General features: G+C 51.1%; 1 protein-coding gene across 3 annotated transcripts; it reads left to right on the top strand.

Annotated features, from left to right (window-relative positions):
• Nucleotides 1–34,473: 34,473 nt before the first annotated feature.
• ACTN1 (actinin alpha 1) lies at nucleotides 34,474–133,284 on the top strand. Of its 3 annotated transcripts, XM_058567192.1 has the most exons (22): nucleotides 34,476–34,903; nucleotides 85,648–85,762; nucleotides 89,883–90,002; nucleotides 97,492–97,578; nucleotides 99,301–99,388; nucleotides 99,915–99,993; nucleotides 104,326–104,407; nucleotides 105,725–105,810; nucleotides 113,250–113,342; nucleotides 114,710–114,940; nucleotides 117,470–117,617; nucleotides 120,663–120,813; nucleotides 121,329–121,437; nucleotides 121,917–122,057; nucleotides 122,892–123,074; nucleotides 123,374–123,508; nucleotides 124,698–124,877; nucleotides 125,593–125,739; nucleotides 126,715–126,795; nucleotides 127,283–127,348; nucleotides 128,790–128,948; nucleotides 130,682–133,284. In XM_058567192.1, exons 1-22 carry the CDS (start codon nucleotides 34,799–34,801, stop codon nucleotides 130,838–130,840), a joined length of 2,745 nt encoding a protein of 914 aa, XP_058423175.1. In that variant the 5' UTR covers nucleotides 34,476–34,798; the 3' UTR covers nucleotides 130,841–133,284. The 3 variants fall into 3 exon arrangements, with proteins under 3 accessions (XP_058423174.1, XP_058423175.1, XP_058423173.1); XM_058567191.1 differs by lacking the exon at nucleotides 126,715–126,795 and having other exon boundaries at nucleotides 34,474–34,903; XM_058567190.1 differs by lacking the exon at nucleotides 127,283–127,348 and having other exon boundaries at nucleotides 34,480–34,903.
• The last annotated feature ends 8,324 nt before the right edge of the window (nucleotides 133,285–141,608 follow it).

Here is a 141,608-nt window from a genome sequence, read left to right as displayed (position 1 = left end):
AGTCCAAAATTCATACTGCAGGCCAGCAGACTAGAAATGCAGGCAAGAGTTCATGTTGCAGTCTTGAGTCTGAAATCCACAGGGCAGCAGGTTGGAAACTCAGGTAAGGTTTCTATGTTGCAGTCTTGAGGCAGAGTTCCTTCTTCTGAAACCTCAGCTTTTGCTCTTACAGCCTTCAACTGATGAGGCCCACCCACATTATGGTGAATTATCTGCTTTACTTAGAATCCACTGATTATAAATGTTAATCACATCTAAAAAATACCTTTGCAGTAATATCTAGGCTAGTATTTGACCAAACAACTGGCTGGGCACCATAGCCTCGCCAAGTTGACACAAAAAATTAACCATCACACTTTCTCTGACCAGCACACCCTCCCCTCCCCAACTCCCTACTTACATGCTGTTCTAGGACTGTGAACTTCTCCTTCATAGAACTCGGACATTTTCTAATATTATCTGCTTAGCTTTTCTGTCCTCCAAATTTTCCACCATGTGCCTAAGGTGTGAATTTGTGTTATTTATTCTCCTCAGGACTCTGAGTGCTTATTCAACCTGACGATGTAGGGTTTTCCTTCAATTCTGATCAACTCTCAGCCATTATCTCTTCAAATATTGCTCCTCCCCCATTCTATCTCTACACTCCTGGATAGGCTAGCTAAGGTGTGCTAGATCTTGTCATTTTTTTTCCTCTATGCCTCTTAGCCATGGTTGCTTCCATATTTTTCTCCTCTTTTTCTCACTTTGCTACTGCCGGAGTGATTTTTTTCAGAGTTATCACTCAACTTGCTAAATGTCTCTTTAGCTGTCTTTTTTTTGTTTTTTTTTTTTGTGAGGAAGACTAGCCCTGAGCTAACATCCAATGCCAATCCTCCTCTTTTTTGCTGAGGGAGATTGGCCCTGAGCTAACATTCGTGCCCATCTCCCTCCACTTTATATGAGACGCTGCCACAGCATGGCTTGCCAAGCAGTGCATTGGTGTGGGCCCAGGATCCGAACCGGCAAACCCCGGGCCTCCGCAGTGGAGCGCGTGTACTTAACTACTTGCGCCACCGGGCCGGCTCCCCTTTAGCTGTGTCCTATTCTGCTGTTCAACTTGTCCACTTTAATAAATAATTTATTAAAACTATTTTTTCTGGGCCGGCCCGGTGGTGAAGCGGTTAAGTGCATGCGCTCTGCTGCTGGTGGCCCGGGTTCGGAAAAAGAGCAAAAAGAGGAGGATTGGCAGATGTTAGCTCAGGGCCGATCTTCCTCACAAAAAAACAAAAACTATATTTTTCATTTCTAGAACTTCTATTCAGCTTGCTTTCCATCGATTTTTTTCATATTATCCTAGTCTTTATCATTATTTTTTTCTTCTAAAAAATTCTTTATAATCTCTTAAAACTCTTAACATGTTGATTTTATGTTTTCAGATTTTTTTTTTTTTTGTGAGGAAGATCAGCCCTGAGCTAACATCCATGCCAATCCTCCTCTTTTTTGCTGAGGAAGACTGGCCCTGGGCTAACATCCGTGCCCATCTTCCTCTACTTTATACGGGACGCCGCCACAGCATGGCCTGACAAGCGGTGCATTGGTCTGCGCCCGGGATCCGAACCAAGGCCGCCAGCAGTGGAGCACGCGCACTTAACCACTTCGCCACGGGGCCGGCCCCTCAGATTTTTCTTATTTCCACTTCTTAGGGAGTGAATTCTTCTGTATTTTTTGGTCTTGTTTTGTTTTTGCTTTTATATCTACTGGTTATTTCTTATGGTAGTTTGTTTCTCTGGGTGGTATATAATTTTTGATTGGGAACTCATCTTCAGAGAGGGTTGTTTTTGCTGTGGGAGGCCTGTGGGCCCTGAGTTGTGAAAATGTCCTTACAGAGAAAACGTCTTTACAAAAACTTGAGTTTTGCTTCTATCAGGGCCCTAAGTTCTGGACTAACTTCTATGTTAACTTTTTGGCACAGGAGTCCTCAGGTCAGTGGCACACCAAGGGAGGGGGATGCTGTGGGAGCAGTCTACCTGTCTCCTCCATGAGGGCCAGGCTTGGATCTTCCATCTTTCACAGAACTTTTCTCCCACACAAGCCCAGGATGGTGAGAAAGTTTTGTTGCTCTTTCTGCAGGCCTAGTTGGTAGAGTTTTTCTAGTCTCTTTCCCCACCCACCCCACCAACGACTAGGTTGCTCTTTAAGACTCCCAGCCTTAAAAGGATAGGTTCAGAGGGATAAATTCCAGCTCTCCTGCCTCAGACAGCCTGGGGCTGCCTCCTACTTTGAAAGGGGCTTAGAACTCTAGGCTCCAGGCCTTTGGGCCTTTATCTAGTCAAAACTCCATGAATCATGGGCTTAGCTCTCACTCCTCATTCTGGCTTTGAGTTCTTGCGCTATCTCTGGAATCTGAGGATTTTCCTTTCTTTCTTTTGAGCTCAGCAGTGTATTTTCAAGTATTTTTAAAATATTTTATGCAGCATTTCTATCTGGTAGCCAGATAGGGAGTGTCTGAAATAGCTCAATCTGGCATGTTGCCAAAAGTGTTCTGATACATTGATCTGTATATTATCCAAGTAACGTTAGTCTCCCCCACTAGACTGTAAACTCCATGAGGCAGGAACTGTGTCGGCCTTTGCTTCCAAAAAGAACTGAGCATATAGTGGGAGCTCAAAAGATATTTTTGGATAAATGAATGAAGATACTGTCTCTGGGGACATTAGTACCTAATTGACAGGGCATTGGGAGAACTTAGCAAGAGAAGGTATGTCAAATGCTTGGTATACGGTGGGAGCTCAGAAATGGTGTCTATTATAATAATCATGTCTATTAAGGCAAAAGCTCTACCATGATGGTTTCCCTGTAATTCAGCTCCCACCCCTTACCCCAGACATTAGTCCTGGCCTAGGGTGGCAGACAGGTTCTGTGGGTACGGCCTCCTGACACTTCCTCAGAGTGCAAAGATCAGCCCTTCCCACCAGAACAGCCACAGCATCTTGGTTTTAACCTGAGTCAAGGCCTGAATAGGAACCACCATCCTCCGATTGGTCCTGTCCTGTCTAGGTATCCTTGACATTGCCATTACCAGTGATCCGTTGTATGGCCAGGTTTTTTCTCTAGAAATCTCCTATTTGAGAGGTTTGTTGAGGAAAAATGCACTTAATGAGTAATCATTGATTTATTTTTGTATTTTAATTAATCAAAGGCATTCAACTGCCAGGGCTTCCAATCAGCATGAGGTAAGATAATTTTAGCCCAAAGCAGGGAAACATAACATGTTAATCAGACTGTGCAGCTTTTCCTGGGTGAAAGCATTGGGGACCCTCTTCCCATTTCTAACCCAAGGATTGGAAGACTGTAAATGGGGGGCATCGGGGGGGACACAGACAGTAGGACACAGACCCACCAGCAGCAGTAGTGCCTTGCAAATCAGACCCCAGGAGGACACAAAGGGGCTTCTAAGATGGGACCCGGGGGCAACCTCATAAACATTACAATCCCAAGAAAGTTGGCAATGGTGAGAGGAAAGAGGGGAACTGACCAGGCTTATAATAGGATTTATGTAGCCTCAGGAAAAAGAATTTAAAAGGTGTGTGCCTGTGTGTGTGTGTGTGTGTGTGTGTGTGTGTGTGTGTGTTGTAACATCTCCTTGGGCATGTTGGAAGGTATCCTCAACCAATGAGGGGCACTTTGAGCTATGGACTATAAATAATAATACATATTAAATGCCTGTTATGTATCAGGCACCCTATTTAACTTAATGCTATTCCTCAAAACCTAACTGTGAGGTTGGTAACATCCTCCACTTTATGAAGGAGGAAACTGAGTCAAAGGGATCTTAAGTAACTTGTTGGAGGTCATGCAGCTAATAGGTCAAGGGTAGGTCAAACTGTCTAACTCCCAAGCCCAGTTTCTAGCCACCAGAGGATGGCCTCTCCTGTGCATGAGAAATGAGCTGCGAATGCTGGTTTCCAGCCTTGGCTGCTTGTTGGAATCTCCTGGGGAGCTTTAAAAAGTATTGATGCCTGGGTCCTACCACTGGAGGTTTTTATTTAATGGGGCATCAGGAGTGTAAAAAAACTCCTGGGTGATTCTAACATGCAGCCAAGGCTGAGCACCACTGGCTTAGGGGTTACCAAACCCCAGGTCCACCAAGGTCATGGCTGTAAACATCACCTGGCCTGACCATCCCCAGGGTTAAGAAAAAGGCCAGAGAAGCCCAGGTCAGATCCCAAGCTTGAAGTCCAAGATCTGTCACTAGGGCTGGCCCAGAGCCAAACCGGGAAATAGGCACCAATAATAATGACACGATGATGACAGCAACAACAACGGTTAGAACAATCCTTTGATGACAATTTATTGTGATGTGCCATGCCCTCCGCATGCCTTATCTCACGGCAACGTCCCTCACAGCAATGCTAGAAGCTAGTGAATGTCTCCATTTTATGAACGAGGACACGGAGGCATGGACAGGTGAAGTGGTCACTCCAGGGTCACTCAGCTAGGCCACATCGGCCTATGTTCTTGACCCCTGGTTTCTCTATGCCGTCTCTCCAATCTGGGGTCACCTCCAACTTTGCACCCTCCTGAACCCTGTCAGAACTCCTGGTGCCTGATTTGTGGCGTGCCTATTCTGCACTGGGATGGGCAATAAATAAAGGTGGGAAGCCTGTGTCCCCCTCCCCCCGGCTCTCACAATCTGGTAGGGGAGGTCAGCCGGAGCACCCAGGCTCTTAGAGCAGGTGGAGCGAGCCAGGACCTTGGGCAGACGGGGGCAGGTGGACAGAGAGGACTGGGGAGGGGGTTGGGGCCCCCAGCTGATGGAGATCTAACTCCTGGGCAGCAAGCTTCCAAGGCTCCCCCAGCCCTCGGGGAAAACAGCTGGGTCTGGCCCCCTGGGCCCTGTTTCTACCCCCACGTAGCTCCATGACAGAGACAGAATGGTAGTTAAGACACATCCGGCTTCAAGGCCAGACGCCTCAACTCCACGGCCCTCACTTCCTCACCTGTAACACATCCTCCTAGCAGGTTTGCTGAGAGGAGTGAACCAGCCCCTACAGAGCCAGCCTGGCACTGGGGGGATGCCCCTCGCCGGCAGCCATTCCCTCCCCTAACCCTGCACTTCACCCCCAGAGCCCAGCGTGGCTGATGAACCGCTTCCTGAGCTCTGGCTTTCCATGGCGAATGGAAACTCTGAGAGGGACCATGTCTCTTTGTATTTCCCCAGCAACCGGCAAGGGCCTGGCACCTGGCTTCTGGGGAAACGCCCGCCAGGCTGAATTGTTCAGATCTGGCAGCCTGGCTGAATGACTCACCCCACCCCGAGAGATGCCCACGTTAACGCAACGACTTCATTCCAGTCAATGCTTGTTCCCGAGCACCGGTAACAGTGCCGGTAAGTCAGTGGTTCTCAGCCCTGGCTGCCCAGGAGAGTCCGCGGGGGATGGGAGGAGTGGAGGGAAGAGGGCCTTAGAGTCCTGGGGCCGAGGACACAGCCAGACCAGTCAAATCAGGGCTGAGGCCCGGGCATTAGCATTTCTTACACAGTCTCTTTCATGCTGCCTGAGGGTCTTTTGTGTTAGAAGACCAGAGTGTTTGTTTAAAATGCAGATTCCAGGCGTGGGCCCCAAACCGGTTGAGTCAGACCCCAGGGATGGGCCCCAGGAGTCCACACCTTTAACTTCTTCCCTGGCGGATTTCTTTCTTTCTTTCTTTTTCCTTATTTCATTATTATTATTTTTGCACAGCCGGGTTTAGGAATTTCTGCTACTTGGAGGAAACCAGTGTGAGGAATAAGCCAGCTCAGCACCTGGGTGTCTCTGGCCACAGCTAGGAGGTGGAGGTGGTGAAGACCGGAAAGACAAGAGGGCTGGTTGGCTGAGGGAGGGCTCATTCTGGGCGGGGCCGGGGAAGGGGGTGCTGGGAGACTTCGTGGAGGAGGTGGAGCTACATTCCTCTCATTCCTTAAGAATGAATTTCTAAGGGTAGAATTTCAATAGAGAGGGCAGGAGGAGCTTTATTTATCTACTTATTTATTTCCCCTAATCAGCTTCCAGGGCTAATCAGCTCACCCTGGGGCAGCCTCCAAGGTGGGCTTCTCTCACTTTTCAGCCCCAGCTAAAAGGACCTGTGTGGGGACTCACCATCTCCAGGGAAACTGAGCAGAGGAGAGAGAAGCTCCTGGAGCTCCTGCTCCTAGTCCAGGGATCCGACCTGGCTGTCCCTAGGCCTGTGGAGACCCAAGAATGGAAACGAAAGAGACTGGGGTCCAAATGGCCCTCAAGCCTGGCCAAGGGATCCCTGGGAGCCAGATACAGGGGCAGCAGCTATGGCTCGGGCCAGCACAGGACCACCCCGGGAACAGGCTCCAGCTTCTTCTCCAGAAGCAGCTCTGAGGGGGATATGTGGCCTCTTAGGCCGATCGGCCTGAGCCAAGGCACCTTCCTTATGTGCGGAGTGTCCGAGGCAACACATGCTCATTCATTCATTCATTCATTCATTCATTCAGCACTTGCTATGTACCAGGCACTGTGATTGGCTCTGCAGGTTAGCCGTGAACAAAGCAGACAAGGCCCTGCTCTCATGGAGCTTACATATCGGAAGAGGAATGGACAACAAAACAACAAACAAATTAATATATAATGTATGATTATCATCACATAACACGGTAACACATCACGTCTAATGGTGCTAGGAAGAAATGTGAAGCGAGGTAAGGCGAGAGAGAGTGGTGGGGTGGAAAGAGGTGACCTACTTTTGCTGGGAGGTTGGGGAAGGCATCTGAAGAGACGACACTGAGCAGAGGCCTGAAGGAAGGAAGAAAGTGGGGCACACAGATTTGGGGGAGGAACAGCAGGTATGGAGGTTCTGAGGCCAGAAGCAACTTGGCGTGTTTGAGGCATGACCAGGAGGTCAATATGGCTCTAGTGGAGGGAAGAAGGAGAGTGTGGTGGCAAATGGGGGAGGAGAGGTGGGCGCGGCCGAGTCACTGGGGGTCCAGGAGTCTACAGGAGGCCACAGAGGTTTTGGGCAGAGGAGTGACAAGACCTGGCTCAGGTTTACAAAGGTGATTCTGACGGCTGTGCCAGAACAGAAGACCAGCAGGGAGACTCCGCCAGGAGACTGCTGCAGTAGGTCAGGGAGAGAGAGGGGAGAACGAGGGGATTAGCTTTGGAGATGGCTACAAGTAATGGATTCAAAGCTGCTGATGTGTTTTTTGTGTGTGTGTGCGAGGAAGATCAGCCCTGAGCTAACATCCAACGCCAATCCTCCTCTTTTTTTGCTGAGGAAGATTGTCCCTGAGCTAACATCCGTGCCCATCTTCCTCTACTTTATATGGGACGCCGCCACAGCATGGCTTGACAAGTGGTGCGTCAGTGTGCACCCAGGATTCGAACCAGCGAACCCCAGGCCGCTGAAGCGGAGCGCATGCACTTAACCACTTGAGCCACTGGCCGGCCCCGCTGCTGATGTGTTTTGAAAGTTGAACCATGGGATTTGATAATGGAATGGAGGTGGGTGTGAGGAATGAGGAGGCAAGGGTGATTCCTAGTTGATGGCACAGGTGAGGGGAAGTTAAGAATTCCATTTGGGACACATGAAGTGTGAGGTGCCCATTAGGCACTGTCGGGGAAGAGGGAGAATCCCCCTCCACCCTTTGCCTTAAGATTCTTATGGCTGGCCAAATAATTAAAAGACAGGTTAGCAGGAGAAAATAATACCAAGTTTAATAACATATATATATGGGAGAAACCAGGGAAACTGAGTTTCTCAACTCAATAGCAGAGATTCTCGTCTTAAATACTATCTTCAGCTAAAGACAAAGGAGGATGTTGGGAGTAGGGGGAGTCAGTTACGGGAGATACCAGAAAAGCACTCTTAAACTCTTGTTTAAGAGTAAGGTTATTATGCAGATTTAAGGCCACACCTTTCACATTGATAAGTTTTTAGAGATGAAGTCATCCCCCCTCTTCCCAGTACAGAGAGGGAGATACATTTACAAATGGAGATTTCCCTTATAAATGTAAATGTTTGTCTGGCAACTCCTAGCAGGGCCACCTAGAGAATGTGGCCGGGAAGAGACAGAATTTTTGATAAGAGGGGCCTGTTGGTGCCTTTCCTATTGTAACATCTATTTTGCATTATATTACAGCCATTGTGTGATAGTAACTGCTTCCTGGAACAGGTCTGCTATGTTAAATTCTTTAGGCAGTTAGTGAGGGAGGTCAAATGTCCATCAGAGAAAACAATCAAGGTAAAGAGACATATTTCAGGGTGGCCAATCTTGATCTCCCACAGCACCCTAGTGGAGATGTTGATGTGCACTTGGAGACGTGAGGCCGTGACTCTGGGCCTGGGGTGGGGGTCGGGGAGGGGAGGGAAGGCTGCTGACACACATTTCCTGGGCTTGTAGATGGAACTGATAGCTGTGGGAGAGATGGGACCCTCTGGGGAAACCTAGAAGGGAGGGGCAGGGAAGTGAGCACTGAGCCCTGGCCCTCCACCATCGAGAGGTCTGGAAGAGGAGGCTGAACCAGCCAGGAGACTGAAAAAGAAGAGCCAGCCAGGTAAGAGTGAAACCAGGTGAGTCCAGTGTCCTGAGGTAGGTGACCTCAGACAAGCAGGAAAGAAGGAGGGCTTAACTGTGCCAAAAGCTGCGATTGGTGGAGAGACAGGGACTGACCCCGCAATGTGTAGATTGGCAAGTTGGAGATCGTGGGTGACCTTGACAAGAGAGCTTCAGCAGGGTGGTGAACAGCAGTGAATGGGACAGAAGGAGAAGGAGGTGCACCAGCAGACTAATCTATCTGAGGGATTTTGCTGTACGGGGAACAGAGAAATGGAGCGATAGACTAGCTGGTTGGCCCAGCACGGAGAAGGAGACTCCGGATGGTCCGATGGTCACTGCAGAGCAGGTAGGCTGGGGCCTGCCCTGTGAGTCAGGAGGCCGGCCTGTCTTCCCTGAGATTGGAAGGAAAGATGGAAGAAAGGGTAAATATGTAGATAACTCTGAAGGAAATGCAGGCTTCTGCCAGTGTTCTTTCCCTGTGGCCTGAAATTTCACCATCACTGTTTTTGGAAGCCTGACTTCTAGCAACCAAAGAGAAAGATGCTACCTGAAGTGCCGCCCCCTTATTACCAGCCACGAGCACAGCCGAGATAAAGGCTGGTGGAGCAAGGTCCCAAAAGAAAGGATAAGCTCTACTTAGAGCCCCTTTTGCCTAAGGCTGAATCTGCCTGGGTGGGTGTGGTCAGAAAAGCTGGCCTGGCTGGGGCAGCCAGTGCAGATAGGACATCTGCAAATAGTCTACAGTCTTATGACCTGGGACTTTATTTACCACTGGATAGTGCGTTAACTTAGGGACCCACCAGCGGGGGGCTGGTGACACAGAGGGGCTATTGGACCCCAGGCGGGGAGGAGCCCTTCCTGCTGTCTCATCTTCTCAGAGGGCTCCCTGCACCCACATCTGTGAAATAGTGAGGGTGACATTTACATCCAGGAAAAGGATGTACCAGTTAGGATGCTTCAAGCCAATATAACAGTGATGCTTGCTACTCCAAGTGTGGTCCCTGAACCAGCAGCATCAACGTCAACTGAGATCTTGCTAAAAATACAGAATCTCAGATCTACTGATTCACTCTTAGTTTAACAAAATTCCCAGGTGATTCTAGTGTGCTAACTTAGTCACTTAACCTTGAGAACCACTAACTTAAACCATAAAGATATATATTCTGGAGTTAGATTCCAGGGTAGTTCCAGGGTAGGTTCAGCAGTCCCCCACCCCCAACCAGGGATGTAATTGAGGACTAACCATTATCAGAGGTTTTTTTAATCCTTAGGTTTGTTGCCTCGTGATTATAAGATGGCTGCCACAGCTCCTGGAATCACACACCCACGTGACAAGGTTCAAAGATGGGAATGGGTGCAGGGCCAAGCTGTAAGAGCTTGTTTTGTGACTTGTTTTTGTCAAACAGGAAAAAAAACTTTCCTAGATCCCTACAACAGATGTCTTCTTGGTTTTATTGGGCAAAGACAGGTCACCCTTAGCTCTTAGGGAGTCTGGGAAAGTGAATTTTTGGCTTTTTCATTGTCCATAGTAGGAAGCAGAAAAAAGAGAAGGGGGTTGGAAAGGGCTCCTGAGTAACCAGTCATCAGTGTGGGCCATAAAAAGCACACATGAAATATAAATGCACGTGTGCAAACTTAACACAAATAATTAAGTAATTATTTAATGAGAGAAAACAGGAAAGATCAGGGTCTTCCATTAATTTTCTGTTTTTATTTGATCAATTAATTTATCATTTTTTTCTGTTTAATTGATTTGCTTTATGTTTGTCCAGATCAAAAGTCAAAAGGTTTTCTTTAAAATACAAGCTCCTGGGCTGGCCCCATGGCTTAGCGGTTAAGTGCGTGCGCTCCGCTGCTGGCGGCCCGGGTTCGGATCCCGGGCACGCACCGACACACCACTTCTCCCGCCATGCTGAGGCCGCGTCCCACATACAGCAACTAGAAGGACGTGCAGCTATGACATACAACTATCTACTGGGGCTTTGGGGGAAAAATAAATAAATAAATAAATAAAAATACAAGCTCCTTTGAAGGCAGGAATTCCCATCTGCATGTAAGCTTTGTGTATCGTTTCTAGCTCAGTGTGACGGCACTCAGTCAAAATGTAGGTAAAGAGACCAAGAAATGAGATAGCAGACATTTAGTAATGCTCTTCAGACAGTAAACGTGCTGTCCACAGCTGCTCCTAGAAAAACCCTTAGAATTTTACATACCCTTTAACACAGAAGTTCCACTTCTGGGAATTAGCCCTAAAGAAATAATCGTGTGCATTTCAGAAATAGTGATTGACAAGCTGCTTATAAAAACTGAGAACAACCTAAATCCCCAATGACAGGGCATTGGTTGGATGATACAGCCGTACAATTGGTAGTAAACAGCTATAAAAATTTACAGCCTCGAATGGAATTTAATGGCATGGGGAAACGTTCACAATACATCATTAAGTGAAAAAAGCAGTTTGTAAGGCAGTGTATAGTATAATCACATTTTAATTTTTTAAATTTAATTAAATTAATTAATTTTTTATTGGAGTATAGTTGACATGCAATATTATGTTAGTTTCAGGTGTACAACAGAGTGATTCAACAGTTATGTACATTACAGAATGATCACCACGACAAGTCTAGTAACCATCTATCACCACACAAAGTTATTACGATATTATTGACTATATTCCCTATGCTGTACATTACAACTCTGTGACTTATTTATTTTATAACTGAAAGTTTGTACCTCTTAGTCCCCTCACTTGTTTTGCCCGTCCCCCCACCCGCCTCCCCTTGGGCGACCACCAGTTTGTTCTTTGTATCTACGAGTCTTTTTCTGTTTTGTTTTGTTTTTTAGATTTCACATATAAGTGAAATCATATGGTATTTGTCTTGCTCTGTCTGACTTATTTCACTTAGCTTAATACCTTCTAGGTCCATCCATGTTGTCACAAATGGCAAGATTTAATTCTTTTTTATGCCTGAGTAATATTCCATTGTATATATACCTTCCATTGTATATATGTCTTCTTTATCCATTCATCCACTGATGGGCACTTTTCCATATCTTGGCTATAGTAAATAATGCTGCAATGAACATAGGGGTACACATATTTTTTCGAATTAGTGTTATTGTTTTCTTCGGATAAATACCCAGGAGTGAAATAGCTGGATTGTATAGCAGTTCAATTATTTATTTATTTATTTATATTTTTGTGAGGAAGATCAGCCCTGAGCTAACATCTGCCAATCCTTCTCTTTTTGCTGAGGAAGACTGGCTCTGGGCTAACATCCATGCCCATCTTCCTCCACTTTATATGGGACGCTGCCACAGCATGGCTTGACAAGTGGTGTGTTAGTGTGTACCCGGGATCCAAACCGGCGAACCCCAGGCCACCGCAGCGGAGCGCGTGCACTTAACTGCTTGCGCCACCGGGCCGGCCCCTCAATTTTTAATTTTTTGAGAAACCTCCATACTATTTTCCATAGTGGCTGCACCAATTTACATTCTACGAACAGTGCACCGGGATCCCTTTTTCTCTATACCCTCACCAACTCTTGTTATTTGTTGTCTTTTTTTTTTTTTTTTTTGGTGAGAAAGATCAGCCCTGAGCTAACATCCACGCCAATCCTCCTCTTTTTGCTGAGGAAGACTGGCCCTCTAATCTTCCTCCACTTTATGTGGGACGCCGCCACAGCGTGGCCTGACAAGCTGTGCGTCAGTGTGCACCCGGGATCCGAACTTACGCCGCCAGCAGCCGAGCGTGTGCACTTAACCGCTGCGCCACAGGGCCAGCCCCTGTTGTCTTTTTGATAATAGCCATCCTGACAGGTGTGAGGTGACATTTTAATTTTTTAAAGTATATTTCTGCTAAGGAAAAAAAACACTACAAGGAGACGCTACAACTATATTGCCTTTCTGGATGGTAGAATTATGTATAAGGTTTTGATTTTTCTTTTGACTCCTCTCTAGTAAACAAGTTTTATTTTGTTATAAGGAAAAAAGGGAGAGTTACTCAGCCCAAACAACCCAACATGTGTTTGTGGGGCTCTGATTAGGGTCTAGACTTCCCTTTCTCCCAGCTTCTCCCTCCCCCAGGCTAAGCAAGAAGCCTCCCCTCCCCTCTCAGAATGTTCCTGGAGGCTTCCGGAGACCCCGCCCACTTGGCCAAGATTATGTTTTGGTGGAAACTCTTAATGTTTCCATTGTCTGACTTGACTGAGAGTGTTCAAATTACTCATCTTAATTAAGTGCAGCCTAGGTGTTATTTTGACAGAGACTCTCACCCATCAGATTTTCTTCACCTCTTCTTTGTTTTAGAAGCCAAGGATGAAAAAGGTGTAGAGGGAGGGCAGACATCTGAAAGGTAGCCATTCTGCTGGAAGAAGTGACAGTCAGGTGGCCCCAGGCCAGCCTGACGTCCCACACAGCTGTTCCTTAGAGTCTTGAAAGTCCGAAAGACTGCTGATTTGCAGAAGTACTGCCTGGGTTCCAAGGTGAGTCAAATGACATCCCTTACCTAAGGAGGCCAGCTGGTGGTGTCATGAGTGGACATTTAGCCTCTCCACTAAAAAATGTGTTCCTACTGTGTGCCAGGCAGTTTTGTGGAGAGAGGGAGCAAGTCTAGACAGGTGACCGTGGGCACCCTCTCAGAGGGGGTGACATTTGAGCTGAGACTTGAATGGATATCCAACCATGAGCAAATCTGGGGAACAGGGTTCCAGACAGAGGAAACAAGACGGGGAAAGACTCCTGTGGGAACGAGCTTGGCCGTTTCTAGAAAAGGAGGGAAGCCTGGGAGGCCTTTTACTGGGATAAATTCCCACAAAGAGGTGACAGGACCAAAAGTTATAGACATTTCTTTGACTCTTGAGATATACATATATTTATCCAGCTATATATATAGCTGGATTATTTTCCAAAATGACCGTATACAAGATCATGTGTCCGGTTGTTAACAGTCGTTATTCCTGGGGAGTGGGATTCAGAGGTCGACAGGATATGAAAAGAAACTTTAAAGTTTCCATCTTCTGCATGATTTGAATTTTGTACCAAGAGTATATATCATTTTTTATAATTTAAAGTGACCTAATGTTTTAGAACATTGGTAATAAGCCGGGTGGTAGATCTAGTGTTTTATTATTCTAAATATCCTACATGCATTATATGAATTCCACTGTATGTATGAAATATTTCATACGAAAAACCCAATTTTTATAAAACGTATTAATTTATACACTACCAGGTAGCTTTAAATGTGACAGTCTCACTACATACACACAAAGTTGATGATTATTATTCTTTAACATTTTTGCTTCTTTGTTCTGGTTCAGGCTCCGGTTTGCCCTGAGGTCAGATGTCACTTTTATCCTCTGTAGGTTTCAGTTTTTTGTCAAATGGAAAGAAAGATTTGACCTTCCTCTCAATTCTGTAACAGAATTGTTCAGGAAATTAAATAAAATAGTGAATGGGAAGGCGTTCTGCAAATTTTTAAATGCAATAGAATAGAGCAGAGGAAAGAGAGAATTAGGAAGGAATTTTCATCCAGAATGGATTGCCCCTTTCTCCACATTTTACCAAGGCAGGGGCTTCTCCATGCAGCCTTCCTGGACTCTCCCCTTCACCCTGATCTCTCCCTTCTCTAAATTCTGTCTCAAATGTTCTTTTTTATTTTTTTTTTGGGGAGGAAGATCAGCCCTGAGCTAACATCCATGCCAATCCTCCTCTTTTTTTGCTGAAGAAGACTGGCCCTGAGCTAACATCTATCACCAATACTCCTCCTTTTTTTTCCCTTTTTCTCCCCAAAGCCCCAGTAGATAGTTATATGTCGTAGTCACACAACCTGCTAGTTGCTGTATGTGGGACGCGGCCTTAGCATGGCGGGAGAAGCAGTGCGTCGGTGCGCGCCCGGGATCCAAACCCAGGCCACCAGTAGCAGAGTGCACGCACTTAACCACTAAGCCCCGGGCTGGCCCCTGTCTCAAATATTCTTAAACCAAAGGCTACACAATGTGACACTTTAGTTGTTTTCATGCATGGATGATGACCTTCCCCAAAGGAGGGTCCAGTGAAGCCCTGACGTCCCGGTGGGGGGATTTTAGGCATTTGTGTGCAAGTAGAAGAGAGGAGATCATTTGGGAGAAAGGGTGGGCTTTCCAGAGACTAAAATTACAGAGTGTTGGATGTGTTGGGAAGAGCTTCAAAGAAGGGTTTAGAAGAACTAGGTTGTAGTCTGGGTATTTCAGTGACCAGCTCTGAGCATGTCAAGTCTCTTCACCTTCCTGATTTCAGTTTCTTGTGCTGTGGGGCTCAAGAAACGGGGCTATGAGGTTTGCCCTGCCTGCTTCATTCTGGCATTTTAGGGACTTGGTGAATCAATGTACATTAAAAAGCTTTGAAAATGGTGAGGTTTTGTGGACATACCAGGGCCTCTTGCTGCTATTTAATGACACACCTGTGCCCAGCAGGGTCCCACAAGGGATGCTGCACAGTGTTGCTGCCTGAGGCTGAGGGGAGGGGTTCCTCTCACCGGCTCCAGGTGTGGTGGACGGAGCTTGACCTTTGGCTTTAGGCAGAACTTGGTTTACACCTTGGTTCTGCCATTTACTACCTGCAAGTTACTAAACCTCCCTGTGGTCTGTGTCACCTCTGTTCACCAATATCCAGTCCTCCCCTTCCCAGCACGTGGAAGACTCAGCCCCCTTGCAGTTGGGTGGGGCCAGGGACTAGTTCTGGCAAATGGAATGATAGAGGAAGTGCACCTGCAGGCTGAGTGAAAAACTCAGGCATGGTTCTCCAGTCTCTCTTCCCCTGCCGTGGCAATCGTGGAGGAGGCCTTGTGTTGACATGGTGGGCCGAAAGATCAAAGCAGCCGGCATGGCTGAGTCACCGCATGGAAGGCTGCTGTGTGACTGGGGAGTACTCTAATTGCGTAAAACCACTGAGATTCTTGGTTCTGTTTGTTACCGCAGCACAACCTAGCCTATCCTGACTAATACACAACCCCAGTCTCAGTGTCCCCTCCTCTGGGCGAATAATACCTATTTCCCACTGTTGTGGGGAAGATTTAATGAGAGAATGTGTGTCAAGCTCTTAGCGCGTTGCTGGCTCACCGAAGGAGCTCACTAAATGTGCGATTCTCGCCCTCCCCTAGCAAGATGGCCATTCTTGGCAAAGGCAGACAAAGCCACCTGACAAGACCTTCCCGTGGACCTCGGGGGCATAGCAATGAGGTCTGTAGTTCCTTGTGGATGCAGGCACACAATCCTTATTAAGCAGCAGGTATTATGAGTTCTGTTCTCCACACTTCCCAGTTCTTTCCACGTAAATCCTGGGGCAGTAATTTGCGGCTGTCGCGTGACGTGGTGCTGACGGCCCCTGACATCCGCCTTCCGTTTGCAACAAGCCGTGGCGGCTCCCCTTTCGCCGCATCAGCGCCAGCAACTGGCCTCCATCCGCCAAGGGGAGAGCCCAATGGGTGGGGTACGGGAGGGAGCTTTCCTGCCTCTTCACCACGAAGTTGTTCGGGTGAACTCGGCCCCAAGCAACACAAGGGAAACATTTGGAAATATCAGCCTTCGGTGGGGCCTCTGAACCTCACTTAGTCCATGCCTTGACTCTAATAACAATAAAATGATAAAAATAAACAAAAAGAGAACTCTGAGCTGTGGGTACCTTGTTTTTTTTTTAAGTAAAGTTTAATGAAATGGTGGTGGTGCTAGAAGCAAAAGATGAACTTGAGAGCTCAACAGGGAGAAATAAAACCCCTACGGAAAGCACCTTCCCTTGTGAATGATGGCTGGGTTTGTCTGAGGCGTGGTTCTGCCTGGGGGTTTCTGCAACAGGCTGATGCTTTCAGCTGCATCAGGAGAGCCATTTCTTGAATCCCTCAGTGAGGGAAAGGAGAGGTTCAAGAGCCCTTAGAAATTTAAATCAGGGCTAGAGTAGTATTTTCCAGAGCCAGTGACTCAGGATGGCTCACCTGGACGTCTTCCCCAACAACATCCCCCCACCCACGCGCATGCGCGCGCGCGCACACACACACACACACACACACACACACACACACACACACTCATCCTGTTACGGAGGAGAAGATGGGAGCAACTTGGAAATGCTTTTAGCCTAACCCTTGAAGACCAAAAGAAATGCAAGTCCATTTTTAAGGTCTAGGCCTGGCTGTGGTGGGGCCTGGTCCTACCTCAGACCCTCTGCCCACAGGAGCTGTGGCCCCAGACAGTTCAGGAAAATGGATTCCACTTCCAGCACTCCATCTGATGAGAAACAGATGCCTCCTTTCTCTGAAATGGCGAGCGCCTCCAGAAATCCACCCTGGCCCTTCTTTGTTCCAAAGCAAACACTCGCCTTGGCTTCTGTTCTCACTCCCGGATGTGCTCTATGGGAGTGGAGCTCCTGAGCCAAGGACCCGAGACTTGAATGGAAGTCAACAAACCTGTGCGGGAGCTGTGACCACAGAGAGGTGGGACTGGTTTCATAACAAATGTTCCAGACTTACACATCCATACAAGCGTTGTCCTCTTCATTTCCTTTTTTTTTTTGGTGAGGAAGATTGTCCCTGAGCTGATGTCTGTGCCAATCTTCCTCCACTTTGTATATGGGACACCGCCACAGCATGGCTTGATGAACAGTGTGTAGATCTGCTCCCGGGATCTGAACTCGCAAACCCTGGGCCACCGAAGTGGAGCACACAAACTTAACCACTATGCTACCAGGCCAGCCCCACATTGTCTCCTTCAAAACAGTCACCTAGGTAGGCTATCGATTTAGGGTGATAATAATAACAAAGTAATCAACATTTATGGAGCATTTGCCAAATGTTAGGCTCTGAGCTAAGAGCTTTATAAGTATTTCCCATGTGACCCCTCAGAGCCCCTTTAACAGATGAGGAAACTGAGGTTCAGAGAGATAAAGTCACGTCACTCCTGGGTGAGGTGATGAAGCTGGGAGTCAAACCCAGGCTGGAAGCTCTTCACTCCAGGGTTAGGATGATTTTCAGAACTTGGAATGAAGGCCATCCTTTCAGATCCTCACTGATGGCGTGAGGATTCACCTTCATTCAGGTTCAGTCAGCAGAATCAGGAACTTTCGTATTCCTTCCTTTGTTATTTCACTGAAATCTCCCCACAGGGAGACACGTGGGTGAGCCTCATGTCTCAGGGAGGAGGCCAGGGACGCCCAGAGAGGTTAAGGAACTCGCAGTAAGTGGCACTGCGGGAACTCTTGGGAATGGGCTTGATTTTGGGAAACAGCCAAAAGCTATTATATGGAGCAAAGTCTACTAAATCAAGTAATGCATCCATCTTGGCAAAGTGAGGCATGTTCAGTATAAATTTGCATGGCAGATCACCTTGTGTGGCTCATAAGCTGGTCATGAAGGCAATTCTAGAAGAGTCATTTCAGGAAAGGTTGGAAATTTCTTCTGAGTCTCAACCAAAATCTGCCTCCTTGTAATTTGCTCCTGTGGCTCCAGTTAGAATCCTGGAACCACACAGACTTGGCCTCATCACCACCCCTCTCCATGCCCCACTCCATCCTAACACATTTGGTTATCTGGTTGCCAACCTGGCAGATGAGAAGCAGCAAATTAGAAAAGATGGACATGCACGTTAGAGTCACCTGGCACGTTTCTAACTTACCAGTGCCCGGGTTCTACCCCGGAAGAGTCTAATTTTATTGATCTGCTTGGGGCCCAGGCACAGCTGTTTTTTTGATGTTCATCAGGTGACTTTAGCCAGCGTTGAGAACTTCTGTGTTCAGAAGAGAGAACTTAAATCCAGAGAGGCTGGGTAACTAGCCCAAGGCATCACAGGAGCCACATTGCAGAGCTGGGCTTTAACCCACTGTCCACCTGCCCCTCGCTTCCTCTGGACATGCCCACTGTACTTGACCCAAGTGGGGTTCCCGGAGTGTGGGGTCCCAGCAGGGACAGTAGAGGAGCAATGGTCTCTGCAGCCTGCCCAGTTCTGAAGGTGTCTCTCGTCTGCCCAACAATGCTTGGTTCCTTGTGAGAAAAGGCATTCGCATGGGGCCGTGCTGCCTGGATGCTGGAAAGCTGGGTGCAGATGATGCTCAGGGCCTCCTGGGCGCCGACTCTGCTTAGCCTCCTCATGAGGACATGGCCCTGCTGATGTGGGGTGAGGTCCAGGACCACGAAAGGCCCATGTTTATGTCCATTCTCTTGGCTTGCACTTAGAACGTTAGAAGTATGTTCTTCTGGAACCATGACATAAACACTACTATAATAGAGTAAGAAATTCAACTTTCTGGTGAGATCCTACCTCCTAGGGATTGAGGGAGGTGCCCTTACCCACCTTCTCCAGAATTCTAAGGGCTAAAGGAAGCTTGTGGAGTGATGCTGCCTCTGTTGCTGCCTTGTTTCTGACAGGAATAAGGATTTTGAATCCACATCTAATTTAACGTAACCTAACCTTACAGGGACTGTGTGTGTATAAGCATCAGCACCTATAACCTTTAGCTGGGGACATGACGACGGGCTGGCCTCCTGGCCCTGGCACTGAAACTGATAGGAATAATAAGCCTCAAGGAACCAAGGCAGGGATTGTCTCCAATGGGGCTCCTCAGGGGAGAGTCCACCAACAAGCCAGGCCTGGCCCTGGTCCCTCTCTCTGTAGCCCTATATTTCAGCCTCTCGTTGTCTTTTTTTCTTAAGCCCCGAGTTCCCGCATGTGCTCTGGCCCTGGCCTTCCATTAGCTTTCTGCTGCTAACAGAAGCCTTGACCTGGTTGTTACTCTCCTTAACTTTCTTTTCCCATGGCCATGAGGGAAGTGTCCCCACCCCTTTTCCTCAGCTCAAGGACATACTTTACCTAGGAAGCAACAAGAGGGAATTTCAGGCCAATAACAAGGCACAGTCATAGTGATGAATTCAACTGCCTACCATCTATACACATGAATACAAATGTACTGCTTCCTTGGATGCAAGTTCATGTGGTCCATCCTCAAAATAACCTTATGTGATGGTTAATTTTATGGGTCAACTTGACTGGGCCACAGATGCCCAGATATTTTGTCAAACATTATTCTGGGGGTTTCTGTGAGGGTATTTCCGGACGAGATTAACATTTAAACCAGTAGACTGAGTGAAGCAGATTGCCCTCCCTAGTGTGGGTGGGCCTCATCCAGTCAGTTGAAGACCTGAATAGAACAAAAATGCTGACCCTCCTCTGTGTAGGAGAGAATTCTTCTTGCTTGATGGTCTTTAAACTGGGATGTTGGCTTTTTTTCTGCTTGAAACATAGCTCTTCCTGGGTCTTGATCTTGCTGGCTTTCGGCTCAGAACTACACACCATCAGCTCTCCTGGCTCTCAGGACTTCGCACTCCGACTAGACCTACACCATCATGTCTCCAGCTTGTCAACTTACCCTGCAGATCTTGGGACTTGCCTGCCTCCAGAATCATGTGGGCCAATTCCTTATAATAAATCTTTTTCTCTCTATATACATCCTATTGGTTCTGTGTCTCTGGAGAACCCTGACTAATCACCTTCCTCATAGATATTGCTAATGCCCCCATTTTGCAGATGGAGAAAATGTTTCAGAGTCAGGGCCACCACCACCCACTCAGGTGTACCTTGTCCTGCCCTCTCAGCAGCCCCATCTGGATCTCGCTCACTCTAGCTCTGCTCTCCTCCTTCTCTCCTTTCTCCCTGTGTCGTTTTCCAGGTGGAAGCTCCATCTCCAGCCTCCTTCTCCATCTGGGCCAGCATGTGCCTGGATCCAGGATCTGTGATTCTTCCCTCGTGCTTTCATAGGGAGTCAAGCAAATCGATATTGATGGGGGAGAAAAGCACACTCACTGGCCTGTCCTGGTTCTGCAGTCACTTCCTTTTTAAATGGTTGAAAATATTTCAGAAGCCGCATGATTCCATTTGGTTGTCAAGCCACACCACTGTTTTGGAGAGAAGGCTCTATTTCCTGCAGACTGTGTCTTTCTAATCTCCATTTCTTTCCCCACCTCTTTGCACATTCCTCTCTCACTCCAGATTATCTCCTTCTGCCTGTGGGTTTATTTCCCAAACAATTTAGGGAAAGGAGTTTGACTCACTCTCACACATTTTGACCTGCCATGGTTCCCCAAATGCTTTGGAGATATCTAGGGAGAAGGTTAGCTTCTTCTTTGCCATAAGCTGGGTAGTTTTGGTGTGAGAGCAAATGTATTCTGACTTTTAGAGGGTGGAAAGAAAGGAAGAAAAAAGGAGAGAAACAAAAACAAGAAAGAAACCAATAGCAACACCCAACAGCTGTCTATATATACATTATGGTAATAATTCTGCAAGAACAGCTTGTACTTACAGATTACTCTACCCTGGGCCAACCAAAAGCAGGCGGCACCAACAACCACAGCAAGCCATACACCAACCACAAGATTATATTTACCCAGGTGTTTTTTTCATCCTTAGTATTTGAAAACATTTCAACACATTCACTGTTAATAATTCTTCCTTCTGAGCATATAGAGAAACAAGTCAGTGAAGGGACTTGCTTAGGATTATGGACCAAGGAGGGAGACTAGAAAATCTTTGAGGGCTGGACAATGTCCTCCATGAGGCTTCCCCTCAAGTCTGCCATCTGGGAACATGGTCTTAAGCTGTGCCAAAATGGAGTTAGAGGGAATGTGGAGGAGGGTTTCCAGAAGGCAAGAGTGTGGAAGAGGGACTTGAATAAAAGGTTTGTGGGAGGACATGCCAAGAGGGCCATGAAGTCATGTTCCCAGAGTCCTCCAGCCCTCTAGTTAAAGAACCATTAACCACAAATTATCATCTTGGCTATTACTTGCGTCTGCAATCACAGCCATAACAATGGATGCTGCAAAGGTCAACCCTGGGGCTCCTGTTGCCTAATGCATTTAGTAAGGTTGGAGGCGGAAATGAGCTGATGGAGTTTGTTGTTGATCCAAACATGTTTCAGCTGGCTGCTGCAGTGGAAGCCCGAGAGAAACTCCAGATGGAGGTAATCTCCTCTGGGTCCCAGGCAAGGATGGCAGCTAAAATTTAACTTGAACACATTCAAGGTAAGGCACATGAAGTGAAAGCTTATCTCAGCTTTTTTTATGAGATGCAGGACTTGGGGTGGAGATCTGAGAGGCTAGGGCCAGCCACAGCACTCACTCAGCTCAGGACAGAGGCCATCTTGGGCACCAGAGCAAGCAGTGTGCCAGTGGCAGAGGGGCCCTGGGCTCTGGCCTCCCGAGCAGCTGCTGGACCCACAGGGGTCTAGGCTGCTCTTTTATGTCTGGAGTTATCTCCAATCCCACCTGGCATTGCTTGGTGGAGTCTGAGCACTTCCCCTTCATCCTACAATTGAAAAGGAGGCCGTGAGGCATGGAGAGACCTGCCCAAGGTCGCCCAGGTAGATGGAGGCCAAGCCAGGACCAGAAGCTGGGGCCCTTGGCTTCCAGTTGGAGTATTTCCACTCCACCTCGTCTGCAGGCTCCCCCCCCAACCAACCCCCACCCAACCAGAGGCAGGTGAACAGCAGCCTCACAGCCCCCAGTTGCAGATGGTGGGGATGCGGAGCCTGGGGGCCACCCAGTTCTCCTTTACTCATTTACCCCAGTCATGCCTTCCAAAGAATGTGCATTGACCACTTATTACATCTCATGCACTGTTACATGTCAGGGATAAGGGCATGGAGTTTGGAGTCAGACCTTGGTTGTTTAATCCCTCTGAGCCTTGATTTCCTCATCTGGAAAATGGGCAACATTAATCTCTGTGCCTAACACATAGAGTGAGTGCTCCATGAAAGGTGGCCATACGAGATGGGTGCCAGGCCCCCAAGAAGTTCTTGGTCTCTCAGGGGAGCCAGATTCATCAATAGCTGTTCTCAGTGTGTATGAACACAGTGGTTGAGGAGCACAGGAAGGACTAACTAACTACCTAGGGTGCAACAATAATTGCTCTGCCACCTACCAGCTGGAGGACCGTAAGCAGGTTCCTCAACCTCTCTAGAAGAGCCTGAATTCTCTTATTTGTAAAGTGGGATCATATCAATAGCACCTAAATTCAGGGTTATGGATTTCTTGGTTTTTTTTTTTTTTTTTTTTTGGTGAGGAAGATTAGTCCTGAGCTAACATCTGTTGCCAATCTTCCTCTTTTTGCTGAGGAAGACTGGCCCTGGGCTAACATCCATGCCCATCTTACTCTGCTTTATATGGGATGCCACCACAGCATGGCTTGACAAGCAGTGTGTAAGTCTGTGCCCAGGATCCAAACCTGGGAACCCCGGGCCACTGAAGCAGAGCACATGAGCTTAACCACTACACCACTGGGCCAGCCCCAGGGTTGGATTTGTGAATTGGACATAATAAATATGAAGTGCCTGACACTCGGTAGGCATCAATAAAATAGTGTCATCATTTTTGGTGTGAAGTCAGAGAAATCTTCACAGGAGAGGTGACATTTGAATTGAGTGTTGAGATGAGCAGAGCTTTACAGGGAGACATTAGAACAGCATGGACAAGGGCATGGAGACGTGGAGAGATGGCACAGTCAGAGAAGAGCAAGCAGCCTGGAGATTCTGAAGCAGGAAGTCTGTGGGAGAGTGGGAGAGAGGACAGAGGGGCCAGGCTATAATGCACCTTGTGCCTGATGTAAAGAAATTTGGACTTTGGGACAATGAGGGCCATCAGAGATTTTGAGCTTAGGTAGGACAGGATCAGATTGGCATTTATAAGACATGCTTTGTTAGCACTTTCTTGGCTACTGGTTTTTTGTCTGTTTATTTTGCCAAGAGCCATGTTATAACAGCAATAATACAATAGTGATAAACTTTGGAATATCTATCAGAACTCTATTGGTTGCAAGTGACAGAAAACCAAACTCAAACTAGGTGTGGTGGCTTTAAAATATGCCCACAAATTCTTTGATCCTCCTCCCTTGAAGAGGTGGAGACTGAGTCCCCTCCCCTTGAGTGTAGGCTGGACCTAGTACCTCTCTTCTAACAAACAGAATGAGTGGAAGTGACAACCTACACTTCAGAGATTAGGTCATGAAAGGCATGCCTCACTTGCTCTCTCTTGGAGAGCTCATTCTGGGGGAAGCCAGCTGCCATGTTGTGAGGATGCTCAATCAGCCTATGGAGAGCCCACATGGCAAGGAACTCAGGCCTCCTGCCAACAGCCACATGGGTGAACCATCGTGAAAGTATGTCCTTCAGCCCAGTCAGGCCTTCAGAGTCCTTGCTAATATCCAGACTGAAATCATCAGAGGGATCCTGAGCCCAAAGCATTCAATTTAGACCACTCCCAAATATCTGACCTACAGAAAGTGTGAGATAATAAATGCCTGTTTTCTTCAGCCATTTCATTTTGTAGTAATTTATTATGCAGCAATAGATAACTAATACACCAGCTTAAACAAACAAACAAACAAAAAAAAAAAAAGAAAGAGAGAGAGAGAAAAACAGAATTCATGCACATAGCTGATCAAAAGATGTCACCAGGACTCAGTTTCTCTTCCTCTCTTAAAGCTGTCTTCCTTGGCACTGGCTTTTTTCTCAGATTCCATGTGGTGGTTCCTGAAATCTCCAGGCTCACAGCATCCTTACTGCTGGCATCTCCAGGGGAAAAGACAGTGTGCCTCTCTCCCAAGAGTGCCAGCAAGAGTCTCATTGTGTGTCATTCATTCTGATTGTGTCCCACACCCATTCCTAAACCAATTGTTCTGCTCTGATTGGCTAGGCCCATCATTTGCCCAGCCCTGGGGGTTAGGAGCAGGGTTAACTCTACCCTCAGCACAGGGCCTGGGGCAGGGGAGGTGCCCCCTGAGGAAAATCAAGGTACGGTTGCCAGGGTGGGAAATGGTTGCTGGGCAGTGAAACAACTGATATCTAATATACCTACGTTTGTATTGTACTTTTCCATGTGTATCTCACGCACATTGTTCCACATTAGCCACCTGACCTCCTGGCTGTTCCTCAAATGCTTTTGCTTCATCATCTCATTTAGGTCTTACTTGTTACCTACTCAAGGAAGCCTTCCCTGAACACCCCATTTTAAAAATGTAACCTCTGTCTACTTCTCCCCTGTGCTATTGTGATTTATAATAAGAAATATATACATTGGTCTTTGTCCCTATTTCTGACGTGGAGCTCCTAAAACCCTTGGAATTTCCTAAGTGATAAGAGCAATAAAGGTGTTTTGATATTATCAACACACCGCTTTCAATCACACCTGAGTTTGTGCTAATGAGGTGACTTTTGGAGGGCACCTAAGGATGGGTGCCTGTTGCCAGGGGAGCCAACCAAGTGACTGGAGGGTTGGAACTTTCAGTCCCACCCTCCTGACCTCCCGGGTAGGGAGAGGGGTTGGAGGTTGGATCAATCGCCAATGGCCAATGATTTAATCAATCATGCCTATCCAATGAAGCCTCCACAAAACCCTGAAAGGATGGGGTTCAGGAAGCTTCCGGGTTGGTGAACACTTGGAGATGCTTGGAGAGTGGCGCTCTTTCCCCATGCCTTGCCCTATGTATCTCTTCCATCTGGCTGTTCCTGGGTTATATCCTTTTACAATAAACTGCTAATCTGGTAAGTAAAATGTTTCTCTGAGGTTTGTGAGCCACTCTAGCAAATTAATCAAACCCAAGGAGGAAGTCGTGGGAACCTCTGGTCTATAGCATTGGTGACAACCTGGTATTGCCTGGTATACGTGATGTGTAAGCTCTTGTAGGACTGAGCCCTTAACCAGGGGGATCTGATGCTATCTCCAGGCAGACAGTGTCAGAATTGAGTTGGATTGTTGGACACCCAGCTGGTGTCAGAGAATTGCTTGTTGGTGTGGAAAACCCACACATCTAATCCCCACACTCTCCATTCCCCTTCCCTGCTTAGTTTTTTTCCTGAAAACTATCACATTATTTTCCTACTTTCTTATTATCAGTCTCTGCCGTTGGAATGTAAGCTCCATAGGGCAGGGATTTGTGTCCATTCTGTCACTGCTACACCCTCTGTGACACAACAGTATCTGACACATAGTAGGTACTCAATCAATAATGGATGGATGAATGAATGAATGTTCACGGCCATCCTGTGAAGGAGGTGGGATTCTCCTTCTGTTTTATAAATAAGCTCATTGGACCTTGAGAGAAAGATCCTGTTGGCAAAAAGATTAAAAAAAACTTTTTTTCAACTTTAATTGTTGAGTGCTAATGAGAAAACAGCAGAGGGGAACTTAATGCATTACAGTGTGTTCCCACCAAGTGAAGGTTAAATGATGCCCTGACGCAGTGGTTCAAATAGAGCAAGTAGTAGGAGAACTGAGTCATCGCTTGCACACGGTAAGCCAGGCATCCTGAATGCAAAGGACCACCTGCCCTAGCGCAGTCAGAACTTAAATCAAGCTGGCAGTAGCAGTTTCGTTTCAGCAAATAGCAACAGTCACATGTAAATTAATACGGCTAATTTGAATCTTACTGGTTCATAGTTTCTTTTAAATAGAACTGTAAGCTTGTTTTGATTTTATGTTGATTGTAAACCTCAAGAAGCTTGTACCTAGTTTTATACTTGTGCACATTTAAGGAACATTGAAACAAAAATTAAGTAACTTTTTGAGAATTTGTATCCTTTATAAAGGAACCTGCTTAGTATTCAAAATTGAGAAACACTGTTTCAGAAGACTCAAACCCTTTGTCATTGGAGATACAGAGGAGCCTGAGAAAGATGTTCTTAGAACAGGGCTCAGAGCTGAGAGACCATCTGGTGAGTCCAGCCCTTTCGCTTTGCAGATGAATAAAATGAGGTCTGGGGAACTCAGGTCTCTTGACCCTAGGGGCTCTTTCTATGACTTTATCCTGCCGCCCAGATAAGGACACCAGCTCCCCCAAAGCTATTGCATCACCCCATGGAAGTGACCTGGGCAGGCCCCTAGGGTTGAGCTGTGGGAGACCAGTGGGACCCACTTGCTAAGAGGGAGGAAGCAGGGGTTAATCAGACTGGCCTGCAACCACTCCCCTAGCCTAGAATCTGCCTGCCAGCTCCCAGGGGGTAGGGGAAGGGAAGAGGGGCGTGTTACTCAGCAGGAATTTCCCAGCTGTGATTTGGGTGTTTTGCTCTGGAATGTGCTGGGAACTAGAGCTAGCTGAGGGGGAGCCCCCAGCCCTCCTTGGAGGGCTCAGGTTAGGCAGCTATTAGACATGATGTTCTCTTGCTCACAGAGCTGACCTCATGGTAGCTGTCTGAGAGGGAGATTTCTGAGGCTCCTGCTTGGATTTGACCCCTGGAATTTGGGGTAGAGATATACGCAAAAAAAGATGAGAAAGAGGGCACCAGACAGGCCAGAGGTTCCATCACCTGAGACCTAAGACTTGAGAGCTGGGCAGAGCATGGGAACCAAAGTGCTCCAGGCCAATCTTTACTAGAGATCCTGTGAGAGGGACACTGCCAACTGTCTTCTTTCCTCTGCTGATCGCCAGTGGTGGGCTGGGCAGGAACCAGCCCAAAGGCAAACAGCCTTTCACTGGCGCAGGTGGCTGGGGACTTAGGCCTCATGTGGGCTCAGAGCTACTGCCTGGGGCAGATGAGGGAGATGGCCAAGTCAGTTTCTCCAGCACTGGCTTCTTGGGAGGTCAGAGGACTTAGGACATGCTTCCATGGACTATGGCAACGGGCTGGCCTCCTAGGGCCTCCCACAGGTTGATGGGGGAAACTGAGGCACAGAGATGGAATTTGACTAATGCCATTTTTCATTCAGCAAAGATGAATGAACTGGAGCATCTATTGCATCCTGGGCCCTGTGTTAGGCTGTGCAGTGTGGGGGTGGGGTAGGGGGTGGGGGACCGGGGGTGGGGGAGGTGGTGGTGAGACTGCATTGGGACAGTAGGGGGTAAAATGTGGACAAAGGACCACAATAAAGCAGAGAATGCTATCTCAGTTGTAAACGCAGTGCAACAGGAGTTCAGGGGAAAGTGAATTCATGAATTAGATTGCTACTGGAACTGGGAACAATACCCAGGTCTCTGGCCTTCTGAGCTAGAAACCCAAGAAACCATGATTTTCCCTCTCTCCTAGCCTTCTGCAAATACTACCATGCCCTTAGCTCTTAGGAAGAGCCCATAAGGAGCCTATTACCATTAGGCTGTAAGGCTAGAGAGAGATTCAGGACACAATGAAGGAAATCCCCAGATCTCTGGGCTGGGAGGTCCATGGAGCTTTTAGTTTCCAGAATCTTGCAGATTCTACTTGTCTGTGTTTCCCCACAGGGCCTGGCATAGGAAGAAAAGGAACTATGTGCATTGAAGTGGCTGCTGCCTGCCAGGCACTGGGCTGCCACACTGCATTCTTTCTGTCACTTCACATGTCAGTCTAGTTCATTTTTATCCTCTCAGACTGTGCCTGTTGATAACTGTTGGATGGATGATTCTAGAAAAGGAAGCCCATGGTTTGGTCCCAGCTAGACCAGGAGGTTTGGGAGGAACCGTTCTCTTCTTTGGGTCATCTACATTCTGCCTGGCACAGAGTGGGTGCTCGATAACCACTCCGAGAACTCATAGATGTAATTCTTCCTTCTTTCCAAGGGAAGTTGGGCCGTCTACTCCAGAGCTAGGTCCTTTCAACAGCAAAGCATCTATGGCTTTCTGGGTGACCCATGGCTGCCCAGATTGGGGCAGAAGCAGCTGTCTGGTACGCTGGTAATGACTTGAGCTGGAGTCTCAGAGCTGCTGAGTTGGGAGTTCTCCATTCCTTGAGCAGGTCCAGAGGAAGGCCCGACTGGTGGAAGGGACAGCAAAGACTTGAGCAAACACCTTGAGTCTCAGTTCCCACCCACTGGCACGTAGAATGGCGAGAACTCTGCCCACCATCTCTGTTCCTTTGTCATTGCACTCAGAGAAATCCAAAGGATGGTTGGAAAAAGGGCAAGAAAGGCTGAGCCTCTGGGAAGAAAGGAGTCAGGATCGTTTCCCCAATGAATCCTTCTATTTTCCTTCATGATCTTACCTCATGCCACTGTGGCTGCCCAGGTGACCCCAGGGATTTTTTTTTAAAGGAGCTGTTTTTCTTAAACTTTTTATTAAAAAGTCATGTAAAATAGACCTGCTCCAGCTTCCCACTAAAGCAAAACAAACCCAAAGAGCTTCCACCAAGGGCTACACAGTCTCCCCAAACAATCATTCATGAAATATTTATTGAGCATCTTCTAAGAGAGACGGGACCACATCTGTCTTGTTGGCTTCTGCATCTTTACTCTCCAGCACAGTGCTGGGCACAGAACAGTTGCTTGATAAATATTTGTTGAATGAATGAATGAATTAAATTTGGGGAATTAATAAAATATGCGTGTCATTGTCCCTTATTTCAAGTAGCTAATAAATTGAGAATCAATCACTATTAGAATCAATGGCAGCAGGAATGGGAGTTATTTATTCAAATGGTCATAAGCATATGACAAGATTAAACCCATAAAAAGAGACCACTACTCACCCACCATAATGGCTAAAATTAAAAAAGAAAATTGACAATACTGAGTGGTGGGAGGACGTGGAGTAAGTGAAATTCTCACACCTTGCTGCTTGGAGATTATGTTGTGACCGCCAATTTGAAAAACTGTTTAGCAATATCTACTAACTGAAACATATACCTACCCTATGACCCAACAATTTCCATTCCTAGGTTTATACCCAAGAGAAATGAACACATATGTTCACCAAAAACACTCACAAAAATGTTCATAGCAGCTTTATTCATAGTAGCTGCAAACTGGAAACAATGCTAATGCCCATCAACAGGAGAGGGATAAATTACTTAGGATAGACTCACACAATGGAATACTACACAGCAACAAAGAACCTTTCCCCCCAAATTAACTACTGATACAAGCCACAAAGTAAATGAATCTCACAGACATTAAATTGAGTGAAAAATCCAGAAACCAACGTGTACATACAGTATGATTCCATTTCCATGAAGTTCAAAAACGATAAAAATAACCATTGGCGATAGCAAGTCAGAATAGTGGTTTCCTATGTGGATCGGGAATATAGATTGGGAAGGGGCATGAGAAAACCTGAGGTGCTGGAAATGTTTTATATCTTGACCTGGGTAGTGGTTACCCAGGTGTAGACATACGTAAAATTTCACTGAGCTGTGTGCTTCAGATTAGTGCAGTTGGAGAAGGCATTTTATAGTACGTTATACCCCAATTAAAAAAAAAGAACGGATGTTATAAACATGCATACACCTTAGTATCCCTAAAAAATCAACACATTTAGTTACTATGTTGTCTCTATAGAAGGTGGTGTTATATGGTGCTAGTATCACCAGTGTAATGGCCACCACTGAGTCCTGGATGGAAAGATTGGTCAATTCATCGTCTTGGGTCCACTCATCAGGGCCTCCGCCCTATGGGAAGACCAAGATCATCAGTTATTGTTTCAACCCACTCCCTTACCCTCTTCCCATATGCTTACGGACATCCTCGCCCATCTTTACTGCCCTCTCTTCTCTCAGATCATGAGGGCCTTACCTCTTTTTCTTGGCCCATCCTTCAGCCTGCGTCCTTGAACACACGTGGTCCTGTCTTCTCAAGAACTTTGTTCCATTCCTCGACTTGCTTTTGCTTACATTGTCAATTCTTTCCTCTCAACTGAATCCTTCCTCTCAGACTACAAACAGATCAAGTTTCTCCTATTCTAAAAACAAATTCTTCCTTTGGCCTCAGTCCTCCCTCCAGCTCCTGCCCGATATTTCTTTTTCCTTTCTAGATTCACTGTCACCATTTATTTACCTCCTAGTGTCTCTTAAACTCACAGCTTTGGCCATGCTACTAAAATTCCATGGGCAAAGGTCACCAATGAATTTTCAACTGTCACATCCAGAGAACACTTTTTAGACCTTACTGTCCAGACTTTTCTGATTTATCTGATGTTGCTGATCCCTCTCACTTAAACTTCACTCCTTTGACTTTCACGACACTATGTGGTCCAGGTCTCCGTGTTCCCACTGACCACTGCCTCTGTGTCTCCTTTGGGGGTTCTTGTTGTTTATACTCCTTTTCTAAGTGCTGCTTGTCTGCGTTCTGCCCTTGGTCCTCTTCTCAGCTCCACTTAGACATTCTTCGTGGAATGTCTCATGGTGTCAATACTTTCCACATGCAGATGACTCTCAGATCTCTGTTTCTCCCGACCCGAGGTCAGGCTATGCAGTCAACTGCTTGCTGGACAACTGAATCTGGACATTCTCAGAGCACTTCAAGTTCAATGTGTTCAAACTCAATCCATGATTCCATTCACAAACCTGAAATTGTTTATCTCAATTGATTATACTTCCATCACTCACCAGATCATCCAAACTAAAAACCATGGTTAATAACAGCAGGGGTTCCTAACCTCAGCTCTGTTGATATTTTGGACTGGATCATTCTCTTTTTTTTGGAGGAAGATTGGCCCTGCACTAACATCTGTTGCCAATCTTTCTCTTTTTTTTTTCCTTTTTCTCCCTAAAGCCCCAGTGCATAGTTGTGCATCATAGTTGTACACCTGGATCATTCTTTGTTGTGGGGAGACTGTCCTGTAGTAACCTACCAGTTGTGACAACCAAAAATGTCTCCAGACATTGCCAAATATCCCCTAGAGCGTGTGTGTGTGTGTGTGTGTGTGTGTGTGTGTGTGTGAGAAACTATCCTAGAATTGAGAACCACTGGGTTAAAGGCACAGGTTTAGGAGTCACATATCCCTGTGTAACTTTGGACTAGTTAGCCACCTCTCTGAGCCTTAGTTGGTTTTCTCTGAAAGATGGAGACAATTCTCACCTCATAGGCGGAGCTTAAGTCACACAGGTGAAGTGCATGCTCTGTGCCCTACTGGCCTTTTGTTGACAGCAACAAAGACCCCTCTCTCTCCTCCTCCCAGCCAAACTGTGAGGGCTTTCTGTTTTATCTCCTAAGTATTTTTTGTCTATCCACTCTTCTCCATTTGCTATAGATTGAATGTTCATGTCCCCCCCAAATTCATATGTTGAAATCCTAACCCCTCAATGTGATAGTATTAGGAGGGTGATTAGTTCATGAGGGCAGAGCCCTCATGAATGGGATTAGTGCCCTTATAAAGGAGACCAGAGACATCCCCACCCCTTCCACCATGTGAGGACACAGCCAGAAGATGGCCATCCGAAACCAGGAAGCAGGCTCTCACCAGACACCAGTCTGATCTTGGACTTCCCAGCCTCCAGAACTGTGAGAAATGGGGCCGGCCCCATGGCGTAGTGGTTAACTGCACACGCTCCGCTGCTGGCAGCTGGGTTCAGATCCCAGGTGCACACCGATGTACTGCTTGTCAGGCCATGCTGTGGCAGTGTCTCATATAAAAAGTGGAGGAAGATGGGCACAGATATTAGCCCAGGGCTAGTCTTCCTCAGCAAAAAAAGAGGAGGATTGGCATGGATGTTAGCTCAGGGCTGATCTTCCTCACAAAAAAAAAAAAAAAAAAAACTGTGAGAAATAAATGTACTTGTTTAAGGCACCCAGGCTACAGTATTCTGCTATAGCAGCCCAAATGGGCTAAGACACCGTTCCTACCTGGATTATTGCAACCGCTTTGCAACTGGTTCTCATAGCTTCCAGCCAGCCTTGTTCCCCTCAGATCCACACTTCACACGGCACACGAGGCCTTCATGGTCTGGCTGCTGCTCACCTCTCCAGCCCTATCTCTGGCCCCTCCCTGCCTAGAATTTCTAGTCTAGCCACGTTGAATGCTAGGCATTCCTTTTATATCATGTAGTTTCCTGCCCCCATGTATTAGCTCACACTGTTCCTTCTGCCTGGAATAACCTCCCACACTCCTCTTCATCTGCTGACTCTTGTTCTTTAAGGCTCACTTGACTTTCACCTCCTCCAAAAAGTTATACCTGGAGCCTTCTCTCCCATGCTGGGCTAGTCTCCTCCTCTGCGCTCCCACAGTCCCCCCGTCAGATCTATCTCCTTGCTTCTATCTCATTGCAGTATATTTTTGTTTCTGTGTCTGTCTCTGAGGGGCTGCATGGGAGCAAAGATGGTGTCTTTTTCATCTCTCTATACATGACATCTAGCTCATCCCCTGACACACAGATGGTGCTCAGCAAATATTAATTGAGTGAACGAATGGATATGGCACCATCATTACCCTGTATGTTAGGTTTAGAAGTGGTTATGAAATAGTCCATAAATCTGCTGTCTCTGTGGCTCAGAAGCAGTGCTTCCTCTGCCAGGGACTTGTGGCAGGCCCAGTGCTGACGGGTAACACCTGCATGAATGTGCAAGGTTGGCTAATGACGCAGGGAGCCATGACGCCCCTGAAGTTTGCTTACAACAGCCTCAGCTGGCTGTTCTGAGAGTCAGAGGCACCTTCTCCACTTTTTCCATCTGTGGCCTTTCAAGTATCCTAACCCATGGCCCTTCCTGACAGTGAACTTCTTCTTCTCAAGCTTTCACTCACCTCTGGAATGACAAACCTGCTTTTTTTTCTTTCTTTTTTTTCTGAGGAAGATTCCCCCTGAGCTAACACCTGTGCTAATCTTCCTCTATTTTGTATGTGGGTCACCCCCACAGCATGGGCACTGAGGGGCGGTGTACGTCTGCGTTCAGGGAACCTAACCTGGGTCACCGAAGTGGAGCCGGCCGAACTTAACCACTAGGCCACGGGGGCGGCCCCAAACTTGCTGTTATTGCCGTTGACCCAGCCATCCCTCAAGGCCACACATATAAATTAAGCACTACTATGAGCATAACCTATTGGAGGTCTACTTGCTACTGTTCCTCAGTCTGGGATCCCTCCCAGGAACCCCCCAGGATGGGCAGCCTGCCTCTTCCGGGTATCCATCACTGCTGGAGCAGCGTGTGTAGACCCTTTTCTCACTAGGCGGAGGAAGGGAGCCCAGGCAGGCACCAAGTAGTGAGAGGTGTCTAGTCAATCCTGCCCTCTTTCCTCCTCCAATAACAAGAAGCCTTTGTTTGTCACGCATAAGGTTACAGGTTGACCTGTGGAGTCCTGAGAACCTGCTAGATCCCTTTTCAAGCTCAGCTCTTTGAGCCTCAGTTTCCCCATCTGTCAGGCGTGTGTTTGTTGGGAGCGGGGCATAGAGCAGGTAGATCACTCAGGGCTCTCCCTCCCAGTTTTCAGGATGCTGCCCGGATGTGAACAAGGGTAGCTCCGGCCCTGCCAGCCTGTGGGGACGGGGAGGGATCCCGGGAAGCTGGGCGACGCAGGCGCCACCTGGGAAGCCCCGCGCCGGAACCGTTCCCTGAGCCTGAGCGCGGGCCGGAAAGGACCCTGCGGCGAGGCGGGAAAGCTCTGTGGTTTCTGAGCTCTGTTCTCTGGCAAGAAACCCGGCTCCCGGAGGGCAGGGGTCGGCCGGGTCGCGCCGGGCGGGGCCGGGCGGGGCGGGGGCTGAGGGGAACGGAGTCAGGAAATTCCCAGGAAATTCCTTTCCATTTCGGCTTTCCCCGCCCCCTTTACTTGGGTGCCAACCTCTCCGGACCTTGGGAAAGAGAAAATGAAATTCTTTTCGGGTTTCCGCGCGTCCCTTCTCCAGCCCCTGGCCGCCTGGGGTGTGCAGCGCGCGTGGGAGCGCAATAAGGCCGGCTCGCCCGAGTTCGGGGCCTTTCCGCCCGCGCGGAGCGTGTCCAGTCCTCGGCGGCTCCTGGGGCTCCCGAGCGCACTGCCGCTCGGTCCCCGAGCTTGGGGAGGCGTCGCCCAGCTTCGGTCCCGTTCAGCTTAAGCTGGTGTCACATGAGCCGCGGGGGAGTGGGAACCCGGGGAGTGGGCGGGGGCGTGCGCGCCGGGAGGGGGCCGCCCAGTCCACCTATATGCGCCGCGGCCCGGCTGATGGATGCCAGGAATTCCCAATGAGAGGCGATGGGGGGAAGTTTGGGCAACTGGGCCTGGCCAATGGAGAACCTCGGGAGGGCTCTGCCCCTTCCCTCCGCCCCCGCCCGCCTCGGCTCCCGCAGCGCGAGTGTGTGCGCCTCACTCAGTGTGCGTGGAGATTAGGTCCGACCGCCGGCTCCGAGGCAGGCAGTTCGCGAGCTAAAGCCGCCGCCCCCGCCGCCGCCGCCGCTGCCGCTGCCAGCAGCCGCCTTCGCGAGCAGCGCCGCGGCGGAACCGGGCGCAGGGGAGCTAGCCCGGCCCCGCCAGCCCAGCCCAACCCGGCCCGACTCCCTCTCCACGCCGGGGCAGCAGCAGCAGCAGCCGCAGCCGCAGCCGCCGCCGCAGCGCGGAGAGAAGGTGGAGGAAGAAATCCAGCCCCTAGCACGCGCGCACCATCATGGACCATTATGATTCCCAGCAAACCAACGACTACATGCAGCCCGAAGAGGACTGGGATCGAGACCTGCTCCTGGACCCGGCCTGGGAGAAGCAGCAGAGAAAGGTGAGCAGCCGCCCCAGCCTGCCGCAGCCCCCCGCCCCGGCCCGCTCCGCCCGCCGGGCTCGCAGCTCCGGGCTCCGAACGGGTTCCAGGCGCGCACGAGCGGGGGCGGGGGATGCGCGGCCGCTGCGAGGTGGGGTGTTGGGTTACAGGCGCCGGGCGGTAGGGGGGGCGCCCCTGCCCCGGAGCCCGCGAACGCCGAGCCCGAGCGCAGGGAGGTGGGGCCGCCGGCGGGCAGGTCGCCTTGGGGCCCGCGATCCAGGCCACCCGGCTGCGGCCGCACTGTCCCGGCGTGGGCAAGGCGCGGGGGCGGTACTCGAGAGGCTGGGATTGAGCCCCTGGCTCGGTAGCTGCTTGCTCGGATCGATTTTCTCTTCCCTTCCCCGCCCCTTGGTTCTCTCTTCCAACGGCGTGCGGTGGCAGCGCGCTTCCTGGGCCGCCCTGGGCTCAGTACCTGGAGGGGACAGGCTGCACGGGACTCTGCGCCTCCCAGCCCGCAGGCCGAGGGGAAACCGGGCTCCAGAGGGATTAGCAGCCGCCCCCGAGTCTCCCTGGAGATGGACCTGCTGGAGTGGTGTTGGGGCTGAGAGAACCGGGGGGCATATGCGGGCTCCCAGCGGCCCTGTGGGGGCGGGGTCAGGACGGCAAACCGTTTTATTGCTTAACGTAGTGGGTTGGTAGCTTAGAGCAGAGATGGGCTTGCGTCTGCGTCCTGCCCTTCCGACCCCCGCACATTCTTGGGAGGAGAATTTGGGCAACTTGATCTGAGTTGAGGGGCTCCAGGGCAAGGGATTGTCTCCGGGGATATTTGGGTCATTCATTGGGGATCTCTGCTTGGCCACCGAGCCGCATCCCAGGCTCCGTGTGCCGGGTGCGCGCTCCGCCACGGGGGCTGGCCTCGGAGCTGGCATTGGGACCCGGGCACAGTGGCCGATGGCAGGAAGAGGTCAGAAACCACTCTTTTTTGTTGGGGGGGAGGGCGCCCCAACCCTGCCTCTGCTTCCTGACTGCGCGGTGAGCTCTTGCCCCAGGCGGCCACGTACCCTGAACACCCCCCTCTCCCCCTCCCCCGCTGCCCGCTCCCATCCGGTCCCTCCTCATTTTATACCCCCCCCCGCGCTGATCTGGGAATGGGGGGGACAGGATGGCGCGTCCCTCTGGATAGTGCGGTTAGGGCTGGGCTTGAGGGAGAACGCTCATGTCCAAAAATGGTAACATTCATTCCCTTTTTTAAACTTAAAAGGGGGGGAGTTTAGGGAGCCGACTGAAGTTTTTTTTCAGCCAAAGGCATCCTGTATTAGCTCACTCAGGAATCCTAAGCCCTGAAACGGCTCCCTTTTACTCACTTCATCAGACAAGCAGAGGTAATTTAAAACACACGCACAGAGGGCTTCCTCACAGTCGGCGACCTGAGCCCCGGGCGCAGCTTCTGCTGGGCCCAGCCCTATTTGGCGACGTCGATGGTCCCCCGGCTTCTTTGCACTGTGGCAGTTGCTTAAACACCCCTCCCCCTCTTCCTGTCGGCCCCTCAGGGAGCGCTGGGGGAGAGGCTGTGACAGCCCCCCACTCACCCGCTTGTTTCCTGGGACTGTTGGGCTGTTGATGGAGCTGAGAGGGGAGTGGGTGATTTGGAGATTCCCGTGAGGGCAAGGCAGGGGCTCTTTTTTTAGTTCAAGGTGAAGCCTTCTTGGGAATAGATTTTAAATTGGACAGGAGGGGTGGGATTAGGATGGGGGTGGATGTTTTGGGACCTTTCTTGGGGAGAAGATGAGAAGGAGAAATCCCTGTTTACAAGCAACTACTGTGTGCCTAGTTGGGGCAGGAGTGACAGGACTGCCCAAGAATTAGGAATTAGGGTCCTTTTAAGGGCTGTGGGACTGAGTTCCTGGGAGCAGACACTCTTGTCTCCCTGGCCCTGAGCACTAGACCTGCACATAGCATTCAGTATTATCAAATGAATGAATGAATGTATTACATGTGGTTAGGAAGAAAAACTATCTAGTCTCTCTGCGCGTTTGTATGTATATGAGTGTGTATATTCATAAAACTCTGACCCGAGTGGTGGTGGGTGTGCATCAGGCCTCTGTCAGCCAGATGGGAACAGGGTCGTCTGGGAAAGTTGGTTACTTAGGGGCAAACTCAACAGTTCCAAGAGCTGGCATTGGCTGATGTGTGCCGGGCACTGTTCTAATCTTGTCACGTATGTTGTTTCAGTTGTTGCTCCCAACAGCTCTGTGGGCCAGGCACACGTGAGGATGAGGAAATGAGGGCCAGAGGGGGAAGTAAGCAGCCAAGAGTCCTGACTGGTGCTGGTGGGGCAGGGATGCAGCCATGTTTGGGGCAGCACCTTCCCCTCCATTGTCCCCCGTTGGTGAGGGAGGCAGGAAGGCTGGGCCTGGCATCCAGAGCCTGCAAAGATCTGACTCAGAAAATCCAAGGCTTTTTTTTCTGCCATTAATTCTTAATGCTACCTTGCCCGGGCCTCAGTTTCCTCATCTGCAAATTTCACCGAGTTCTCAGTGGGGTGGTAGGGAAATAGGAAGTAGTATTACATGTGGAGGATCAGACCTAAAGTAGCTTGTTGCTTTTGACACCCTCTCTGCTGACCATGGGAGGTGAGGGTTGAGTGGGACCAGAGCCGACAAGTGGACAGAGGCTGGCCATTCCGGAAGGAGGGAGGAGATTTTTTTTTTGTTTTTTTTTTTTTTGGGTGAGGAAGATCAGCCCTGAGCTAACATCTATGCCAATCCTCCTCTTTTTTTTTGCTGAGGAAGACTGGCCCTGTGCTAACATCTATTGCCAATCCTCCTCCTTTTTTTCCCCTTTCCTCCCCAAAGCCCCAGTAGATAGTTGTATGTCATAGTTGCACATCCTTCTAGTTGTTGTATATGGGATGCGGCCTCAGCATGGCCGGGCAAGCGGTGCGTCGGTGCGCGCCCGGGATCCGAACCCGGGCCGCCAGCCGCAGAGCTTACGCACTTAAGCACTAAGCCACGGGGCCGGCCCCTGGAGGCAGGAGATTGAGTGTAGGGGAGGAGGAGGGTCGGTGGAGGTCACACTGCAGTGGAGTACAAAGGCTACCGGGTGGGAGGCAGAAGACGCTGCTTTTAGCCCTGGTGCAATCACAACTATGCGTGAGACTTTGGGGAAGTTCAGTTCACTTCTCTGAGCTTGTATTAGATTATTCAACAAATACTTTTTGAGACCTACTCTGTGCCAGGCATGGTTCAGGTGCCCAGGATAGAGCACTGAACAAGACAGGTGAGGTCCCTGTAGCACTTGCATTTGGTTTCCTCCTCTGTAAATGGGCTGCATTCCTGCCCTGCCAACCCCCTTGGGGCTCCTACAGGGATCGGATTAAATGCATGGTAGGAAGTACTTCCTTGGTGAGTGGGGAGGCCTGGTGTACATGCAGATAGAAGTCTGTGCAGGCAGGAGGCATGACTCAATGACCTGCATCGCTTGGCCGTGGCTTGTCCCTTCTTCAAAGAATGCTTCAGTGCGGAGGTCATCAGGCTGGGCTCCCCGCCTCCAGACGCAGAATGCCGTGGACTGGGGGAGTTCACTGGTTTCACAATCTTCCTGACCTTCGAGGCTGAGCTCTCAAGCCACCTTTTCTAGGGGCAGCTTTTTATAAATAATTAGCTGCTTATTTATAAAAAGGAGCTAATTCCTCCCTTCGCCCCCCCGTGCTGGGTTGACAGGAGAAGATATGTAAAATGGCAGCTTCTGCTGTTAAATTTTATTCTCTCTCTCTTCTCCCTTCAATCCTGGAGGCTCTGGTTTAATGTGTATTTCCACAGGTGCCAGCCCTGGGGTTTTTTCTGCGTAGAAGTTTAATCAATATTTGTTGAGCTAATGGATGTTGAAATAGAGAGGCGGCCCTGGCAGGTGGATGAAGGTGGTGGTAAATAGGCCCCAGTCTCGAGTCTGCACCCATGTCAGCCAGGTGGCAGGAAGACACGCGGCCTTGTTTAAACTCACTGCTGGACTGCAAGGCCATCGCAGGAGCTCACCAAGGCCACCGGTCAAGGTGGAGGCCTGCAAGGAGGGAGGCCTGCTGGAGATGAGCTTACCTGGGGAGGAGCGGGACGTCCGTCTGCCCTGAATGTTAGGACCCCCAATACCAGAGTGCTGCCCGGTGGAGGTAAAACCTGCCCAGGAGAGAACTGGCTCTGGTCTCCATCCTCATACTCCCTCCTGCTCCACCCTGTCCCGGTGTCCAGGGGTCAGGGACCCTGCCTGTTCTGTTCTCTGCTGAATCCCTAGTGCCTAACGCAGGGTCAGGCCTGTAGTAGGTCAGGCCTGTAGTCAGCCTGTAAGTCAGGAAACAACGCCGACTAATTGGGTAAGTGGCATCATGCCTGGCTCTCGACTCCTGGCTGGGGGTGGAGATAGGGATGAAGTGCCTTACATTCCAGGTAAACCACCCCATCCTGGGGCTGTACCTGAGGCTAGTCAGCCTCAGCAGATGGACGTGCTCTGGGCATAGTGGGTTCAAATCTTGGCCCCTCTGCTGACTAGCTGTGTGCTCTTGGGTGAGTTGCTTACCTGCTCTGTGCCTGACAGTGCTGGTGGGGAAATGGAGATAGTAATCATTCCTGACTGATATAGTTGAGTGGAGGTTTAAACCACATAATGTATGTAGGGAATTTAGTACAGCATCTGACAGGTAGTGAGTGCTCAATAAATGTGAACTATTTTGAGGAACCAGAGTTTCTACGGCCTTTACCCAATATGCTTTGAGATAAGGTGTAGCATATAAACCCATCTTAGAAGGAGCCCCAGTTGCCTGGGAGTGCATGGGAGTTGTAGTCCTTGACCTCTGATCCTGAAGTCAGCTCTGGCTCATTCAGTGTTGCTTGACCTCTCTGATTGCTCAGTCCCTTCCCCTATAGAAGGGTGTAGAACCCCTTGTCTTTTCCCTGCCTCCCGGGTATCCAGGATGGAGAGATGAATGTTAAAGTGCTTGAAAGCTTTGTCAGCTTGTTACAGGACAGGGAAAATGACCTTGAAGTATGAATTTCCTCTCAGAGACAACCCGGGGGAGTCTTCAGGCCCCACCGTTAAATAGCTGGGGGCTTTTCTCCAGGACCTGCTGCAGCTGTTTCCTCTCCAAAACCTGTCCCATGTGGGTGTGCTGAGAACAGTGCCCGGTGGCTGGCGACTGACACAGCCTGAAGGAGAGATGGACTGGCCTGGGGCCTCAGGGCTGTGGAGGCCAGCTGGCCTGGACCAGGCAAGTGGGGGCTGCTCCTGGCTGCACCGAGGCTGCCCTAGGATAGACAGGTGTGAGAAGGCCTGGAGCCACTGGGAACCAGATTTTCCAGTTTTGAGGAATGATGAGAACTCGAGGGCCTGTTGCCCCTGGAGATGGGCTTGTAGGAGTAAGAGACCAGCAGGCTTGTGCAGGACCGTGGTCACCAGCCTTTGCAAAAGGAAAACGAGGAAACTGGTTTCCTGAAGTCTGACTTCTTGAGGAGGGGCTGCCAAGGCTGTGCTCAGTGGGGTGGGGGGTGGGAGGAGGCCCCTGGGGCCTTCCTTCTGGGGCAGTTCTGAGTGTAAGGATGTCAAGGCACATAGGCGTCCTGTAGTTTGGGGTTTGTGGTTGGGACAAACCCTTTCCATGTTCTTCAGGAAGGCTGGGGACTGGGTGCTTGGCCAGTGGGCACAAACCATAAGCCTGGCTTGAGGACTTGTCACACAAGACCTGCTGCCTCCTGTGGGTCTGGAGCCGGGGCATGGCAGACTACTGTGTGTCTCTAGGGAAGACCCAGCGTCTCTGATCCTCCACCTTCTAGTCCTTAATAGTGTAAGAGCATTGATGATTTCTCCTTGTGGAGTCAATCAGTGAACGCTGATGGAAACCCTATTAGGTACCAGATGCTCCACCCATGTGGGATCGTTTAGGTAAAGAGGGACCAGAAAGATACAGAAAATCATAGCAGGCGGGGCCAGTAATGGCCAGAGGCGTGGCATCGGCCACTATCGGGCAGGAGCCAGCACTGTGCTTGTGATGGAGGTGAAGAGCGGGTGGCATTTGAGCTGCGTCTCAAGGGATAGACAGGATTGGAAGGTTCTGCCGTGAAGCCTCGCTGGCAGTGAGGCTTGTGTGTGTGTGTGTGTAACGGAGGGTAGGACAGTAGGGGAGAAGGGAGAGGACTGGAAGGGCAGAGCAGGGGGCAACAGTGAGTCATCCCTGTAGGGGCCTGCAAGCTGCTACAGGCTGGGGAACACCCCCCCATTGTTGTGACTCATTGTCCTTCTTTCCCATTCTCTTTGTCCCTCCCAGAGCTGACCTCTCGCCTTTCTGAGAGGCCACGCTGTTTGTACAGCTCACAGGTTAGGCTCTGGGGCCCCCGCCTCCGGACAGGTGGTGTTGGGACCACCCCAGCCAGCTAACCCCACTTGAGCCGCCTCCACGTGTAATCTACCCATGGTTTTCCTGGGACCTGGCATGCGGCTGAGGGGCTGTGGTATCAGGGCACCTTCCCCAATGGCCCGGCTGTTGTCCCCTCTGAGTGTGGTCAGTGGGCCCACGTCTCTGCAGGAGGGGCCCTGTGAGCTGGGCTGAGTTACTCCCCAAGAACACTGGAGGCGGCCCGGCACCCACAGCTGGAGGTGATTTGGACAGTTTAGTCTGCAGCTCCCCAGAGAGGGCATGGCTGGGAGGCCGCAGGCAGAGGAAACCCCCTCAGCCTGGTTCCTTAGTCCTGGTCAGAGCTGGGTTACCCCATCAGACTCATGATTCAGCCCAGGCTTGTGTCTCCATCAGCCGAGGTGCCGGTGTCCTGCTAAGTACTAATTGTCCAAACCTGGCCCTGACTGAGGCAAGGAGCCGTGGGAGTGGTGGGGGTGGGAGCGAGCCACTCTGGAAGCCTACCTTCCTCTTAACATGGCCAAGACTTCTGCCTGGTTCCCAGGCTGAATCCTTCCTTCTCTGCAGGTAGGGGGTAAACATACGGAGAGGGCTGGTCAGGCCCTCTCTGCCTTGTCTTGCCAGATTTAGCCCGTCATGTCCTGGCTGGGGATTATCTGGTGGGATCTCGATATGCAGGGCGTGACAAGGCTGATACAGTGCTGCATAGGCCCCAAAGCCATGTGGGCAACAGTCATGACCCCAACCTGCCCCCTCTGTGTGCCCCCTCCAGCCACCCCAAATGGTGTCGTCTGTGGCAGAGGGGATGGGTGGGAGAGGCACGGCCTTAGTCTACCTCCAGCCCCCTCCCAGACAAATGAACAGAAACTATGGCAGTCCCCAGCAGCCTGGGCAGGGTCATCTTCCCAGGCCAGAGCCAGGAGCATGACTGGATTTTTTCAGTTAAAAAAATTTTCTCCTGGGGCTGGCCCTGTGGCCTAGTGGTTAAGTTCAGCGTGCTCCGCTTTGGTGGCCTGGATTGGCAGGTTCAGATCCCAGGTGTGGACCTACACCACTTGTCAGCCATGCTGTGGCGGTGACCCACATACAAAATAGAGGAAGACTGGCACAGGTGTTAGTTCAGGGTGAATCTTCCTCACCCAAACAAAAAAAAAGATGTTTTTCTCCTAAACATCACAGTGGCTCACCCTTTCTGAGCACGTACTATTAGGCACTGTCGTAGGGACTCCGTATGCATTCACACGTCTAATCTTGTGAGGTGGGGACTCCTGTTACCCCATTTTACAGGTCAGAGAACTGGCTCAGAGCAGCTACGTAGCTTTTCCAAGATCACACAGCCTGCAGGAGGTGGAGCGGGGATCCGAAGCTGGACAGCAGGGCTCCTGCATTTGTCTCCTTGCCACTTTGCTCTGCTGCGTGTAACACAGATTCTCGTGTATCTCAGAACATGTAACCAAAGACAAACGTACATGAAACAAAACCCAGTGAGGAAAATGTTCTGGAATTACAGAGTGGTGGTGGTTGCAGAACCTTGTGAATATTCTAAAAACCACTGAATTGTATGCTTTAAACGGGTGGCTTTTATGGTATAGTAAATATATCTCAATTAAAAAAAACCTCAAAATGCTAAGTAATAGAAGAAAATGGCAATTGCCTACATCCCACCTCCCCGAGGTAAGCCCCTCCCTGAGTTTCTGGTGCTCTCTGCCACCCTCGTCCCTCCTACTCTCCTTCGTGTGTCCACTGTTTACTCTAAGGTCAGGGATCCGGGTTCATGGTGAGTGAGTGGGAGAGTAGAAGAGGAAAATAATCAAGAAAGGCGGTTTTCATAAAAGGCATAATGTGACTCTTTTCTTGGAAGCTGTGTAAGAACAGATCACAGATGAGCACAGACAAACTGAAGGCTGGGTTGGGGGGCTTCATTATTTCCCCAAGGCCAAGACCCATTGAACCTGTGTCTGTAGACCCTATAGGCCTGCGATTGCTTCTTACCTTCTGCCATCGCCGGGGTTAACAGTGTGGGGGCCAAGTGGGGCAGGTTTCCCCAAGGCCCCAGGCATGGGGAGGGGAGGGCAGGGCCAGGGTCCTCCCCCAGGAGGCAGCTGCACCACCTCAGAGGTTGCCTAGCAATAGTGGGAAAAGGTGACTTAGCCCACTACAGAGGCGGGAAGAGAATAAAAGGCAGCTGGGGATGGAGATGGGGAATAGATGCAGAGGATGCTGTTACCCTGGAAACCGCCTGCTTGGTCCTTGGTTACAGTGGGCTACTTCTGGGCTGGTACCTGCTCTTCATTGAGAGGTTGTGGAGTCCTCTCCAGGCCTGTCCCCCATGGGGTCGGGGGTGGGGGACCTGGAGAAACCCCTCTTGCACATGGCTTCTGTGTTAGATGTGTTCTGTTGACGCCTCATTTAACATTCACAACAGCCTTATAAGGAATGTGGGATGATCACAGTTGATAGATGAAGATGCTGAGCTTGGGGATATGAAATAACAGGCTCACAGCCACACAGTGAGAAAGGGCTGGGAACGAAGGTGCTAGTACCCTTGGTCCTTAAAGGGAACCTTTCATTTTGGTTTAAAGCATTTCACAAGCCCAAGATCTGGGAGGTAATGTAAATACTGTCTACCTACCTCCTGAGAAAGGCAGAGAAGATGAGAGAAGGAAGACTAGAGAGGAGAGTTATCTGTTTTACATCAAAATACCAAGCAACCGGTATTTATTAAGAACGTCTTGGTTCCCCAAATAAGTAAAAAGACTAATAGTTCACACTGATTGGGGTTGCATGGTTTGGAATACCTCAATCTGTCAGACAACACTTTGTGGAAGGTACTGTTATTTTCCTTGTTACAGACAGGGAAATTGAGGCTCAGAGAGGTTAAGTAACTTGCCCCAGATTGACCAGCCAGGTTATGAATGAACTCCGGCAGATTGACCTTGGAACTCAACTCTTAACCGGACGTACAGACATACCCTTTGCTATTTTGGAATTTATGTTTTAATTGAGAAACAAAGCCTATATAAATGAAATAATAAGGAACAATGCAAGATGGTATATAATGGAGTACTTGTTCTGTGATTCATGATTTTTAACATTTCTGCTTTCATATGCGGTTTTCTCCGTTAATCGTGGTGAGCACACTTGTGAGGTCTTATCCCCATTTCATAGACAGGGCAAGTAAGGCTCAGAAAGGTTAAGTGACTCTACCAGGGTCTCTCTTGCAGCCTGAATGGGGTAGAGCTGGTTTTGAATCCGGGTCTTTGACTGGAGGGTCTGTGAGGCTAAGGGGGTGAGCGTGGGCGTTGCAGAATTCCTTTTCTTGGTTGAAAAGGTAGTGGAGGCTTCTAGTTATATTTCTCCACACTTGTCAGTAGAAGGAGTAACCATCAGGAATAGACTCAGGTCTCCTGAACCTGCAGGGCCCCACGTGTCCCCGGTGCCCTCTCCTCGAGCTGACCCCCGCTTTCGGGGATGGGCTTCCCTGCTTTAAGACTCAGGCTCATCCCCTTCTCTGCTGCTGTGGTTCCTTCAGCTTCACCTGCTTGTTCTTCCCTTTGTTTGGTCACCAGGGGAACCTGAGGGCCTTGGACCAGGTAGCTGAGGCCCAGTGTTTATTTTGATTGGAACAGCCTGTGCACGTGGACCCCAAAGTTGGAGGTTCGTGTCTAAGCCTTGAGACTGTTCGGAAAGATGGTGAGGGAAAGTTTGGGGGCTTTGGGTGGGGTGAGAAGTTTTGGCTTTCATTGCCGCAGCCAGGGCAGAGGACAGCACAAGGGAGGACAGGGCCCTTCCTGAGCCCCAGCTTTGACCCTGGTGGCCCAGGGTCTAAATCTGAGGCCCCAAGTGGTTCAGCTGAGGGTGGAACAGCTGTCATGGGGGAAAGGGAGCCTTTCTGACAAGCTGCCTCCCCTCCACCTTGTTTTTCCTGTTTCGTGGTTGTTGGTGCTGTGGGGCTGTTCAGAGTGTGGTCACAGGCCTATGATTTGAGGCCAGGCCAGGACTTGCAGGGGAGCATTTTTATGGGCCTGAAGATTTATTTTTTAAAAGCCATCTGTAAAGCTGATTATAACCAATGGGAGTAGAATGGAGCGGTGCTGAGCTCTATTTTCAAATCATCTGTAGGTGAAATGACATGAGGGAGGGAACGTCGAGGTGGGTGGCCGCCTTCAGGCAGGGTTCCTGCTGAACTTGGCTTTCCATCTTAGGAGAGAGGCAGCGAGCCTTGCTTGTGGTCGGGGGTGCTTGTTACTGTCAGACTCTATCTTCTCTTCTTATGTCCGATGTGGAAGTGTCCACACGGAACAGCCTGTGGTTTGGGAATAGAGGAAGAAGTGGGGCTTTTAATTCTTCTAAGTTCCACACCAGGAAAGGGGTCCCTACCACCCCCCAGTGTGAGGGCCTGGGGGGGTGCACTGGGGGGAAGGGCAGCGGCCTTTGCCAAGGTCTGGCTGTCTTGACCTCTCATCTGTCTGGGTCTGTGAGCAGGTGTGTTGTGTCAGCGTGAATGCAGGCACATTGTGTGTGTGTGTGTGTGTGTGTGTGTGTCGCTCTGAGAAGCCCCTCTGTTGTTTTTGGCTATTGCCTTGACTTTGGCAGAGGAGCAGCTCCCTTTCAAACACGGCAGACATCCTCCAGATAATATATAATGGCACTTTCCAGTAGACTTCCCGATATTTCGGAAAGGACTTTCTTTCCAGGAACCTAAAGTGCTTTTCCAGACTTGGCCCTGGGAGCTGGGGGATGGAGGAGGCGGCTTGTGAATCCTGCTTTCCCGGAGCAGGGGAAGTGGGGCCAGACCCCTGGTTTCCTGCCCTTCCTCCTGGATATGGGCTGGGACAGTTTGGAGGTGTTTTCGCAGGCATGAGGCCTCTCTTTAGAAATGTGGATAATATTCTAAACTTTAGCCCCACTGAAAGCCACCAATTTTTTTTTTTTTTTTTTTTTTTGTGAGGAGATAGCCCTGTGCTAACATCTGCCAATCCTCCTCTTTTTTTGCTGAGGAAGACGGCCCTGGGCTAACATCTGTGCCCATCTTTCTCCACTCTATATGGGACGCCGCCACAGCATGGCTTGCCAAGCAGTGCGTCGGTGCGCGCCCGGGGTTCCGAACCAGCGAACCCCGGGCCGCCGCAGCGGAGCGCGCGCACTTAACCGCTTGCGCCACTGGGCCGGCCCCTATTTTTTTTTTTTTTTTTTTTAAGTTAAGCAATAGTAAATTTAGAGGTTCATTGTATGTAATCAGCTTTTAAAAAAAATTAAGGAATGTCACACTGGGGTCTCAGTTTGCTGGGCCTGTCTGGAACCCCCTTAGTGGGGTTGCTTGGCACAGATAGTGAGGTCACAGTGGGGCCCAGGGGTGCCTGGCTGGGGGACCTGCCCCCGATTCCCTTTCCACGGAAGCTGCTGGTTCTGGAGAAGGCCCAGCTTAGGCCCACCTTGTGGCCCAGGAGTATATCTGGGAATACGGAGCTGAGCATCCATCCCCGCCCCCAGCATGAACTAAGCTGGTACCGTGCGTGGGTCAGGCATGTTTCTAAGTGTTTCACAGATACTAATTCATTTAATCCTCATAACACCCTTATGAGGTGGTTTAGCTGGAGGTAAGGATATTTAGAAAGGCCTGCAGAGGCTCAGGCGGTTACGCCATTGTCTCTAGACTTTTGCTCTTGTGGCCAGTTCACAAAGACCATTAACTTCATAGACAGAGCTGAGGCCCTGGCGTTCTTCTCCCCAGTCCCATTCCCTTCCCTCCCTGGAATTAACCACTATCTAGTTTGGTGTTTTTATTCCTAAGTGAACATTTATATAGTTCCTGCCTGTGTAGTGGTCTGTATTTTTGCACCTGTTTAAAACTCGACATAAATGGTGTCATAACCAACATATCGCTGTGCACGCTGCCCTTTCTCTTTACGCCTTTCCAGTGTCCTGGAGCTGTCCAGACTGACCTGGCCCCCTTGTTTGGCGGATGAGACCACAGGGCTGCAGGGGCTGGAGGACCTGGGGGACTTGCCCAGGTTGCACAGCCGCTTACGAGTGGCAGGTGGGACCAGAAGCCGGGCTTCCTGCTGCTTCAGGTGCCTCCCTGTGTTACCCCTGCCGCCCGCGCCCTGTCGGTGTTCGAAGACTCGCTGGTATTTGGTGAGGGAGGGCAGGAGCAGTCGGTCTCAGTTTCCTATTTTCTTTCATCCCATGCGTGTTTTTGGCCCCTGGCTTCCATCCCCTGGGGCACCTGCACCCTTGCCCGCTGCCCTCTCCCTGGGGCTCCGAGAGTCAGGTTCTTAGGCACTCACACCACTTTGCTGTTTTTCCTCCTCTAGGGGAGAATCTGTCCTTTTATTCCTCCTGATGAAGCAAATATGCAATGGCAGAAAGCTACTGTGAATTTGGGAATGCTTCTACATGACTTTATATTTTATATCCCACAGTGGCGTTTTGCAGCATTTGGAAGTTGGTCGTTCTCTGTGCGTAGCGTTTTGGAAGAGGCCAGAGGTGGGGAGCCACGGCTGAGTCCTTCTTGGCTGGGCCCCAGGGGCAGCCAGTGGGATTCCAGTTAGGTCTCCGTGTCCCCGCTGGGATTCCTGGCTCACTTAGCGCCTGGGTAGAGGATGGGCTGGAGGGAGAGCTGGGAAGGACAGACATGTTGGCAGACCTCGTCACACTTGCTCTGGGCACTGCTGTGAAACTTGGCTCTAAGGACGTTTGGAGGGTTCTCGGGATGTCACTGATCTGTGACTGACGTGGGGCTCCTTGGATGATTGAAAGTGGGTTTGTGGGGTCTCCTGGGGCCCCCTTGTAAGGAGTCTGTTATCCAGGGCTGCTGGAGGCTGTGCCACTGGGATCCAGACACACTCATGTCACCTCATCCCAGAGCCTTAAAGCCTAGAAGGATAAGGGTGGTTTGTGGGGTAGGACAGTGGTTCTCAAACTTGAATGTGCATCAGAATCACCTGGAGGGCTTGTGAAAACACAGGTTGCGGGGCCCCATCCTCAGAGTTTGTTATTGGGTAGGTCTAGGGTGGGGCCTGAGAATCTGCATTTTTAACAGGTGAGCTGGCACTTCAGAGTTACTCGAAGAGAAGGTAGATATAGGCGGGGGGAAGAGTTGGGGCTGTTTTTGCCGGCTGCTCTAGAGGTCGTGACCTAGACTGTGACTTTGCTGTTGTTTTCTACCTAGCATCTCCTCTCCCTCCCCCTAAAATAAATAAAAGCTGTGTTCTTTCTCTATTTGAGGGGCCCACCCTTAGTGAGGGAGATGTGCTCCTGCACCCCGAGCACGGCTGGCTCCCTAGGAGTCTCCCGCTGACACATGGTAGGTGCTCCCAAATATTGGATGTGGCGACCTGTGACGGCAAGTGCCTTTGGGGGGATGTGGCAGCCACAGTCCAGCAGGAGATGTCCGGCAGAGGCTGAGGTGCTGGGTAGTGAAGGTCCGAGTCACCAAGGGCCACTCCAGTGACGGGGCTGAATTCAGGTCCCAGAGCAGGGCTCAGAGCTGTGCCCTGGAGTCAAGAGGTCAGAGGCCAGGGAAGCTGGCCTCATGCTTGGGATGGGGTCCGAGCCTGGGATGACCCGAGGCCCTGCCACGCCGCTCCGCACCCCCTCCCGGGGTGTCTGATTGCAGGGTGGCCGGGAGCCAGCGCAGGCCCCCCAGCTCCGTTAGGCAGTCCAGCTGTGTTTCTTTTTCTTTTGGTCAGCGGCCCACTTCAGATTCCTCTCCTGAGGTACGGACCATGCTGACACATCCCTCTACCCCCTGCCCTTATTGCATTTGGCTCGGGCCCTTACTTCAGACAAATTTTAGGGAGTTTCTGGTCCTCTTGTGTGGGTTTGGGGGCCTCAAAGGAAGTAAGACTTGGGCCTCGGTTTTCCTTCTCCGTCTGGCTCCAGTGCTGAGGGTTGTCTCTCGAGTGGTGGACATCAGCAGCCTGCTGTCCTTAGCCACAGCATCTCGGGGGTGTGGAACCAGGCAGAACCCTCCAGCTCGCAGTATGTGGGGTCCAGCAGGACCTTGGTCCACCTGCCTTCTGCTCCCTTTCCTTCTTTTTTTTTTTTTTAAAGAAAATGATTTCTTTTTTTTTTTTTTTGTGAGGAAGATCAGCCCTGAGCTAACATCCGTGCTAATCCTCCTCTTTTTACTGAGGAAGACTGGCTCTGAGCTAACATCTATTGCAATCCTCCTCCTTTTTTTTTTTTTTTTTTTCCCCTCAAAGCCCCAGTAGATAGTTGAAGGTCATAGTTGCACATCCTTCTAGTTGCTGTATGTGGGACGTGGCCTCAGCATGGCCGGACAAGCGGTGCATCGGTGTGCGCCTGGGACCCGAACCCGGGCCACCAGAAGTGGAGCGCGCGCGCTTAACTACTAAGCCACCGGGCCGGCCCTGCTCCCTTTCTGTTGGGACTTTGGATGGTGGCATTTAGGAGAGGAGTAGGTGTAGAAAGACTCCTTTTTGAACTATTAGGCCAGGGAACTGCTTGGGAGGACCCTGTCCTGTCTGTCGGAACAGGGAGAACGGTCGTGCATTACGTAACAGGGCCTAACAGGGCCGTAGAAGACTGAGGTCTTGTCTTGCTGCCCGTGGCTACTGTGCGATGCTGGAAGGGGCTAGGTTATGGGATGTTGGACTTGGATTATCACATGGAGATGTTCTCTAAGATCTGGGTCAGTGCCAGCATTCTGTGTGTCTGTCCTCTTGTGGTGGGGGGGGTCACTCAGCAGAGTCAAGTGCTTCTGGAGGTCATCTTGAGGTTGACTCCTGGGCTTCCCAGCATGGCTCTGAAAGTAACCATTCTGCTAACACACAGACTCTAATCTTTAGGAGTCTTCTGTGGCCTCAGCTTTTAGGAATTTGTTCTCACCCTCTGGGGAGGGAGAGAGTGGGGCCAGGTGAATGAGCTTCCCTTCCCCAAGTCCCGTGCAGCAGTGCTCTTTTACTCTGGAAATGCCTGCTTGGGGTGTGGCCAAGTGGGAAGCCAGGTGCCTGGGGAGGGGAGAGTGGGGGAGGCCTTGTCTGGGGTTGGCGAAGGGTCCCTTAGCTCTGCCTTCTAGCCTGGATGCTCCAGGTGTGGTCCGGGGGATGGGGATGCCTGGGGGTGGCTCAGGAGGAGTGGGGAGAGCATCTCTGCCCACTGCAAGGTAGACCGTTCATAATTGGTCTTTTGTGTAGGCTTGGCTGTCCCTCAGGCCTAGTGTGAGGGAGGTGACCTGCCTGTGGGCTCAGTGGGTAGGAGAAACTCCTGCTGGAGCCAGGGAGCAAGGATTTCAGCTGGAATCCGCTCAAGGGGCTGGTGTCAGTAGGCTGCCTTGTCTTTCACTTTGTTTACTCGGGGAACCCAGCCCTAACCCTTTCCCTTGTAGTAGTTTGAAGAAATCAAATCACTGAATGCCTGCGCCGGAAGGACACTTTACTGTCACCTGATCCTCCCCTCTTAGATGAGGAGACTGAGGTCCTTAGTAGTGATCTGACTTGTCCAAGGACACTGCCGTGAGTTCATCCCTTGTGGGGCTGGTTTTGGTAAGGACTGTTTATTCTGGGCACACATAAATCGTCTTCTGTAGTCATCCTTGTGGGTGGGCTCCAGAACACCTGCTGACAGACAGGCAGGGTGAGCCTCTGCGCTCTGAAGGCAGATGGAGCTGCTGGGGTTCTGGCTAGTGTATGGGTGGTCAAGTTCAGGTGAATTTCACACGTGATGGCCGCTGTGCTCTGCCAGGCTGGAGGCGGTGATGGGCAGGTGGCCCTTTGTATGGCTGCCCTTACACTCAGATGTTCCTGGGACTGGCTCCTGAGATTGTAGTTGAGGAGAGGAGCGACAAACGAGCCACAGGGACAAGTGCTGGTGGCGCTGGTGGCACTGGTGGTCCTAGTCCTGATATTAATGGCTAACACTTACTACCACGTGCCCAGCCCTGTGCTAAGTCCGTTACATGCATTATGTCAATGAATTGCCATAACCACCCTATGAAATATAGATATTATTACATTTTCATCTCTGCTTTAGAGAAGAAATTGAGATTTGAGGTTTAGTGAGATTAAATAATATACCCAACCCACACAGCTGTTGAGTGGGGTCATGGCCTTTGAACTCAGGGCTGCCTGGCCGGAGCCCACGCTCCTAACCACTGCCCTGGCTGCCACCTCTCTGCCAGGTCCCTCCTGCTTGGTGGCTCTTGGCCCTGACTGGGGAAGGGAAGCCCCTCACTAGAGATGGAGCTGGACCTCCACCCTCCTTGAGCCCCAAATACCTCTCTCCTGACACATACCTTCCTGAGGAACCAGAAAGTGGCCATCTGTCTGGTCTCCGACACTGCAGGTCCCAGCGCTGTGGAGGTGGGGGTGCTCAGGGCCAGATGGGGGCTTTTTATCACCGGGTCTGTTCTCTTTCCCTCTTGCCCCACAGAGACCTCCCCAGGCACTGGCCACCCTCCCAGATGGTCTTGGCAATGAGGCTCTGCTGGGCCCTCCCTCTGGGAGGGACGGTTTTCTCGCCTTCCTGGGAGCACAGGGGTGCTGGCCTTGCCTCCGCTGGCTGCCCCAGACGGGCTCTTCTGGGCTGGGCTGCTCCTGCGCCCAGCACCTGTACAGGTGCTCCAGGCCCCCGCCCTCTGAAACAGCCCGGCTAGTGTTTCCCCTCTTTGTTGCAGGCCTGTGCAGCCTGTTTCACATGCACAATCTTATTCATCCCCACAACAAGGTAGGAGGTAGTAGTCCTATTTACAGGTGAGGGAATCAAAACCCTGAGAAGTCAGAGAACACGCTAAGGCTAGTGCTCAGCAGACTGAGGGGCACGCCACCTAACGCCCAGAGTGAGCAGAAAGTGGCAGCTGGCCCAAAAAAAAAACAAAAACAAAACCCAAAACGACGACGACAATGAAACACTTTCCAGCCTGGCTACAGCATCCCGGTCTGGGCGGGCTGGGAGCGTCTCTCTGATGAAGCAGCCTTTCTGGCCTCCTCTGAGAGAAGAGGCTGGGTGCAAAGCCTTTACAGGCTCATGGGCTCCTCTCACCCATTAGGCTGTGGCTGGGGCATTGCTCAGAAAAGCTCAGGCAAGAGAAGACAGCGATGCAAGGATGGCCAGAAGCCAGTCTGAGCCTGTCCCTCGGATCTGGCCTTGCCTTTGTGATTTCTTCTTTGTAAAGAGTGTTTCAGTGCCTCTTGTCACCTAGACCTGTTAACAGGGACTATGGGATCCTGATGAATTAAAAAGAAAATACTGTTATACACACCAGTTCTTCTAATGCTGTGTGCCTGGCACTGTCCTTAGCTTTTTACATAGAAGCACGGGGACAAGGACTTTCCATGTACTCACACATCTAATCCTCACAACAACCCTGTGAAGTGGGCACCAATATCCCCATTTTACTGATGGGAAAACTGAGGCCCAGAGAGGTTTAGTAATTTGCCCTAGGTCCTGCAGCTAGTAAGTGGCATAGCTAGGATTTAAGTCTGTGGATTTCCAGTCAATAGGATCATGATTCCTTTCAGGTCAGGAACATCCGTGTGACTTCCATTTCTATCCCCAAAGCTGGCCTGGCACCTGGTACGGAGCGGGTTCTAGGAAAAGTGGTAAGGACAGAATGAAGGGCGTTTGCATCCCTGCCCTTTGAGGGAAAGTTGCCTTTAAGTTGGAGGGCTCCGGCGTGGCTTCCTGTGGGCGTGGGAGATCAGCAGCAGCCCCGAGGCCCACCCTTGGCTTCCTGCAGCCACTTGCTGAATGTGGGGAGGCCCCAGTGTTGGGGGAGACGTCACAGGTAGGTGGGGTAGGCAGGGCTGGGAAGACAAGCCCAGGGCCACAGTGCTGAAGCCCCTCATGAGCTGTTTGTTCCTTGGGGGAGGTCAGCATTGTCCTCACGTCACAAGTGCCATTAGGCGTTTCATTCCCAGGGAGGGGTAAGATAGCAAATGATTTAGAATTTAATTATCAATTCACGGGGGAGGTTTGTTTCTTTTTTTTTTAAATAATTTTATTTATTTATTTTTCCCCCAAAGCCCCAGTAGATAGTTGTATGTCACGGTTGCACATCCTTCTAGTTGCTGTATGTGGGACGCGGCCTCAGCATGGCCGGAGAAGCGGTGCGTTGGTGCGCGCCCGGGATCCAAACCTGGGCCGCCAGTATCTGAGTGTGCACACTTAACCGCTAAGCCACGGGGCCGCCCCCGGGAGGTTTGTTTCTTATATCTCTCTTTATCCACGATGCCTGGCATGTGGTAGGCACTTAAGGAATGTTAGAATTAACACTGAATGAATGAATCAAGGGAAAAACTTACTATGGAAAATTCAAGCACAGGAGTAGAGAATAGTATAATGAATCTCCACGTACCCATTACCCAGCTTCAAGAGTTAGTGACTGAGCCTGCCTGTCATATTTAGCCGTCTGGGTTAATTTACAGTGAGATTAGCGAGCTGGTATGAACTGCTAGGAACTTCAAGTGGAAAAAGGCAAGTGGAGATGAAATGATACTCTAGTGCTGATAAAAACTCCCGCTCGTGTTGCCGCCATGCCAGGCACGATGCAGGTGCTCTCCTGAGGGTTGGAACCCACGGTGTTCTGTAACTGACCAGGGGCGCTGGGCTCAGGGGGAGGAATGTTTCACAAGGATGAATTCAGCAGACACATGAGATGGACAAACATGTCCACTGGGGCCAAAGGCACTGTGGCCAACCATAGTTCATCTACTCAATTCACATTTACTGTGGATCATCTGTTTTCTTTTTATGACATTTCAAATATAAGTATAGAGAGTAGTAAAACAAATACGTGCTTGCCCATGTGCTTGCCACCTAGATTTAACAAATATTAAGCACTTGCTCTTTTCAGATAAGGGCCAGATGCATGATCCTCGGTCTCTGAAGAGGCCAGCGGGTGAGAGACCCATGAGCTGGCATTTGCCTGTCACGTTCAAAGATGTCCTATGCAGTATGGTGACGGGAGCCCAAGGAGGGCCCCAGCCCACCTTGGAGGGGACAGGTAAGACTTCCTGGAGGAGGTGCTACTGTGAGCTACAAGTTAAATGGAGACCATGTAAGAGTGAGTCAGGTGTTGGTGAAGGTGGGGGAAGTGGGTCAGGCAAAGAGTGTGACCAAAGGCAAGACACAGTGAGTGTCAGGTTCTGGGAAGGGAGGGGCAGGAGATGAGTGTGAAGGAGTAGGCAGGGAGCAGCTGGAGAGATAGGCCTGGGGCTGGTGACAGTGAGTACAGGGTGAGTCGCAGAGGGACAAGCTTGGGCCATCTTCGGGGCAGTAGTGGATGCCTGGCTTGTCCCAAGTCCTGCTCAGTGCACAGCTGTCTGAACTGGGCACTGTGCCTTGAGAGGATTAGAGACCAATATACTCTCACCTAGAGGGTGGAGAAGGATGAGAACCCAGCTGTTTGGAGAAGGCTCCATGCTGCCCAATGGAAGAGGGTGTGCTGGACTTGCCGCGTGGGGTAGGCCCGCGGGGGAGAAGTAGGGATCGGTGAGAGTTGTGTGGGAGACGGAGTCTAGCTCAGAATCTCTCAGAGTCAAACTTTCCAAAGGAGGATGAACTATCAGGTCGTGAGTTTCCTGGCCTTGAATGTGTTTAAGTAGACTTGGGGTGAGAAGGAGGTGGAGGGAGGGGTGCTCTGCCTTGCCTGGCCCTCGGGGCTCCTCCTCACTCTGTTCTAAGGATTTAGGCGGGGGGAGGGTAGGTGAAGTGACCCGTGGGCACAGGCCAATGGTGCTCCAGGGAAGGCGGCTGTGGAGGAGGTGCTGGCCCGTTGCCATGGGAACCATCCCTGCTGTGGGTTTCCGATCCAGAGGATGCCCTGGCAGGGAATGAGCTCACTGCACTTGCGAGGTGATGAGTCAGCCTACTTCGAGGTCTTGCTTGCTCTCCAGGGCTAGGCAAGAAGCCGAGCAGCAGACCCTGCCTCTGCGCCCCCTTGGACCACTGTAGGACACTTCTGTGCCCGACGTGGGCTGTTGTCATCAGAGAGGACATGGAGGCGGCAGAGTCAGCTGCCAGCCACTCTGGCAGCTTGGGGGATCCTGACTCCAGTGGAGGCAGGAGGAAGCCTCTAGTCCAGTTGGCCAAAGGTTGGCCCTCAGCAGGGGCTGAACCATCCTGTCTGCTGGCCACTGAGCTCGTGGATAGGGCACCAACTACAGTTGTGCTGGGACCGGGGCTCACAGGCCTGTGGTCTGGACAGATGCTGAGGATGTGGTTTCAGGTGGGCTGAGGGTTTTGGAGGAGGAGTGTAGGCCGTTCGTGAATGTCTGTTGGTTGGGTGTGGGGGTAGTTTCTGGGGGTGGATGAAGAAAGCTTCCTGGAGGGAGTGGCATTTGATCTGACATGGGAAGGCTGAGGGGTCACTAGTGTGCCAACCAAGCCCGAGGCATTGGAGGTCAGGGGTCATGGCAGGGCCTTTGCCCCTCCCCTCCATGTGTCCAGGTGTCCAGTTTGTTGTTTTTGTGAGGGAGGGCTTAGAACATGGCCACTGACTGACAGGGAATGGCAGGAATCTCAAACAGCTGTGATTTCAGGGCACCAGGCATCTTCCCCAAGACCCTAAGAAATGCAGACCATCACCTACTAGGTTCCAGTCCCGAAGGATCCAGACGGGGGCTGTAGCCTGTCCCCTCCCCGCAGTGTGGCAGCCTGGGGGATGACATGGGAAAGGCTGGGGGACTCTGCTTTTCTAGCGTCTGCTTGCCTGCTTGCTTCACTCACGTGGGCCTCTGTTTCCATTTCAGAAAATAACTTCAGGGGGGAAAAATACCCATTTTCACCCTTTCACCTAAACACAACTATTTGTATTTTCAGAAACCTATTTTGTTTTTATCCTCGTGCCTGCATTATTTTGATAGGAGTAATCATAGCGTATGTGCAACTTAGTTCTGCTTTTTTATTTCCCCACTTGGCATTTTATCAAAGACATTTTTTCTTATATAGCTACATAGCCCTGGAGACAGTGAGATCCAAGTATAGAGATTGTTTCCTGAATATATATTTGTTTGTACTTTCCTGCCTCTTTCCAAAAGCATTTGAGGAGAACACATTGAAAGGTTCATGTACAACAGAGTTTTAAAATTAAAGTTAGAAGATCTGGAGCTTTGTCAGGGTGGGGGTGAGGTCATTGAGAAAACAATGTGAAAAGAGGTTAGTTTTCGTAGGTCAGCACTGACCCTAGTTCCGAGCTTCCTGACAGCCAAAATAAAAGGGGAAATTGGAATGATCTTATGTTTATTTCCTAGTAAAAAGGAAGTATAGCGGTTTGTGGGAAAGAGACACTTTGGAAGCACTGAACACCGAGGGCTTTTCCATTTTAGGAGAGCTGTGCAGTGGATGATGCCATCAGTATTCATTTCATGGAACATGCAGAGACCTTTTTTGTCTGTTGGTTCTTAAATCAACCCCCAGCAGAGCCAGAGGCCTGGTGTGGAATCACACTGTGTGAAGGCATTTCTGCGGGGAGCTGAATAAGGAAATCTCGTCCAGCTGTTTCTAGATGTTCGGCCTAAGTGAGGCCTCTGTCCTTGAGATGCTCCTCAGCATCTCCTCTCTCACTTAGAGTTGTCTGACAGGAGCTGGAGAGCCGTCAGTGTGAACTCCCAGGCCCTTGTTCAGAGGTTTTCTGAGGCCTTTACTGAGAAGAGAACTGTGTGCTTTAGGTGCTGGGCACGTGAGGGCAGGGCCAGAGCTGCTATTTTGTCAGAAAAACGAGTTTGGCTCACCCCAGTGTTTCAGAAGGAAGGCCGTGGAGGCCAAAGCCATACTCTAGAAGCTCTTTTGGATCTGTTCTGGGTCTCAACAAGGTGTGGCCTCGGGCTCCTTGCCACAGAGCAGGGAGGAGGCCGTTCAGGAAGGAAACGGTGTGTCAGTGGGGGCTGGGTGTGGGCATGGCACCTTTACTGGCTGCCTCACTCCTTAGCCAGGTGACCTCCACTCTCCTCTTAATTCTCCCATTATTGGGCATTTTCATGGTTTCCAGTTTCAGGCTGTCATAGATAATCCCTCGATAAATATTCCTTTCACGTGGACATTTCCCTGCATTTTGGGATAATATCTAGGAGCTGAGTTAGCGGTCAAAGGAGATGATCATTTCTATGAGTCCTCTTATATATTCATCGGTTGTCTTTGAAAGACAGACTAGATTAATGTGCTACTCGCATTACAAAACCTATTTTTTTTTTTTTTTGCTAATGAAAAAGGAAAGTAAAATTTATTGTGGAAAATTTGGAAACTGCAGCAAAGTACAAAGAAGAAAATAAGGATTGCCTGAAATTCTACCACCCCGAGAGTGTGGAGGTGTGTGGTTTGGTGTGCTGCTGTAGTGAGCCTGTTTGATTCTTGTCAGGCAGGGGTTGAGCTGGGGCAGTCCCTCTTAATGGCTGTCCCTAGGCGCCCCCTACCTGGGGGGGTGGGCACCTCATTTTCCTCTGACCCAAAATATTTTCTCAGCCATTGGCTGTCCAGCTGTAGGCTTATATTTCTAAGATTCTGAAGGCCTTGCTAACATTTTAATCTAGTGCTAGATACATAGAAGGTGGTTTGGAAACTATCAGGATTTAGATATTTGGGACGAAAATGTGAAATATTATCACCCATTGGCAACTTAGCAGATTCCTTTGTAGCTGCCACATGCCAGGCAGGACCTAAGGGGCAGTGGTACCGGGCTGATGGGCACCAGTGGGAGAAGTGGTCGAGAAGTGGAATCTGTCTGAGAAAATTTTGTCCAGACCTGGTTCCTGACTACATTCCCCAAGTTCCTGTCCTTCTGTGAGGCTTGTCAGAAGAGCCAGGGTGTTTGGTAAAACTGAAGGGAAGTGGGAGAAGTCATAAATGAGAACCTAAACCTCTCATCTCTGCACCCGGCTCTCACTTCCCCCACTTTACTTCTGTGAACCAAACGTTCTGTGGTCCAGGTGACACTCTCTTCCACCCCCCATCTTCAGGAGGAAGCCTCCAGGGTGGGAGAGACCGCTTTCTGTGCTGGCCGGGCCCTTGCTGAACTCTTGACTGGGGTGCTGGTTCTGGGTTGAGGTTGCTGGTGCCCCCAACCCACAGTGTTACTTCTGTGACTGCGCAGCTCCACTGTCACCCTAGCAGTTACATGTCTGACTGAATTTCCCAGACGCTGGGATGGGAAGAAGAAGTTGAACTGTTCATGGAATGACTTGACGTCAAATAGGGACTGAGGCCTCAGTCCCTAGGAACTCTAAGAGCTGACTAAAGATTCCTGAGGTGGCTTCAAATGCCAAAATGGGTGAATTGGGAGAGCTTGATGCTGCACACACAGTAGTGACACACCTGATGGTTGTGTCATTTTCAATATGTAGGAGGTGATGCACAGAAGCTTCCTTTCTCTTGCAACCCTGGCCCTGCCCTTGAGTTGGGTGTGATTTGGGCAGGGACCGTAGCTGGAGGTCCACAGATGTCTCTTGGGGGAAGAAGAGATGATGCTTAAGTGATGGCATCTTAGAGTTACCCAAGCCCCTGTAGCCATGTTGAGAACTCTAAGGCTCTCTTGGAGGTGAACCTAGAAAATGTCCCTAGTGCTGAGTGTCCTATGGCCAGCCCATCTGACACAGCTGGGGACAGTTTTCCAATGTCCAGGGGCTGTGGTTGATCAGAACTTTGGAGCCATGGGATTCACCACAGAGAATCTTGGTGTTGGAACATTTACTTGGGGGCAGTGAAGGGGGAAGCCACCAGAATGTCTCAGCTGCTGTTCTGGATGTTTGGGTAAAGAGCTCCCTGTTGGGGCCTTGTGATGCTCCAGCTTGCGGCCATGTGGACAGGCTGGGATTGATTTGTTCTGTCTGGTTTGTTAGACACTCTACCCTCCTTGTCTGTCTCTCCCCACCCAGAAAACCACAGTGAACTACAAAGGCTGGTCCAATTAAGATTCGTGGTAATTCAGAGGGAGAGAGGGACTCCTGAGGAGACAGGGACTTGTGCTTTGCTCTGTGAAAGAAAAGGTTCCTTTGCTGTGAGGAGTGGAGGCAGGTAGCAGTTAAGGGCCTCCTGCCTACACCTTATTAAATGATCACCCACTCCAGGTGACCACAACTTCCCTGTAGGTCTTCTGGTTCCCATGGCATGTCCGCTCTCTGCCACCCAAGTGGAGAGTCACTCCAAGGCCATATTCCCTAAACAGTGGTCCGTGGACCATCTAGGGTTCATGTAAAAACTGTAGGCTCCTGGGCCTCGCCCAGACCTGTCAAACCAAATACTCTGGGCTCAGAGCCCAGGAATCTGCATTTCTAGCAAGCTCCCTACTTAATTTTTAGATGATGCTAGAGACCTCTATGAAGGATTCCGTGGGGGAATGTTGTTGCTTCAGTCTGAATGGTAGGAGTTCAGCTAAACAAACTCATCTCCTTCACTTGGATTCACACTTCCTCCAGGACATTCTGATAGTGCTTTGTCTCCTCGTAGACTTAGACCATAAATCACTAGGCCTCCAAAATGTGAACCAAGTGTCTCTTCTGGACCCCAAACCCCCATTACTTAGAGGGAAAGTCAAGAAAGGAAAGAAAATCTGTTCTTGCTCCCTGACTGTAAATTGTTTTTGGCTTTGGAGCAGGTGGGCCAGTTGGCTGTCTGCAAGGCTGCTTTAAAGCAAAATATTGCAGTGATGGTGGTGGAGGCCACGCTTGACTCATCCTGGGCCTTCTGAGGGGCCGTCCATATCAGACAGGCGGCCCTCCCTGCCACAACATCTGTGTCCTTCAGCGACCTACCGGCTCTGTTGTTTGGTTTCCTGTGGACAGAGAGAGCTTTTCAACATTCTGTATCCTGCCTGGCCCTGCTCCCCTCCCTGTCCCACCTCAGTGACCTCTGATCCTCTAGTCTCAGTTGAGCCAAGTTCTGACTGTGGGCTGTTGTCTGAGTTCTAACTTTCATCCAGACAGCGTGACGAGAGGGGTTTGGGTTGGCTCTAGACCGCGTGAACGCCTCCGCGTCGTCATGATACTGGATCGTTGCAGCCTGGGGGTCTGCCAGCAGCCGTGTGTTTTGCTAGCACGGACTCAAACTGCCCCCTTGAGACGGGGCTCAGGCAACAGGAAGCCTACAAGGCCTGTAGGACTCAGTTTAACGGGCAGTTCCCTAAATGACTCCACACTCCTAGGGGTCATTTTGAGGGGTCCAGGTCAAAAAACCCTCTGGCTGCCTCTCTGCCTAGTGGAAGTTTTGCAGGGGAGATGTGACACTGTGGGAGTCACAAGTATAAAAGGAGATCAGGGATCTCAGAAATGGGGGGGGGGTTGAGTCTGCAGGAAAGGCATCGGGGAGCCACACCAGGTCCACTGACGTCCGAGAGGACTAGGATTATAGAGGGATTGGTATAGAGGAGGTGGGACTTGGAGCTAAGTTTGAAGAAAAAGGATCTCCAGAGCGCTAAACCTGGAGGCCCAGAGAAGATGAAATCTTCTAGCCAATGCAACTTAACTGAGAAACAATTTTAAAAAGGAAAAAAAAAATCCCATCAGGGCAAGTTTCTGGTCTAATGAGTGAGTGCAGATGCTCTTTTCTGACGGCGCTGAGGGTTGGGGCGGCCTGTGGGTTAGTGTCGTGGCTTGATTATGCAGCAAAAGCTATGAAAATCTTCCTACCCCTTGCCCTGGTAATTCCACTCCCCAGGATTGGGTCCTAAGGAAACTGTCCAACAGAAACAAAGAAACGCTTAAGAATATCCTCTGTGCTATCTGTAACAGTAAAATTGAGGGGAAGGTTTCCCTCTCTCCCTAATGTTAGGGGAGGTATTTAACAAACCATCCTGATACATGATAGTGGTGGAACATTTTTTCAGCCTTTAAATGACATTAGGAAGATTATACAGGAATAAAATGTTCAATAGACTGTTGAAGGTAGGAGGACTCTATGTCGTATGTATGTTGTACTCGGTTGTAATCATAAAATCAGTGGAAACAGGAAGATAACGTGCAAAAATGAAAACGGCTGTGTTAAACTCACAGGATTAAATACTTAAGAAAAATAGTATTTAAAATTGATAGCAAGTCAGGGAATTTCTATCCGAAGCAACATCCCTTTCCAGATTTTTCTGCTGTCACCTGTCCCTTTTCTTGAGAAATGGCAGCTCGGGGGGATTTAACTGTCCGTTCTGAGCATGTTCAGTGTGTGCTGTGCACTGCTAGGCCATGTGGGGTACACAGAGGGTGTACGACACGGTCCTCCGAGCTTAAGAGCAGGGGATGTGTCCCCTTGCTGGGGAGATAAGATGTGCCTCTCTGCTGGGCGGGCTGCTTAGTGCTGGGTGCTGAGGCGTGTCCCTGGCATGGGGTGGAGGGGCGGGGAGGTGGTGGATGGTCTGGGCCTTCAGTGAGAGCTGGAAGGATCGGTAAGACCAGAAGAGCTTTCAGGATGGGAGCAAGCAGCCTGGCAGCTGGGAAGCTTGCAAAACCCGGCAGAGTCCAGTTCTCTTAAGAAGGGTTCTGGCAGGTCATCACAGCTTTGAATGAGATCAGAGTTAAATAAGATGCCTGTTATTTATCCCATTTTCTAGAAACTGGAAACTGAAGTCCAGGAAATGAACTCTTCCAGGAATCTCCAGAGTGCCCCAAGGACAGGGCTGTGCACAAGCCTGCTCTCTATGGGTTGGCTGTTCTCCATTGGCAAGCCCCACCGGCGCCCTCCCCAGGGGCCGATCCCCAGGCTCAGGAACCAGCCCTGGAAGGCTGCCCTTTGGTCCGTCTTGGGCTGGTGGTGGAGGATCAGCGTTCCTTCTCCAGTGACCTCTCCTTTTAAATCTGTCCCTGGGCCGCATGGGTGCCAGGCGCTCCTCAGAGGCTGCCTCATCCACACTTTCCATTTGGGGACCTTGACATTTTGTTTAAGCAGGGATGTGATTGAGAGTGTGTGAGGGTGAGAACCGGAGGTGCTGGCTCTTTAAGGCTCGGCCTTCAAGTGAATTTTGGCGGAGGAGACACTGAACGTTAGTTTTAGGGCCAGGAGGGGGTGGGGGGAAGTCCCTGCCGCATGTGGTTTGTGTTAAGGCCTTCCCTTCAGAAAAGGGCTGTGTTTATGGTTCAAGTCTGGCAGAGATGGGGGCGGGAGGGGCACGCTTTCCCCTACTAGGCAGTGCGCCTAGGGAATGCTCAAAACTTCCTTCTGGTCCTCGGCCCCATCCCAATCCTCGACCCCGTCCCAAGCTAAAGGGTTCCAACTTTGAGAAAACTGGGACATTCATTTTATCCCTGAAGCTAAAGCAGACGTTTGCCTTCAGACAGCCTCCAGCTGCTGGGCTCTGCCGGCCGGAGCTCTGTCCCGGGGGCCACAGGCTCCCTAGAGTTGGCCATCTGTCAGCTCGGCTGGTCTGGAGTCCTCGGGGTCCCGGCTGGGTCAGCGGTGCTGCTGCCTCCAGCAGGCCTCTCTGCCGTGATCCTGGGATTGAGAGCTTGTGTCCCCAAGATGCCCAGGCTGTCAGAGCTGGAAGGTCCTGCAGAGACCAGACCCAGTGAAACCAGAGGCCCAGAGGGCTGAAGCCGCTCATCCAAGGTCACACAGCAAATCAGCGGCCGGCTCCGGATTCCAGCCATGCTTTCCTGACTCGCAGTTTGCTTCTGTGCTCTTTTCGGGGTCCCATATGGCTTCCCCTTCTGCCTGCTCTTTGTGTTACTCTTCTAGACTCTGCTCCCTCAAAAGGCTGGCCTTGGGGACAGGGTGGGTTGGCAGCTGTTGAAACTTGGTGGAGACGTTCCCGAGGCTGCGAGTGCCTGGGGGGCCGAGCTGCTCACCCCGTTCCCCAGCGCTGGCACGGTCCCTGGTGTAGGGTAAGAGCTTAGAAAAGATTGAATGAATGACTGGGTGGCCTGGCCCAAGGGTAAGGGGTGCTGGTGTTCCAGTGAGAAGCATTGCTTCTGGGAGGGGTACCAGGCATGAGTCTCCATACTGCAGCTTTCCTGATTCCAAGGCCGTGTTCTGTCTTCTCCAGCCTTTCTCAGTTCCGTGCATCACCCAGCTCCTACAGAAGCCTCGAGTTTCAGCGTGAAAGGAGCCTTAGGTAGCAAGTGTTCCCTGGTCTTCAAGTTACAGAGGAGGAAACTGAAGCATGCTAGTCAGTGGGGACATAGGACCAGAGCCCATCTGCATCCCTGCTGGTGTATTCATGGTGGGACTCGAGGGTGGAAAGAGGAAAGGCCCGCGTTGTCCTTTGTGCCTCCCCCATCCCGTGTCTTCTCAGTCAGGCGAGCTGGTTCCTCTGCCTCCCTTTTCCGTCTGGCTTCCCTCCCCCTGCAGTGGAGGTTGGGGGGTGGTTTCACCAGAGCCGTCTGGGGAAGAAGCCTGGGCATGTAGGGATGGGCAAGTCATTCCCTTGTGCTTTCCTAAAAGGGGAAAAAGGCTGGCTCATTTCCTTCCGGGGAAACCAGAGCCGAGTCACCCTGGAGTCATCGCCTCTGGCCCTGGGGGGCACTTCCCTCCTGCCATTTTCACGAAGGGCGCAGGGCCTGGTGAGGCCCTGTGCAGTACAGCCGGCCCCACCCCAAGTCTGCCTTTACTGCTTTTCGGGGAGTGTTTCTCGTCCTTCTCTGCAGGGCAGGCTGGTGTCAAGAAGAGTCAGGTGATGGCATTGCCCCATTCTGTAGAGTAGGGAGTTCTTAAACACTCTCATGAATCAGGATTTGAAACGTTTTTGGTTTATAAATCTTCAGTGTCTTTTTTGTTTTATTATGAAAGTATGGCCATGCTCATGGTAAAAAAAAAAACAATTCCCCACAGGTGACATGGTTATTTTTCTATGCCACACGTAAGATTTTATATGTTTAATTTATATAGATACATATTTTTTGGTGGTAAAATATACATAAAATTTACCATTTTGGCCATTTTTAAGTGGACAGTTCAGTGGTATTAAGTAGATTCACATGGTTGTGCAACCATCACCACCATCCATCTCCAGAACTCTTTTCATCTTGCAAAACGGAAACTTTGTCCCCATTAAACAACTCCCATTCCCTCCTCCTCCTGGCCCTTGGCAACCACCGTTCTACTTCTCTGTGAATTTGACAGCTTTAGGTGCCTCATGTAAGTAGAATCATACAGAATTTGTCCTTTTGTGTCTGGCTTATTTCACTTAGCATAATGTCCTCAGGGTTCATCCATGTTGTAGTCTGTGTCAGAATTTCCTTCCTTTTTAAGGCTGAATAATATTCCATTGTAGGTATACACCACATTTTGTGTATCCATTCTTCTGTTGATGGACACTTGGGTTGCTTCCACCTTTTGGCTATTGTGAATAGTGCTGCTGTGAACATGGGTGTACAAATATCTGTTTGAGTCCTTGCTTTCAATTCTTTTCTGTATATACCCAAAAGTGAAATTGCTATATTTGATGCATTTACTGTTTGTGTCTCTCGGGCACTTCGAGCCCGTGAGGCAGGGTCAATAGGTCAGCAGAGGGCCCTGACACCACCCCTCCTTCCTCCTTCCCCAGGGCCAGGCGCCTGGCCGGCTGGGCCTGCCACAGTAGCTGCCTGCAGAGGTGGGCGGTCCAGCCAGCTGGGCGTACTGTGTGTGGCGCTGGCTGCCGCACAGCTCTGGGGAAGTCTGGAGCCTCTGAGCTAATGAGAAGCTCCGGCATCTTTTGGTGGAGAAGAGCCTTTTGGGGCCAGGTCTCCGCCTTCCTCCTGCTGCAGACACAGGGAAGGGGGCTGCAGCTTCCTGGGGACCCTGGAGTGGAACAGTGACCCCAGAGCCAGCTGGCCCCACTCTTGCCATTGACTTTTTTTTTTCCCCCAGTTCTTCCTGTCCCAGGCTGTTTGTCTCCCAGGGGCTCTCCCAGAGGGTTAGTGTGTGATAGAGTTTTGGCCAGGGAATTACGGAGACGAGTGCAAAACTTGTTAGCTTCCTTCGGAGACAAGTCCTGTTTCTTGCTAACAGAGCAGGATCTCCTCTCCTGATTCCTGCTGTCACCAAGTCTGCTGTCCCTGCAGTTGACCAGTTTCAAGTGGGGCCCCCAATACACCCGCACCCCAGAGCCCTGTGCAGAGCAAATTGGTTTCTGCCTGCTCGCTGACGTGGACTCCACCGTGAGCTGCGTCCCTGGCCCCCTGCAGGGATCTGCACGTTGTTCCCTCTCGGCTGCTCAGTCTGTGCCTCACTGACCAGGCGTGTCATTACCTGTCAGTTCGATCCTGGCTCCCTGGGAGCAGGGCCATCTCTGGTTCTGGCTGGTCTGGTACCCTGTACTTAGAAGCTCAGTGAGAGAGAGAGACAACAGTGGAAAGAATTTGAGATTTGGGTTAGGAAACTCCTGGGTTTTGGTTTGGGGCCTGCTCTTTGCCAGCTGGGTTATTTAACCCTCCAGAGCCTCAGTTTTTCCATCTCTAAAATGGGGATCAAAATTTACCTCTTAAGCTTGTTGTGAAGAGTAAATGTGATAATCAGTACAAAGTGCTTAGCGAGTATCACCAAATGTCAGCTGTTGTCATAGTTGTGTCCTCTAAGTGGGAGAGGAATCACCAGCCGCCAGGCCTGGGGGAGGACTCCGGGCAGGAAGGCAAGGTTTCAGGACTGCCATGGTGTTTCCCTCCGCTTCTCAGTTGTCTGGTCCCAGGCCGAGCTCCCCTCGAGAGGCGGGATAGGAGGAAGGGGCTGTGTGATGCTGTCTGGCTGGGTGGTGGCAGCTTCCTCTGCAGGAGGAAATTGCTTTCCCTCCAGGGAGCCAGGAGTTGTTGAACTCTGCTGTGGGGCCGCCTGCTGCTGGCTAAGCAGGGATTATGTGTTGCCGGTAAGAAGGAGTCCACGGTACCTTGGGCTTCATTCTAGATGCCACATGTTCTTTGATCTCTGCACCCTTCCCTGCCAGGCCCTCTTGGAGCCCCTCACTCCAGCACCAAGCAGCATTCTGGCTCAGAACTCTCCCTTGCCCTGGGTTGCTATATGATTGTTTCCTAGGTGGGTCCTACCCACCTTTCTGGATTGCAGGCTCCAGGACCCCTGTCTCCCTCATATTTGGAGACAGAAAACAGATGGAAAATCTCCATCTCCAGGCAGTGGAGTGCCCCTTTCTTCTGCAGGATAGGATGATTGGGACCACCCATGTGTGTGTCATGTCCAGGCTCGTGGGAGGGAATAGGAGAGCGAGTCCTGCTTGCAGCTGCCTTCTCCCTTCTGTCCCTCCCTGCAGGGGAGTCTCTCTGCAGAGGCTGCGGGGTGTTGGGGAGAGCCCAGCTTTGGAGTTGGCAGTCCTGGGTGGAGGCACGCTCTGCCATCTTACTAGCTGTATGCTTCAACAGGTCCTTATTCTGAGCCTCGGTTTCTTCATCTGTAAGAAGGCAGGCTATCTTGCAGGGTTCTTGCACGGACTAGACGAGATGATGGATGCAAACTGCCCCGGTTGGCGTCCTGCACCTGCTGGGCTCCCTAAGTGGGCGCAGGTGTTGTTACTCTGTGTGCGTGCACAAGGCCAGGGAGCACTTTTACAAACTCTTCTTTCCCTTCTCTGCGCAGAAGGTGAGGTGATCCAGACTTCCTGTGTGTTTCTGGAGCCCAGAGTTGCCTAAACTTGCCTGATTATAGGATTCACCTGGAGTACGTATTGCTTGCTAAAATGCTGCTTCTCGGGCCCTCCCTCAGAACTCCTGAACCAGAATGTTCGGGGTTGTCGGGGTGGGATCTGTATTTTCAACATGTTTTATAATTAGGTCAATTTGGGAAACCTTGCTTCCCTCAGCTCGCTCTCCCAGTGGCTGTATCACAAGAGCCCACCGAGGCAGGCATGAGGCTGGTGTGGCCCCACATAGAGTGGGAGACTTGACAGGTGAGACTGTGAAGTTTAAGGAACAGATCTGAGGCCCTCAGCCCCCTCGTGGTGGAACCAGAATTAGAACTCAGATCTCCCGGTGCTGTGTGTCCATTGTGCCTGCAAACATTCTGCTCAAGTGTGGGAAAGATGGGGGATGGGGAGAGATGGGGCGCCAGGAAGGAGGTGAATAATAGGCTGCAGTGGTGGCGAGGGGAGCAGTGATGTCCTTCTGCTGCCCTTGAGGGAGGCCTGCGACACCAGTGGGGAACGAACAGTGTTGGGATGCTGGGGCCAGAGCCCTGACCCCCTCCAGGACACTTTCCCAGGTGTGCCTTCTGAAAACCTTGGCACCAGGTGAGGGTGCCAAGCCTCAGGCCTCGTCCCAGAGCCACTGGGAATCAGCAGGTGTCGGAGGGTAAGGAGGTTAGGGAGGCGGTATGGGCCAGGTGGACAGGGCCCAAACACCTTCCCAGGGCTGTTGGTGGAGTCCTGAAGTCTTGTTGGTGGGTAGTGTCCACTTCTCCCTCTCTTCACCACTTGTATGTTAGGTCTGGGAAGCCTTCTGGGAGCACAGGCAGGGCTGGCCCCCGTGCTCAGGTAGGGGAAAACAGAGGTGTGGGAAGCGAGGAATGGGGATTGCCAGGGTCAGGTGGCTGTGCCAAGTGCAGAGGTCCACTGCCTCACTTGCTTGCTTGTTCCCTGGTTGGCCTGGTCCATCAAAGGAACACCCTTTTCAGTCATCACTTACCGCGCCCCCCCCGACCCAGTTACCCTTTAAGAGGCTCTTAGTGATGATTTCAGCCTGATTTTCTCCAGGTTTTGGTGGAGAGGCTTGGGAAGGGTGGGAGGGAAGCACTGGGATTGCTCCACTGGGGCATTCCACGGCCAATGTTGTCCACCCTACTGCAGAGTAGGATTACGAGGGAGCTCAGGAGCAGCCTCTGCCTGGCTCCACCCCCGGAGGGTGAGTCCACCGGGCTGGGGTGAGGTGGGCTGGTGGGCAGTGAGAGTGGAGGAGCCGGCTCTAGGCTCTTGCACGTGACCTGCTGCTGGGCCCTTGGGAGGGTCAGGAGAGAGGAGAGGGCGAGGAGATCTAGGCTGGCTGAGCCTGTGGTTAGAAGCATGGGCACTGTGGCCTGAATTTTGTCTCCTCATCTACTGTTTGATGTGACCTTGAGAGACTTTGTGAGATTCTGTGTCTCAGTTTTCTCACCTGTAGAATGGGATTAATAATAGTACCTACCTCATAGGGTGGTTGGGAGGATTACTTGTGTTAATACTGACAGAGCCCTGGGACAGTGGGCATCCTGGTCTCTGAAGTCCTCCCTCTCTGACCTTCAAATGAGATTGTGAGGCTGAGGACTGGACCTTCTTTTGTAACTGGTGAGCTGCTGTAGGTGTCTGGGCGGGCAGAAGAGTATGGGGTGGAAAGCCGTGTTTCAGTGGATGGCACCTTCACCCATTCCTTCATCTGTTTGTTCAGGTCTGAAATCTGGGTGTGAGCTCTGGTCCCTGCCTCACCCCCTGAACATCCACGACACTTCTGTATGATCCCATCTAAGCCACCGTGGTCTCTTGCCTGCCTCTTTGCAGTCTCCTAACTGGTCCCTGCTGCCATCCTCATCCACCTCGGGTCTGCTCTGCACACTGCAATTCCGAGGCTCATTCCAGGATGCAGGTGTAATGAATTACACGTAAGCCAACATCTGATTCCCGCACCCGCCTCACCCCCACCCCCACCCCCACCCCCAGCTGAAATCAAACAGAACCTCTTCAGTGGCTTCTGTTGTTCTCAGGAGAAAGCACCCTAACGTCCTGCAGAAGTCCCATGCCCCTGCGGCCCGCTGACCTCTGGCACCCCTCTCCTCTCCTCCTGCACCAGCCCCAGTGGCCATTCCTAGTGGTTTGAGCAGGCCTTAGTCCCTTCTCCCCGGGCCTTTGATGTGTGGTTTCCTCTGCGTGGGCGGCACCACCCTCGTGACTATCCCCGACCCCACACACGTGCGTAGGGTGACTGTACAGCTCAGCTTGCACCTGTTGGCTTGATGTAATTATTAGTAGCACCTCCTTTTATTTTCAAGCGCCCTGGTTTGGATGATAAATTATATGGTCTCCCTTCACATTCACAAAGTTTTCATCTCATTAAAATTCCTCAGCTTTAATAATTCACTGACGTCCTCAGGCCAGTGGTCAGATGTGCACACCCACACACACCTGCAGACACCCACCCGCATACACCCTGGACCAGGTTAGGGCCCTGTTTTAGCCTCGTGCCTTCTGGAACTTTTCCCGTATGCATTTAAGCTCAGTTTGCAGATATACACTCATGTATATATGAGTCTTTGATTAAGTGTGTCTCCTCTCTCAGACTGGAGGCTCCTTGGTTTAGGGACCATGTCTTTATTTGTCCATCATGTGGCCCCAGTCCTGACACAGTGCTCAGTAAGAATTGACTGACTGAATGAGTGAATGAACCTGGCTCCAGCTGATCGGCAGGGGAGGCCTGGAGCCTGGATGGGTTGGGAGTATCTGCAGTGACCTGCCATCAGGGAGGCCAGTCCAGCCCCAGCAAGCCTGTTGCCCACACTCGGATGCACACACCTCCCGCCTTGGCTGCCCCTTTATTATTCATGGTCTTGCTCAATGGGCTTTCTGTTCAGAAAGCCAAAAGAGACAAGAATTCAAACCCTCTTTCCACCTCCCCAAAACTGAGACTTAGAAGAAAAACCTGCCCGGCCTGTCCTGCGTCCCCAGGGAGCCTCGAGGTCCAGGACCTCCTCTCGTGGCTGGACATGAGTGCTAGGGGTGTTCTCAACCCATGTCCTGGGCTGCCCTTTAGCCACCCTTACAGGTCCAGGCCCAGGGACTGCCTGGGGACAGCCACACAGGTGCCCAAGTGGCTCTAGACTGACCCGGGGACTGGTGCAGGACGGTGGGCAGGGCAGGATGGTTGGGGCGGTGGTGCTGACTGATTTCTCAGTATTCCCGGCCTGAGCGAGGGCTGAAGGCTTCCCTGGACCAGCCTCAGCCCCCAAGGTAGTGGAAAGGGCTCTGGCTTTGGCCTCCTGGAGACCCCAGTTCAAATCTCAGTTCTGCCTCTCACTGGCTGTGTGACTGGGAAGGTTACTTATAACGCCTCTGACCCTCGGTTTCTTCCCCTAACAGGATGGTTGAGCGGATTTGCTGAGATGGCACATACCTCACCGAGTGGTGATAATAATAGCCAGCATCTTTGAGCAACTCCAGGATCTTATTCCCTCTCTCCTCCCCTCAGGGCTCTCAGAGGTCCACTTTGCCTTCAGTGTCCCCATCTTTAAATTGAGGACGTAACACAGTACTTTCCTCTGGAACAGGATTGGATGAGGCTGAGGTGGTAGCAAGCACCCCTCAGCTGCCCCTGCTCTCTGTGGCCCCCTCTCCCACTGCACAGTTTCTGAGGTTAAGCCGGGTGCTAGAGGACAGAGCGGGCTTGTGTCTCTGAGCTTTGGAGAGGGCCGTGAACACGTTCAGCAACAGACAGAAGCCCCATGTCCTGCCCCATCGCTGCACTTCTTCCCACTCTTCCAGAAATGTGGAAGTTTCCACAGACACATTCCTGTTCCTCAGCCTCCTGCTGCCTGCTGCTGATCCCCCGGCCACCCTGTCGCTTGAGCCAGGATGGCCATGCTGAGGTGTTGGCTGGCCACCTGGCCAGCAGGCCTGCCGTGCTGAGCTGCCAATGCCCCAGACTGCTGACAGGTCTCATGGACAGGCTGGGAGGGCAGTGATGGCATTGGGCCACGTTGTCCTGGGCCTGGGTGGTGGTGTCCATGGTCCACAGGTTGCCTCTGGCTCCTTAATAAAGGGATTTTGGGACTTCTGTGCTTCTTTATAATGTGCTGATCTGCATTTGTACTTTGGGAGAAGAAACTTTATTTTCTGGACGTCAGGTGAAGGGAATTGACTTAATTAGTCCTCTCAGTTCATGGGCCACTGTCATGGTGGGTCCCCATGCAAGGCCACCATGCATCTATCACATTTTATCCTACAGTCCCCTACTGTGGACATGCAGATCCTCCCCAACTCCTCCCCTGCCAACACAAATAACGGGATGACGCCCATTCTCCCACATATCCCAGTAGTCACTGCGTGAGAATTTCTCTGGGAGGGGGCTTTCCTGGGTTGTTGGGTAGGTGCACACTGAATTTCACAGTATAGCTCTGGATTGCTTTCTGAAATGGCTGCACAGTCCACCCTTCATTTGGGCATGAGGGTTTCTGGATCTCTCAATCCTGCCGACATTTGGCATAATCACCTTTCTAATTGTTTACTAGTTTATTAGGTGTAAAGGGATAGATTATTTTAATATGCAACTGAGGAGGAATTCTTGAAGTGCCAAGCCTCTCTGTTCCCTTCCTCCATTCAGCACCCCTGGAACTAGAAACTTCCTCTTAGGCATGGGGTAATTGCCCTAGTTGAGAATTATGGAGCTCTTCTCAGAAAGGCTCCACTCCCCAGGGAGTGGCAGTTTATAGATGGAGTCTGTTAACGCCCCTTAGGAAGTTTCTGCTCCAGTCCCCCAGGGGGCAGATCACTGGTGTGGTTCCTTGTGGCTTGTGATGCTTCCACAGTTGCTGGGCTCTGAGCTCGTGCCCCCATGCCCTGCTTGCTGCTCCCAGTGTCTCTGGCATCCTGAGGGCTCAGGGTTCCTTGGAGCTTTGAGCTTTCCCCTGGGAAGCCGTGTTCCTACCTGCATTCGGTAGGAGATCATGTGGCTGCTGGGTGGAGCTTCCTCAGGAAGGAGGCGGGTGGCACCGTGGCATTGGCCTGGAGTCTGGGTCCTGGTGCTGAGGTCCTGTTGATCATGTGTCCTTGATCCGGTCAAGGAGTCCGGGGCCGGGGAGAGCATGGGATGTGGTGCCTGCAGGAGCATACTGGCCTGGACACAGGAACACACCAGGCACCCAGGTGACCTCTGTAACCCCTGGTTGGTGACCACTTAGTATACACGGGCAGTTCCACGGGCCCTGAGTAGTTCCTACTGTCTCACTCCTTTCTATGAGCATCCTTTTCATTTTCTTTCTTGTCCTTTAATAATGAACTGTAGACACTGTTAACTACTTGCTAACTGCTAGGCTTTTTGCATATATTAGCTCACTGAAACCCCTTAACAGCCCAGTGAGAAAGGTATTATCCCATTTTAACAGATGAGGAGACTGAGGCTCAGAAAGGTCAAGAACTTGCTCAGGTCCCAGGGTTGGTAAGTGGCAGACTCAGACTGAACCCAGGTCTTCTGCACCCAGACCCATCCTCCTAGCCACTAAGCCCGTGGTCCTCAGGGCGGTCTCTGGACCAGCAGCATCAGCATCACCTGGATACTTGTTAGAAATGCAGTTTCTCCGCCTGCCCAGTACTATTGAAACAGAAGCTATGGTGGTGGGAGCCATAAGTCTGTTTTAACGAGCCCTCCGGGTGATTCAGATGTGCGTTCAAATTTGAGAACACCGCGCTGAGCTGTTCTTCTGGTTTTTCTGCCCTGCTCTTGTGTCATTGGATCAGTCAGTGTAAGCGCAGACTTTGGGCCATGGCTTCTCTTCAGGGCCTTCAGGCCCCCACACAGAGGTGCAGTGTCTGTGCCTGTTGGGTCTGGGGCCTCCCGGACCCCGTCCCAAGTCCCTGGAAGCAGTTGACAGAGCTGATGCCCCGGTTGCCTCCAGCTGTAAGCCTGGTGACAGTGGCCACCATAGAGTTCCCAGTGCCAAAGGAGATGCCTCGAGAGGGCTGGGATGACCGGGGGTGGGGGACTTGGGACAGGCCAGAAGAGAAGCTCCAGCCCAGGAGGTTATTTAGGGGCACAGAGAAGAGACCTGGAAAACTTCTTTGTCCGAGCAGTTATGTATCTCTCTCTTGCTTGCAAATTTGTAATAAGCGGTTTGACCTCTGGAGAGAAGCTTCCACACGGGGGACTTGGAGTCTAGGCAGGTCCTCATTCCCGGTCAGCAAAGCACACTCAGAAGAAATGACCCTGGAGAGAGGCGGGGCGCTAACTGCATTTTATTTTACTTTTTGAGCCCCCCCCGGTGTAAGTCAAGAATTGTGCTGTTTAATTCGTACCAGAACCCCAAGAGGGGTGGATTTGGTCATTCCCATTTCACAGATAAAACGATCGAGGCTTCAAGCTGTGAAGTTGAGGGTCACATCTCAACTACACAGAGGAGTCAAGTTAGGCTTGCTCAGCCAGACCACATATCCCCGTATTTTATGAATACCAGGCTGGGCCAAATCCTTGTCGTCTGGGAAGTTCTTTGTAGAATTGAGTGGTCCATAGCTCTCTGCGTCTGTGCCAGAAAAACCAAATGACCTCACTTTGGGGTGGCTTTTCCTTTTATGGGGAAGGAATGTGTGGGCCATTCCTGTGAGCTGCAGCCCGCCGAGGCCTGTGTGCTGTCAGACCTGGAAGGGCAGAATTGGACTCCAGACGTGAGGGAGATGTTACAGGCAGGACCAAACTTGGGGTCAGCATTGGGGAGTTGGCTGTTCTCACACTGGCCTCTAGAGCCGGGTGCCAGCCTGCTGTGGGGTGGTGTGAAGTGTGCCCAGGAGGAGCTGACTGGCTTCTGATGGTTAAGCAAATGCCCTGGGGCATGACCTGCTCTTCAGAGTAACCACTCCCTGGGGGAGGCATCAGTCAGGCCAGTGGCATCTAAAGCTCACAGTTCACGCCTGGCTCAAGTGCTCCATAGGGCCAAAGATGAGGCCAGGCCATTCCCCCTTGGGATCCTCATCTCAGCTCCCTTACGGGCTACTGTTCTGTAGCTGAGCAGCTTGGCCGTTACCTTGGTACCTGGAGTGGATGAGGGGACAGCTCTACTTTCTGTCTCTGTAGATAGATTTTTGGTTTTTTCGCATCTAGTGAGCACTTAATCTGTGTGGGCTGAGCCCGGTGCATTAGCTCACACAACCCTCCCTCCCAATAACCACATGGAATAGGCACTCGTTTTTGTTTTTGTTTCGCTGACATGGAAATCGAGGCTCAGCGAGTCCTGGATCACTAAGGCTGTAGTTGACAGAGGCTGCCAATGGCTGGCTTGGTGCTATCAGCTCATGGTCCCTGGGAGAGGCGAGTCTGCGGAGGTGGCAGATTGGTGGGGGCAGCCAGCTCTCATTGGCCAGGAGCTAAGAGGACAGCCCTGGTTTCTTCACTTGGATCACGTGCCACCTGACTTTTAAAACGGCTCTGAATCCTCTCGGCAGCCTGCAGGCTCTGCCTGCACCGGCAGGACGGTGCTGGGCTGCCCATGCAGCGGGCTATCTTTCGAGGGCTTGGCAGGAAGTGCCTGGCCTCATGGTGGGCCTGGGAGCCCTCTCCAACTGGGGCATGTTCGTTAGGTCAAACCACCTTCCGGGATGAGCCGTCTGGCCCCCCTCCCCCTTGGCCATGATGAACCTCCAGGCGTCTGGCGCTGTGTCTCCCGAAACGGGCTGCAGTGGACACCAACCAGGAGACACACAGGCCCTGCTCCCTCCCAGTCTCCTCATCCTGGCCGGGAGGCTGGTCTCAGGGTTTCCTCGTCAGTGGGGAAAAAAATAACAGGACCTCTTTCTTTCCAACATGTAGAGCTCTGAGAATGATTAACTTTGATGAAATAGGAGGGGACTGGGAAGAGAGAGCAGAGTGACAGCGGGCGTTACTGGGCTCCTGCTCTGTCCTGGGCATCTTGCTGAATGTTTTGCTTCCATTGCCCTCAGCTTGACAACGGCCCTGCAAAGTAGTGATGTTATAAATCCCCACTTGTCAGATGAAGGAACTGAGGCCTTCATTCATGAAGGTCATGTAGCCGGTGAGTGAGAAAGGCCGGCTGGATTAACATTTTTAAAGCATCTGCTGTGGACACCGCACTGGACCGTCTTTAAGTTCATAAGATCTAATTTGGTCCTCCAATTCTGTGCCGTTGTAGGTCTTGTTATCCCGGTTTTGCAGATGGGCACCCTGAGGCTGAGACTGAGAATCCTGTTCAAAGAGATAGAGCCGATGAGAGGTGTAGGTGGCACTGAATCCCCAGCTCTGTCTGATTCCAAAGTCTGGCTCCTTGAGGCACCCCCGGCCACCTGCACCCTGAGTTTCCAGGACCCCAGCATTCACATGGCTTGTTAGGGAGGTGCCCTTTCCGAGCAGAGGAAACTGCCTGGTGGTTCTCAGCTTTTTCAGTAGCCACTCTGAGGTGGGTGCAAAGTAAACAGATCTGGGTGGAGATGTTCTTGAGGACTCGGCTTTTCATCTCTGAGGGAACCAGCTGACAGCTTACTTTGAAAGGCTGGCAGTCTGCCCTTGATAAGTTAACCAGATACTCCTGTTTATGTTACCGGAACACCGGGCATCTGAGATCACTTCTGGGCAGCTCTTTGCTTAGACAAACCAACCAGTGCCCATGCCCGGGCCAGACTGGCTATGGGTGGGGGTCAGAGGGACTCCAGGGGGGCCCGAGAGAGAAGGCTCCCTGGCTGCTCCGCAGTGACCTCCCCTGTGCCAGCAGATGCTGCAGAGAACTCAGCCCTGTGCACACGTGCTGGCCCCGCCCTCTCTAGGGGCCTTGGCCTGATGTTTGCAACCGAGGCCAACAGCGCAGAGGCGGGCCGGCTCTGACCTGCAGTCATGGCAGGGCACCCGCCCAGAAGGGTGGGCGGTGCTGGTGAGCTGATTTTTGACTTGATAAGCCTAGACCAGGGTCCTCGTTGCTCTGCTCCAGGGAGGGGACCACCTGATGAGAAGCCAGCTTGTCTAGGAAGCTCTGTACCACCTCCAGGAGGCTTAGAAGCTTTTGGGGTTGTTCTGGGGCTCCTTGGCCGGGGGGTGCTGCCCTTCCTCTCCCCCACAGTTAACAGTTTGCTGTCTAACTATTGAGGTGGCTGTGTCTGCATGATTGCTGGTTTATCCTCATGTCCCGGTTCCTAATTATGACTTTATAATATTTTACACTAATAAGACACTTTTTAAAGTATGTCAGAACATTTTCTCTATATGATATCTTATTTGATTCTCTAATTTTTTTAAATAGATGGGATAATTTTTTCCTTTTTCATGTTCTTTTTTTGTTTTGGAAACATTGGGGTTTTTTCCCCCTGGTAATACATGAGCTCTAACCACCCCCCATCCCCACCCCAAATAATCCCAGAGAAATAGGAAGTTCCCTTTATCCCATCCCACAAGCCTGACTTAACAGATAAATGTACATACTTCCAGATAGACTTTTCTTATATTTGCATAACTTTTTTTAATAGATAATGACTGCACCTGGTATAAAATTCAAAAGAAACAAAAGGCTATTCTGTGAAAAGCAAATGTCCCTCCCTCTTCTGTCAGGAGCCTCCTAGCTCCCTCCCTGGAGGCACCCACTGTTCCAGGTCCTTGTATGTCCTTCCTGGCATATAAGAATATTCTGGCATAGAGCTTCCAAGGACTGTCCAGTAAACTAGTAACAGGTGTCTGGGTGTGAGGGGTGGGAGCTGGTATCTTGAGACTGAAATGCTGTGAGTCCATTGAGGTGAAGTTGTCCCTGTGGAAGTTATTGGCCTCTTTTGACAAAGAGCAGAGCCCACCAATTGGAATCAACCCTACAGAAGAACAAAAGATTGTCCCTGGTCCTCTATTTGGTCGTGTCTTTTTTTTTTTTTTTTTTTTAATGAGGAATATCAGCTCTGAGCTAACATCCATTGCCAATCCTCCTCTTTTTTGCTGAGGAAGACTGGCCCTGGGCTAATGTCTGTGCCCATCTTTCTCTCTTTTATATGGGACGCCACCACAGCATGGCTTGACAAGTTGAACGTTGCTGTGCACCCGGGATCCGAACCTGCGAACCCTGGGTTGCCGAAGTGGAGTGTGCGAACTTAACCACTACACCACTGGTCCGGCCCCTGGTTGTGTCTTTTAATTAGGCGCGTTATGATGGGAACAGTTGCTGGGCTCTGGCCTGCGAGATATGAGGGACTCGTTTGGGGTCACATAGCTGGAAAGGGTTGAGGTGACTTCTCCGAGGTCACACACACGCCTGGCTGAGCCAGGGCAGGGCCCAGGTTTCCTGACCCCTGTCCTCTGAACAGTAATTCCCCTGGAGTGAACTGTGGCTGGTGTGGAGTGTCAGGATCCCAGGAGAGCAGGAGGATGTGCCTGGGAGGGGTGTGGTCAGCACGTGCGCCTGGGGCCTGGTGGCCGGGTGAGGTGGCACTGCTGTCCCACCACCGCTGCCGAGCCAGTCTCATTTGGCTGCGGTGGGTTATCTTGTTTACTCTGCTGCGCGACCAGTAGATAAAGCACCTTTGTCAACGGAGGCTTCTCTGGGAGGTCAGCCAGGAGTGGACGGCCCGGGTTGTGCACTGAGGCCAGTGAACATCGGAAGGAGAGTGCTCACAGGGAGAGGGCAGGGAGTAGACGGTTAACAACCAGCCACATTTGCAGGCGCCTGGTGGTTCTCAGCTTTTTCTGCAACCACTGGGAAGGGGTGACAGAAGAGTCGTGGACTATCCCATCACTGGAGCACCAGCCCTGCGTGCGTCTGGAGGTTTTCTGTTTCAGCCGTTTCCTCGTGTTCGTGTGATTGCTCACATGGTTTTAAACCTGCAGGGCATACAATTTTGTATCCTGCTTTTCGTTAATTATATATAAGCCTTTTTCCATAATAATATATAGTTTCAGAACCCATCATTTTGGCCATGTAATGTTCCATTAAGTGGATGAATCATAATTTACTTAACTAATACTCTATTAATATAATTTGGGACTATTTCTGATTTTCTCCTCTCAAGTAATGCTGGTGAGAACATTTTCATGCTCACGGGCTTGTCTTTATTTAGCGTTATTTACCCAGGAGAGCGTCCCAGCATTGGCCTAAGGGTTTATGCCTGTTTTAGTTCCTCTTGATGAGTTGCTTTCTGCCAGAGTACCAAGTCAGCTTGCCCGCTGTGACGTGTTGTGGGTTTTGCCGTTGTACCCATCTTACAGTGGGAATTAGCAGAAGCTTAATTTTTGCCAATGTAATAAATGAAAATTGGTACCTTTGTTTTAACTCACACACATGGCAGTGTGTGTGCATAGGTGTGTGGCACATGTAATTGTTGTCCCTGGTGACAGATATTGGTCCTTAATCAAGCCCAAATGAGGGGAGCCCCTGCTACCCCCCCCGCCCCCCCCAGGAAGTCCCCTCAGCTTTTGCTACCAGATTCCCAGGTGGCTGATGTGGGCTGTGGTCTGTTAGGGGTGTTAACTGTGCTGGGCCCAGCTGTCCCCTGAGAGCTCATGTTCACACACCACACGTTCCTGTGCGGGTAACTTTTTTTGTTAGGCGACTTAGCAAGATCTCACGTTTTCCCATTCTGGAACCAGAGACCCCTGAATCTTAATTCAGATTTAGCCTGCTGACATCTTTTTGGGGAGCTTGTGGGATGTCTTATTTTTAAATTGTACCAGCATTTAAAAACTAGGGGATTCACATACAAAAGTCCAAATATCTGGCTCCTCTTCATTGGAGGTGGCAACCGAGGGCCATGTTCCCACGTAGAGCCAAGGAGAGGCTGCTGCGTCCCCTCGCCAGCCCCGCACTGATACTGAGGCCGTGGTCCAGTTCCTGCTTACCACCTTATCCACTTGCAACCGTTTGCCTGCACTCATGTTGCTCTCCTGAGTGGAAAAACAAAGGATAGCCCGAGAGGGCCTCTGTTTCCAGAAAAATACATGAGCATTCGTGGAGGTGAGACTAACCGGTCCTGCTTTTCTTATACTCGCCCCTTGTGCTCATTTATTAAACCTCTTCGTGCCTTCATTTCCTTGTCTGTGGAATGGGGATAATCATAGCACCTGCCTCAGTGTTGTGACGATTGAGTGAGTTAAGGGGATCCAGCACTCAGAGAGGGTCTACACCGAGTAAGTGCTCAGTAGATGTGAGCTGCTGTTGTTATTATTATTATTATTATTATTATTTCTGGCATGTGTGTTTGTCTCCTCCAGACCAGGCTGTCAACTAGGAGTGACTTTTGGTCTTCACAACTTGAGGTGGAGGATGTTACTGGCATGTAGTGGGTACGGTCTGGGGATGCTGTACACATCCTATGATGAGTAGGACAGCGCCCCCTGCCCCCAACAAAGAAGTAACCAAACCAAAATACCAATAGGTCTGAGATCGAGAAACCTGCTCAGACACTTAAGTGTGTTAGACTTGGCCTAACTGAACTCTTCAAATATATCTCTAAACCAACCATTTCAACAGCTGCCTTGGGCTCTCAAAGAATCAGAATTGTAAGAGACCTTACTTAGCTCAGCCCCCGGGGGGTGCTTGAATCCTTTCCCAGCACCCCCCCCAAGCACACACCTTTGGTAGGTAATACCCTGTACATCCAGCTTTTGGTCTGTCTTTATTACATTGAACTCCATCTTCCCTGCAGCTTCCTGTCTGTTATCCTGATAACAGTAGCTACTGTTTATTGAGCCTTACGTGTGGGTGATGTGCTTACCACTTGCCACCCTTCGAGGCAGCTTCTATTATTATGCCCATTTTACAGCTGTGAGGATTGAGGATTGGAGAGGTGAAGTCACTTGCCCAAGGTCATTCAGGGGCAGAGCTGGGGCTGGATCCAGATCAGTCTTGCTCTAGAATCCACGTTCCTCACCATTGCTGCCTGCCTTGCTCTGCCTGGGGCTGTACCCAACAAGTTTATTCACTCGTCCATGGGAGGGTCTTTCAAACACGTGAGGTGAGCCCCTGAGTCCTCTCTTCTCTCCTCCTGGTGAAAGAGCTCCAGTTCCCAGAGTTGCCTTCAAAGATGTGTTTCTGATCTGCCCACCATACAGAATGATCTCCCACCTCTGGACAACTACCTGCTTTCCTCTGGGCTGCGCTCCCCTCACCTCTCTCCACCACGCTGCCCCCCGGCCGGGCTCCCTATGCCATGCTAGCTCTACTGATGTTCCGTCAACTCAGACTTCCTATGTCAGTGCTGGCAGAGTCATCCAGTTTCCATCTGGTTAGTGTTTTCACGGTGACCTATTTTCAGTGACACTCCAGAAGATTCAGCCCACTTGTCTGGCCATTTAGACTCTTGGCTTCGGTTCTGCTGCTCCCTTCCAGCACGCCATTTGTACCTGCACCTGAAATCCATGTTATCCTGGTGGAGCAGAAAGTATGTGGGCCTGGGAGCCAGGAGGCTGGGTTGTGAATATACCCAGCTGTGTGGCCTAGGGAAAGCCACTCGCCCTCTCTGGTCTGTGTGTCCTCAGCTGTAAAGTCAGAGTTTGGGTGATGTCCAACATCTTCCAGATCTAACATTCTTTGATGAAATGTGTTGAACAGCATGAGCCTGTGATAATTATAACTCTAATTATTGTGGTAATAGTAATAGTAGATAATTATTGAGCAGTCGCTCTGTTCCAGGCCCTCTTTTCAGTGGATTGTCTCATGGAGTGCTGCAACCAACACCCTGCTGCTGTTACCCCCATGTTACAGATGAGTGCCTCGAGGCAGAGCCGTGATGGGTCACTGCCCAAGGTTACCCCCTGGCTAGAAGGTGATGGACCCGGGGTTTGCAGTGTCTTCTTTAGAGTGACTCCTTCCAATCTCTTGGATACTTGCTCTGTGGAGTGACCCTGAGCACGTCCTGTGACCTTCCTGTGCTTCAGCATCTCGTGTTTTACCACTCCCTCCCCCGCCAAGATGCAGACTGTGAGTGCCGCTTGACCTCCAAAGCTCAGCCCCCAACTCGTGCTTATGGGGTGATCCTCTGTACCCCAGATCCCAGCTTAGTGTGATTATTCAGACAATAATGATGATGGTAGGGACTACTTCTTGCACACTTACTATATTTGAAACACATATTAGTATTATCATTAATATAAATTAACAATATTAATATGTTAATATTATCTTTTTTCCCAATATTTTTGTTGTGGTAAAATATACTGTATTATTTAATCTTCATCGCAGTCCTGCCTGCTGGATGCTATTGTCGCCATTATACAGAAGTGAAAACGGAGGCTGAAGAGGCCTGTGTGGCTAAGGTCACATTCCAGTGCGTTGAGCTGGGGAGTAGGGAGAGCATGTTCTCAAAAGCCATTTGCCTTCTCGACACATTTTAAAGGAAATATATGGGCATGATACTTGTTAAAGATATAACGGGAAGATATAGAGGATTCTGGGTGAAAGCAAGACTTGAGACGTGTAGAGAAGGTAGAGAAAGATGCTTCTCTCCATCAACTCTATGAACCTTGACCTGGCTCAAGTGTCATCCCCACCCCTGCCCCCTGGCCCCGCCCCCCGCCCCTGCCGCATGGAGCCTGGCCAGGTCTGGCCTATTTGCATCCCTGAACTACAGTGCTGGGCAGTTACACTCTTCATCTCCTGAAATCACCTTTATGCCAGATTAGACATGAGTAGGTGGCCTGAGGCAGTGAGAATTGAGCAGGGGTCCAAGTTCTCTGCCAGCCCGTCCCTCTCTGTCCAGGGCCCTCGGGGGCTGTGCAGCGGGGCTGGCGGTGGGTGAAATGAGAAGGGGACTAGCTCTTGTGGCCGCTCTGAGAGCCTTCCCAGCATGCAGCCCAAGCACTTCTCCTAAGACCTCGGCCTCCTGAGTTGCTTTCTGCAACAGAGTGGGTGCCCTGAAGGCCCATCGGCTCCTCCTATCTCCTTAGTCAGGCTGAGTTAGAGCAGGGACCCAGTGATGGGGCTCTTGGAGCAAGAGGAAAGTTGGATGGGGCAGGGCCGGGTTGGGACTGAGGCAGTAAAGTGGCCCTTTGCCCTTTATTTGAATAAGGCTGGACCATGAACCTGCTGGGGCAGCCTGTGCTGGAGGCCACGAGGCCATGGGTCTCTAGCCATGGACATCACTTGTGGCTGTTGGCTTTCCCACCTTGCTGGACCCCCGGAGCACTGCTAAGGGGCAGGGCCCACCTCTGTCGTAATGTGGGAGCTCGAGCTTGGAGACCAAGGCTTGCCCTGGGCCATGGGAGAGGATATGGCTGTGCCGTGGGCATGGAGGCGCACACCGCGCTCTCCCCTCCTTGTGCCCCAAGGCCTCAAGCCACTTTCAAAATCACAGGCTTTCTGCATCCCCCACAATGTTAGCCCTCTCCCATAACACATCAGTGCCTGTTCACAAAGAGTTCTCAGACACACAGGTGTCGTCTGGAAACACAGTGCAGCCTTGCAGGAGTGGCACCCGGAACACAGTTTGGTGGCTGGAGGTGGGAGGAGGGTTGGCGTGGGAGCCAGAGGAGCGTGTTCTCCGGGCCCTGTCCACAGGAAGGTGTCAGGGGAGCTGGCTTTTCTTCTCCATACCATTTATTGAACCCTCGCTAAGTGGCAGGCACTTCATAAATATTTTCTAGGTGATCCTCCTGACTTTTATAAAGTGCTATCACTCTCCCCATTTTACTGCTGAGGGAACTGGGGTTTAGGGAGGTTAATCTGAAGGTCACACAGCTGATGATAGCGGATCTGAGCATTGAAGCCAGATCTGGTACACCCTGAAGTGCATGTTCTTTATTTTTTTTTGTATGAGGAAGATTGGCCCTGAGCTAAGATCTGTTGCCAGTCTTCCTCTATTTTGTATGTGGGTTGCTGCCACAGCGTGGCTGATGAGTGGTGTAGGTCCACACCTGGGAACTGAACCGGGAAACCTGAGCCACTGAAGTGGAGCACACAAACTTAACCACTAGGCCACGGGGCTGTCAACCCTCAAAGTGCGTGCTGTTAATCACTGACTTACCTCCACCATTCCCTCCTTAGGCCTGAGCTCTGAGATGGGTGCTGCTTGCTGGGGGATCTTTCTTATTTGGGAGGTGCTCAGAGGCCCCTTCGAGGCAGTCACCTGTGGGGGCCGGGCATGAGGGCCTGGGGGTTTTAGCAAGGGGCAGTCCCTGAGGCCTCAGAACCAGGGCTTCATATGAGAGACCTGAGCAAACAGGTGTTTCTGTCTCCCACAGCTCTGGGTCTGGCTTCCCCAGGAAATGGGGTTGGCTGCTTTCAACAGCACTTTTCCTCTTGCAAAAGCAGTATCTTTCTACAAAAGCAGCCTCTTCTTCCTTCCTCTCACCCTCAACCCCTCACGACTCGATGGTAACCAGTGAGGTTTCACAGCCCCATCTGTGGGGTGCTGGTGGTTCCCACCAGGACCCGGGCCGCACTGGACCTGAAACTATCCCTTTGAGCTACTGGGGCAATCCAGGTCCCCCCAAGTCAGTAGAAAACTCCAGGCAGAGGCTGAGCATGGGCCTGGAAGGGGTGATGAGAGCAAGGGGCTGTGGAAACATGAGATGGTGGGAAATGATAAAGCCCTCTTCCCCCAAGCACACTCCCCCCAAGAGTGTGCTGTGTGACAGCTGAGAGAAGGGCACACACATATGGACAGGTGACCGCTGGGAAAGAATATGGAAGCAAAATAAGTTATATTGATTTGAAAGATTTAAAAACTCTTTAATAGTTTTTACAACAACAAAAAAGTTATAACAAAATGAGAGCAAAAGCTAAGTCCCTCTAGTCTCCTGCCAGGGTTGCAGTGCTAGCACTAGAGGGAGGGCCCCCAGTAAATGCTCTTGCCTGCCCTGCTGCATCCCTTTCCTCTGAGCTGTCTTCTGCTTCTGGAGAGTCCCTGAGAGCGCTGTCGGCCCATCCTCCCCTGCCCTGATACCATTCAGCATCACCCACGGGTGCAGCTAGATCTTCCAGGACCCTCCCACGTTGCATCGGTTCCTTGCTCCTTCACCTAGTTGCTCAATTTTTACATCCGCTAGAATGTCCGCGGCACAGGGCAGGGATTTTTGCTGTTTTGTTCACTGCTGTGTCCCTGACTCTGTGCCCTGGGACTCTAGGGTGACTGTTGAGTCCAGGTGTGGAGCTGACAAGTGGCCAGGCAATGACCATGCAGTAGGATACAGGTAATGATGGAGTGGGTGCAGGGTGCTGTGGGCTCTATGTCCCCAACCCAGATGTGGTGGGTGGCTGTCAGAAAGGCTTCCTGGAGGAGGTGTTATCTTAGCTCAATCTTGAAAGATGAGTGTGAGTTAGCCATGCATGCATAGAAGATATCCAGGCTGAGGAATCAGTATATGTCCCCTGCCCATCCCCAATCTGTGTGCTTGTCTTCCCACGGTACACACCTGTCTTTGGGACAGTACACACACCCCTCTTCTCTCTCATGGGAGTGGGCTGGCCTACGGAGTGGCGATGTGTTTGTAGGGAGAGAGAAGTATCCTGTGTTGGTGAGTTCCTAGTGAGACATGATTTAAAGATGAAGCCCAAAGTTGGGGGGTGTGATAGTGTTGCCCCCTTCCCCACCTGTGTGGACTGATAGCTCCCCTTCTTGCTCACAGGCTCTTCAACTCTTGCTTATAAACCTAAGCAGCCATTTCTTTTCCCCAGTCATCACTGATGTGGCATTATTTCCTTCCCCTGCCCATTCATTGCCACTTCTCTTTGGAGTTCCCCGGGGCAAGAGGAAGTGGTGGTGGGGGTCACGAGTCTGGTGACCTTTCCAGGGAGGAGAGGTATTTCTAGTGTGGCTGCTACTGTTATGATGAATAACACACTGCTCACCATTGCAACTTTGCAGGGCAGGTGGGAAGAGAGCTGGCTGGTCCTGCTGGTGGGGGCTGAACATTGGCTCTCGAGCCCCCATGTAGTTGAGAGTGCCTTTGGGTGCAGAGAAGTCTGGAGTTGCCAAGGAATGGGTTGGATCTGAAGCAAGAGAGCTCTTCTCTCTGTTTCCCATGGAATGTGACAGCTGGGGAGAGACGCCTGCCCCAGTTTTAGATAGCGCACACTGATTTCTCATGTTTGTTGAGTCACCCTGTTCTGTGTTTGAGCCACCAGGGGGTGCTGTTGGCACAGGGCAGCCTGGTGGGTGGCCTGCCGGATCATCTGCTTAATATAGAAGGAGCTTCAATGTTGCTGCTCTCCCTACAGACTAGAACATTACAATGTTGATGGTCTTTCATTTCATCTCCTTACATTCCCTTTCTGGAATTCTTGCTCATACTTTCGCAGCTTAAAGTGCCTCCACCCCCCACCCCAAATGCACACACATACGCGCATTAAGGTACTTTACCTTTCTCTCTCCTTATCTGGACACTGTGCCTCTGAACCCTGTCCCCAACAAAACTGATTACTGTTTTCTCTTAGCTGCTGAGTGGACAAGGATTTAATAAACTAATTTACCCTAAATGAGGTTTAATATGTTACTCCTGGGTACTCTGCCTCATAGCTGTGAAGACTGAAACTAAACTGTACACTCTAAGAGGTAAATTGCTCAGAATGGAATGGTGGCACTTGTAAATGTGGGTGGGGATGATGTCTTTGGAAGACAGTTGGAAGGTGAGGTGTTAAAGGAGGGTGCTGTGTCATCCATCCCTCTGGTACCCACCCATGCCCCTGGGTCTGCTGGGCGACTCCTCAGCTGCTGCCCTCTACTGAGTGGGCTTCCCTGCCTCCCGGGCCCCATTAGATGTTGTGCCCAACGAGGGTGACAACACCAGCCTGCCGGTACCTAATGCAGAGCAACTGGAGAGATGGCATGAGGCAGGCGGGTCCTGGGGACCCACTGGGGCCCCTGTGAGGGCCCCAGAGACCATGTGACTTGTGGGGAGCCTGACGGCTTGCGCTTCTTTCCCTTGCCCAGACGTTCACGGCATGGTGCAACTCCCACCTCCGTAAAGCGGGGACGCAGATCGAGAACATCGAAGAGGACTTCCGGGACGGCCTGAAGCTCATGCTGCTGCTGGAGGTCATCTCAGGTGAGCTGGGCCCCTGGCCCGGGAGATGCTGCCCGCTGGGTTCTGCTGCTTGGGGAATGCTGCCCTGACGCCCCTGCTTCTGCCTTGCCTGTGGTCATGGCTGGCTGTGGGCCTCTTGAAAGCAGTTGGCAGTGAGGTGTATGAATTCAGACTAGAAGACTGGGCCTCAGTCCTGGTTCTGCCCCTGACCATCCATGTGTCCCTGGACAGGTCACTGCCTCTCTGCCTCAGCATCCTCATTTGCAAAAAGAGAGCGTTTGAAGGATAGTCTCTGAGGTCCTTTCTCCTCCAAAATGCTAGGATTCTGTGGTCAAGAATGCAGCCGTGGCTGACCATCTGCAAACTTTGGCTCCATGGCTACCTATCTACCTATATCTGCATGATCTCAGTCCCTTATCTGGGACCCAACTTGGAATTTGGATGTCCAGATATCTGAGGGGACAGCTCCTCTTGAATGCATATCTCAGCTTTCTTATGAATATCTTTGCTCCACCATCCCTTGAAGGTTGGCGGTCCTCAAGATTCTAGCCTTGGTTGACCCACTGGGCAATTTAGCTACTCTCTTCACTTGACCCTCCACCTTGACACCAGAGAGTCCTAGACCTAGTCTCAGTCCAGCCTTCTCCCTCTAGCCCCCTCTGAAATGCGGAACCACACTGGGCATCTCCACCCAGATGTCCCCCAGGGTCCACTCGGCATGTCCAGGACTGTACTTACCACTCCTGGTCCCAGCAAACCTTTTTCCTCCTGCAGTCTTCATCTTGTTCTCCTGAACCTAATCTGGGAATCACAGACAGCTCTTCCTTTGCTCTTCTTTCCAACTTAGCATTCAATTTCTGTTCATTGTATTTCTTTCTTCTATGATCTGTCTTTTAACCTCTGCTACCATGGTGTCAGTGTGGGCCTACGTCAACTCTCACCTAGATGATACCACAAGGCCTTGACCCCCTCCAAGCTCCTCCCTCGCACTGTAGTCCGTCATCCACACCACAGCCAGAAGGTCCACCCGACAGCCCAAATATGGTCGTGCTGTTCCCTGCTCGACACCCTTCAGTCCCTCCCCAGGGCTTTGAGCCTGTAGCCTGCATTCCTTAGCGTAGCTTGAGGTATCCTGTGTGAGCTGGCACCTGCTTTGTTTTCAACTAACTATTCCCAAAAAGGTATCAGGCCTCAGACCCTCTGCCACCCTGGAAGACATGCCATCCTTCCCAGATGACATGCTCTCTGTGCTTTTGCACAAGCTCTAACTGCCTCCCTCTACCCTCCAATACTTTTTAATATCTCCCTTGCAGTGAAATCTGTATGTGTGTGGTAAAATATACATAACAAAATTTACCATTTTAACCATTTTTAAATATGCACAGAGGCATTAAATGCATTTACATTATTATGCAACCATCACCACTATCCATCTCCAAACTTCTGCATCATCCCACACTGAAACTCTGTCCCCGTTAAACGCTAACTCTCCATTCCGTCCTCCCCCCAGCCCCTGGCAACCACCATTCTGCTTTCTGTCTCTGTGAATTTGACCACGCTAGGTACCTCATATAAGTGGAATCATACAGTATTTGTCTGTTTGTATCTGGTTTGTTTCACTTAGTATGATGTCTTCCAGCTTCATCTATGTTGTAGCGTGTGTCAGAATTTCCTGCCTTTCTAAGGCTGAATAATGTTCCTTTGTATGCATACACCACATTTTGTTTATTCATTCATTTATTGGTTAGCACTTGGGTTGTCTCCACCTTCTGGCTATCGTGAATAATGCTGCTGTGAACGTGTGTGTACAGACACCTGTTTGAGTCCCTGCTTTTCAGTTCTTTTGGGTATATACCCAGAAGTGGAATTGCTGGGTCAGATGGTAATTCTGTTCAACTTTTAAGGAACTACCGTACTGTTTTCCTCTACCTGCCTTTTGGAATGTCCTTCCCACCTCCTCTCCCAACATTTCTTGGTTCAAACAAACAAACTTACTTGGTATTATTCTTTTGCATTCTTCAAAACTCAGCTCAGGGGTTTCCTCCAGGAGGGCTTCCCCGCCACCTCCCCCACATCAATTCCTCTCGCGTGTCATTGTCACGTGGTGTCGTCATTTTGGCTCCCTCATTTTCCTCCCCACTCCACCCTGAGCTCCTTGGGGCAGGGACGGTCTCATCTCTGTGTCCCAAGTGCTTAGAACTGTACTTGGCATGTGGGTGACAAATCTTAAGAGTGACCGGATCTGGGCTCTTCTGCGTGACCACCAGTGCGTTCCCACTGAACGGGCCGGCCTGTGCCCAAGGGGACCTGTGTGCGTCTGTGAAGGGGCTTGTCTCTTTCCCGGGGCTGGGGGAGATCATGTCACCGAGACGCTGACTTTTCCTCCTTGAGCGTCTCTGGAGATGGGTAAGATGACAGGAGAAGGAAGGGGATGCTGCCTGCAGAGGTCCTCAAAGTGTGGTCCCTGGACCATCCATACCAGAGTCAGCGGGACTGCGTGTCAGCCACCCCAGACCTCCTAAACCAGAGACTGAGGAGGCCGGGAACGGGGCTGGACATCTGCAGGCAGCAGGTTCTCCAGGCGGTTTTGTGCCACCTGAAGCTTGAGAACCGCTGGCCTTGCCGCCCCTACTGCCCTCATGGGGACGTCCCCTTCCAGCCGGTGTGCACAGCTGGTGAGCTGGCTGGGGGGCTCAGGACCCTTAGCAGGACGTGAGGGCTGGGGCTTTAGCGGGAGCAGCCTTCTGGGGGGGGGACGTGGCACTGCCTCCCTCCATCCTATGGGAGGGAGCCCCTGTAGCATCCCATCTGCCTGGGAGGACAGTAGGGTACTTGCTGCTGAGGCCGGCCAGAGACCACAGCCTTGAGAGAGCCACAACTGGAAAGTCTTGATTTAATAATTAACACCCAGCTGTGCTTCCCTGGGAGCTGCAAGGCCTAATCACATCTGTAGCAGGAAGTCTGTTCTCTTCTAGCAGCTGGGGAGTTCTGGGGGTCTGGGAGGCTCCTTGGGGTAGTGCTGTTCTGACATCACGGCTGCCCAGCCCGGTGAGCTCTCTTAGCCAGACTGTTGATGTACTTGGTGGGGCAGGGAGGGGGGTGTGCAGCTGGGCTGGTCTGGAGACCATGGTAGGTGCAAGGGTCCTGAGTTTCAGGCTCTAGGATGGTGGTCCTCAGCCTTATGGGGTCCCTGACCTCTTAGAGACTCTGAAAGCCCTGTGCCCCTTCCCCAGGTATGGGTATGTGTGGCACATATAAATTTTTCAAATGGTTTCGGGAGGTCCCTGGACGCCTCTGTTCTGGGATGAAAGTGCTCTTAATGGGGTGTTTGGAGAACCAGCTCCTCCACCCCATTTCCCCGCAGCTTCTGACCCTGTCGCCTGGGCAGCAGGTGCTCCCATGAGGAAGCTGGGGTTGGGGGTGGGGGTGAACTGGGAGCTGAGCTGTGGGTGCCCTCGGGAGGCAGTAACCGGACAAGAGCTGCCGTTCTCTAATGAGAGAGGGATGCTGTGGGCACTTACATTTAAACACCCAGGGAGCTTTTTCAGAATACTCTAGGCTGACCCGCACTGCCTCCCAGGCCAAACAGTCTAGACTAGAAGGAGTTCGGGCCTTTGCATGTGCTGTTCCTTCTGCCTTCATCACCTTTCTCTGCAGTCTGGGCCTTGCTGCCCTCCCACTCAGAGGCCTGCCCCGAGCACTCTGCAACTCCTCGTCCTCCCACCGCCTCCTCTTCTGCGTCCTCTTTTTAAGCATTTCCCCTCCTTGGAGTTTGTTCATTTGTGTATATTTATCTGTGTTTCTCTGTTGAAGGCCTGTCTCTCCTCCTGGACCGTAAGCACATGAAAGCAAGCAACTGTTTTGTTTACCTGCACATTCCAAGCGGCCAGCTAAGTCCCTGACATACATGAGGGGCTTGATACAATCTTGTTGAGTGGGTGCGAACAGGTTAGATCTGAGAAGCTGAAGAGAGAAGAGGCGGGGTAGACCCTCCCTCTCATTCCTTGCCCGAGTGGCATTTGCCTGCACCCAGGTGGCACACACGTGTATCCCTCGGAGGTGTGCCCTGGATGAGGGTGTTGTGAGAGCAGCCATGGCTCCTGGGTACCAGCATCTCCCCTTCCTCTCGATCTGCCTTCAGGTGAGCGCTTGGCCAAGCCGGAGAGAGGCAAGATGCGGGTGCACAAGATCTCCAACGTCAACAAGGCCCTGGACTTCATAGCCAGCAAGGGGGTCAAGCTGGTGTCCATCGGAGCCGAGGGTGAGTATGGCCTGCCCCTGGCTGCCCCGCGGAGCCTTGTTTTCTGCTCTGCTGGTTCCCCGGGCCTTTTCTTCCCTGACTCCTGGGCCCACACATCCCTGAGGGTGGTTGGAAGTGGAGCTCCTAGCACCTCCATCTGGTTGGCCTGTGGATTCTTCGTGTCACAACAGCACTTTCCATCCAGTGTCAGCCTCCCCCCAGCCCTGCCCCCGGAAAACCAAGGGGCCTCTCCCTGGTCCGCACAGGCACACCCTCAGCCGAATCCCAGCACCGTGGTCTCCCACATGTGTGAGATGCCGCCTCCCTCCTCCGCAGGCCTGGCTGTACCGTGCTGCCTGAAGTGGAGAATTCTGTGGTCTGGGGAGAGTGTGCTGACAGGTGGAGGGTGAGGGCTGCCCTGAGCTCCACGGAGCCCGGGAGGCTGATGTCCAGAAGCCGTTAGGAACATTCTTAATGTTATTTCCCTGCAGAGTAGCTTTTGACTCTTTTTCCTTCACTTAAAAATTTTTTTTTAAAGCTCGGTTTAAATCATTATTAGCGTGTTCATAATGGTTAAAAGGAGGTAGCACAATTTCTTGTGTGCACTGTGGTGGCTCTGAAGGATTTGGGGAGGGTTGAGGCGATTGGAATAGAATACTGTGTCCCATGGATTCAGCAAGCATTAATTGGACACCTGCTGTGTGGTGCCAGAGATCTCAAGGTGAGTAGGACAGTCTCCATTCATTCATTCATTCATTCATTCATTGATGATATAACTGTGGCTATGGTTACTGAACTCTCACTCTGGCAGCTACTGTGCCCAAGCCCTTTGCACCAGTGATCTCATTTATTCCTCAAAACAGCCCTGTGAGGTGGCTCTAATTATTATGCCCCTTTTACTGTAAGAAAACAGATGCCTACTGAGATTAACTTGCTCAAGGTCCCGTCACCGGTAAGTGGCAAAGCCAGAACTCGTCCAGGTCTGCGTGACACCAGCGAAATGTCCCTAGAGTGTGGCCTTTCCTTGAAGAGGGTGGTAGTCTTGCTTCAGTAAATCCACAGGAGCAGATCTCTTCTCTGGTTGATGACTTTCAAGTCCCCCCTCCCTTTTTTTCCTAGAAATTGAGGGATTTTATGTTGCCACATCAAACTGAGAAACTTTCGCACGGGGGTCGGCAAATTGCAGTCCATGGGGTCAAGTCTGGCTGACAAGGGTTTTGTAAATACTGGAACACAGCCATACCGTTTGTTTACATATGGTCTGTGCCTGCTCTCTTACTGCAGACAGAGTTGAGTACTTGAGACAGAGACCGTATGGCCTGTAAAGCTGAAAACATTTCCTATCGGGCCCTTTGCAGAGAAAGTTTGCCGACCTCTGCCTTTTGGAGACTCAGCAGTTCGGAGACTGTACAGGGCAGTCACGGGGGTGCCTTATGGATCCCAGCACCCCCTCAGCTATAAGGCAGAGACCACGTCTTATACATCCTTGAGGCCCCACCCCTACCAGCATGACACACACAGTAGGTGCTCAGTAAATGTTCCAAGGACTGGCACAAAGCAGGGTACTTTGCTTTGTGAGTGGGAAAATATTCTCTGCCTTTTAATAAGAAGAAAAGAATAATCTGTTAGGGAGGAATAAAGGCCTGGCAGAAAAAGTTTCAACTAAGCAGGGATGGGAAGCCAAAAAAATTGCTACTCAGGTGGTCTAGTGCAAGCTCAGATGTCCGCTGGGGCAGGGAAGTAAATGATGTATGAGGTGGGCCAGTGGTGAGTGGTAGGGATGAGTGGGGACTGCGGAGAACTGCGGAGCATGTCCTTCTAAGCTAGGCAGCTGTCATGTGGATCTAACCAATTGTGGCTGTGAGGGCATATAGATACAGTGTTGCTAGATCTTTCAGTTTTTCAAAAGAAGCCAGAAATCCAGATTTTTAGAAAGGAAAATTTAACAAATACCTAAAAAAATTTTTTTTAAAGACTCTGAGTAGCAAAGGGGAGGAGGGAAGGAGAAGCTGGGTAAGAGAGTGCTTACTGAGTTCCAGGTCTGTGCTGGCCAGACAGGACGCTCTACATAGGTTGTCCCCTTCTACCTGTGAACACGCCTGCAGGATGGGTGTCACCAGCCACGTTTTACAATCAGGGAAACTGAGGCTCAGAAGAGTTGCTGAGGTGGAAGCATATAGAGGGTCGAGTGCAGGCTCTGGGCCAGATTGCTCCCATGTGGCAGAGCCAGGATTAAACCCCTGGAGCTGAGGGCTAAACCTCTTCCCATTACCCTGAGCATTGCTGCCTCCCCTGCGGGGCCCAGGACAGAACTTCCATGTCTGATGATCCCTGCTATGAAGTAGTGGGTGAAGTCAGCTGTGCTTGCCTCAGCAGAGGGGTAGGGAGCAAAGACAGATACTGGTGTAAACTCTAACCAGCGCCTCCAATCTTCTGGGAGTCCCTTAACCTAGCTGGCCACGGTTTTCCAGTTCCTTTAACTCAGGCCTCGCTTCTCTAAAGATTGGTAAAAGACTCCTTTAAAATGAGATATTCCTGGAGGCCGGCCCGGTGGCACAGCGGTTAAGTGCGCGTGCCAAGTTCACAGGTTCGGATCCCGGGCGCGCACTGACACACTGCTTGCTAGGCCATGCTGTGGTGGCGTCCCATGTAAAGTGGAGGAGGATGGGCATGGATGTTAGCCCAGGGCCAGTCTTCCTCAAGAAAAAAAAAGGGGGGGAGGATTGGCATCGGATGTTAGCGCAGGGCTGGTCCTCCTCACAAAAAAACAAAAGACAAAAAAAAAAAAAAAAGAAAAAAAAGAAAATGAGATATTTCTTACCTCCTGGCTACCCTGGGGAGCCAGTGCTTTAGGCTGAGGCTTCCCGCTTTGAAATCATCTCTCCCCTTTCAAGCTGAGCACCGAGATCATGCTGGGATGGCCGCTCTGCTGAGCCAGGAAACTGGATGAGGCCCCAGATGAGTTTTGTTTATTTCAGTGAAATGAAGTTTACTGCTGTAGATTATAAAATAAAAGGTAATGGAGCAGATCACTGGAATGAGCTCTCCCAGGGGTTGGGGTCGGGGGAGATGTTGCCATTTGTCCTGACCGAGGATGCTTGGTCAGGATGTCCAGCCCAGGCACCAGGCCCAGCTGACGTGTAAGACCCCAGACCTTTGAAGAATTATCGTGTGGTGCAAGGACTAGACTCTGGTTGACCTTGAAGGGCAGAACCAGGCCTGGCAGGGAGCCCCTATGGGCAGGCTGTGCGGATAACGTGCAGAACCTTGGGGAATAGAATCGGTGCTCTAGGAAGGGCGTTCGTTCCCTGTCCCCAAAGATGTTCAGATGGAGGCTGGAGGCAAGGAACTTCCATACCTCAGGAAGGGTTAGAGTACATCCTTAAGATTTCTTGTATGATACTTGATTCTAGAATGTCTAGGCTTGACCTGGGTGAGTGGTTGGGATTTAACCAGGGGAGAGGACCCAACAGGATTTTTATTTTAAGATCTTTGGGTAGAGAAAGCTTGATGGCTTTGAGTGCCAGGAGCCTGGGGGTGGTCTGAAGGATTTAGCATCTATCCTCAGGATGGAGGGGGCAGTGGGTACAGTAGTTACAGCATTGGTCTGGAAGGTGATGACCCCCCTAGGGTCTAGTTTCTGTCAAATAGAATTTCTTCAGCATCTTTCATTCATTCTACTGTCTGAATACTGCGCAGATGACTGCATTTCTAGGGTGGTGGTGTGGGGGAAAGGGAGAGGCAGGTTCCAAGTAAAGGAAGGATGTGAACGGCTTCGTAGCTAGCTGTAGACCAGGAATGGCAGAAACCTGCCCCTACTGCTTCCCGCTCCCGTGGTAGACATTGGTAATCTATCACGGTTTTCCCAGGGGGCCCCGCGGTGGCCTTGGGACCCTCCTTTTGGACCTAGCATTCCTGGCAGCCTCCTGACATAAAGCTGCTTGTGAGGTGGGGCGTCCCTGCTCCAAACAGAGAGATGCCTGGGGAGAGGGTATGCCATTCTGGGGACCCAGGAAGGAGGGCCCTCTGGGAAGGGTTACACTCTCAGGGTGGATGGGGAACCTGGTGGGCACTGGGCTGGGGTGGTGCATGGGGTGTTAACTGAGCACATCCCACTCTCTGCCTGTACTTGGCTCCTCTGTTTTCTGGAGAATTTGGTATGAGTGTAAATTCAGTAAGCAAAAATCCCTGGGGGGTTTCTGGGGATGGAGGAGAGAAGAAAGTAGGCAAGACCTAAAAAAGAAGCTGCCTGTGTTCCTTGGTTCTGGGAGGACTCTGAGCTCGAGGCCAGTGGGAGGCCGAGGTAGATGACCTTCATAAGTGGGGCAGCGTGGGGGGCTCAGGGTGGGGGAGCGAGGGGGGCCGGCACCCCCCTCGCTTCCAGCCTCCACTCCTGGAAAGGCCGAGCAGCAGTGTTACCACCTGGAGCTGCGTCTAGACTTTAAAAAAATTTCCCCGTGTATGTGACACGCTGTTCATAAAATTTCGTACCTGCTTTTTCCACTTTCTGTATTATAAAGATTTTTCCAAGTCATTAAAAATTTGTGGGGGTCTGCCCCGTGGCTTAGCAGTGTGCGCTCCACTACTGGCGGCCTGGTTTGGATCCCGGGCGCGCACCGACGCACTGCTTGTCCGGCCATGCTGAGGCCGCGTCTCACATACAGCAACTAGAGGGATGTGCAACTATGACGCACAGCTATGTACTGGGGCTTTGGGGAGAAAAAGGGGAAAAAAAACAAAGGAGGAGGATTGGCAATATATGTTAGCTCAGGGCCGGTCTTCCTCACACACACACAAAAAAATTTGTGCGGGTGATTTTTAAGGGCTGTGTTCATTGTCTGTTGGTCCAGTGCAGCTGTGCTCTGTTCCAGTCCTGGGCCCTCCCTGGAGGAGCCTGGGCACTCTTAGGTTCTTGGAGCCCGACAGGCCTGTGTCACCTCTGCCCATTCACCCACTGTGGTTAGCGCCCTCCAGTGTTCATTCATTCATTCGTTTGTTCATTCATTCAACAAATGTTGACAGAGGGCTTTCTCTGTGCCAGGCACTGCTGGGTTCTAAGCAGTGACGCAAAACAGAAAATCTTTACCCTCATGGAGCTTATGTTCTAGAAGAGGGAGAGAGAAAATACACACATACATGGTCAGATGGAGGAAAGGGGGAGGTCAAGGAGGGACTCAAGGAGAAGGTGATGGGTGGGTGGAGACAGGAGGCGGTGGGGGACAAGCCCTGTGGACATCCAGGGAGGGGGGAGGCCGTGTGACTGCGGGGGATGGAGGGACGTGAGGGCCTCGCCACCCACTGGCTTTGACTCCGGGAAGCCCTGGAGGGCTTGAGCAGAGGGGTGACAGGTATGGGATTTACTTAGTCACACCTTGTACTTTGTACGTCACGGTTTCCAGTTTGGGGCTTTTGATACATAACTTTGTGACAAGGACCTTTACAGGGCCCCCTTACTCTGCATTTCACACCAACGGCTATGGATAGAGTCCTAGAGGTAGAATTTTCCTGTCCAAAAGTTGAACGACTTCAAGATGCTTGCTCCCTGTTGCCAAATTATTTCCCAGAAAGTTTTTTTTTTTAAACCAATTTATACTTCTAGCCCCAGGGGGTCACTTTGTTACCATCAAGGTCTGTGTTTGCTTGTTTTTTTTTAACTTTGCTGATTTAATAGCTGGGAAAATGGGATCTTATTTCTTTAATTACAAGTGAGATTGAACATTTTTATAAATTGGTTATTTGTATCGCATGTTTTGTGAAGTGTCTATTCGTCTTTTGCCTGTTTATCTATTGTGAATTTAGACTTTTTTTTCTTATCAATTTATACCAACACTTTAAATGTTACAGAGGTTAAACCATTGGAAGTTACAAACGAAAGCGCATTTAAAAAATATCAAACCTTTATGAACTAATTTTTAACTGATTAACTGACTACTCCCCCAGCATGCTCTGCAAAGTTACTTGATAAGCCAGACGGTCATGTGCTGCTGCAGCTCCCTGTGTCTCTAACCCAGGCTCTCCGACTTGGGTCTGTGCCCTGGTGATGTCCAGGGTTCTGGGAGGGGCATTCAAAACCCCCCGTTAGCAGGAAGAGTTACGTCCTATCCCTTGTCCAGAGTGGCCGCTGGTCCTCCTCTGCTCAGCACCCCGATGCAGGCTCAGCAGAGCTACCCGCCCCGAGAAGCAGCTGCCGTGCTCGGTCCCTTGTCGGTCATGCAGTTTGCCCTCACTTTTGAGGAAGGGGATAAGATCTTAGAGTGTAACTTCCTTAATGGAATCCACTCTTGTTTAAGGGATTTGTGGGAAGCAAACCCTAGTGGATGTGGGCTCAAGGAATCAGGAGTGGCTGGAAGTTGCCCTTTTTTTTTTTTGTGAGGACTAGCCCTGAGCTAACATCCGATGCCAATCCTCCCCTTTTTTCTTGAGGAAGACTGGCCCTGGGCTAATGTCCATGCCCATCTTCCTCTACTTTATATGGGACACTGCCACAGCATGGCTTAACAAGCAGTGCGTCGGTGCGCGCCTGGGATCTGAACCTGCGAACCCCAGGCTGCCGCAGTGGAGCGCGCACACTTAACTGCTGTGCCACCGGGCCAGCCCCTGGAAGTTGTCCCTCTCATAGTTGTGTTGAGTCTCCCCTAAAACCAATGTTGTGCATAGGAGAAGTAAGATACTCTTCGGATGCCTTACTCTTAACTTACTTTTGACTGAGAGCGCCTGGTCTGGAAGCACGTGAGGGTGAGGAGTCTGTATTTAACTGTCACCTGCTCAGCTCCCAAGACCGTAAATGGCTCCGTGTCTTAGGTTCCTTAAAGACAGGGCCTGTTTATGTTTGTATTCCTGCCTCGGGGCCTGGTACAGAAAAAAAAAGAAAAAGGTTGCTTCATAGAATTTATAGCATTTTCAAAAGTCTGAAAAGTGCTGCTTAGACTGAATTTAGTTGGATATCTCTTCGTTGTGATCTTGAAGCTGTTGTTTGATTTTTTAAAACATCTATTTTAATATCCAACCAATGGGATTGTGAGATTTATTTGTGAGTTAGCGGGTCTTTCAGGATGGCAGCTCACAAACCTTTGTTAGGTTGGTTACATTCTGTTGCCTGCACTGGCTTTCTGGGTGTGGATGTCTGTTTTGAGAGCTGCGATTGCCCAGAGGTCCCCAGCTCACAGAGTTGCCGGAACATTTGTGGTGCTGAGAAATCCTCCCCCTCTCCTCTGTCAGGCTGGTCAACACTGCTCATGGTTTAAGACACCTTCTCTGTCGCCTTTCCTGACATCCCCAGTAGAATTGAGCACACCCTCTTGTGTCCCCAGGACACCCCCATATAGATCTCTCCTGGCACCTGTGACACATAATTGTACTAACTTGTAAAATCATACTGACTTCCCTCTAGGAGTGGAGCTGTGGGGTCTTTGATTTCCTACATGGTGCCCATGGAGCGACGTGGGCGCTCAGGGACTAACTCTGTGCCTCCTAAGACCCATCCTAACGTGTCCTGATGTCGTTTCTCTAGAAATCGTGGATGGGAACGTGAAAATGACCCTGGGCATGATCTGGACCATCATCCTCCGCTTTGCCATCCAGGACATCTCTGTGGAAGGTAGGTCTGCTCTGTTCCATGATGTCCCCACGCCCCCACCTCTCCCGTGCCTTCACCATCATGTCTTCCTCCCTGAGCCCGGGCAGTGGGGGCTTGATTGTGGGCCACATCCTGGGCTTCTTACCCATTGCGGGCATCTGCCGTCCTAGTCCGTAGAGAAGTAAAAACTGTTTGGGGTGCTGGTTCCCACAGGTGTATTGGCCCCAGGGAAACCCCTCCATTTTGAGAAAGCCAAAAGTTGCTGTGAGGAAGTGGACTGGAAACCCCACCTGGCTCTTAGTTTGTTAAATCTGAAAGGGTAGGGGAAGAACAGCCAGAAGGGGGGGGTGTGCGGAGGGGGAGCTGAGCACGGGTCCTCCACTTTGCTCCTATCGCGCCCTCTGGTGGCCATTTTGCAGATCTGCAAGAGGCCACCATGGTCCAGGGCAGTGATCTCTCTCAACTTTTTAATTTCACACTCCAGCACTTTTTGAGTTTGTGTCTGATATGTGTGTATTTATTTTATAGTAAATTATATTTGTGTATTGCTGTGCATATTATAAAACACGTGTGCTAAAACAAATTTTAAAATCTTGAAAAGATTTTTATTCAAGTAACTTTTTAATGAGAACAATGTGGATTAAATTGCTTTGTTGTGGAAATCTTGGACCCTTGGTGATACAGCAATGTGAAGGTCTATGTTTGGTTTATAGATACTTGCCATTTAGGACTGAAGTTAAAAAGATGCCCACATAGTCATTTTGGGTGTGGTTCTTGTTAGTGATGGTGGATATCAATTCATTTTCAAATCACCTTCTTGATGAGTTTGATTCTTTTGGGCAGACTTCTTGTCAGCTCTGATTAAATTGTCGTTGTTTTAATCTTGTAATATAGCTGACGAAGAGCTTGAACTAAGAAGCGTTAGCTTTGCTGGTTTCTTTTTAGTTTGCTTGTGCTTGAATTATTATATTATCTTTGCCTACAATCATTTAATGTCATTTTAAAGTCCATTTTGTAAGTTGAAAGTAAATGAGGTCATTTACAAACCCACTTCACTGGGTACCATAACCTGCAATTCACAGACGTGAACAGATGGGGGCAGTGCGGTTTGCAGCCCCTCTGTGCTGGGAACTCCTGGGGTCCCTTAGAGACCTGCCCTATCTTACAGACACGTCTGCTTCACACACACAGCAAGTGTCGATCTATGTATTAAGTATAAGGAAACCTTATTTTGTTTAGATAAACACTAAATCTGAGTAAGAGTCCTGACATTTTTTTTCCCACATGGCTGTGTACACTCTCCAGGGCACACACGCCCCCTGTCTGGAGATTCCTGGACTTCAGATTTCATAGACCCATCAAACCTTCCCCCCCAAAATGGCCACCTGACATAGGTTGCTGACTTATTTTGTATTGCTGCCATTTCCTTGAATAAAAGGGGGTGACAGGGAAATATTCTGAGTTTGAAAGGCCGTTATCTTAGTGTTTAATGTGTAATGCAGCTAGCTCTGAAAAACTTCCCTGGTTGCATCTATGTTTCTCAAATAACTTCTCAAACTTTGTCAAGGAAATAGACTTGATGGCCTGGTAGCAGCAGGTTGAAATCCAGGGGTCTTGGTGTGTGGACCCCCTATGTGAAATAGCATGGACCCTGTGGTCGTGGTGGGGCCTCCCATGAACCAAAGCCCTCCCTCCACCGAGCCAGCCCACTGACCTCTCTGCCCGTCGTCCCCTTCCCCACAGAGACTTCGGCGAAGGAAGGGCTGCTCTTGTGGTGTCAGAGAAAGACAGCCCCTTACAAAAATGTCAATATCCAGAACTTCCACATAAGGTGAGTGGCTGGGGGCTGAGGGGCTCTTGCAGAACTGAGGCTGCCTCCCCCAAGGACCCCCGGACCCCCTTGGCTGGGTCAGTCTCAGCTCTAGAACAGAGCAGAGGCCCTTGTGGGAGGACGTCGCTTTTCATGGGAAAGGAGTCTCACCAACCCTTGGATGCCCCTCTCCCTCCTGGAGAGGAGCCCCCTCCCTCCTGGCTACTGCCTCATCACCACTAGTTGATGCTCATGCTACTGGGGGGCTCCCCAAGGAGAGTGTCACTGAAGACGAGGAACAGAGCAGATGAGGCCCGTGACCTTGGTGGGGAGTAGGGTTGGATGTCACAGGTGTGTCTCACAAAGTCTTGACCCTAGTACCTGGGGTTACGACAGGTGGAAGTGTACCTGCCCATCCTGTCTTCTCCTGACTCTTGCTCCGAAGCGTTATGTATTCGTCTCCAGAACCGAGGAGACCCCCGCTTCGTGCTTGGCTAGTGTTGGGCCCCACTCACCAGCTGTCTCACCTTCTCTCTCCCTGGGGCAGCTGGAAGGATGGCCTTGGCTTCTGTGCCTTGATCCACCGACACCGGCCTGAGCTGATCGACTATGGGAAGCTGCGGAAGGTACGTGCGTTCCCCTGACCTCCCACTGCCAGCTCCCACCTGCTGGTCCCTGGTGGGTGGGTGGGGAGCAGGGGAGGGCAGGACTGGCCCCCCTGTTTTGAGAGCCTGTGGCCCAGTGTGAGGGGTGTCAGTCTCCTTAGACTAGGCAAGGAGACAGCCCATCTAGAAGGAAGAGAGAAACACCGTCACTGTTAGAGCTCCTTCAATACCGTGTGTGCGCAGCATGCGTGCACTTACCGACTTGCACAGCCCACCAGGAAAAATATCAAAACTGTGGCAGTAGTTTTGTTAGGGTGATGGATAGTAAGTGGCATCTCCCCCTTCTATCAATCCAGGTTTTGTAAGGTGGGTATATTCCTTTCATAATTTCCAACATTGCATTTTCTTAGAGACATTCATCCCAGCTGTGTCTGAGACTGGCTGTGCCGTCCTGGGCAGGGTCCCACTGTGGATTTCATCCCTCAATGGCTGCACTTTGGCTGAGCATTTTCTTTTGCTGCTGCTCGGTTTCGTTTATGCTTTTGGCATGAAGCTGCTGGGAGGTTTTCTTGAGCCTGTGTATGTGTCGAGGAGCAGACGAGGAGGTGGGGGCTGTGTGTCTAGCCTCCCGGGGGTTCTTGGGGTCTGGGCTGGTTGAAGGACACTGGTCTAGACCTTGGAGAGGCCTGCCCGGGGCCTCTCTGATTGTGCTTACCCTGTCTTCCCTCTCAGCCTGTCCTGTGCCGAGGCCACCCCTGGAGCCCTCCCCACACCCCCTGTTGATGATCTGGAGCTTGGGTTGGAATGTCACCTGTCCATGCTTGAGTCTCTTGGCAAGGGGGCTTCTAGGAATGAGTGTTCCTGTGTTTCTCCACTTGACCTTGACGCTTGGACAGTGACGACCCCCTCCACCTGTGCCCCCACCACCCTGCTGCTTCCCAGGGGCCAAGCGGGGCTTAATGTCACTGGTGCGAGAGCTGCTCTGGTGACTCATAGTGGCCGCCCCCACATCCAGGGTGTGGGGAAGTGAGCTGCCGCAAAGGCTTTGTGAGGGAGGAAAGGGGCAGTCACCCACTGGAACTGGTGGAGTCCCATCCCCTCCGGTGTCCCTAAGCTAGGCCCGAAGCTTGAGGCTGGGGCCTCTGCCCACCTGGAAGGGCCCACCTGTGTGTGGCTGTGTCCAGGTGTGTGTGGACAGGGGGCCAGCCCTTCCCAAGTTAGTCTCTTAGTGGGTAGAGGGATCCCAGCCCTCTAACTCATCTGCCTTGCAAGGAAAATATTATCGACTTCAGAACCCCCCTAACCCGCCCGAAAGCTGTGTGGCCAAATCAAACAGGGCCGCCAGGCAGGGAAATCCTAGAGGCAGCGATTTTTTTCTTTTAAAGCCGTCATCAGGTCCCTCCTTCCTGTGAGCTGATGTGCTTTGTGATGGGTGTGCATGTGTCTATGTCTCTGTGTGGCTGTGCTGGGCTGGTAGCAGCCAGCGAATCCACAGCTGTTCCCCACTCGTATATAAAGTGGGGCCCGTGCTGGCTGTGGCTCTAGAGTCCCCCCCACCTTCCACAGACTCTAGGAGCCTCAGCCATTTGGGAGGCGGGAGTCCAGGGGCCTTTACCTGGTACCCGGTCAGCTCTCTCCCCACCCTCCCTCCTCTGTGTCTTTTCATTTCTCCCCGCTTCCCCGTGTCTGTCTCCTTCTCTTTAATTCAGTAGCATCCAGCCCCAATCCTAGCACAGACCTGGTCCCACTGCACCCAGGATTCTTTCCAGAAAGCACGGGTTGCCAGAGCCACCTGGTGCTTGGGAACAGGGGAGAGCGAGGGGCTCTGACCATAAGCTCTTCCTTCCTGCAGCGGCCTTAGGTGCGCATGGGGGCCTAGTGATCCCTGGGAATGGAGTGTGGTGGGCGGGTGTGCACCCAGGGCCTGAGAACTACTTAAGGCCCTGGACGGAAATGACCTTCCCTGCCTGGCAGTGCTTTTTATCATTCTGAAAGCTGTCAGAGACTTTCCCAGAAGGACTCTACCTTTTCTATTTTGAGCAGTTTCTTCCTGAAAGTGTCCCAAATGAATGTATTTATCCCTTTGTTACCCTGTGATTCTCACTTGAGCAAACAGGGAAACTGAGTCCTGGACTAATAAAACCAGCTTGCTTTAGGTTATTCTGGGGAACCAAGAAATAGAGTGGGAGGTCCAGCAAGGAACTCCTCCCCCTAAGTTAAAAAAAACTTTTTTTAATTGTGGTAAAAAATACATAACATAGGGGCCGGCCCGGTGGCGCAGGCGGTTGAGTGCGCGCGCTCCGCTGCGGCGGCCCGGGGTTCGCTGGTTCGGATCCCGGGCGCGCACCGACGCACTGCTTGGCAAGCCATGCTGTGGCAGCGTCCCATATAAAGTGGAGGAAGATGGGCACGGATGTTAGCCCAGGGCCGTCTTCCTCAGCAAAAAAAGAGGAGGATTGGCGGGTGTTAGCACAGGGCTGATCTCCTCACAAAAAAAAAAAAAAAAAATACATAACATAGGGGCCGGCCTGGTGGTGTAGTGGTTAAGTTCATGCACTCCACTTTGGTGGCCCAGGGTTCGTGGGTTCAGATCCTGGGCATGGACCTACGCACTGCTCATCAAGCTGTGCTGTGGCGGCGTCCCACATATGGAATAGAGGAAAAATGTAACAGATGTTAGCTCAGGGACAATCTTCCTCACCAAAAAAATAAATAAATAAACTTTTTAAAATTGTGGTAAAAAAATACATAACATAAAATTTACCATTTTAACCTTTTTTTTGGTGAGGAAGATTGGCCCTGAGCTAACATCCATGCGCATCCTCCTCTATTTTTTTGTACGTGGGATGCTGCCATAGCATGGTTTGATGAGTGTGCGTCAGTCTGCACTCAGGATTCAAGCCTGTGAACCCCGGGCCGCCCAAGTGGAGCCTGTGAACTTAACAACTATACCACCAGGTCGGCCCCCATTTTAACCATTTTTTTTTTTAAAATAATTTTATTTATTTATTTTTCCCCCAAAGCCCCAGTAGATAGTTGTATGTCATAGTTGCACGTCCTTCTAGTTGTTGTATGTGGGACGCGGCCTCAGCATGGCCGGAGAAGTGGTGCGTCAGTGCGCACCCGAGATCCGAACCCGGGCCACCAGCAGCGGAGCACGCGCACTTAACCACTAAGCCACGGGGCCGGCCCTAACCATTTTTAATACAGTTCAGTGCTATAAGTACATTCACATTGTTGTACAACCATCGCCACCATCTGTCTCCAGAATTCTTTTCATCTTGCGAAACTGAAATTCTGGACCCATTAAACCATCACTCCCCATTCCCCCTTCTGCCAGCCCCTGGCCACCGCCAATCTACTTTCTGTCTCTCTGAATTTGACCACTCTAGGTACCTATATAAGTGGAATCACACAATATTTATGTCTGGCTTATTTCACTAAGCATAGTGTTTTCAAGGGTTGTCTATGTTGTACCATGTATCAGAATTTCTTTCCTTTTTAAGGCAAAATAATATTCCATTGTATGGATCTACCACATTTTGTTTGTCTATTAATCTGTCAATGGACATTTGGGTAGTTTCCAACTTTTGGCTATTGTGAATAATGCCGCTATGAAAATGGGTGTACAGTAGCTGAAAATGGGTGCTTTCAATTCTTTGGGACTTTTACCCAGAAGTGGAATTGCTGAGTCATATAGCAATTCTATGTTTAACTTTTTAAGGAACCTTCATACTGTTTTCCACAGCAGCTGCACCATTTTATAGTCCCACCAACAGTGCACAAGGATTCCAGTTTCTCTATATCCTCAACAGTCCCCAATGAGTTTTCTTGAGAAAGTAGCAGAAATCAGAATAGTCAGAAGGCTGTGGCTATATGAAGGAGCCCCAAAATTTCATGGAATGTGAGCACCAAAGGAGTTTGAGAGCTCCTAGTCCAACTCTTGCATAACAGATGGGGAAACTGAGGCCGGCTTACTTACCCACGAGTCCAACTGGCTGGTGCAGAGCTGAAACCAGAAGCCAAGACTGATGGCACCCAGGCCAGTGCTCTGCTCTCAGCACACACTTCTTAGCAATTCTTTCTTGGGCTGTAGACCAATATTCTTCACCTTATTTCTCTGACAAAGAAACTGAGGCTTGAGGAGGAAAGATGGTGTTATAAACCCCCAGCTGGTGAGCCCTGGCGGTGAGGCCAGCCTTCTACACCCAGAGATGGCCCCTGAGGACCGAGCCCAGGAGGGGCTATAACAGTCCCTTCTGCCCCTAATCTTGGTGGTCATCGAGATGGGGGTAGCCAGTGTCTTGTCATACCTCTCAATGCCTACCTAATCCCTTCCTCTTCTACTTGTAGGACGATCCACTTACAAATTTGAACACGGCCTTCGATGTGGCTGAGAAGTACCTGGACATCCCCAAGATGCTGGATGCTGAAGGTGAAGGCGCTTTCCTTCTGGGCTGCCAGCTCTTCTCCCACCTACCACCCAGTGGCCAACACGGGTGGGCCCAGCAGCCCCAGGCAGAAAGGGAGAAGACCTGGTCTCCAGGATCTCATTTGGGGAGCCTAGAGGTCACCAGCCCATCAGGGATTCCATAGTTCCCTGAGGTTTGTAGGGAGAAGATGACTGGCTGGTGCTGAAAAAAGCTTTGAGGCCGTTTCTGCATTGACGGCCTGAGGATGGTTCTCATCTTGGTCTTGGGGTTGGGGTCGTGGGTGCTGGGGTCGAGCGTGGTGTTCCTTCGTTGCTGTAGGGGAGGGAAAACATCTTTCTCCTTCTACCCTCCTAGGTTCTCTAGCTGGGGCCCTGTGAATTAGACTGACAAAAGACAGATTAACAAGAGAAAAGCAAACAGACATTTATTAACATGAGCATCACATACACACACGGCAGTTTGCAGTGATGGGTAATGGAAGGGTTTGTTTGGGATGTATATTCATACCTAACTTCGCAGGGGAAAGACGGGGAGACAGGGCACTTACGGAAAAGCAAATGACTTTTTGGGAAAATGTACGGGTCCTTCAGAGAATAGATGGGAAATGTGATGGTTTGTGACAATGTCTGTCTGGGTGTGGTCATTTTCAAACATATGCAATAACAGACAATAGTATAATGAACCCATTATATACTCATCATCCAGATAACAATTATTGAGATTTTGTCACACTTTTTTTTTGTTTTCTTTGTTGATTTTAAAGCAAATCCCAGACAGCACAGCATCTCACTGCTACATGCTTCAGAATACACACCTTAAAAATACTGGAATGTTTTCGTATGCAACCATAAAACAGTTTTCATGTCTAGCAAATTGACAGTAATTCCTTGATCCATCTACTGCCGAATTCAAAATCAAATTTCCCCCGTTGTTTCTTTTTAGAGTTTGTTTTCGTCAGGATCCAGACAGAGTCTGCACATGGCATTTAGTTGTTACATGTCTTACATCTTTTCCAATCTGCAGCTCTTCTCTCCTCCCTCCACCCCTTTTCTTCCTGCCACTGAACTCGTTGCAGGAACTGGGCCAGCTGTCCCATGGAATGTTCCGTGCTCTGGGTTTGTCTGTTTGCTTCCTCAGGGCCCCATTTCACTCTCCCTCGCATGTTCCGGTAAACGGAAGCTGATGCCGGAAGCTGGTTAGATTCAGGCTCAGCATTTTGGCAAGAAGACTGGGTGGTTCTGAGAGCTTCTCTCCCCATCACATCAGGAGGGATATAAAGCGTTCACCAGCTGGCTTTAACTCCAGGTTTTTCTTGACAGACATTGTGGGAACCGCCCGCCCGGATGAGAAGGCCATCATGACTTACGTGTCCAGCTTCTACCATGCCTTCTCTGGAGCCCAGAAGGTACCCGGGGCTCCCTTCTCCTTCCTTGCCCAGCACACCTCATGCCAGACCCCAAACCATGCCTCCTGCCCCTCCCGCCCCACCCTCCCCGCTCTCTGCGGCGACAGGGTCTGGATGGTCTGTCTCTGGTAGAGTTAGCCCCCACTGCCGGTGTGGTGTGTTGTTCCTGCTTAGCTCCTCTCCCACCTGCACCTCTGCTGTTTCTCTCACCTTCCTCTCCTGTCTCTGAGAAGATCGGGCAAGAGCTCCTCCCTGGGACCCGGGTGACTGGCTTAAGCAGGAAGGGCTGCATGGGTGAAATCAGCCAGGGGGGTTTCTGGAGGCCTGGAAGGCACGTGGATGGCAGCCCCTCCGTGCCCACCTCTGTCGAAGCTACAGGGTGTATCAGAGCCACAGGGCCTCCCTTAGGGAGGCAGATCTGGGGACACATCTTCTGTCTTCAATGACCTATTTTGCAAAGACATCATGAAGCCCCCACCTTTCTCCCGCTCATAAGCGTGATTTAGCAAATCCGTCCATTGCCCCTTTGGGTCCTGGTGCCTTCTATATCTTGCCCGGGACTCCCATGCGGGGTCACTCTGCACTCCTGGACATAAGCACAACCCTTGGAGGGAGGAAGGGAAGGGTGGGCATCTGTGAACCCCTTCCAGTGTCCTGGCTCAGATTTGCTCAGGAAGGCCTGAGGCTAAAGTCCATTTGTGCAGGTTTCACACTACACAAGGGTACCACAGCTGACAGGTGTCATTCACCCTGCAGACATGGAAGATTTGAATATTTTGTCACCAGGCTTAGCTTAGGCAGCAGACACCCCTCCTGCAGTTTCCCTCACAGGCAGGACCCCAGGTGAAAAGTACGACGTCCAGGTCACCATGACCACACACCATAGGCCTGGCCTTCGTGGCTTGGGGCCGTGGACCTGTCACGTGCTCAGGCGAATCTCCCACCCTCTGCGTGGAGTGAGTGACCGTCTTGAAAGCATGACGGGACATCCCCCACGTCCCCCCTCTGCCCAGCCCTCCCCTGCTGCTCTCTCCCCTTCCCTATCTCAGCCTGTGCTCTCTCCCTTCCACCCCCTCTCTCCCGCCACCGTCTCATTTTTCTCTTTCTGCCCGTTCCCTCCTTTCCTGTCTGTCTGTCTGTCTTGCGTTCTCTCCGTCCAACCTGGCCGTGTGGGTTTATTCTGTGCTGCTGCTGCCTACTTTCTCCTCTCAACCTCTTCTCCTTCTCTGTGCAGATGTGTAGGCACGCTAAGGCCGGATGGGAAGGCCATGTGACCTAATGTTTCATGTCACTGCCACGCCTTCTTGGGTGCGCAGAAGGTGAGCTCTCCCTCGGCCTCGCCCACGCTCCCTGCTGTCCCTCTGCCCATCTCTTCCGTCCTCCCTGGATGCTCCAGCGGCAGGCCCTGGGGGCTGCAGCCCCTGGAATGAAAGGGCAGATTAGAGAAGCCCCATCCTCCTCTGGCAGAAGGGCAGGATGCTGTCTGAACCTTGGCCAGGACTCTTAAAGATGCCATGAACCTCAGCCTCTGGATGGCCTCCTGCTCGCTCTCCCTACACACTGGGCATAACGGATGCCACAGATGGGAAGGAAGCTTGTGGTCTTGGCTTCTTCCCTGGACCCTGAGTTGAAAGCCCTCATCCCAAGCAGCACAGCTCTTGGCTGTGCTTCCTGGCTATTTCCTTAACCATCCAGGGCCTCTTTACTTCTCTCTCTCCTGCTTGAGCAAGACTATCCTCTCAAATGACCCAGCAGCCAGAGCAGGGAGAATTCTTTCTGCCTCCCCCCTGCTATCAGGCCAGAGGCTCAGAACCCTGCCTGATCCCTCCCAACCAGGCCTGCCATGGACAGTGGTACAGGTTGCACACTACACCAGAGAGCCATGTGTGCACCATAGACAATGAAGATTTGAATATTTATTGCTAAAATTATCCTGCAGATGGAAGTAACAATGTCTTCTAACATAATCAGTGTGATGGTTTTCCAGTAGAAGTGCCTTGGGGAAGAGATACCTTTAAAAAATTACACGAAGGCCCTGTATGGGCTAGCAGCAGCCCTACTGCCTGCCTGGATGGGCACCCAGGACCCTCCTCACCTTCCTTCCAGGCCTCGTGGGCGCTGACTGAGATACAAGAGCTTCCCGGCCTGGAGGCTCCCTCTCCTAGGTGTCCCGGCCCTCCCAGGATGCCCAGCCCCTTTCAGCCTCTCCTCTGGCCTCTTGCTTCCTCTTTCTTTGTCCCACCTCTGCTGCTGCTCTCTCTTGTCAGCTTCTTCTGGCCCATCTTGGCCCCCACGTTTTAGCCAGGTTGTGAGCAGCATCTATCTCCTTGCCTCAGTGGGCCCCCTGGCCCCATAACCACAGAGAGTCTGCTTGTCCATATCCATGGCAGGACTGAGCTCCCTGCTGTGGGTTTTCCAACCTCCTTTCCAGCTCTCCTTCCTCTTTCTCCCCTCTTCCTTCAGGGGTTCTGTCCTGGGCTTCATGCCCGTTGAGACTGGCCTTCCCTGTCTCTGAAGCCTTCCCTGTGTCCTGGCTGATGATAATACTCAGAAAGGAGTGTGTGTGTGCGTGTGTGTGTGTGTGTAGCAGCCTGCTTTTCTCCCTCCCAAATCTCATACCACCTCCCCCCATGCCCTCTTCCCTTTCTCTCATCCCTCTTGCAACCATTTCATGCTCCTTTTGCCCACATCCGAGGACAAGGTCACCAGCTGGGGGTGGGAGGGAGTGGGGGTGGGAGTGGGGTGTTCCTCTCCTGTCCTGGGTCAGGGGCCTCACCCAGAGTTGCCCCTAACCACTTCTAAGGATTCGGGCAACTGCTTTGAGCTAAGCAGGCCAGTGGGAGGGGAATCTTGCCCATCTCCTTGTGCAAGGAGGAGGATTCCTTCAGACTTACACACTCTTCCTGTCTTGACTGTCTCCATGTCTAGTGCCAGTGGGGAGAAATCTTCCAAAACCCGTGCCCAGTGCCCTCCATCCTCTCCGCCGTTCTCTTGTCAAGCCTTGGACGGTGGAACTAGCAAGGCAGAGGAATCGAATGCATGCACGCATGTGTGTAGCAGTACGCATGCCCATACAGGTATAGGGCATGCAGGCGTGTGTGATTGACTTTCCTGATCAGATGAGGACCAACTTCTGGTAGACACGTTGGTTTGGGTTCTCATTGTTTCTCAGCTCTCCTCCTTTCTCCTCTTCTCCTGTAGGGATTTAGAATGGATTTTGAGCAACCAGATTTTGTTTATGTAGTTTGTGTTTTAAAGTTCATGGTCTAGTGGGAGCTGTTTGTGAGAAACAACACTTTAAGGCACCAACTGGATTTGCTGTAGGTGTTTCTAGATGCTTTTAGGAGTGGATGGTGCTGTTTGCACGCCTCCATTGTCAGTGGCTTTATTCACTATTGTGAATCTTCTAAGGGAAAGAAACCCCGTTCCTGCCCTCAAGGAATTCCTGGTCCATCTGGGGACACCCTTCATAAAAGAAGCCCACAGTGGCTGCGGTCTCATCGGTGCTCTGCTCTGCTACAGACCCTCGGGGAGGGGCGGGTGCAAGGTGGCAGGATGTGGGGGCTTTCGAGAGCAGGAGACACTGGAGCTTGAGGGTCTTGAGGGTTGAAGAGGGGGGTCTGCAGGTGAGAGGCTCAGGGAGGGTTGAGGAAGGTAGTCACAGCTGTACGAAAGCTCTGAGCTGTGGCAGAGTACAGCCTGAGAGAGGAGAGCAAGTTAGTGCTGGTCCAGGCTCTCATCCTGCTGCCTGGAGGAGGGGGTGCTGGGGGAAAGCCAGAGACGGCGGCTGGAGAGAGGGCTGGGCGTCCGTGGGTCAGCTCCCCTCTGTCTGGGGGCCTTGCTGGCAGGAAGGACCCTGGGGCTGGGTGCTGACTTGGGGCATGGGGAAGGGCTAGGCAGTGGGTGGCTGTGGGAGGAAGGAAATGGGCAATTCTAGCTAGATTTGGGAAATCTTTGACTAAAAATTTCACAGATGAGATGGTGGTGGCACTGATGTGAATCTGTGGGTTGTGGGTGGCAGAGCCATGGTGCGTCATTTGGCTGCATTTGGATGTTTGACGTCACTGTAATTGAGGATGGTTCCTCTCTAGACTATACCCGTTCCAGCTAATTTGATGCCAATTATCAGAGTGGCAGTCTGGCTTGGGGTAGCTGAGGGTTTCACTGGGATCGCTCAGTCCTCCAGGAATAATAGTCCCTAACTTCTTTAAAAATAACTCTAATATAAAACCAAACATTGTTCTGTGTTAAGTTATAAAATAGTACAACTTAAAGTCGGTCGTGAAAAACATGAGAATACAAACCAGGGAAAGGTAAACACAAATTTCCACAAGTCTTTTCCTTTGGCACTTGGAAGTAATCTTTTTGCCTATTGCTGTGAAATATTTTCTCAGCCCATTGATGATCTGTGCTTACATCCCTTATCCTGTGCAAATTCTGTTGACATCAGAAAGTTCTGGCAGGTCTGGAGTTCTGGGTCTGCTTCTCGGGTTCTGGAGCAACCCCCTCCTCTTGCAGGAAAAGCCCGAAGGCAGGACCCTGGACTTGCTTCAATTTCTGAGTTTCTCTTGGGGACTGGATCTTTCCTCCCCTAGGACAAGTCTCTCCTTTGAGCAGTCTCTTTATGTACTTGGTGGTGCTGGGTACCTCTGTCCTAAATCGCCCATAAAATGTGGGGTTCTTGTAGCCAGGGGAGAAAACAGGTAGAAAACCAGAAAATTGGGAGGACTGGGGCAGGCCTGGATCCACGCTCGGGAGTCCTGCTTCCCTTCTACTCCAGGGACTGTGTCCTGGAGGCCTGACCAAGCTTGTGCTTCCTCAGCTGGTCTCTCTGACCTCCTGGTTGGGGTTGGTGGGTGACCGAACCCTTCTCTCTCAAGGGACCAGTGTGGAAGCAAGTGTAACCCATCAGCTAGCAGGCTTCTGCCCTGCCGGGGTGCCTGCCTGCCTGTGGGAGGGAGGCAGGCAGTGAGCGCAGGGAGGGGTCAAGGTTCTGAGGAGTCTGCTTGTCATTTTTTTTTTTTTTCCTTCCCTAAAATCAAATCTGGATTCCAGAAGCCTGCTTCCTAAAAGTAACTCTGGGAGCTGGGCTGTCCCTCGAGGCAACCCTGATGGAGTTTGCAGACAGGACATTGCCTTTTCTAAAGAAAGCACTCTTTTGTTCCATGATACCCAGGCTTTATTTCCAAAGGCAGATTTCCTGGTTATGATGATAGGTTTTCTCAGTCAGCCTCTCCTGGTGAGGCCAGCCTGGGAGGGGCTGGTGGAGACTCGGGCTTAGGAAAGAGGTTGGGTCTTTTTGAAAATTCCCCAGAAGGCCTACTTGGTAACTCCCCCAGACTTCATCCAAAAGGAGCCCCCTTTGTCCCTGGAACAGCCAACAGGCTCTGAGGAATGGGCAAGGCTCTGGAGGCCCACAGGGCATGTCTCCTAAAATCCCATGAACACAGCGCTCACTCAGCCCACCAATTGGATAAATTGACACAGAAATCAAAGTTTTTATGGCTGCTGAGCCCAGGATTTCCAGATGAATCAGGAGGATGACATGGTGAAGGAGGGCTTTATCCATCTAACACCACAGTGGCAGCTGCTTCTTGCCTACGATGAGTGGCCACCTATGATTCTTACCCACTTGGTCAGCACGTTGGGCCGGGTCTTTGTAGCCACCCTGTGTTTGTACATGAATGTCAGCACAGAGGAGAGCGTTTGCCTCCCCTGGGTCCCCTGCCCTCGCAGTCAAGGGAAGTAGCCCCAGTGACAGCAGGCAGATTGCTGCCCCCAGCCAGCCTCCTGGGCATGTCGGCCTGGTTCCTGTGACCCTGCTCTTTCTGTGACCCCACACCTTCTGGGACCGGCTCCAGGAAGGAATTTCCCTCCTCGTTGCTTCTTGGGATTCCCCATGTTTCTCAAAAGGAAGGCCGATCGATCAAGAGTTCATGTGAGAAGTGGGCATGGCATCTCCAGGACAGAGTTGAGGTGGGGGCCAGGGATGAGGGTCCAAGGATGTGACTCTGCCTCAGTTTCTTGAGACCTGGAACTTGAAGCTCCCCCTCTGGCCATTCCCACAGTTCTCCTGGTAGAGGCCCACCGGCTCTGACACCTCACCCTGGAGGGTGCAGTCTCTTGACTTTGAGCTTGAAAGGACCTTTATGATGATCTCATTCTGCCCCCTCACGCACATACACATATCCCATTACAGTCACCCACAAATCACATGATTTGGTGGGTGTAGGTCCTATTCGAAAAGTTCTGCAAGGAAAAAGCATTTACATCTTCTTAGTCATTCCTTCCCATTTCTAAGCACCCTCATTTTCAGGAAGTTCTTCCTTATGCCTAGCCTCAGTTTGTCTTACTGCAGTTGAAACTCATTTTGTCTTGTTCATCAAACAGTTGTTAGAGCCCATCTTTCTAACCCTTAAACGTTTATCATCCTTTATCTGCAGGAGCACCCTTCTGCAGGGCTCCAGGATGCATATCTGTGTTTTCACAGGCATTATCTGCTCCCACCCCTGGGCTGTCTTCCTTTCTATCCCAGGACCACAAAAAGGCTTAGAGTTCCCCTCCCCTTGGAGTTGGGGTAGGACGTGCACAAGAATACAGCTGAATTTAAAATCACCTGAGTGAAGTGAATTTAAGACCACCTGCTCCCTGCTGGTGTTAGGTGGATAGTGCCCTCCATGGCGGAGAAGGCAGTGTCTCCCCGGGGTTTCTGGGCCTTCATGTCTGATTACCACTCAGTCCTCTGGTTCCTCTGGCTGCCAAGGCCCAGCTCTGTGTCCGCTTGGCCAGCACTCAAGGCAGGATGTGTGCTTAGCTTTCCCACGGGTACCACACTGGGCTTTTGGGACATCCTGCCCATGCTGGGCTGATCCTTACGTCTTGCCGTTAGTGGAGGAGGGGGTCCGTGGATCTTCTGTAAAGTTCTTTGAGCTTTGAGCCGGGAGCCTTGAGAGATTCTGCAGGGATCCTGAGAGGCCCCACTGCTTCTCAGTCAGTACCTTATTCCAGAACTCCCCGATTGGAATTCCTATGTCCCCAGGATCAAGCCTGCAAGCCTGGGCCTCGGGATCCCAGAGCCGCCTCTTGGAATTCCAGGATGGGTGTGAATTTTCTCACGTCTCCACCTGAGCCAAGCATGTTGATTATATCATTCCTGGGATTTCTTTCTTTCCAACATACACGTTGGGCCTCACACTCAGGCCCCTCTCCAGGGGCCCAGTTCAGTCACCAGGACCTCTCTCCAGGTTCCCCTGATCCATGGGACCCAGGATGGGCTGGCAAAGGGGATGGGGAGGAGGGGTGAGGAGGCTGTGAATTCAGAGCCTTGGGGGCTGCCTTCGCCCCACGTGGAGCTGCAGGGGTGGGAGGAGGCTTTGTCATGGCAGGTGTGTACCAGATGCTGCCGGGTGGCTGACTGGGACCCTCTGTCTCGTTGCCAGGCGGAGACAGCAGCCAATCGCATCTGCAAGGTGTTGGCCGTCAATCAGGAGAATGAGCAGCTCATGGAAGACTACGAGAAGCTGGCCAGCGATGTGAGTACTTCCTGGGTTCTCCTGGCCTAGCCCCAGCAAGGCCCTGCCACCCCACCCTGAGAGAAGAGGGAGCCCCAGAACCTGTGCCTCCAGTGCTCCTGGGGCACAGTCCAGGCTGGGGGTGGTCCCTGGTCCCAGCACAGTTACCCCGGGGCAGCTTGGGCTCCACCCCAGCTCTCCCAGGAAGCAGAGAGGTGGGTCCGGGGCCAGCCTCTGGGCTTCAGGGAGCTGAGTTCCAGGCTTTTTCCATCACCGACAGTGAGCCTGGGAAATCCTTCACCTCCCTGGGTCTTGGTTTTTTCACTTGTCGAGTGAGAGTTGAGCCAAGGGATCCCACAGCCCTTTCCAGCCTGATGGACTATTGTTCTGTGAGCTTCACTTAGACTAGAAAAGGGGTATGTCTGGTTCTGTGACGGTGTGGTCTGAGGATAGATCAGTGCTGGTGCAGGCTGGCCTAGTTCCTGGGACCTCCTGGGGGACAGGGTGGGACAGTGCTGGGTTTGCTGTTCTGCCATTGACTGCATTTGGGTTAAGGCTCCACTTGCTTCTTCCTTAAAAGAATTCAGCCTTCTGAACGGCTCAGCCTGCCTCTCGGCAGATCTGCTGTCCAGCGTAGTAAGAACCCAAGTTCTGGAGCCTCCGTGCCTGGGTTTAATCCCCGCTCTGCCATTCCGGCCGGGTCACCTTGGCACGTTACATAACCCCACAGTGCCTTGGTTACCTCCTCTGTAACCCGGGGGAACCACAGCACTTGACCCCAGAGGATTCCTGTGATTATTTGGATGAGTTAATTTGGGTGATGTGCCTGGTACCTTGCAGGGGATCAATATATTTCCTATCGTCACTTCCACTCCTCCATCTTCTCCACCACCATCATCACCTCTTCAAGGAAAACAATCTGGGCTGTTCCTTGCCTGTAACCCAGAAGCCTGCCTCTTCCCCTTTGAATCAGGGACCCAAATTCTAGAATCCTAGAAGGTCGGGTGGCAAGGACCTCAGGGAACAACTCTTACCTCCTCCATGGTATAGATGAGGAAACTGAGGCCCAGCCAGGCAGACCTAGAACTAGGACTCGGGTCTCCTGCTTAGTCGAGCCGTCTTCCCACCACGTCTGTGGTTCCTCCCCTGGCAGGACAGGGAGGTTCAGTGATGCTGGCTGTGAGTTCACATAACCTAGTGGCCAGGCTGTGTGAAGTCGGTGATTCTCAGACGCCTCATGGCCTGGGAATGGCCTAGGATGGTAGTTGGGGAGAGTGTGCTGTCAGGAGAGACGCCTCCCCAGCGCCCCTGTCTGGGAAGGGCCATCAGGAGGGGAGGGAAGCTGGCCCTTTCTCCCACCTCCCAGCGTCCTCACTTCTCCCCGCCAGCTGTTGGAGTGGATCCGCCGCACCATCCCCTGGCTGGAGAACCGGGCGCCCGAGAACACCATGCACGCCATGCAGCAGAAGCTGGAGGACTTCCGGGACTACCGGCGTCTGCACAAGCCGCCCAAGGTGCAGGAGAAGTGCCAGCTGGAGATCAACTTCAACACGCTGCAGACCAAGCTGCGCCTCAGCAACCGGCCCGCATTCATGCCCTCCGAGGGCAGGATGGTCTCGGTGAGTGCCAGGGCGAGCCTGGGCCCCCCGCCAAGACTGCCTCCATCCCTGAGCTGCTCCTGGTCGTGACTGGATGCGGCATCGTGGGCAGGGCAGGGTGGGGCCGGGTTTTCCTCCACCTGCGTGCACTGCTCCGGAAATCATTTCTCCCTCCAGATATTCCATGCAGGCTGGAGCCCACGCTCAGCAGTGTGGGGGCCCCCTCCCCGTGGAGAGAGCCCCTTTTCTCCTGACCAGACTGGGTCAGGGATCCTTTCCCACCCCTGAACATCCACCTCAGACCTCCCCAGCACCACCCACTTCCCCCGCCCCTCAAAAAATCATCTTTGCAAACAAAATGCCTGTTGACGTATTGAACCAAACAGGGCATAATTCAATAGCGATAACGATCATTTTTACTTCCATAGAATCTTGAAGCACTTACAAAAAAATGTATTACTCTAAACAAGTAACAGATTTTTGTGGTAGGATATTTTGAAGATACAAATAAGCAAAATATAGGAAATAGAAATTACTCATAATTTTACTACCCAGTATCAACTTAAGAATTTTTTTGGGGGCCGCCCCGTGGCTTAGCAGTTAAGTGCGCGCGCTCCACTACTGGCGGCCTGGGTTCGGATCCCGGGTGCGCACGGACGCACCACTTCTCCGGCCATGCTGAGGCCGTGTCCCACATACAGCAACTAGAAGGATGTGCAACTATGACATACCACTATCTACTGGGGCTTTGAGGGAAAAAAGGAGGAGGATTGGCAATGGGTGTTAGCTCAGAGCCGGTCTTCCTCAGCAAAAATAGAGGAGGATTAGCATGGATGTTAGCTCAGGGCTGATCCTCCTCACAAAAAAATAAGAAATAAAAAATAAATAAATAATTTTTTTGGGAAAAGGTTCTTTTAGTCTTTCTATAAAAATATAATTTTAAGGTAATCCTAAAGCATGTTTTATTTAATAAGCTACTTAAAAATTTTTTTTTTTTTTGGTGAGGAAGTTCGGCCCTGAGCTAACATCCTTTCCAATCTTCCTCTTTTTGCTGAGGAAGATTAGCCCTGAGCTAACATCCATGCGCATCTTCCTCTATTTTGTATATGGGACACCACAGCATGGCTTGATGAGCGGTCCATGCCTGGGATCCAAACCTGTGAACCCCAGGCCGCTGAAGCTGAGCGCGCAAACTTAACTGCTATGCTACTGGGCCGGCCCCTAATAAGCTGCTTTTTAAAAAACTAACCTTATATCGTGACCAACTTTCCGTGTTGTTATATACTCTTCATTTATGTCACTTTTTGTTATTCTTCCCTCTCCGGGGAGAAATTTTGTGAGCCAGAGAAACATGCAAAAGAAAATTTTAACATCCACGAGGATGGAGTTTTTGCCCTTTAAAATGAGAGTGATGAGGGGCTGGCCCAGTGGCGCAAGCGGTTAAGTGCGCACGCTCTGCTGTGGCGGCCCGGGGTTCGCGGGTTCGGATCTCGGGCGTGCACTGACTCACTGCTTAGCAAGCCATGCTGTGGCAGCGTCCCATATAAAGTGGAGGAAGATGGGCACGGATGTTAGCCCAGGGCTGGTCTTCCTCAGCAAAAAAAAAAGAGGAGGATTGGCAGATGTTAGCACAGGGCTGATCTTCTCACACACAAAAAATAAATAAGTAAAACTAAAATAAATAAAATGAGAGTGGTGAGAGGATGTGGGCCTACAAGGCAGGGACGGGAGGGAACAGGAGGAACGTGCAAACAGCGGTGGAAGGAGGCAGGATCCCAGGAATCTGGAGGAGAAGAAAGAGGCCCTTGACGTAGTGTATGTGGTTTGGAAAATTGTGGTCCTTTTACGGGTTCCAGGGCTGAATCAGCAGCTTTTGGGGGCCAGAGCTGCTGCTAGCCGGAGGGTGCTGTGTGTGAGTTAGGAAAAGTACCTTCTCCTCTGGGCAGGTGCAGCCTGGCCCCTGGGTGCGTGGTGGGGACAAGGGCAGCACGCAGGCCAGGTTCAGCCCCAGTCACTGCCCAGGGGGTATCCTTGTGCTAACTGTAGGGGGTGGCCATGTCAGTGACTCCCTGCCGGAAGGGCCATGGGTGTGTGCTCAGCATCTGTCACTATCCTCAGACTTTTGGCCGGCTCACCCAGGCCAGGGTCCCTGAAGGCTCCAGGCTACTTCCTGGAGGCCAGAGCCCATGAGCGGATCCAGAAAATGTGAGGATGCTGCTTACTTCTTTCAGTTCATTGCTCTGTTTCCCTGGCTGGCGCTGTGACTTCTGTGATTGTTCAGAAATCCTGACAGAAGCCAGTCCTGGGGCCACAGAGGACCTTGAGCTCTTTTCCCATGGGGCTGCCCCCCAGACCCCCACAGCTGAGTGGCCCCTGTGGACTCAGCCCCACTCCCTGCCCAAGAGGCCTGTGCCTGGGAGCCCAGGGAAATACCAGTCGGGGCTGGGTGGCTATGGCCAACATGGGGAGGAGGCTCCTCCTGGAAGGCATGGAGCAGCTGTGGAGGTCTCGCGGGCCAGGTGGGGCTGACCCTGTGCCTCCCGTCCGCAGGACATCAACAACGCCTGGGGCTGCCTGGAGCAGGCGGAGAAGGGCTATGAGGAGTGGCTGCTGAACGAGATCCGGAGGCTGGAGCGGCTGGACCACCTGGCAGAGAAGTTCCGGCAGAAGGCCTCCATCCACGAGGCCTGGACGGACGGTAAGGCCAGCCCGACCTCCTGCATCCGCAAGGGCCTGGCTTTCACGCTCTCCCAACCCAGCCACGAGCCGCAACTCCTTTCTTCTCTTGCTTTTTATTAGTTTCGAGTTTCCTTTTGTCTCTTACTAGTTCCTTGACGTTAGGCAAGTTCATCAGTCTTTGGGTTGCCTCAGTTTCCTCATCTGTAAAGTGGGGATTGTAATAGTTCCAGCCTCATAGGTTTATGAGAATTAAGTGAATTAATACATTTGAAGCACTAAGAAGAGTTCCTGGCATAGTACAATGCTATGTTCTTGTTAATTGTTGATTGTTCTGGTCGCTGTAATGATTTCTTCTTCCCTGAGTCAATCAGGTTGGGGTTTGAATCCTGACTACTACCTAGAAGCAGTGTAAGTTTGGACCAGTGGCTTAACCTCCCGGTCTCGTTTCCTCGTCTGTAACGTGGAGATGATGGTGTGTCCTCCTGTGTTAGTTTCCTAGGGCTGCAGTAACAAGTTACCACAAACTGGGTGGCTTACACAACAGAAACGTACTCTCTCACAGTTCAGGAGACTAGAAGTCCTGAAATGAAGTGTCGGCAAGGTTGGCTCCTTCTGGAGGCTCTGAGGGGGAAGGCCGTCCCGTGCTTCTTCCGAGCATCTGGTGGTTGCTGGCAATCCTTGGGGTTCCTTGGCTCGTAGCAGCATCACTGCAGTCTCTGTCACCACATGGCTGCTTCTCTGTGTCTCTGTGACTGAATCTCCCTCTCCTTTTTCTAATAAAGACACCAGTCATTGGATTTAGGGCCCACCCTAAACTAATATGACTTAGTCTTAACTACATCTGCAAAGACCCTATTTCCAAATAAGGTCAGATTCTGAGGTTCTGGGTTGACATGAGTTTTTAGGGGGGCACTATTCAACTCAGTACTATTCACCTCAGTATACCTCCTCACAGGGTTGTCGTAGGCTTAAATATCACAAGTACATTTTATGCTTAGTTGAGTGCCCAGAGCATGGAACTCACTCGACAAATGGTATCCCTGGATATTTTTCCTTCACTGCCTTCCTTTTCCTGTTTCTGGCCTCAGTTGCAGTGGCCTAGAGCCGTTGCCTTAGCACATGTGTGTCTCCATTACTCTGATCTGGAGGCTCGTGGGGCTGTGTGTAGTGTCTGTTGGCTGCTAAGGTTAACTCCAAAGAGAGAGAATCATGCCTGGAATAGTCTTCCTCAAAACCTGGGTTGGGGCTGGAGAGGGGCATGGACTGCCCAAATCCTAGGGCCCTGAGGGCATGTCAGCTGGAGCCCCTGGGGCAGACCCCACTGGCTGGTGGAGCTAAGTGCCCTCATACTCCCCTACTCAGCTCTGCTGGGCTGCTCAGGCCTTAGGTTGGAGACAAGTGGGGACGGCCACACCCTGTGGCTCCTTGGCTGGGTAGGGGATAGGAGTGCTGTTGACTCAGCCAAGGGGGTTAGGTTTAGCTCCTGTTGTAAGTGTACATGCTGGGCTTTGTACACAATGATATGATATGAGGTTGCTGCCCACCTTCCACTGTGTGTGGGGTTATTTATCCAGGTGTGGATGGGGCAGAGTGGAAGGGGATGGTGGAGATAGCACCAGTTCACCCACATGCTTCTGTCGTGTTCTCTCTGGGGCCAAGGAACAGCTCATGGAAAGATACAGAGACGGATTGGCTCTATCAGCCACCAGCAAGGGCGTGAGAAGTGCTGGCATGCCGGCAGTAGACACCAGCACAGCCTCTGGGCAAAGCAATCTGGCTACGTGTATTGACACCTCGCGATGTTATTGCCCACTAACCCGAGAATTCCATTTCTTGAGACCATCTAAAGAATTAACCATAACATGGAGGAAATCACATGCTCGGAGATGTTTGCAGGGAGATCATCTACTACAGTGCAAGCCGAGGGGCCTGAATGCCACACAGTAGGGTGGCGAGTGGTTACACCAATGGTAGTTCAGCCACTTGACAGAATGTTCCATAGCCATCGGAGTGGCACATAGGAAGACTGTGGAGCCAAAGTAGAAACTCTGATGATGTGCTGCTGGATATTTCAAAGGAGGAAACATAATTTATATATCCTCTTTGGTTTTAACACAGCATTCATGTAAGGAAAGACTGAGAAGGAGTAGATAAGTAGGCTCATCTGTAATTTTTTTCCCTAAACTTGTATTTATACATATTATTTATTATTATTATATATTATACATATTATTATTTTGACTTAAAAAAGAGTAGAGGGAAGGAAAGAAATGCCATATTGGGGACAGCCCTTGGCCTCGCAGCCCAACCTTCATTTATTGAGAGGGGTTGAGCATCGTGATGGGTGCAACAGTGTGCGCGTGCAAGGATGGGCGTGCGAGAAGGCCAGGGGAGCCTTTGTCCTGTACCAGTCGCTTCACAAGGCAGCTGGTGAACATCCTCATCTATCATTAGTTCCGGGAGGTCGTTTCTCATCTCATGTTCCTCTCGAGAAACAGAAGTCCAAGAAATGCAAGGCTGCCTGGCCCCTAAAGAGAAGGCAGTGCCCCTGATGGTCAGAGAAGGCTCTGGCCACTGGTGTCTTATGTGCAGAGTGGTGGACGTGCTGACCACCTGAGAGTGACGGGGGCGGTCCCTGCAGGGCTGCTGGGGGCTAGCAACAGTAACTGGAGAAACTCTCAAGATGGAGCATGAGGTTCTTGGCTTGTTTTTTCCTGGTTATACCACAGGGCATACAGCGTTATTTCCTGCTGTTTATAAAGTTAATGTTATGCCCTGGCATTCCCACACAGTCCTGCATGGCCTCTGTACATAACCACTGCTAACGGCCCTGTACATGCCCCATGAAAAGTACTGACTTTCCTGACCCCGCCCCATGGTGGGTGTTCCGGTTGCACATCTGCTTTCTCAGGCTTCAGGTAATTGAGCATTGCATGGTGAACATCTCCTTGGGCTGTACTCTGGAAGTGGAGCTCCCAGGGTTGTGAGGGGTGGATGGTTGGGGCCAAGAAGATGGGGCCTCCTGGCTTCTGCTCAGCCTTGTACCCCCTCCTTCTGAACCCAGGCAAAGAGGCCATGCTGCGGCAGAAGGATTATGAGACAGCCACCCTCTCGGAGATCAAGGCCCTGCTCAAGAAGCACGAGGCCTTTGAGAGCGACCTGGCCGCCCACCAGGACCGAGTGGAGCAGATCGCTGCCATCGCGCAGGAGCTCAAGTAGGCACGGCCCAGCTATGGGCTGGGGCTGCTGTGGAAAATGGGGGTGTGGCTGTGAAAAGCGAGTGGGTACAGCTGGGTGCCTTGGTGGCAAGGTCGTCAACACAGAAAACTAAGAACGTTCTCCCAGATGGGGAATGAGCCCATGGCTCTTTGTCACAGCCTTCGGTCCTTACCTATAACGCGTAGATGGACGAGAGGATGACAAATCTTGTCTCCAGGCTCTTGCTGGGCCTCAGTGTCTCCCTGCCATAGGGCATTGGTGTCAAGACTGGCATTGCCTCCAGTTGAGGTTGGGGCAGAGGCCCTTGGAGAGGAGAACTGGCCTCTGTTGGTCTCCTTTGAGCAGTCTCTTCAAAGCCAAAGAGTTGGGGGTAGGAGGGGCACCTGGAAGGTCTTGATGAAGCAAGCATACCTGGCCTCCCAGCACCGCTAGTGCTCCCAGCCCCAGGGGAAGGAGGGCAGGCCACACAGGTAACCTGGGTCACCTACTCTTCCTGTCTCTTCCCTTCCAGTGAGCTGGACTATTACGACTCACCCAGTGTCAACGCCCGGTGCCAAAAGATCTGTGACCAGTGGGACAATCTGGGGGCCCTAACCCAGAAGCGGAGGGAAGCTCTGGAGGTGAGGGCCCCAAGGGAGATGGAGGCCTGCCTCCAGCAGCAATTGGTGCCCCTTCCTGCTTCATGATTCCCTTCGCTTGGGCTAAAAGGCTCCCCTGGGTTCCCCGACCTCCCCAGGCCCTGGCCTGACTGGAAGGTGCACGTTGACACTCGATTTGGGCTTTGCCCTGTGGAGATGCTTCCCCTCCTCCCTGACCATAGCTCATCCTCCCGATTTAGTGCACTTAGCCCAATCCCAGCTGTTTGAGAACTTTCCTATTCTACAGACCAGACCCTGGCGGCCAGGCTGGGTGACTCTAATCTGGGGTGGTCCATACAACCCACATTAAGAACCAGTGCCCCAGAGAAAGCATGTTCTTTCTGCCTGAGTTAGTCTGCTGCTTCCAGACCTGGACCCCTTGGGGCTGGCCAGGAGGCTCTTGGGGTGAGGAGTGGGAATCTGGATATGGCTCTGCTAAACACCTCCACACCCACCCCCAGCGAACAGAGAAACTACTGGAGACCATTGACCAGCTGTACCTGGAGTATGCCAAGCGGGCCGCACCCTTCAACAACTGGATGGAGGGGGCCATGGAGGACCTGCAGGACACCTTCATCGTGCACACCATCGAGGAGATCCAGGTGTGCTGCAGCCCCTGGCCGCCACGGCCCCCACTCTGCAAGTCACACTCCTGCAAGACTGCCCCGTAGGGAGAGGACGGAGGGCTAGCCTCCCAAGGATTTTATAGATTCGAAAGCTTTGCTTTTTATTTATTTTGACTAGGTAATATATGCACATGGTATAGAATCTGAAAGATAAGAAGGGTATACAGTGAGTTCCCCTTGTCCTCCATCCCCCAGGCCCCTTCCTAGAGGTAAGCAATATGACCACACAGTTGCTGCCTATGCAAGCAAATATATTTATTAAGATGTTCTTTCCCACACCCTTTTTTTCACAAAAAGTAGCTTTTATCATATACCATATTCTGAACATTTATTTTTGATTTAACAGTTATCTTGGAGCTTGTTTTATACCAAAAAACAGCTTTCTCGTTCTTTTATGCAGTTACAGGGTGTTAGATTGAAAAGGTTTTGTAAAGCACTGAGGAAGCTTGTGTTGGGAGAGGTCACCTGGGGAGCAGACCTTGGGACACCCCTTGTCCCTGACCTGACTGTGGGGTGGTGAACACCCCAGGGGGTTGCTGCCAACTTCACCAGCCCTGAGGATGAAGCTGTTGCTTTGATGGTTCTGCCTTCACCTTCCCTTGGCCAGCCCTGCCATGCTGGTTCTCAGCCAGGAGCATCCTTGGTTGATGCCTCTGGGTCTCCCAGCTGGTGTGGGACCGGGCCTCTGGTGGCCCCCTTCCACCCACCTCTGTCCTGGGACCCGCAGGGCTCCCTTTGCTCATCTTGCTCACGGGAGGCACCAGTCCCTCCCAGTCACTGTGCTTCTCCTGCATCTTCATCTCTGTCCAGGGACTGACCACAGCCCACGAGCAATTCAAAGCCACCCTCCCCGATGCCGACAAGGAGCGCCTGGCCATCCTGGGCATCCACAACGAGGTGTCCAAGATTGTCCAGACCTACCACGTCAACATGGCTGGCACCAACCCCTACACCACCATCACGCCTCAGGAGATCAACGGCAAATGGGACCACGTGAGTCTGGGGGTTAGGTGGGGCATTGGCTGAGCCACTGTAAGTTTCATAAGGGCAGGGATTTTTGTCTCTTTTCTGATTGATTGATTTTCATTGATTTCATGTTTTTCATTGTCACATAGTAAGCACTCATTATCGGTCAAGTTAATGAATGACTGAATTTCTGGAACTGGTCAACATCTTTACTCTGTTCTGTTACTGGCTGGCCTCTACCCCTCACGTGTCCTCCACTTCCTTATCTGAAATATGGGGCAGATAGCTGGCCTGTCCCCAGTATCCTTTCATTATTCCCACCCCAGGTGCGGCAGCTGGTACCTCGGAGGGACCAGGCCCTGACGGAGGAGCATGCCCGCCAGCAGCACAATGAGAGGCTACGCAAGCAGTTCGGGGCCCAGGCCAATGTCATCGGGCCCTGGATCCAGACCAAGATGGAGGTGGGTCCTGTCATGGGGGACAGACCTGGGACTTCCATGCATTCCCAGAACTATCCCAGCCAGACAGACTTGCCTTGTCTCCTCCTGGGCGGGAGCCGTGGAGGACTGTGGGTCCTGAGCCCACAACTGCTTTGCTGTCCTACAGAGGGGTGTGGAGCCTGTGCAGGGAAGGCCTGGGAGTTGATCCCAATGTCTAGTTTGGGAGCAAAGACCAACATAGGGACACTGCTAAAGAGCCACATAAGAAAGTCCCACAGCAGGATCAGAGCCTGGGGTGCTGGCGCGGTTTACCCTTTCAGCTTATCTGGCTGACCAGGTCTCCCTTCCTCCATTCCCACTGCTCCTGAGCCATGGGCTTGGTCAAAGAGTATGATCTTCCCAGAGAGAACTGAACCTTGGGCGAGAGTGGAATTATCTGCAGAATTGAGTGGGCCAGATAGCAGGGTGCTGTAGAGCAGGGAAGGGACACCGCTTGGGTGAGAGCGTGGTGTCCCTCTGAGCTCCATGAGGAGAGAGCTGAGGTTGAGTTCATATCTGTGTCTCCCCTGCACTCCACCCCCACCTGCTTAACACATTGTGCATAGTAGGTGCTCAAGAAGTATTTGCTGGATTGAATTTTGCACAGAGAGTGCTTTCACGAGCGAGATTTATTTACATGGATGAAGGACAGATAGAAACGGGGATTCGGCCTGGCCCATGGAGACGGGTGGGAATGAGGTGGGCCAAGGCAGGCATCCTAGGAGCAGAAGAACAGGAGCGCCGCCATTGAGAGTAAGCCAGGTGTGCTGAGGCTGAGGAATCTGGCTGAGTGGGCACAACAAGGGTCCCCAATGGTCAGAAACAGCCTCGGGAAGGGAGTTTGAATAGCAAGCAGAAGAATGAACATTTGGATTAGCAACTGACCTTGCATCCCCTTCCTGAGGCTGAGAGGTACCGAAGGGACGGGAGCTGTTTCATCTGGTGATACCTATGCTTGTCATACGCCTCTGTGATGCTGTTCCATACCAAGGCACACCCCTGCTGAGTGTGGCTTGCTCCGGGCTCGCTCATTACCACTCGTGGGCTCCCTAGTGCTGGGGTGGGAACTGAGAATCATCTGGGGGGTTGAACAGTGACCTGGGGGCCCCAGTCCCCCTCCTAGGGGCACAGAGTGGGTGGTCTCACAAGGGCCTCCTTCCTGGGTGAGCAGGAAATCGGGAGGATCTCCATCGAGATGCACGGGACCCTGGAGGACCAGCTCAGCCACCTGCGACAGTACGAGAAGAGCATCGTCAATTACAAGCCCAAGATCGACCAGCTGGAGGGCGACCACCAGCTCATCCAGGAGGCGCTCATCTTCGACAACAAGCACACCAACTACACCATGGAGGTGGGCAGCGCCGGCCTTGCTCCTCTGGGGAGGGAGCCTTGGGTCCCCTTCTGCTCCCCGCTCCTGCGCTGGGGCAGGGGGAAGTTACCCATCTTCCAAAGAAAGTGGTCATAGGGGGAGGGTCAACTTGTCTGGGAGTGGGGGCATACCCACTTCTCCTCGCCCTGGAGCTCTGGTCTTCAATCCTCAGTGCCTTCTGAATTTCCCACTGAGCTTGTTGAGATAGGATTTCCAGGCTACCCTCCAGAATTTGATTCACTAAGTCTTGGGTGGGGCTCAGGAGTGTAAATTTTTAACAGGCAGTCATTGATGCTGGTGTCCAAACGCTGCCTTAGGCATCTGTGTTCTAAGTGACTGCGGGGTTTGACCAGGAAGGCATGCCCATGTGGTTATGGAGTTGGATGTTCAGAGAATTACCCAATTTTTTGTCCTTTAATCTTTCCCACTACCAAATTTACCCTCCTTCCTGACCTGACCCACACTGGCAATTCTTGTCTCTGGTGTCCCAGGCAGAGACCCTGCCATGCCTCATCATCTGGGTCTCTGTCCTAGTGTCTTGTCCTGGGTCCCCTGCCTCTGCTGATACTGTGAATCTGGAAGGAATGCCGGGTTTGATTGCTTTGGCCATTTTGATGGTCGGGGGAAGGAGTGGGCAGGAGCAGCCTGGGCCCAGGCTTGGGGCCCCTTTGCTGACAGGCCCCTCACCCACCCGCAGCACATCCGCGTGGGCTGGGAGCAGCTCCTGACCACCATCGCCAGGACCATCAACGAGGTGGAGAACCAGATCCTGACTCGGGATGCCAAGGGCATCAGCCAGGAGCAGATGAACGAGTTCCGGGCCTCCTTCAACCACTTTGATCGGGTGAGAGCCCCACCCCCTGCACTTACTTATTAGAGCAGCTCCCAGCCCCTGCCCAAGGGCCCTGGAGGGCACTGCCAGGGTGTGGGTAGCCATGCTGGGCCCGGTTCCTGGGCTGGGGAGGGGGTGAGGAGGGGGAAGAGGCCATCAGCCTGCTCTAACTCCCTGTACCGCACGAAGCTGGCCTTGGAAAGCCAGTCCTGGGTCCCATGAGCTTCTCCGCTTTCCTGGACAGAGCACTCATATTGTGGGTGGAGAGAGGACCCTTGACCCCTGACCCTTGCTCTCCTACCATGAAGAGTCAACCCTTGGGAGCAAGCCCACTATAGCCTCAAGTGAAGGCCTGTTGCTACTGGCTGTGGGGCCTGTCCCTCGTCTCTGCCTCAGGGCAGAGGAGCAGAGGCTCCTTCCTACCCTCCCTTACCCCCAGGGCCACCTTTGGGACCCCGTGGGGCTGTCAGAGTTGTCAGTCCTGGGTTCTCATCCCAGCTCTGGGACAGGCCAGGTTACGTGGGCTCCCCTCCCAGTGCCCTGGGGCTTTGGGGTGACCACAGGGGTGGGAGCATGGGGTTCAGCGCCGCCCACCACTCTGCCTGCCTCACTGCCCCCCTGGGCGGGGAAGCCATCGTGGAAACTGGGGTGGGGGCATCGGGGCTAGAGGGGTGCTGGGCACTTATGGGGGGCTTCTCACCCCTGTGGCTCACCGTGCTTCCTTCTGGCCTGCTTCCCGGAGCAGGGCTGCGTGTGCCAGGGAGAGGGCACCCTCGGGACCTCGTCCGTCCATGTGTCTAACCGTGTGCACTTTTATTTCCCTCCTCCCCTGCCCCTTCCACCCTCACCCTCTCCACCCGCATGCCTTTGTCCCCGTGTGTCCCCACACATGCCACCCTCCACCCGGGGCATGGCCCACCCCCTCCCCTCACGGCCTCCACCTCCCTGGCACCGCATGGCTCGCTGCCTGGCGCACGGCGGCCCCAGGATCACTCCGGCACGCTGGGTCCCGAGGAGTTCAAAGCCTGCCTCATCAGCTTGGGCTATGATATTGGCAACGACCCCCAGGTACTCGCCTCCTGCATGGAGCACGCTCAGGGGTGGCCTCCGGGGCGAGAAATAACACGTGTTTCTCCTTTTTCTCTTCTCTCTCTGTCTGGATCTCCCTGTCTCCCCTTTCCTGTGGGCCGTGGGCTCGTCCTTTCCTGCTGTTCCCTCCTGGCCCATGTTGGGCTCCTCCACCCACTACTCTGCCCTCTGCCCTTGGTTGTCTTTCATGGGAACCTGCTCGGTGCCCGCCTTCCTCTCTCCTCGCCGCTCTCCATCTTGTGGATGGATTTTTGCATCTCCCTGCTCCGTCTTCCTCCTTCCTGTGGATGTTTTCCCTGGATGTGTATTTGCATCTGTTCCTCCTATGTTCCTCTCCCTTCCTGACCCCAAACCATACACCTTGTCCTTGCTTCCGCCCTCTGTGCCTTGTCTTCCTGGCCCCGGGCCGGCCCTTCCTCCTCTCGCCTCTGACCTTCCTTGTGTCTCGGTGCCACTGCCCCCACAGAAGAAGACAGGCACGATGGACACGGATGATTTCCGCGCCTGCCTTATCTCCATGGGTTACAACATGGTAATGTAAACCCCATCCTCTGTCCTGGCGAGGGGCAGCCAGCTGGTGAGAGGCCAAGTCCTGGCCATGGCAGGCAGGATGCCCTCCTGGAGGGACCTCAACATTCTGGTCCTTGGGGAAGATGGCGCCCTGAAGGCCACGCTTAGCCTCAGGGCTGGTGTGTATCCAGGAGCCTGGCCTTCTCGCCTCAGTCTGTGCTGGTTTATCTTCTGGTATTTACTATGGAGATGGGCTCTGTCATTCCCACCGAGGACGCCTGGGCTGACTGCAAGGCTAGCAGGAAGGCCTGGTGGTTTGGACATCCTGGGTTTGGGCTGACTCTGCTTCATCTCATATGAGGCATGGAGATTTCTACCTTTTCTTTGATGTTGGCTCCAGCCACCCCTGCTGCCCCTCTGCCGTTGCCCCAGGCTCCTCCCCAACCTTCTCAGCTGCTGAGCAGGGCAGGGGCCTTAGCTGGGCAGCCAGTGACTCCTGGGCCGTGGTGTAAAGTGCAGAGCCCGCGAGCTGCCCAGCACAGGGGCAAGAGCATGGGCTCTAGAAGCAGTGAACCCGGGAGTAAAACCCAGCTCGGCTATCACCAGTTTGGGGGCCCGGATGAGGTGAGGGGAACCCTGGTGGACCATTGTAAGGGTTAGATGAAGGAACTCATGTGAGTGCTGTGCACGTGTCTGGCACATAGAGAGTGCAGTGTGGTGGAGAGAGCACAGGTTGTAGAGCCAGATGGCCTGACTTCACATCCCACCTCCACTACCTATTGGTTGTGTGACCTTGGGCAAGTCACCAAGCCCGTCTGGGCCTCAAGTTTCTCCTCTGGAAACCTGATAGAAATAATAAATACCTACCTCATATGGTTGTGGTGGGAGTTAAATGAACTAAAATACACACAGCACTTAGAATAGTGTGTGGTTGGGCCGGCCCCGTGGCTTAGCGGTTAAGTACGTGCACTCCGCTGCTGGCGGCCTGGGTTCAGATCCCGGGTGCGCACCAACGCACCGCTTTTCCGGCCATCCTGAGGCAGTGTCCCACATACAGCAACTAGAAGGATGTGCAGCTATGACATACAACTGTCTACTGGGGCTTTGGGGGAATAAATAAATAAATAAAATTATAAAAAAAAAAAAGAATAGTGTGTGGTGTACGTAGATGCTGTGTAGGTGTTGGCCATTGTTGTCATTGTCATTGTTATCAGTATTATCACTTGCTCCAAGGGGAGCCCAGGCATGAGTCGGGGGTGGGAAGCCCTGAGCGAGGTCTTCACTGTTGGGTGTTGTGTCCCTGTCATACCCTCAGGACAACCCAGGTTAGGTCAGGGGCTGCTCTGCCCTCCTCTAACAGCCTGAGGCTCCTCTGAGCCCCCAGGGGCTCCAGGTCCATATGAGAGATTCCCAGTGGCCATGGCTGAGAGCCTGACAGACCTGGGGTTGGCTCTTTTCTCCAGGGAGAGGCAGAATTTGCCCGCATCATGAGCATTGTGGACCCTAACCGCCTGGGGGTAGTGACATTCCAGGCCTTCATCGACTTTATGTCCCGTGAGACGGCTGACACAGATACAGCAGACCAAGTCATGGCTTCCTTCAAGATCCTGGCTGGGGACAAGGTGGGTTTGCTGTGGTGTGGGCGCCATATTGGGGTGGCAGGCACTGGCTGGACTCTGATCTGGGGGGAGTTGGTGAGCACCTCTACTGCCCTTCTTCCAGGGTCCCACTGGGCCTCTCATTGCCATCCACCTCTATCCATTTCTGTAATGCCTTGGGCTCAGCTAAGGTGCTAGGACACAGTATTAGCTTAACGGGGTCACCTGCCGGGCCCTGCTTATCAGTGAGGAACTCTTTCATACTTGTGATGAAATGATGGCCGGTGGAGGGCAGTAGAGTGGGCTGGGGTATGTGATTGGGTGATGGCAAGTCCATCTGAGAACTCGGACTTCACCTTCCATCCTCCTGGGCACAGGCATGGCATGTAGGTGGGAGCAGGATGAGGGACTTGGGGGGGGCAGGAGGTAAGCGGGTCTCATTCTTCCACCATGAGCAGCAGTCAGCCTCAGGTTTCCAAATCGCCCAGGTTCTCTGCAAAGCCCCACCTGGGCGTGGAAAAGTGGGAGGGACTCAACAGGGCTGTCTCTCTAAGGCCAGAGGCCCAGTTCAGGTCTCAGCTGTCTGAGATGATCATTGGCAGACCTGGGTGTCACTCAAACCCACCACCATCTCTAGCCCAGGAATCTGAAGGGATCTCTAGGAGCCATGGATCCCTCTAACATAGAAAAAACTCAGAGAACAGCCAGGGAAAATTAGGGAGGAGAGGAGTCTAGAGGCCAGATTTCCTTTCTGTAAAATTCACAGGATAATCCTTACGCCATCCTTTCCTCAGAACTGAAAAGATTCAGTTACGAAAAGCAAAAGGCAGTAGGGAGTGTAATTTCTGAAATGTCTCAATCTGTAAGGGAGTAAAGGCTGAACCTACAAGGAGGTTCGTAAAGGTCTGACTTAGGTTCAAGGACACCCTGTAAGAGTGAGTCACAGCCCCTTGGAACTGGAAGGACCCTCAGAACCACCCAAGTGAAGTGGCTCACTGTGTGGGGGGGCATCCCCGAGGCCCAGAAAGGGGTCCGGTCTCCTGACTTCTGAGGTGACCTGAGGGCAACACCACACTCCTTCAGACTGGTTCCTGGAGGACTCTGGCAGAGCTGGGGCATGGGGCTGGGGGCTCCCAAAAGAAGCAGCTTGCAAGCAGACCTGTCATGGCCAAGCCCAAGGTGGGAGAAAGCAGAGACCCAGGCTGGGAGCCAGTGAGATGGAGGAAGGCCCACATTTTGCAAACATGGTTAAGGTAGCTGCCTGTGGCAGTGAGGCCCAAACTGGATGTTCATCGTAATTTGCTGAAATTATGTGACTCCACAGAGCACAGCTGAGTGGGTGTAGGGTCCTACCGTATCCCACCAGAGTACCTACTGATATTGCTCCAGCCGGGTTACTGCAGACTAAAGTGATACGTGAGAAGATTACAGGAACAATTAGCCTTGGAATTAGCTTGGAAACGGGTTAAAGAAGACATTGAAGTGGAAAACATGAGATTTAAAATAAATATATTTGATGTGTATATATAAACATACATACATGCATATGTATGCATAATATGTGCATTTGTATAATATGTATATAATATCAGTACAATATATACACAATATAATACATATGTAATATACACATGTGGATGTGTGCATCTGTGTGTATATATATCCAGAAGTACGAGGAGGGGCCCCACTGGGGCGGGGCGGGGTACCTAACGGCACACAGGAGGTCGTGCAGCCGCCTTGACCGCCTCTCTCCGCAGAACTACATCACGGTGGACGAGCTGCGCCGCGAGCTGCCGCAGGACCAGGCCGAGTACTGCATCGCGCGGATGGCCCCTTACACCGGCCCCGACGCCGTGCCCGGTGCTCTGGACTACATGTCCTTCTCCACGGCGCTGTACGGCGAGAGTGACCTCTAACCGCCCCGTCCGGTCCAGCACCCTCGCCCCCTACGCCTGCGAGCCCCGCCCTGCGCCTCCGCTGCCCCCTCTCCCCGTCCGGGTTTGGTTTCCGCGCTCAGCCTCGGACCGGGCAAGCTGGGACCCACGTGGCATCGCGCCTCCTTGCCCACGAAGTGACGGTTTACAAATTATTTTCTGCAAAAAAGAAAAAAAGTTACGTTAAAAAAAGTAAAAAACTAAAAAACCACATATTTTATTATAGAAAAAGTATTTTTTTCTCCACCAGACTTAAATGGGAAAGAGAAAGAATTAACTATTTGCACCGAAATGTTTTTTTTTTTGGTTGTGACATAGGAAAATAACCAAGCACAATGTTATAGTCCATCCTTTTTATCGATTTCTTTTTTTCTATCTGTTCCATCTGCTGTATTCATTTCTCCAATCTCATGTCCACCTTGATGTGGGAGTGGGGGGTGGGGTGGGGATAATCTTGTCAAAAGGCACATTGGTGCATGTGTGTTTGCTAGCTCACTTGTCCATGAAAATATTTTATGATATTAAAGAAAATCTTTTGAAATGGCTGTTTTTTAAGGAAGAGAATTTATGTGGCTTGTCTTCTCGTTTTTAAGTCAAGAGGTGGGGTTAGTCTCTTTATAAGCACGCATTTTTTTTTAAATATTACTTATTAAAAATGGTCAGGATAAAATTGGAGAGTGTGGACAACTTTGTTACTGGCACACACGTTATTAAAGCCACGATGCTCCCGTGACAGCTCCTGGCTTACTCCTTGCTTACTGTTTCCCAGAAGTGTGTGTGGGTCAAGGATGGAGTGGGGCACCCTGTACCCACCCCGGTACTTTTTTGGCCCTGATGCATTCAGTCGTCTTACACTTCAGTTTCTTCAATTTAAAAAGGAAAAGGTGGTTTCCTTTATGAGGTGAAACTAAGGTCATGGTTGTGGAAGGGACTCCTTGATGAGAAGCCCTGCCTTTGTTTATTTGCCACAGCATCAAACAGCTCTGTGACATCTGTATGCCCACTACTCCTTTTATTTTTGCCACAGGGGACACACTGAGTTGTCTCAGTAAGAGTCATCTCATCCCTTGCTGTTCAGAATGTCCCACAGAAGCAGCTATCTAGTGTCACCTGGGGCCCCATCCCAGACCTTCTCGATCAGAATCTGCGTTTTAACAAGGTCCCCGCTGGATTCGTGTGCACTGCTCTAGCCTCTCCTGTTTTTCTCCTTACCTGTGTCTCCTTCCTGAGACTTTTACCCAAAGTGCAGGCAATGAAGACTTTCAATAATGATATCAGTAACAACAGTGCAGCAGGTTGCAGAAATGTAATTTAACAACTGAAGCCATAGATCTGTGTTCCAGTTATGGCTGTGTCTGGAGTTAAAACAGTTTGCTGTAGCGGTTACGGGGATTGGGTCTGTGGAGTCCAACTGCCAGAGTTCAAATCCGTGACCACCATTTCCAACCGTGCAGTACAATTCCCTTATCTATTTAAAGTGTAATGATAGTGCTATTAGAAAGTCAATGCTATAACACATAGAGCTCCTAGGACATTCATACATATAAATGTTAGCTGTGGTCAATCTTATTTTAAGTTGAATCAAGGGATTCAGTTGAGGGATCTCATAAAAAGAGAGCCCTTAACATGATATGTCCCCTCATTTAAGAGGAATAAGACTAAATCAAAACTTATTGAACTGGGGCCAAAGATGACAGTCTAGAGTGTGAGGCCTTGTTGTTTAGGAATTAGTTCAGTGAGTTTCTGTAACACCGGCTGCCCTGGGAAAGAGGCAAGAAGGCTGCTCGGGAGAAAGGACATGGGGAGAGAGGCTGGCATTTGCTTTGGGAGAACATTCCTACAGGTTTTACCACTGGCTGGTGAGAAGTCCAGCAAACGCTCAGTCAGGTCTCCTGTGGCTGCAGCTCCATGGGGAAAGCCACGGGACAGGCCAGAGGCTGGTCTCAGAGGGTCAAGTCTTTTCAGAGAGGGTGATACACAAGGTACCTTATTTAGTTATTTACATACAAGTCTAACCAAGGACACAGGGGATAGGAGTTGAGGAGGGGGAAATTGTACCTACCAGAAAATTTCCTAAACCCAGGTGCAAGCACTTTAACATGTCTTGGTTTCCGGAGGTCTGATCAATCAGCTTCCTTATCAGTGCTCATTTAAAAAAAAATGTGTTAAGAGTTATTTGAATGAAAGTGTATGTACCAAGTTATTCTACAACCTTCAGGGAAATGCCCTGATTTGAGTGTCTCAGTGTCCACGCGTGCTTGTGTGTGTGCAAATGACTACAGTTACTTTACTTTTCAATCTGTTAAAGAGGTGAAAATTTAAAAATCTATTTAAGCTTTTAAGGTCATCATGCAGATCTTATTATATTGATAATATAATTTTTTCTGTAAAAATAAAAACACTCTTGCTTGTCCTAATCATTCATACATTTAACAGATTAAATATTAAATACCCCCCCCCCGCAATTAACCCCATTTGCAAACTTCATTAAATTCCTTTAAATATTTTAAACATATTTCCCAATTTTAGTAGTTCCAGGACATCGGACTGCCAACCTAGGCAGATTCAAATTCAAGCAGCAAAGTCTTGCTCGGCACAAGGCGATTGAAATATTAATGTATAAGTGAAGTTCTCTGGAGCAGTCCAGAGCTGTTTGTTTACTAACAATTCTCTTACACCTCCAAAATTAAAATCACGCGTCTAATTTCAATTACGCGTTTCAGATGCAAACCACAAAGCTAATATGTGCCAGGTTCTCTTACATCTTCAAGCACCTTAAATTAACCCACAGGTTGTCATGATTCGTACAAAACTGCTCAACACACCAAAGTATTAATACTAACAGTTTGATTTACTTCACCTGTTTGTTTATTTCTATAATTTTATTTATTTTTTTCCCCCAAAGCCCCAGTAGATAGTTGTATGTCATAGCTGCACCTCCTTCTAGTTGCTGTATGTGGGACGCAGCCTCCGCATGGCCAGAGAAGCGGTGCGTTGGTGCACGCCTGGGATCCAAACCCGGCCGCCAGCAGCGGAGCCCACGCACTCAACCGCCAAGCCACGGGGCCGGCCCTGTTTGTTTATTTCTAAATAGGCAATTTCAAGACCCCTTCCTGCTTGTTGCTGGTTTTTTGGGTTAAAGGTTCAGAATCGTGATAGCTATCACTTGGACGTTCTAAACCAGGACACAAGATGAGGTGCCCACGCACTTCCGGGGTGATCCACCCGAGGTGAGGCACAGGTAAACTCACGGCATCGACTCTAATGCACTGTCTGCCATGTCACCAGGGTCCCTGGGCCCACACCTTTCATCTGGCATTTGTTTTGTGTCCCATTGCATCACTCAGCCCCTAGGCATCTTTTGGATTTCACCCTTGCCCAGTTTTCATCGTCACTTATTCCAGCTTACTTTAATTGATTGGGTAGATAGAATTCTCTACCCCAACCCGGGTGGCAGTTAATTGTTCCTGCATCAATAGGCTGAATTCATTCCATCTCTTTCCTGCCAGCGTGGAGCATGCATTTCTTTTGTATTTTTATCTGCCTCTGCCCATACGTTGATAGGGACTTGGTGGACCGCCTCGTGAAGGCCAACTATGAAAATAGCTCCTCTCTCAGGCCTGTCAACTTCTTAGCAAAATCCTAGTGCCATTTCAAGTATGAAGATGGTCTCAGAAATGTGCTGTGTCCTCCATCACTGGGCCAGCTCAGAGCTGTCCCCTGGACATGAGTATCAGTGCCCAAAGTGCCATCACCAGGCTGAGTTACCAGCACTGAGCACAGAAAGGATTCCCTTAGGTTGTGAGGAGGACTTGGCAGCTTTGTCAGTTCTTTGGCCCATGCCAGGCCCTCTGGTGCTCAGCGCAGAGGGCATTACCTCCGAGCTGTCCGACCTAAACAGCCTTGGACTAGGCCTGCCCTGTGGTCACTGAGGGAAGAAGTACAACCTCTTAGGACATCAGTACCTTTCAAGGGAGACACATGGGCTCAAGTGTGCCCTGCCACTTACCAGCTGGGCAAATAACCTCCCCAAAATTGGGTGGATAATGCTACTTTCCTCCTGTGCCTGGCACATGGTAGGCATTTAATAAGTGGCAGTAGTATTGTAAATACAGTTTTAAGAAAATCAGCTTTGCTTTGTTGTTAAATGCTATTTTAAATATTCTTAAAGAACAAGGCCTGACTATAGAAAAATACAATTAAGGGAAGTCCTCTTGCAGTCTTTGAAGTCTGGTAGGCCGAATAATTGTCCCCACGAGATGTCCACATCCTAATCCCTGGAAGCTGTGTTTGTGTTACTTTACATGGTGAATGTAATGAAGTTAATGATCTTGAGATGGGGAGGTGATTCTGGATTATCTGGGTGCACCCTTATAAGAGGGAGGCAGGAGTGTCAAGAGTCAGAGGAGGAGATGTGACAACTGAAGCAGAAGTTGGAATAATGTGAGGCCACAAGCTAAGACTATGGGCAGCCTCTAGAAGCTGGAAAAGGCAAGGAAACGGATTCTCCCCCAGAGCCTCCACAAAGAACCCAGCCCTGCCGACCCACTTTGGGTTTCTGACCTCCAGAACTATGAGATAATAAATTCGTGTTGTTTTAAGCCACTCCATTTGTGGTAATTTGTTACAGCAGCGGTAGGAAACATGCTCCATTGTCCAGGCCTCTGGGAAGCCTGGCTGCCTCCCTGACATCAGTGACGCATGTTACAGGCTTGGAGCTTTGGAGAAACCGCCCCAGCTTCAAAGGCCTGAGCTTGCACCATTGGCCCTTGGGAGGCTGCCTTAGCTGCTGGACCAGAGCCCCTAACCCTAAAAACACCAGTCCATAGAGGAGGGAAACAGAAGCTACAAAGCTCTGAAATCCCAAAAGGGCCAGAATGACTGGGCCCAGCAGGAAGGTGGGTGGGCTGGTTAGCTCAACCAGTTAGAGGCACTGGGCTGAGGGCCTGAAGGCTGTGGGCTTAATCCTTGAGAGGGGCAGATGACCTCATATGGAGAGGGGTCACAGCCTGCTCTCTCACCCCCAGACGAGGCCAAACTTAGGGGGACAGAACAGAGATAACTGAGCAGTAGCACTGCCACCAAAAACGCTAACGTACCCCATCTCTGTGCAGTGCCCTGGAGGACGGCACTGGGCAGATAGCCAGCCTCTCACACCTGGCACCAGACAAACCTGGAAGTCAGAGCTAGAAGCATCTGTTGACGCCAAGAGGGCCCAAAGTTTACAGGACACTGCCTGATAGGGCCTTTCAGCTACACCACAGCTTTAGAAGTCACGTTGTGGGGGGCGGCCCCGTGGTGCAGTGGTTAAGTTCACACACACGGCTTCAGGGGCCCGGGGTTCGCCGGTTTGGATCCTGGGCGTGGACCTGCTCACTGCTCATCAAGCCATGCTGAGGCGGCATTCCATGAACTCTATAGCTATGATACACAACTATGCACTGGGGCTTTGGGGAGAAAAAAGAAAAAGAGGAATTTGGCAACAGATGTTAGCGCAGGGCCAATCCTCAAAAAAAAAAAAGAAGTCACTTTGTGACCATCGAGCTTTCAGTCCCAAGAGTAGTGGGGAGGCTCCTGTCTGAAATGCAGTTAAGACTGGAGCAAACACAGCTAAGGTGGCGCGGTGCGGCCCTTTGCCAGCAGCATGGACCAACTGGCCAGCTTAAAGACAAAGGGTGAATAAGGCTTCAGGGTGTCTCACAGAACCCAGGAGCTAGACGGCAGTCCAGCTTCAGGAAGGACCCAGACAGCCCTCAGGAAGCCAAGAGCCTGCTTTCTCTCCATCTTGGTCCCTCCCTGTGTTGGCTTCACCCCTCTCCCATGCCCAGCTTTCTCTGCTCATGACCCCCGTGGTGGGAGAGGCCGACCGCACAGTGCCCCCGTGTTTCAATTTCCTCTACACAGGAGTCTTGTCTCAATTCCAAGTTTGTAGGACACACCTGGCCTGACCTGGTCTGACACGATGATGCCTGTCAGGGGATGAGGTGGAGGCCGTTGGTCACCTGAAAGGTGGCCTTATAAGGGCTACCTCAATTCATCAACTTTCACATCTCTGAGATTGGGAGGCAGCCTACAACCCATGTCACTTTAGAATTAGTGGTGTCCCACCATTGCTGTCGACCAGGCACGCTGTCATGACTTAGCGTCATTGCCTGCCCATTTGGTATAGGAATGTGAGTCCTGGGTTTGTCTCAGAAACTTCCATTAACACCTTCTAGTAAGATCAAACACCAGGATCAAAGCCTGCAGAATAGGTATGCAGAAAGAAAGTCCTGGAGATCATCATGGAGCACTCTCTTAAGAAATGCTGCATTATCAATGCTATTGATGGCACAGAGGAAATGCGGTGTGGAAAACTGCGCTTAAATACTGACAAGGAATTCAGAAGAGTTGGACTCTGCATTAATGAGGTTTTTTTTTTTTTTTTTTAAAGATTTTATTATTTTATTTTATTTTTCCCCCCAAAGCCCCAGTGGATAGTTGTATGTCGTAGCTGCACATCCTTCTAGTTGCTGTATGTGGGACTCCGCCTCAGGATGAACGGAGAAGTGGTGCCTCGATGCGCACCCGGGATCCGAACCCGGGCCACCAGCATCGCAGCGCGCGCACTTAACCACCAAGCCACAGGGCCGGCCCTGCATTAATGAAGTTTTAGCATATTTTTTTTACTCATACTTTCCTTTTTATCTATGCACAAGAGTGACATGGTAAAATGTCTAAATAAGTCTAAAAGAGCTCTTTCAATAAATACATAATAATGTTCATAAATAAGTATATGAAGTACATAACAAAATTATGAATGATAAGAAAGCATTGCATTACAGTTTAATTGGTTACACTTTTTCTTTCTTGATGGCTTATAAAATAATGGAGCATCTTATAAATCTGATCGTATCCTAGATTCAATGAAGTATGGCCCATGGAACGGATTACCTGTCAACTCCCCAAAACCTTCTGGAATCTATTTTTGATGAGAGAGCAAAAGAAAGATTCATCCTAAACCTACTCTATGTAATTCAGCTGGCTAAAGGATCCACAGGCAATGTAAAACACCCATTCTTATCACAGATTAACGTATGCTTTCTATGCATCTTCCCCTCGTGCATCTTCCATTTCCAATCATCCTTTCTTTCTTAGACATCTCCTTAAGTTCTACTTTTCCAACAAACAGTGCAAGAGAGATTTTTGCAAACTCTAACAGCTGGAGGAGCTGGCTTCTGGAAACAAGCTATTGGAAAGATGGTTGGTGAACATCTTGTAAACAGACGCAGTGAACCCTGGGTGCAGCCCAGTTCCGTGAAGAGTAGAGGCTGCGTGACTAACGTTGTCTTCTTTGGGGCTTGGTACCACGCTCTAAGGAAAGAGCAAGATAAAACTGTCTCGGTCCTTGCTGAAATGCAGACAAGTGTCTCCTCTAGTCCTTGTGGGGACGATGGAGAGTCCCACTACAGGGCTAAGGGGCTACATAAATGAACACACCCAGAGTGTGCTGGCTTATGAATCTGATGACTTGCCTGAGGTTTTTGCATGCTGTAAGGATCAAATGGTTGTCTTGTTTTGTTCAAGTCCTACTGACTTGCACTCATCAAACCCACAGTTGTTATGAAGCCAATAAGGTAAAGGAGAGAATTAGGATCCAAAAAGATCTCAACAGGCAATAGCGATGGAGGTAATCTTATAAAATTACATTCCATAGGAATATATGTAAAACCCTGAAACTGAGTCTAAAAAAAAACCCGTATACAACTCGAAGGTGGGAAGATGTGGGAGGATCTCGCGGAAAAGAGAGAAGAAGATCCTAGACTTAACATGAGTCAGCAGTGTGGTGAAGCAGCTTAAAGGAGTGAATTTGATCTTGGGCTGGATCAGCAGCTTGGACACTTAGCAGCTGCTGGTGCTCACATTATCTGCCGATGCGGATGAGAAGCACAGAAAACTGGTCTTTAACAAGAGAGAAGACCGAAGCAATGCCCATGGCAGGGAAGAGACCTGGCCCCATGTTAGCTCAAGCCTGTGAGTGAGAGGAACTGTATCCCTGGACCTTGGGACACATTTCCCTTTTCTAACTCAAGCTAGCTCAAGGGGGTTTTGGATACTTGCAACTAGAAGTCCTAACCAATGCAAAATGATGTACGCTTTGTACAGAGGTGGGAGGGGTGGGCAGGAGACAACCAATGACACTAAGTTGTCTGAGAAAATCAGGGGTTGAGGTTCATCTGGGACTTACTCTGAGGATCAGAGTTAATGGAGATGTCTCCTTGTCTTTCCAGAATTTTCTGGGAGGACCTCCCAGGCTCTACTCACTGCAAAATTCTTTTTAGTTCTAAATTTAGACCCAATGGTGAGAGCAGCATTTAAAGAGGAAAGGGGAGAGCCATTTTCATTACAAAGGTGATGGTGTGGGGAACGCAAAAGGAACGGGTGAGAGATTTCCAAGGGAACTTAAATGGGCCTCAGTGACTGGCTGAATATGGGATGAAGGGGAAGAATGTCCATAGAATGCCAGTGTTGGAAAACCTTTGAGGTCCTGGAGTCCAACCTCTCCATTTGACAGAGGAGAAAGTCAAGGCCTGAGAGCATTGGTTGCCTTGCTCCAGGTCACAGGGGTAGGTTGAGGCAGAGCTAGGGTGAGGACCCAGGTCTCCTGACTCATAGCCCAGTGCTCTGTCCTGAACAGCCAAGTTGGAGCCAAGGTGGGCGGGAGGAGAGAGAGAGAGAAAGCGAAAGAGAGAGAGTGGGATATTTTGTTTTCATACATAATCAGCATGAGGTGATTAGATGTAATAACTCAGGAATGTACTTAACCCAGTGTCATTTGTGGATGATGCTCATAACTATTAGGTTGTGCATTGGTTAGGACCCTTCTGGATGCAAATGTCACAAAACCCAACCCAAGCTGGTAAAGCCAGAAGGGTAATTTACTGGCTTGGATAACTGAAGTGTCCAGAGGTAATGCTGGCTTCCCAGGTGCCCAGGGCAGGGGCTCACATGATGCCTGCAGGACCTGGTTTCTCTGGATTGATTTCATTCTCAAACGGGCCCTCCCTCTGAGGCAGCAAAATGGCTGCCAGGGGCTCCAGCCTCACCACCTTGCAATTTCAAGTCTAGCAAAAAGCTAGAGTCTTCTTGAGAAGAGAAAGACATCCCCTGGAGGTGTGCAACATGGTGGCAGCGGCCAGGGCAACGGAACTGGCCCATCAGCTTAGGCCTGGCCTGCATTGTGTGATCACCCTAGATTGGAGGGTGCAGCCCCACCCAGGCCTGGACTCAGAGTGGGTGTGTTAGGACTGTTTATTGGAAGCAGCAGAAAAGACTGCCTCCCCCTAAAACTCACAGAAGGAACACGTGCTCCAGATACTGAAGCTGGTCGGTGGACAAGCATGACATCATCCTGAGACTGGGGATGAATGGATTCGCACTCTGCCTGAGGATGGGGCAGGCTAGAGGAAACAGCCCCAAGAGCAGCCCTCAGGGCTTGGTGAATGGATACCCCAGCTCCCTCCCCCTCAGATGGGATGATTCTGAGGCACCTGTTTTGCACTGTGTCTCAGCGATTCCCCACAGAATTAAGTCCAGCTACCCACTGAGCTCGCAGCACACCCTCATCCAGAGGTAACCCCAAGACACAGACATTCTCAGGGACATGCTTGGGAGAGACTTCACCCGGGAGCCCCCTTGAGATGGGCTCCGAGGGAGCCCCATGCCTGGTCCTCACACTGTACTAGAACACTCAGTCCCGCTGGTTGGAGCAATGATCCCGGCTGCCGTGTTGGGAAGGGAGTGCCAAGTGTGCAGGGATGGGGCCGCCACCTCTCTCTGGGCTGCCTCCCTGTTTCTTCACGTGCAGCCAGCAGCAGGCAGTGTGGGAAAGCAGGGAGCTTCCTGTGTGCCTGCAGGAGCAGTGGCAAGTCCTGGTGCTCAGGCACGTGGGCACTCAGAAAACTTGCACTGGGCTCCTGTGGGAGACCCCAGGTTGAGGAACAAAATTCTCATTTTATAGTTCAAGGCGATGGGAAGATAGGGTTCTTTACGCAAAACTTCTGTTTGTAGGTTATATTTTAGGACACATCTATCCACTAAGGGCTGCCTGGAGTAGGGTGGATATAAATGAAATCCTAGGGTAAAGCAACTAACGCAGTGTCCGGTAAGGCCTGGAAAATGCTGCTTTTGAGCAAGCTGGTCTTAAAATGAGCTGGGTGGATGCTGCCCTCCAGTGGCCAAATGTGTCCTTACAGTGTTTCACAGTTGAAGAGGAACAGGGAGCAAAACCAAAGGCCTCACCCTGACACCCTCTCCTGCTTCCATTTGCCCTGCTCCCAACAGGTCCCAGCTGGGTTATTCCTGGGATGGTGAGAGGGCTTGATCTGTGTCACAGAGGGACAGCAGAAGCAACTTGGCAGGAGAAAGACAATGGCTAGCATTTGCGGAGCTCTTACTTTGTGCTGACTCACGTCTCAAGCAATTGACATGCATTTAATCTCCACACATGTTATTATCCCCATTTTAAAAACCAGGAAACCAAGGCATAGAAATCTTAAGTTGGTGGCCAAGCTGGGATTTGAACCCAGTCTTGCTAATCTCCAGAAGCAGTGTTTCATTCACCTTACCAGCGGTTCTCCAACTTTGCTACGCCTAAGAATTTTTTACGGAGTTTGTCAAAGATGAGGAGTGCAGGGCTCTGTTCTCTGTGACTGAGTAGGTCTAAGAGGAGCAAAGACAACTGGGAATCTGTCCCCAGGACATTCTGGGT

Source organism: Diceros bicornis, chromosome 24 (genome assembly GCF_020826845.1).
Source record: "Diceros bicornis minor isolate mBicDic1 chromosome 24, mDicBic1.mat.cur, whole genome shotgun sequence".
NCBI lineage: Eukaryota > Metazoa > Chordata > Mammalia > Perissodactyla > Rhinocerotidae > Diceros > Diceros bicornis.
The sequence above is the reverse complement of the archived record's forward strand: the minus strand, read 5'-3'. Positions and strand labels throughout refer to the sequence as shown.

What these genes read in the sequence shown, in the direction of transcription:
- ACTN1 (XM_058567192.1), top strand. Translation starts at nt 34,799, where the DNA reads ATGGACCATTATGATTCCCAGCAAACCAACGACTACATGCAGCCCGAA. An exon ending in CCTTCAACCACTTTGATCGG is followed by an intron (nt 125,740 to 126,714) that starts GTGAGAGCCCCA and finishes CGGCGGCCCCAG; the next exon opens with GATCACTCCGGCACGCTGGG. An exon ending in TCTCCATGGGTTACAACATG is followed by an intron (nt 127,349 to 128,789) that starts GTAATGTAAACC and finishes TCTTTTCTCCAG; the next exon opens with GGAGAGGCAGAATTTGCCCG.